Below are 123,718 nucleotides of genomic sequence, written 5' to 3' on the forward strand. Positions count from 1 at the left end.
TACGTCAGCCATAGGCATAGGCGTAGGAACGTCTCAATAAGTGGGGCTGGTAAGCTGAGGGCGTGCTTCAGGAACTTTTTCTGGACAGCAAGCCCGATGACCGGTGGAAGGGAGTGGGGGTAAAGATAGCGATTTTTATCGCCCTTCATTCAAATGTCATGATTCTTTTGCTAGATATGCACCTGGAGCTGTTTTTCGCTGGTGCGCAATTTTGCCTGTCCGACTCATCCATGTCATTCGGTAAATAAGGCTGTCTAGCTTCCCAGAATTACTGGTCCATTTCAACACTGTCTTTCTTGGGGAGGTGAAATTCCATGCACGGACAGGCATTTTGGGTCATTAAGGAGGCATCTGCCTCCACAGAGCAAATTCCAAAAGACGGCCTGAACGTAGGTTGGTGTGAATTTTGAAAGCAAATCGATGGCTCACAGTGCGATAAATTTGTTATGCGCCTTCATTTCGCTGGTTGACTTTTGAGAGATAAGACTTGCCGCAGCATTTTAGACGGAAAAAAATAGAATTGGACGGGAAGGGGAACGGGAACCTTAAAGCTGCCAAAAACCGTGCGACAAAAGCCCTGCAACTGGGAATTCCCCTTAAAAAACAAGCCACAGAATGAAGACTCTTTTGTCATATATTCCTTACATTAGCCCTGCTTCAGTCCGCTGTCGGCGGCCACTGCCCAGTCCCGGCTGACTGCGAACTGATCGCATGTATGTTTCGTGGCATATTTCCAGATCAGCATTACTTCTTATTGGTCTGTAAGACATATGTCAGACACTTGCAACAGTATATCTTTCCGAATTATCTTCCTTTACACCACACCACCGCAGAAAAAAAACTCCGAGAAGCTGCCTGCCTTAGGCATGAATTGGCTCAACGGACATGGCATTGCCCATCATTCAACTTAGATGACTTGGTCTGCTTTTGTGTGTATCCACTGGCATAGCTAGAGCCTTGCCAAGGAGGAACGCGGGGTTGAAAAAGACCCCCTTATGATGACCTCCCGCCCCCCTGAAAGAACCGGACAGAGCTTACTTGTTAACAAGGGGCACAGGCTTCTTCGTCTTATTGCTATTTTTACGTTACAGCCAGAACAGAAAACAAAAGCTACCGTGAGATCAAGTATCTTTGTATTTTGAAATCAATAAACTGCAAAAATCAGGCGCTTAACGACTGCATGAAATAAATCAACGGCGCCCTTAATTTACAATGGTTTAGTGAGCTTTTTCTAAAACGAAAGAATTTCGAAACTTTGTCAAAATGTTTTATGCTGGTTCTACAGACATTAAAGATATCGCAAAGGTAGATTGTAGTTCGTTTCGTTTGATGGAAATTTAAATGTGAAAATTTGGTTGTAGATCGAGTGGTCGACAACGTGTATTAACACGACCGGACTAAGTTTGGTTGGAAACATTCAACATTCAGTCAGAGCCGCTTCGTGATACAATTTATGCAATACAGTTTTTTTAGCATGCACGCTCGCAAATCTTAGCAACAAAAACCTCCACACCAGGCCTTGTAATTTCCATAGTCCACGGAGCGTTAGCCTAGCGACTAACTTTTAGAATTGTCCAACTGGCGGACGAAAATGACGACGCTTCTGAAATAACTGCCTTTAGACACTTAAATAGATTAGTAACACAAGTTATGTGACATAATTTTGAGCACACGCACTCGCAAATCTTAGCAACAAAAACCTCGACGCCAGGCGTTGCAGTCTCTCCAGGCCCCGGAGCGTCGACTCGCCGTCAATATCAAGCCGTGGCCAGTGAGTGTTCGAAAATGATAGCACTTCTAAAAGAAATGCCTTTGAATGCTTCATGACGTGAAATGTTGCATTCAGAAGAGAGTCTGGGCGCATATTCCACGTGCGCGATTTTTAGACTGATGATAAGAACAGATTGGCGCTCAAAGCACCACAAAACAATGCTGGAATCTGGTCATGGAATTGAAAAAGCAAGCGTAAAATCTCTTTTTTTCGTGTTTCTGTAACTATTGATCTGTCCAGAAGACAGATAAGCACGGCGCCCGCCGTCTGGTGGCCCTTCCAGTGGCCGACGCCGTTCGGTTTTGCGGGAGCTGCAATCCAGGCCATCGCTGCCCATGCACTCGAGGGTGCGTGCGGGCATGTTCAAACACTTCGATGTAATTCGTTTTCGTAATCCATTCTGAAAAAATGCCCTTTCTCAGGCAAACGTGGGATGACCTTGTTTGTTTTTTCAGCTCACTTTAACCCATTCCATTCAGCAATAATGAGGCTACTGCCCTACTCAACAATATTGGGACCCCTTAGTTTCTTCCAGGCGAGGGTCTCTTGAGTAGAACACCCGGGACACATTACGTTTCAGGTCAAGGGCTGAAGGACCATTCCGTCTCATCGCAAAGTGCCTTCTGGCTGTCATTCTGTCGACACGGAGCGGGATCTCCTGATCGGTCCGGAGGCTATTCAAAGGATTTATCATATCAAATTGTTCCCTTCCCTGACGCGTGAGGCCTTCTGACCTGCACAGTTGGCCCTGTATCAGCACAGAAAACCCCACTGACGCAACAGCATCCCTGATCGCCGCAAGAGGTCCAATAGTTGTCACGTAGGCTCCGGTTCCATGTTCTTTAGTGTTCTTCAGAGATATTGAGGGCCTCTGAACGTAGATTGTAAATGAAATGGGCTCCCAAATTTGTATTAGCATGGCTAATTCCTGTTCGTCTTAAAATGTGCAAGATTCAGTCATAATTGATTAATGATAAAAACTAGGTAACATGGTTTGAAAATGCGCGCTCGCAAGTCATAGAAACAATCGCCTCGATGCCCGGCGTTGAAGTCTCTGTAGGCTTCCTGGCGTCCACCCTGCGGCTCTGGTATTAACACGCGCTCGAGTGGGGGTCAAATTGACCCTCCAGGTTTTTCCAGAATGGTTTCCGAACAGCGCGGCTTAGCCGCGCCAAATTTTGCATGTCTGTAGAAAATTGAAGAGCGGATCGTTTGGTATCAATAATTTAGATGCACTTTGTAGGATCGCTGACCTATGGCATGTCAAAGTCAGACCACGGTTGCAGCGAAGACAATTTCTAGGGAATCCTTCAATCTAATCCAACAACGGAGTGCTAGACGAGGCGTACATCTCTGAGATGCTTTTTTAGGCAACACAGCAGTTGACCGAGCAAATAGAATTGACCTAAGGTCAGGTATGAAGGTCACACCAAGGTCAAAACCAATCTGTTTTGTTACTCTAGGGCTTGCTGTGTGGGATAGTTTCTGGTGCTCATTTCGAGTTAATTGATATCAGAAACCGCATTATACATCTTCCATGGACTTCTTACACGTCAGAATAGGTCATTGATCTAAAATGACCCAGGACAACATTTTGCTTTAGGAACATACTGCCTAGCATAATCTCTGTCGCCTAGAAAAATGCAAAACTCGAAGCAATCTTGTATGGTTTTGGTCACCTTGACCTTCAAAAGGTCAAACATGGTCACTGACCTTGAATGAGACAGTGACTTTTTGCTTAGAAACGGTTATCTAGGTTCTGGGGACACTTTGGAGACCAAGCTGGAACTTAATCTTGTTTGACCTTTTTTGACCCGAATGTGAAATAAAAAATGACCTAGGAATCTGAAACATTGACCTACGTGAGTTCACATATATGTCAACGTGCTCTGTAGCTTTGGTGTCTCTTGCTAAGTGGTGAGCAATGAGCAACCAAAAAAGGAAGGCATCTTGAGGAAGATGGCTGGTGGACCAGATAAATCGGTATATAAGTTTGATGTAGTGCAAAAGTGGGCCAAACACAGCCTTAATATAAAAAGTGGGAGGGGAATTAACATTGCCGCCCCCCACCTTGAAAAGTGGGGCCATGGCCTTCATGCCCCCCCCCCCTGTTCTTACACCCATGGTCATAGGACATATTTTCGTGCTTACAAATCACGTGACCTATCTCCAGATTTGCAGGTCACTGAAACACTGGTTAAATCTTACGCTGGATTATATCCACTGACCACCATAAGTGTTAAGGACTGCCCACCATGAGTTGTATAGTGGGCAGTCCTTTAGAAATAGATATGGAAGAAATTGGTTCGCTCGAGGATCATGCACTGCAATTTGCGCGAAGCCCATACTGGTCGGGTCTGCCCGTCGCGATCATATGCACGCAGCCTCCGCGTACGGACGATTCCGCCCTCCCTTCCCAACTGACCGACTGTGCGCGTCTCCGAACTATGACGTCATTGGTATTACAAACAAACAAGAATTCCCAATACGGCGCGCCGCGGTGATATGCCGTCACACGTATCTTTGAATTGAGTAGACTTGAGTCATAAACAGCTTTTGATCCATTTTTAAGGAATTTTGCATGCCAAGAAAGTACTTAATAAAAACCATGGCGTCGGATACTCGTAGGTCAGAATACCGGATTTCCGAATGATGTCATTGAGGTCATAAGTAGTTATCGTCACAAAAGTATTGTTTTGCTTGCAGCGCTCCAGGTCATGACGTCATGCCAGCAGCTGTCAAACGGTATGGATCACCCGACCATAGAGTACACGAAACTAAGCCACGACAGACTGGACGAAGCCCTTGATCTGATGGTCAGCTGTTTCTTTACGCGTGAACCCACGGTAAGAGTTGGGCACTCAGCGATTACAGACGTCACTGGAGTGTACATCAATGAGGTCGTGATGACCGCATCGAAATGATATCAGCGTGACAAATACACGGTCGTGTGATAATAGGCAGCTCGTTACGAGTGCATCGATCTTAGCGAGTTGATGCCAAAGGACCGTTCAGTTTATTATACGAATGATCCACTGACATAGTACAAACGTAAATGCGACTCCTCACAAGAAACTGAAAACGTTGCGCACTGGTGAGACTGCGCTTTTCACTCATTCAAAGATAGCCAATACCGCTCATTCGACAGCGTGAGACAGCGACTAAATAATGAGCAGCAAGAACAAGGGTCGCCTGCTGTATGAATGGAACCACTTTGGAGATTGGAGACATCAGGATTGGAGGCGGGGATGGCAAACTGAAGTCTGGGGAGCAGCAAGATCCGAAAATGACGTTTTGTGATGAAAGGTGAAAAATTATGGCACGGGGAACACTAGAAGGAACAAAATCACATGCTGCGAAAGTATGAGGGATATGCCCCCCTCAGTGGTTAAACCCAGGTCATGCGGTGGTCAGTTCTCAGTGCTCTCCGGCCTCGCGGGTGGCGCGCCCGAGGACCACCGGCTCTGGCTCAGTGCCTCGCTCCCCGAGTGGCACTGGGACGCCAGCTGGCTGGCGCTGGACGTCGGCACCGGCTGCGTCATCGGCGCCAGCATGTGCGGTGTTTACGGCGTCGACGAGCGCGACCCGTACTGGCGCCTGTACGAGACGGGCAGCGAGGCCGCCCGCGTCTACGGCAGCTTCATGGACGAGGTCGGTCACAGCTTCGACGCTTTCAAGAGCCTGAACGTGCCCACGGTGTCTGAGAATCTTCTCCTGGCTGTTGACCCCAGGTGAGGTGGTTTCCAATATAGTATCGTAAATAATGGGGCTATATCTCGATGTTGTTTTGTTTATTTGCAATGTACATACGGTCTATTGCCACAGAACATTTTTCACTACGACGCTACTCAGCTGCAAATATAATTCATGATGAAAGATCCTGATGTCCAGGCTGGCTATAAGCATGCTCTGACTACTGACCACTGCTCACCAAAAGGTGAAATCGGGTCGACCCTATGAAGCCATTCCCTGCGTTGTTCACATTCCCAGCGATGGCACCACCATCGCAGGGACCGTGCGTTGTTCACATTCCCAGCGGGGACGCCACCATCGCAGGGACCGTGCGTTGTTCACATTCCCAGAGGGTGGCGCCACCATCGCAGTGACCGTGCGTTGTTTATATCGCCGGTGGTGGCGTCACCATCGCAGGCACTCTGTAGTGTTAACATTCCCAGCGGTGGCGCCACCATCGCAGTGACCGTGCGTTGTTCACATTCCCAGAGGTGGCGCCACCATCGCAGTGACCGTGCGTTGTTTATATCGCCGGTGGCGGCGTCACCATCGCAGGCACTCTGTAGTGTTTACATTCCCAGCGGTGGCGCCACCATCGCAGGGATCCGTCAGATGCAAAGCTACGCTCCTGCCGGCAGGTACGGTGGCCTGGGCGTGGGATCGGAGCTGTGTCGCCGCACGTCGGTGGAGGGCGCCGTGCGCTCCGGCGCGCCCGTCTCGCTCTGCTTCTGCACGTCCAGCACCACGCAGCGCATCTACGAGCGCCTCGGCTTTGAGGTCGGCTGCGAGACCGACTACGCCGGCTCGGCGCTGGAGCGGGCCGTGGACGTGGCGTCGATCCTGCCGCATCGCGCCTGCCGCGTCATGTACAAGCGGTTGGGCAGGGCATCAACGTCGAGTTCTTGACGCGTGGACTACGGGGCTGGTGGGTGGTACGCGCGTGCCGTGCAGGTACAGACGCGTGCGTTGGGTGCCATGTAGTGAAACTGGTCGGGTCTGGTGCCGATGCAGCGCCAGTCGCTTAGGAAGTTGAAGCCTTCATTGACGAGATATCATACCTCGGGGACTATATTTTTAATCATGCAACGGGTTACGCAGTCTTCTTAAAATAGCAGATGGGAACAAACAGAACATAAGTACGCCACGCACGGGTTTAGCCTGTCCAACAAAATGGAGGAGCAATGCACTGTGTAAGCATTGTGTAGTGGGTGGAGCACGTACTTGTAACAAAGTGTTGCTGACTGCGGTTTGTAGATTTTACAAAATGTTTTTTGTCGCGTGCATATCATAGCGAAGATAGTTTAGTGACGCAAAGAATAGTACACGAGGTAGCAGAAAATGAGACCCAGGTAGACTCGTGAAATTGTAGCAAGGGATGGCGGTGCAGGCACACTTCTGAGACATGTAGCCATGTGGAGGCCCTGTTCTCCAACCCTGAAAGCTCTGCTCTCCTTTGGTACAAAAACGTCTTGGCGTAAAGACGTGGGACCAATATGGAACACTTGTCAGAGCATGGAGTTAGTGCGACTTCCTCTGTTGTTATTTTAGACCTGTTACACGGACGGTTCAGCATATTTTAAAGGGAAGTGCGCTCTACTCTCAAGCATGGGAGGCACATTTCATGTTCCTAATTCAGTGGCTCGAATACTCGCTCTCAATGACAAGCAAGGCGCAAACGTGGAAAACTGGTGTTCCCTCGACGCAGTTTAGCCCTATTTGAGCCATGCTGTGATGCTCCTGCGAAGTCGGCTGAGTAAAACTTTGTAAACGTCTCAATATGTTAACTGTCCTGCATGACTGTGTCTGCCATGTGGTGATACAAATGTATTTTTTGAAGGCCAAAATATTTCGTACCATTTCATGTTAAGTAAAGTGGGAAAACTTTCATGATGACGCAGTTTGTCCGTGCTGATTCACCGAACTTGCTTTCATCCGTGCCCTAGCACTGGCGAAACCATTTGAACTGTGCCATCCATGGGCGCCTCATGTCACTACCCTCGCAAGCAGGGTCATCATGGTGAGCAGCGTCGCGCAACGGCGCCCGCAAAAAAGAAACAAAGTTCCCGAATGTGTTGTCGGGCGCGCGATCCGGCGTGGCGGACGTGAGGGCCCCGACCAGCGGCTGCCTTCGTGACAACCTAGCGCCGTGCGACACAGCGTCATGCGGCGCAGCATCGTGCGACACAGTGCCATGCGGCGCAGCATCGTGCGACACAGCGTCACGCGACGCAGCGTCATGCGACGCAGTGCCATGCGACGCAGCATCGTGCGACACAGCGTCACGCGATGCAGCGTCATGCGACACAGTGCCATGCGGCGCAGCATCGTGCGACACAGCGTCACGTGACGCAGTGTCATGCGACGCAGCATCGTGCGACACAGCGTCACGCGATGCAGCGTCATGCGACGCAGCGTCATGCGACACAACGTCGTGCGACGCGGCGTCATGCGACACAACGTCGTGCGACGCAGCGCCATGCAGCTATCGGGGCGCCCAAGCGGCCGGCCGGATCCGTTCCTATAGCTGGTGTTCACTCCCTGGATCGGCACGCCGCGGAAGAACACGCCAACACCGCCGGCCAAGTGGACTCGCCCTGGCCATGACCTCACTGGTGTGGCTGCGGTGGGACGTCGCGCCCGACGTCTTGCCCGATGCACCGGCTGATCTGTCTCGCGTGCTAATGAGATTTCATTAGCGGTGCTGATTGCTTTCTGGAACTGTGCATGCGTTCACAGTTACCGCGAGCATGCTCCTTGTATATATATATATATATATATATATATATATATATATATATATATATCAGCGTCTCCACGCCTCTCATCATGTCCCACATTCATAGAAACTTGCACTAATGCATCCAAATGAGAGGCCTCCAAACTTCACTGAAGCCAACAGAGAGCAGCCCATTAACAACCTTACAACAACTTACACCCAACTTACTTAACATTCAAGACCATCGAATGTGTCGGGCGCGAGCCACGGTTTTGTGATCTTGTTACGCACCACCTACCCTGCTGCCCACTCGGCACAGCTGCAGGTGGTTTCAGCACGGTTTCGGTTGGTTTCCGCATGGTTTTCAGGACCGATATCGCGCTGACCATTGTGGACAACGACGGTTTTGCTACGTGTCCGGAAGTTGCAATGTGTTGCCCGCTGGCGTGCTTCTACGGTGAGCGCTGTCATGTTGTCATGCTGCTGTCATGCTGTCATGCTGCAGCTGCCATGCTGCTGTGTCGTATGTTCGAATGTACTCATGAAAAAACAAACGTGCTCTTAACTAAACACATTTTCTCTTGAATAACACTTTTTATGTTTCTACTATTCCCGTTTTATTAAACACCACATGATCGATATCCATACATCATTAGAATTGCCATGACCTGGCAAAACACAACGTTACAGCGTTTACGATGGGTGATCAGGCCGTCTCCCAGCAGCTGTGAAGCAGACGTTCTAGATGTGTGTCCCGGTACTGCTAAACAATCGGGACACTAGGAGGTCTTTGGGCCGGCGCAAGGACAAGCAAGGGCTTAGCCTGGCGGTAAGCGTAGATGCAAACTCCACACACATCTTGGCGTCCCATTTTTCGCGAAAACAGATCGCCAAATCAACGAGGAGGTCTGCATCTTGTATCGTACGCCTATATTGTAACGTTGAGCCATTTTCGCGCAGGAGTCGCAGAAATCAAACAACTCACGTGTTTCGGAACAGTCCGTTCAAAGTTAAGATGTGCAAACAGGTCGAAGCCGCCGTACTATCGAGTGGTTTATACGATCCTAGAGTAGTATGGGCTGGTTGTTCAGCTTTGAAGGTCCGTGTGAGTGAGATTAATGCGAGACTCCAGCGTGTTAAACTTAAATATAATCCATCAAACGTACGTGAATGGGCTGAAAGAAAAACACGTCCAGAGGAACGAAGAACATCAGATATTTTACATCATGTCTTTATATATTAGTTATCTACACACACACACACACACACACACACACACACGTATATATATATATATATATATATATATATATGTGTGTGTGTGTGTGTATATATATATATATATACATCTATATATATAAATATATATATATATATATATATATATATATATATATATATATATATATAGATGTGCGTATGTGTGTGTGTGTTTCTCTCTTTTAAAGAGGAAACAAAACGTATCGTAGGATGGTACAGTGCTTCTGCAATGTAAAGCGTAGTAAGTATTAGAAAGGAATCAAGATAAGATTACAGTAAAGGTATACGTGATGTTCGTTAAGCCATCTGCGTATTTGACGAATGTTTTGTCACGGACCATGCTCAGAGAATCAGAAATTTCTAATAACGCCGCATAGTTCATTATTTCGATTCTGTGAACAAGGTGTGTGACCGAAAGTCACCAAAAACGCAACTTAAGGTATATCAGTTATATATGGTCATTGCAAAGTCATCTTAACTTCCTTCTAAAGCATATGATTCCCTATGATTCAAAGCTGCCCACCTTGGAGACGCACGTTTACAGAGAGGATGGCCGTCAGCAAGGAAACACATGGTAGACATACACGTGACAACGAAACCAGTGCAAAGAACTTCAATTTATCAACTTAAGAGCAGAACTCTCGACAGCAATAAAATAACACGTTGGATGGTCCACACTGCGACATCGTGACGGACATTGAGTGAGCCGTGGGCAAAGTATAATGGGCAGCCATTGGGCAGACATCTCAGACACATTGATCATGATCAAATGGAGTCTTGCAACAGTCTAATTAATGAATGTGGGCCAATTCAGCAGCCCGAGGCTCTTGAGGCTGCAACAATGCACACCGGGACTAGCCTGGTTTAGGAATAAGATGTTGAAATATTCCAGACCCGACGCGAGCCAGGCCAGCCAGCACTCCAGACAGCCAAGACGCTCCAAAACATGCACTCCGGGTCCAGACACTCCTAAGTCAGCCACTTCCCGGCCCGACACTCCCAGGCGAGTCAGTAATCCAGACAAACACTCTATGACACTCTTAAACCAGACACTTCCAAATCAGGCACTTCCAGACCAAACTCTCCCAGACCAGTCAGCACTGCAGACAGACACTCCATGACACTCCCAAACCAGGCACTCCCGGGCCAGATGCTCCCAAGCCAGTCAGCACTCCAAACAGACAACCCCAAGCCAGGAACTCCTTGACCAGGCTCTTCCAGACCAGATACTCCCGGCCAGTCAACACCTCAGACAGACACACCCAAACACTCCCAGACCAGATACTCTCAGGCCGGTCAGCACCCCAGACCGACACTCCCAGACAAGGCCAGACCAGATACTCCCAGGTCGGTCAGCACTCCAGACAGACACTCCCAGACACTCCCAGCACAGTCAGCGCAGGACTCGCACCTTGTGGTTGACATGAAAAATTATCCGAGTCATGGGATTCGATCCGCCGACCGCGCCGTGATGAAAGACTGCATATGGACCCACTGCGGTCTTTCAGTGGTGGACATGCAGCGTCAATCAGCGTCGAGAGAAGACCAGCGCCCATCAGGAAAATTCACAGTGACTCCATCACGTGGTCAGTCCAGATGACGTTGATTTTCACCGAGCGGGAAAGATTGGCGACAAGCTTGGCAAGTTTGACGGCTTCGTCCCAGCGCAAAAGTCTGCTGTTCCAGCCGTGATTATGAACCATCGATTTTAGCAAGGGCGGAATAAGCCTCGTGGTAAAGATTGACGGCAGAGCAAACCACGCGCACCTGTAATTTTGCCTGAGCAACCAGCTGCCAGTCGCCCGAAGCGTGTAGTCTTCGCAGGATTCCAGCCTGCTGCCATCTCTTTTTTCCTTTAAATGAACTCGGCGCAAGTCGTCAGGCAGCCTTTTATTCTGCGCCAGCGACAATGCTGGCCATACTAGCGATCTGGGGCATTAGCGCAGCTGGGACTCCTCCCCCCCCCCCCCCCTTTACGTAGGAGACCAAGTCGCTAACAACACCTAGTCTTTATTGCCTGCATGGCCGCCCGTATGAAGACGCAAGACATGATGTTTTGAGCTGCTCCCTCCATGCATACGACGATTGGACGACCATAATTAAAACGCTGGTGAAACATAATGCCAATCCCAAACTTTTGCGAACTCAATCAGTACCAGCAACTCAGTACGCATGTCAAGGGTAGCGGTTGATGAAATTGTGCAAGTCAGCAGATAGCAAAAAATTGCCAGACATTTCTTCTTTGAACCAAACAACTCGCTTCACAAATTCCAGCGATAGCGGGCAGCTGAGGGGTGACTGAGTGGCGGTGCCGGGCAGGGAGTCCGTCGCCGGCCACAGGAGGCTGGAAGTGTGGTCCGGGGCGGCAGTGGACGCCTGGTCTGTAGCAGCTGGCAGATCGGACGACCTATCCGCCACTGCTCCTCCGCCGCATCCGCTGCCTCCGCTACGGGCGCGGGGAGCGGGCGCGCACCGCCCAAACCCGGCCCGCTGCGGCGAGGGTCACGCCGTCGCGGAGTGCAAGTCGGACTGTGTCCGATGCGCAGCCTGCCGCGGCGGGCACCCCTTCACCGACCCCCGGTGCCCAAGCTGGGCGCTCGAGCGGGAGGTGGCACGGGTTGACGCAGCCCAACATGCCCCTCCGCCGAAGCCCGTCTTCGGATGGCCAAATCCTGGCATTCCCTGTCCGACCCTCCCATCCCCGGCCTGGTGCACACACCCCTCCCCCCTCAATCAACGGGTTTTTCCGCCTCGGCCAGCTTCTCCGCCCGGCGGGGGCACCACCCATACCGGCCCTACCCGGTTCTTGCGGCCAATGCAACCGTCAGGGTCTTCTGTCTACTCTAAGCAGTGCAACCACGCATCTCGCCCTGACTTCCTCCTCACTTCACTCCTCACTCTACCCATGCTGCTCGGGGTCTGGCAGGGTCGTTCCCTGACTCTGCCTTCGCCCACGTCAGCTCACATACCAGCCTGGGACAGACCCTTCCGCCCCCCCTCCTCCTCCTACCACCCATCCATGGTCGACTTCCACCCTCTGCCCCGTCCTCAGCGCCGCTGACTCGCGCCTCCCAAAATCAGATCCTCCGCTTTCCGCCAAACCCAAACACTCGCTCCACCCAAACCCCTGGTCCGTCCCCCATCCTCATGTCAGCGTCAGTCCAGACTGACCTGGCCTCCCCTCCGATCCCACCATCCACATCCACGGCCCGCCAAAGCCAGCCAACTTCTGAAACATCCCGGCCCAAACCACATCCAGAACAGAGCCTACTCGTCGCCGCGCACCCTTGCTTTCTCCCTTCCCTTTCAAGTCGCCAGTACAAGCTCGCCCGATCCGAGCAAGAAAGACGGCTACGCTCACCAACTCCAGCGAGCCGCCACCCTCCATCCTCCACCCTCCCTCCAACTCCATCCAGGCGCCCGACCTTAAATGCGCGACCGTAAGTGGAGCATATTTTACAGACGAGCTTTGGCGGCCCGACCACCCCTTTAATGCATTCAAAGCATCTGTACACAACCGGTCGCCTTGCCTGCAGCCTTCAGGAAACACTTAGGTAGTCATCAAACACAGGAAACATGTAGGTAGTCATCAAACACCTACGTAGGTTTTTCTACGCACCGTCTAGAGTCTACAATGAGGTTTAAGCTCACTGCAGGCTCGCTATCAGGACACAACACATCCTAGCATAGCAGCACTTGCGGCGAACTTTGATCGCCTCACGCATCTAGCACAAATCTGGAAGGTGGAGGATGATGAAACTCTTTCAGCTCAAACGCACTTGCTCAGGACCGTTCCCACAGCTCGCCATTCGCAACCAGCACATCACACATCCATTAATGTAGCAGTGATCGTATTTGCCACACGATACGCAACTGAATCTGCCGACCGCACCTTTGTCCTAATCTTAAGTCCAGACTGGATGGCCTTGCACCCAGCTGTGACTTCAGCTCCACTAAGAAGAAAGTTTATAGCGTATCTTTCATAAAGAAATAGATAACACTTGCGTTAAGCAAGTGCGGAAACATCCGTAGGGCAGGGCGGCATTCATCATGATGTTCTCAAACACCTCAACGCCGCCTGCTTAACGTATCTGCTGTCAGCCATCAACGATCTTTTTACCAGCGATCCTTTCCCAGCCAGCAGGAAAGACAGCATGGCAATCGCTATACTAAAGGGTAGCAAAGACAAGTTGAACCGAAAAGCTACTGCCCTATTTTTCTCAATGATCGTCGAGCGCATGATCACCACACGACTGACGCACTTTCTTGAAAGCACTCACATGCTTGATGTCCACCGACGCAGATTCAGATGCAACGCATCCACAACAGACAGCCTCGTATGCATCGTCAACGACATCAAGCAAGGCATGTACAGAAAACACATCATAATCGCAGCATACCTGAGCATCATAGTAGCATTCGATCGCGTACAGAAACCAGCTATTCTCTTCAAAGTTCAGTAACTAGTGTTGGGCGGCCATCTGGTCTACTTCATCGCTAACTTCCTGGTAACTCGCACCTTTCACATCCGGTGCGGCACAACAGTCTCGCCACAAGTACAAGACCAGGGCCCGCCCTATGGGAGTGTACTCTTACCAACACTCTTCCTCTTCGTGATTGACGATATGTTCACGGACTGCACCATCAAACACCTCAATCATTCACTTTTTGCGGACGATGTGGCCATTTGGGCAACACATCACTGTTCTATCAGAGCTGACAAGATTGCACAGGAAGGCTGAGATCACCTTGAATCGTGGTGCCAACAGTGGGGCTTTATCCTTTCTGCATACAAATTAGCCACAGTCACTCACTGCACGTTGACCTCTCAGAACTCTCAACTTTAAATTAACGGCAGAGCTATGAAACAGGTTAAAAGCTCCAAATTCCTTGGCGCCCACTTGGACAAAATATTCATATGCAATACTCACGTCAGAGAAATCTCCGCCAGTCGTGCAAAGCGCACCAACATCCTCCGTGTACCAGCCGCACAGACTGGGGAGGCGACCGCAAAACCATGCTCCATCTCTCTATAGCAATCATCAGGTCTATCTTCGAATACAACGGATCTGTTTGCGGCTTCATTACACACGAGCTCAGCAATCGCATCGACCACACCCAATATCCATGCGTCAGGATCGCCACTGGTACGCTATGCAACATACCCACGTCGAGCCTTGAACCAGACACACTTGGCGCGCTGTCAATGGAGGCGGACGCAACAGGTCTGCCGCTGCTGCGTAAATACACACACTCTCTCTCTCTCTCAGTTAAAAATGAACTTTCCAAGACCTGCTTCAGACACGACATACTTCAAAACAGCCCAACAGCACACAAAAAGCCGCCCTTCACCTTGCAACATGAAACAGTTCTTATGAATTGAATCTGGCGCTGCCAAGCACAACTCCTGCTCCTGAAACTAAGCATGTCTGGCAGCATAATGCTCCAAAATTGAAGTACCTACTATCTGAAAAGAAAGTTTATGTAACGCCCAGACAAATCCATTTAATGTTGAGCGAGTACCATGCACATTACGCACACAGAACACTCATTTTTCACGGACTGATCAAAACGCAACCACACGGTAGACATGGCACTTCGCGGGGCAGGCCTTAAGCTTTACAATCGTCTCCAGACAAATCACCCATTTTCACGGGCGAAGTCGAAGTCAGTCTTGCCATTGATCAGTAACACAGCTGACCAAAATCACTACATCGTTGGCGACATTCAGAAGGCGATGTTCCCTGACGTACAACATATTGCGATCCTTTGGATGCCGGGGCAGTCCGACGTGGGCGGCAACGAAAGGCTAAAAAATTAGTTAGAAATACTCAGGAACTCGAGATTTTCCTCTGCATGAAACGGCTTCTGCACGATTGTAAAACTACTCCACACCGCCACCTGAAAGCCTGCCAAAAAACGCTCTGGACATGGCAAAACTAAAATCGCATGTACGCTATGAACCCAAGGCTCACCCAATGGTCTAGCCATCAGCATTGTCACCACAAGGCCTTGCCAACTAGACTCAAAACTGGTTTCACCAGGTTCAAGGCACCTGCTCTCCAAAGTAGTGCTTGGACACGGCCTAATGACGTCTCTTGCCACACCCCACGTACCGTAAAGCACGCTGTGTTAGAATGAAAAGAATTTGAAAGCCACCGGCGCCACCTTCAAGCTATTGCCGGCATGCAAACGCAGAGCTCACCCTGCCAACTCCCCTCGGTGACAAGCACCCAGAGCTGCTCGATCTACTCTTCAAGCACTTTATGATGCGCAACTATGCTCTGTTTAACGTAAGAAAGAACGGAATTAAAGTCCTGCCAACGATTTTGCACGTTTTTTTGCGCGTGGGCCATTATTCGAGTGTGCTGTAGTCCCAAAATTACCGGCATCATGACCGGCATCACTTTGGTGTTGCGGTAACATTTTACGCAGTGAAAAGTTTTTATATTGTTTCACTTGTATATTTCACTGCCTTTTTATATATTTTATATGTTTTAGTACCTACTTACCAATGAATGAAAAATCTCATCTAGCGTCTGGAAGGATTCTTGGGGCACAAAGTAGGGAACTTGTTTATAATGTGTATCAACATTTTGTCGAAGACCAGGATATGAAGTTGAAGGCGGGAGACGACGACGCCGTCCTGGGGAGTCCATTATTAAGAACAGCAGCCGCAACGGGCGTTGGGAAGACTACAGTCTACCGCATATAACGTGAAGCCCAGAATGGTGCCAGACTGAAGTCGCCAAGCCGATCCCGACCAGCTGCAGCAAGACCAAGGGGGATCTAGATCCGTTCGATGTTTGCGCGATGAGGAGAATGGTGCACCAAATGTACATCGACGGAAAAGATGTTACTATGGACACTTACTGGACACTGGACACTGGACACTGGGGGAACTTGACGGGGCGGATGGAGCAGGTGGAACGGCTGGTGGAGGCAGGTGTCGCAGCTGTCTCTCCAGAGGACTGGAGTAAGTGCTGTGAGCACGTTAAAAAGCTAGAGCAGCAGTACTGGACGAATGACGGGCTGCTAGAAGATCTCCCACCGGTTGTCGTAACAACCGATGAAAACAGCGACTCCGGCACCGACTCCGGCAGCGACAACGATGAATGAGAACAGTATGACACATCGATCATGAGAAGTGTTTCTGTTTCGTTCTTTTCAACGACTTCGTAGCGTTTACGTGGATGTGGCATGTAGTTACGTGTGGGGTGTTTGAGCTGGATGTATTGTACATGTATCTGTAGCTGAATGTTCGGCGTAGAACACCTTCAATAGAACTGAGCGAATTAATTTTCTGTGTTTGGGATTTTCCCATGTTATTCATGAAACAACACCAGTTTAGAGCAATTACCGAACTAAAGTATAGCATAACTTGCTTCAAAGTTAGGCAATTAATTTAGAACGCTAAAACAATTGCCAACGAAAATAACCTCAGTGCCAAATATATATATATATATATATATATATATATATATATATATATATATATATATATATATATATATCCACCAACCATATGAACATGAAGTTGCTGAAAGCAATGCAAACATCCAAAACTGCTATTGCTTTGAGAGATCCGCAGTGCTGTCCTACAGGCCTTCCGACCAATTTTGTTGAGTTTGAAAAAATTCAGCGTGATGCTCGTGACGAATTGATTGACCAGCTTTAATTCCGTTCTTTCTTACGATAAACAGAGCATAGCAGGGAAACTCTAGGTTAAACACACGCACACGCACACATGCACACACACACACACACACACACACACACACACACACACACACACACACACACACACACACACACACACACACACACACACACACACACACACACACACACACACACACACACACACACACACACACACACACACACACACACACACACACACACACACACACACACACACACACACACACACACACACACACACACACACACACACACACACACACACACACACACACACACACACACACGATTAGCGATTAGGGATCTTAACGATTGCTCCTAGGGTACACGTTAGGGAACCCACTAAGCCAGACCCAGTGTTCGCAAGGTGGCAAAATAGGCAACGTAACGCAACCCTACTGAATGCAATAGTTTTGCTGCTGTAGATGCAGAGAATTAAATAGCGCAAGCACAATCACCTTGTGAATTGAAAATGTTATGGGCTAAAACAGTCCTCTAGCCAATCACAGCCCACCCCGGAGACATTCCGGTGTACTCGGTGGGGGGGGGGGGGGGGGTGCGGGGTCAAAGCCACCGACCGAGGGTTAGAAACCAGAGCCCGGCTGCACTAGCGAAGCTAACGGACATGCTGTTCGGTTTATGCTGCGACACTATTGTTTTGCTGCTGGGCAACGGTCACCACCTTGCGGAGTTGCTGTTCGGTTTGTGCTGCGACACTATAGTTTTGCTGCTGCGCTGCAGTCACGGCCGTGTGGCCCACATACTCGTCTCGCGCGGACGCAAAAGGTCACAAAGACTTGATTTGGTTGCAATGTTCTACAATTAACATTGACACACATAAAATACCAACAGAACGCTGGTATAAACTTTACAGGCGGCTCAAATACCCGATGGTCTAGAACGCTTGGAACGGACGCATCCACAAAAAATTTGTAGCCGGTGCGGCAAAGGTAACGTAGGCTGCCCACAGTTTAAGGACATTGAATACTGAATATTTTGGTATAAAAATAAATGTACCTTGAAAGGTCACTAAGCGAATCCTTCAATCTGACGTGATAACAGAGATTTGGACGAAGCCATGCATCTCTGACGTAAATAATCCAGTTTTTACGACCGATTTTAATGACCTAGGGAAAGGTATAAAGGTCAGGCTGCGGTCAAAACCAAACTGTTTTTTACAGAACTGGCGTTTTGAGGCTAGCTGTGGATCTCTTGAAGGCCAGATGCCAGTGACACCAGATGGCCCTGATCAGCCTTTTGTTCTTAGGAATATACCGCACAACGTAATTATCCGTGCCTTTGGAAACTTGGTACCTGTATAACAGCAGGCAGCAGCAGATGAACAATAAAGCTATTGCTCGTGAAACTGTAAGCTATGAGCTAAGCTGTCGCTTTTACGAAACTCTCCGCTCTCCCTGTTCCTTCTTTCCACAGAATATTTTTGACTTGGCCATGTGTTATTTTCAGGTAAGAAGCTTTGTCCGTCACGATGGCTCAGTTGGTTAGACCGCCTGCATTCCGATCCACCCACCCGTGGCGGCGGGAGGGGAGGAAGGGGGGGGGGGGGGGGGGATCGCTTTAGGCGCTAGCTGTTTGTCCTAGACAGGTATGGCGTGCGGCAGGTGTCAGCGGCTATGCTAATGGACAGTTGACGTCAGAGGGCAGGACGGGTCGAGCCGAACATCACGGCAGGATAATTTTTCGCCACCCAATTCTGTCGTTGACATGGAATTATGCGATTGGATCATGAGTCGCTTTATATTATTTAGAGCCGCTTTAGACGCTAGCTGTTTGTCCTACACAGGTATGGCGTGCGGGAGGTGTCAGCGGCTGTGCTAATGGACAGTTGACGTCAGAGGGCAGGACGGACCGAGCCGAACATCACGGCAGGATAATTGTTCGCACCCAAATTCAGCCGTTGACCTGGAGTTATGCGATTGGATGGTGGGGGTCAGGACTCCCACAACAAGCATGGCTTAGCGTGTGCTCTGATTACCGAAATTCCTTCATTCAAAAGATTCGGATTAAATCTAAAACCTGGCCAATTGGCAATGGACAGATTTTTCATGTCATGCCGTACGGCAAAAATTCGCGCGTAGTTGTTACCTAATTTTCAACTACTTCCTACTTTACTTTCTTTCTTACTTTGTTTCTGGCTACTTTCTTACTTCATTTTTAATCTTATGTTTGCAACAAATTTTTGCGCGCACAAAAAAATGCACACATGCAACAATTATATTACGTCACGACTTTCCTGACTTGCATGCGTTTGTCTCCGGTCAGAGCACCATCCTTCTATGTATCACGGATGCGGAGCAGAAAGTCGGCCAAACGCGTTAGGTAGGCTCAGGTTGGGGGAGCGTGCGGCGATATGTTTACTCATTCCAACTCCGACTGGGATTGAGAAAACTGAGGAGAGGCACGTTGGTACATTAAATAAAACGCTATCGGGCCCACAAACACGATATAGAGGTGGTTAGAAGTTTTGCATTGGATCATCTAGCATCTCCGCTACTGACAACAAAGGTCTTTGACATTGGATGATCTCATATGATTTTGCATATCCTACTGTGACCTATTGTGGTGTTATTACGCATTATATGATATCATAACATGTTATAGGTCGACTATTTAAGTTCTGCTCCCAAGATTACCTATCAATCGGCTTATTTTCAGCAAGATCATGTACTCTGTGGTCATATGACGGGACACATGTGAGTTAGTAGTCTTTTCCTCATATACAAATACCAAAATTACGAAAAAAAACGGACAAAGTTCGTTTATTTACGGAATATAATAACTGAATTTATCTCAGCTCACTGAATCCGTCTGTTTCTCAAATTTGACAACTAACAACTATAGATACCATCATATTCCATGATTATAGCATGTTTAAACAAGATAATATAACGCTCCAAAAAGTTGTGCGCATTTTGATAGGAAGTTGATATCTTTGACGTTGCCTGGATCAGTGACTTTGGTTGGTCAAAACTTCTAATTTTGCACAAAGAAGGCTAAATTGATAGATGGACACGTGCCAAAAACATGGTGTTGTTGCAACTGTTCATTTTTGAGCTGTGCTAAAAAAATTGGGGGGGGGGTAACTTCCCCGGGGCGTGTTAAGGAGCAGACATTCGTAGCTCCAGGCGTTCGTATTGATTACGGACATCAAGTGAGGGCAGACTGAAGGTATTGTGGGGGTAGGTGCTGCTCGCAATTGAAATGCCTAAGCCTCATGCGATCATGAGACTCATCTCATTTGAAAATCACAGTCCAATGATCACGGCTCCTGGGGTACGACTGAACCGAAGCGAGGGGTTCATTATTGAGTCACGTGGAACGTGCTGAACTACAGCTTTGCAAACATCATGTTGCAAACTTAACAGTGAACTGTGAAATGCAGAGTACAGGGTTTTGACTTGCATAGGAAGGAGTTGTGACTTACAAAGCACGGAGCTGTAATATGCGCAGCATTGAGTTGTACGTGTGAACGGAAGTCATTGTTGATTTCTTTCATTCCTTTTGTTTGGATCAATGAACTCCAGTCAGACGGAACAGAATCGACCAGTTTTACCCCAACATTATTGGGGTAAGGTGACGGAAATATTTTGGATTTTTGGAGACGGTTGTTTGAGGCACATTTGAAAGGCAGATTTTTGATGAATAGTTTTACTGCCTGCTTTCAGGAATAGCGCACGGAGCTGTGGTATGCACAAAACAGAGTCGTTATATGCGCAGCACAGAGACGTATTTTAATCGAAGCTCAAATCGTGCAAACCTCCGAATTGTGGTAAGCACCCAAACAATACTTAATGCTATTTTGGATGTATTTCAGCACTTTTCGTTATTTTGCACGACTGTAGACACGGCTATGTCCCTTTCTGTCCCGCCACGCCTCTCATGCTCGATCTAATCACATCTGTGATCCAGACGGACAGATGCGCGGCACTGAGCGGCTTCCAAAGCAAAACAGCACGTCTCAAGCTTGATCTAGCACACAGCGAACTCCATGGCCTTTTTGGTGGGACTGTTAATTGAATGGAAGCTTCTTCTTCAGACCTAGAAATTGATGGGCCCCAGAGAAAGCAGTCTAGTCTGTTTTCAAACCAGGGAAGTAAGATAACCAGGTGTATGCCTCTTTTAAGGAAATCATGCTCACCGAAATCGACATCTACCTCGGAGCCGATTTCAAGTCGTTTCGGCTGTGTGAGCTGTGGCTCCAGCTTGCTGGGATCGCTGATGGTCTAGTTACGGCATTTTCCTGCCTCACTTCTCTTCAGAGCCGGTCATCTTCTTCTGAACGCCTGCATAAAACATTGGGCGGTAGCTGTTACAAGTGCCAGTTGCTACAACCTTGCGAAGTTTATCCTTGAACTGCAAAAGCCCGAATAACACCTGCCGCGCATGGCGCACCACACAGTGTATTTGGTCGTCTTTGTTTAGGTGTTTTTGACACACTCAGACGCACCATGCGGTATTAGCCTCTCATCTTATTAACAATAAAACCAAATAAAAATCTGACCATCGGCGGGCCATCAATACTCGCACTATTGTGTGTATTGTGCGCTCACACTACATATTTTCGCGTTTTTTCGGCAGTCAGCAGCGGAGGAATCTGCTGATTTCTTCATTCAGTCCAAAAACGAGTCGTAATGCCAACCGCCTGACGCACGTGGTCCATGAACGTACTGCCACACATGGCCTTATCCTACGACCAGTCAGGCACGAGTGCATTCTGTCTTCACCCAGCGGCGAAAGCATGGTGCGCTCGCGCCAAGACGCTCGCCACGATGAGTCCGTCTGCAGGTCGTCGAGCTGGACCGGGCGGCGACTGCCGGTCGCCGTGCCCGCGGCGCTCTGATCACGTCAGGCGGTGCTCCAATCACGTTTGGAAGCGCCCTGATCACATCAGGCAACAGTCTTGTTCGCATCGGCCGGCGCTCTGACCACGTCAGGCGGTGTTCTGATTATATCAGGCGGTGCTCTGCTCATGTCGGGCGGCGCCCTGATCACGTCATGCGGCGCTATGATCACGTCAGACGGTGCTCTAACCGGGTCAGGCGATGCTCTGATTATATCAGGCGGTGCCCTGATCATACCAGGCGGCGCTCTGATCACGTCAGGCGGCGCTCCGACCACGTCAGGCAGCGCTCTGCTCATGTCAGGCGGTGCTCTGACCACGTCAGGCGGTGCTCTGATTATATCAGGCGGCGCTCTGCTCATGTCAGGCGGTGCTCTGATCACATTATGCGGCGCTATGATTACGTCAGGCGGCGCTCTGATCACATTAGGCGGCGCTAGGATTACGTCAGGCAGCGCTCTGATCACATCAGGCGGCGCTATGATAACGTCAGGCGGCGCTCTGATCACATCAGGCGGCGCTGTGATCACATCAGGCCGCACCTCATCTGTCGGTGTGACACGAGACGGCCGGTGGCGCTGACATGAGCCACGTGCCCGGTGCAGTGTGTGCTCCCCCTGTGTGGGCTGGAGGGTGTGGTTGGCTATTAAGGCATTCGTCTTGCTGGAGCTGGCGATGTGCGTTAGGTCGAGTTTTCAGTCTATCGGGTCCAGGTCAAGTCGTCACTTGGTCACTTCGTCACTTGGTCACTTCGTCACTTCAGGTCGTCACTTTGATCCATCGGATCGAGGTCAGGTCGCGACTTTCAGATTCAGGTCAGGTCGGGATTTCGATCCTCCTAATCCAGGTCAGGCTGGGACTTTGGTCTTCTGGATCCAGGTCAGACCGGTGTGATCCATGCTATCCATGCTTTCCGGCATCCATGCCTCTGCTTCCGCGTGTTCGCCGCCAAAAACACACACGGAATCCCGCCATGGCCAGCGACTCCCCAGGCAGCAAATGGTATATACCAATACTATCGCAGATGGATGCTACGATGTGAGACGACTACATGTGCTCAAGTCTGAATATATACGCGACATGGACCTTACTATCAACAGGCAAGTCAATACGCCGGCGTCCCTAGCCCTCTACTAAGGGCCCTTCTTTGGGTATATGGATAAGACATACTATGCAAAGTTCGTGTACCTGAGAAAAAAGACTTAAGTGGGGGGCGATTTAGCTGTTTGAAATCAACTTCCATGATTTAAGGCCCGTCCTTGGTGATGCCAAACACGTGTCACGTGCTCCTAAAACATGGAAATTGAAAAGAATTAGGAAGGCATTCTGCAGTTGGTCTCAAAGCTTTAGTGTGTAGACTAGGCAATTCTGCAAGTTAATTTCTTTTTTTGTAAATTACGTGTCAATCACAAACCATGGTGGGTGCTGCAAGACATTATTATATGCGGTAAATGTGATGTAAGTTACATGTTTTGAAAATATCCGCCCTCCCCGATGGCTCCGTACATTACAGCCTGTCTTCAGATCCACCCATCCGTGGCGGGGTGCTTTCGAGCTGCGTTAGGCACTCGCTATTCGTCCTTGAAAGATATGGCCTGCGGCCGGTGGCAGCGACCGCGCGAAAGGCCAGGTGACGTCAGAGAGCAGGACATGCGGGCTGAGCATTACGGCGCGATAAACTTTCACCAACAATTTCTATCGTTGACCTGAAATTCTGCGATCGGATGGTAGAGATCAGGGTTCACACGCGCTCTGCTAAGCGTGAGCTCTGATCCCAGAAATTCATATTTTCAAAAGGATCGGATTAAATGTAAAACACTGCCGATCAGCAAAAGACGGATTTTTTTTTGTGCTGCGCTACAGGGTTGGTAAAACCTGCCGACTTGGTGGATTAGGTCGGCGGCAAAAATGTGCATATGCACGCGAAGCTCGGTGCCAAACATGTATCTGAAAGAAACTTTTGGTGACTGCCAAAGCGAAATAGCACAGCACACCATACAAAACATAGCATGAGGTCTCCATACCAAAATGTCATGCCTCCATAGTGACGCACTTCAACAAACAAATATATAATAACACCAGCAAACCTTTCCGTAAAGACTTTTCACCGTGTTCTACGGCACCATGGTATCTCTCCTAGGCCCCATTCCAATCGGGCGGCAAAAACATCCTATAATCTTTAGTTGGTCGCTCGACCCGGTGACAGATCAGCGGCAAATCCACGCATTTCCTATGGCCCAGCTGGTCGGCCGATTCCCTGTTTTTTGCCAGCCGACCTTCAGTGCCTAGAACTGGATAGCAAAAAAACACTGGAAAAGATCTAAATCTGGGGATTCATCTGGCCGCAATGGCATGTTTCAACCGTTGCGATGCGACTGATCCGAGATAGGCGGCGAATTTCAATGCACTGCAACTTTGCAAGTAGCATTTGCATTGCAGCTTCATGAACACCTGCCCAGAGTTTAAATTTTGACCTTGTTGACTTCGTTGCTGGCGCCACGGTCTATTATCCTGTCCTCAGCGATGAAAGGCATTGACAGTTCAGGGTAAGACGGTGGGATGATCCGATCAAAGTAGAAATTGGCCTGCGATTATCCAAACCGCCTTTTGGATACATCGGAAAAGCTGTTGACTCACTGAAGCCGTCACAAGCGACCAGCTTCTTCACTTTGAAAAGAATAACATGGGTTTGATGTCGAAGACCGGTGGCACTCTCCATGAACGGGAGTGACAGAAGGTGATGATGATTCTGAAGTGCCAATTTATGCCATTTCTGGCCTTGTCCTGACTGGGACTGTTTGTATAGATCTACAAATCAGGTGTGTTCCTAGTTTCCTATTCAGCTTGGGGCTCCAGTCTTCCCTCTGAGTTTGTGAACAAGTGTGCTTATCTGGGAGCCACCCATATTTTGGGGATACACTGCATAGTTTTTCGCTGCCCCCCCCCCCCAAACATGTCTTCAAAAATTTGCTCCCGCTTGAAATGCAATCATCTCATCAATGTGGCGATGGCATTTAACACCTCTCACAGTTCAGCAATTTACTAACATGACTCTCGGTTACTGGAAATGTATATGATAGCCGATGATGTAGGCCATGGGAAGGCAGTGAAAGTGAGGATTGCAGTGGTGTGGCAAGTGGAGGGACTCAGGAGGGGAAGGAGTGCAGGTTTCATTGCCAGCTCCCCTTTACCAAGAGTTTTACTTCAAACGGCAGGAGGTTTGATAACATTTTGGTGCAAATGACCGATGAGGTCAATGAAAGATTGGCGTGAGGTTGTCTCTGCGGTCAATATTGGTTATTTCCTGACGATATTACCTCTACTGTAAAAGGAAAGCTCTGGAAGTCGTTCATTCTGCAGTGGTCATTAACATGCATATTTTGCTTGCATCTGTGGGCATGGTGTTGCATATGTGCAAATGTGGTATATTTCATTTCTGTTGTTGCTAACAATTAATTATAAAATTGTCCTGATGAGGCCCTTAGCATAATCCCTGTATACATGAAGTGCAGGTTGTAAGGACAGACATTCTACTCTATATGCAACCTAAACTGATAGTATAATTTAATATAGTTTGTGTGGTGGTGACATAATGATAGGAATGTGAGTTTGTATGCATAGTTAGCTGAAGGTATCAGCCCTAGGTTCATGGTCAATAAATAAAGCCCCGATAAGATGGCTTGGTGTTTAAGTTAGCCTTTTCTAATATCTTTTAGCGACTTTCCAGCTAGACATGTTGATCGAGGGGGTGGGGCTCTAAATCAGCTTTGGGTCGGTTCAACCAACATGGAAATTGGGTAATGCCCCAGAAATTCGTTTGAACTGAAGCTCCTGCAATATTGAATTTCTATGAATGTTTGGGTGTTGGTAACGAAATGTGTCATTCTGCTGTAGCAGTTCATGTTTTCATGGTCCGAAATGCAGATTCTTACACCAGCTATGTAAAATAGATTAAAAAAGGATGGCAGCCAATCATTTTAACCCTTATCCTGATCCACTGGTTTTCAAAACGTGGACTGAGGGAAGGGCATCCCCTAACGTCTGCAAACCAAGAGAGGTAAAGCCTTGCAAGAAGCAAACAAATGATGAACTGTCTTTAACGAGATCTCGTGATTGGCAAGTAGTTTCCTGTTGTTAATTGACCCGACTAGATCAAGTCAAAGGTCAAATTGTCCTGAAAACCAAACATCAGCTTTGCATGTTCATTAATGCGAAACCATGCAGTGTAGTGATATTGAACATAAAGAGGCGCATCCCTTGTTTAATTTTGAGTGCAATGCGTATAGTTTTGTCTGTTTGGAGCCTATATTCGTAATGTAGGGTTTCGTTCATGTAACAGTGCCAACCCTCCGCGCGGTCCGCAGAATCGTCCCTTGCCTCCCGCCGCACCCGCCGGCCTTGGATCGTCTTCCAATGCTCGTAAAAAGCATTGCTTATCTGAAACCAGAAATGCTAGGGGCACTTTGGATACCTTTTCGCGTCAACACACGTGCAATGGATGTCCCAGAGACTACCAAAGATTTTAGCAGAACTGCACAGTATGCTGCATCGGCATCCTCGGGAAACCGCAAGGGAGGGGGGGGGGGGCGGGTCGCATCGCCCCGTGCCCCTCCTGTCAAGGCGAGTGCCTTGTTCAGATAGAATTAGCCACCGGATGTGAAACTATTCACCAATATCAATGCAGCTTACTTGTTGGTGGCACGGCGAGAGGCGCCCACCGGGCAAAACGTGTCGCGCCGGGCTTGGAACATGCCTAAGATGTGGTGAATAGTTTGATGACGGTTGAGATGGGGCTGGAAGCGGACATATGATTTTGATAAGGGGGCATGACCTCGAGGAGGCCGGCGTGTTGAACTTCATCCCCAGTGCTGCTTACCACTGGTTCAAAGTCTACTATGCATTCCGCTGCCCGGGGTATCACGGTCGTTCGCTGTTTTTACGGTCGAGAAAAGCAGAACCAGCCACACATCGAGTTTAAACGTGAGGACCGGGCAAGTCCCGGGAGAAGAAGAAAACTCCCGTTGTGATTGGGCTGTCTCATAGTCTAGGGCAGGTGCGTCTCTAACTCTAGCAGCAGCACTTATCCTGCCATTTGTTTAAGGACTGTGTATAACTGAGCGTTTTGGTTATGTGCATGATATTGAAAATTGCCGTGATGAAAGGTGCTTTTAGTGACAGGCTGATTCCTGATGACGCTACTACGCATCACTTCATTATCATCTTGTCATATGATATTGTATTACGCTGCTAGCGACGACGTGTCCTCCCGAAATTTGGTCGACGACAAAAAGTACACTTTTACTACCCACGCCATACTGTACCGCAAAAGATCGCGTCGACTTGGATGGTAATGAAAATAATGTTGTGACACCTTAAGTTTTCGCCTTTAAAGTCTGCCGTTGGCCTGGAATTGTGTGATCGGATGGCAGAGTTAAGGGATCACAAGAGCACTGCTCAGTGTGGGCTCTAATTCCAGAAACTCATCCATAAAAAAGGTTCGGAATTTTGTAATGTCAGAGGTTTGACGAAACATGCAGAAAACATAAGAGAGGGAACAGGAATGTGACACGCTTCGACAGTCCTTGTAGTGATTTTCTCATCTGTTCTTAAAAGTACAGCCCAGAAAGCAGGCGCTTGATCCACAAAATCCAAAATAAATCCCGGATGCTGGCAATATGCTGGCAAATGTCACCTATACAACCAAACAGCATGGCGATAGAAGCGAACAGATGCGAATGAAAAATGTGTTAAAGTATGAGAAGCGATCCTTTCAGTTCACATCAGCTGCGCTTTTTATACGGTGACAAATGGAATTGGGCTTAAGCACAAGGGAGTTTTTCAGGAACCGGGAGGCTAAAACACCGCATGATGCTATGATCACTGTAAACCCTCAACGTCATCTTTCAGTGGCTCAAATACAAGCTGAACATAAACAATTTCCTGTTGCTATGGTCACGAGTATGCGTGTAGGCCGATGTCGGACTTCATATTGATGTTGTGACCAGCGTACAGAACACCATTTTTTCAGATGTGCAGCACAGCATGCTATGAGCTTACGCTTCTCTGAACCTGTCTTTCATACAAAGTTGATAACATAGCCATAATCAATGCAATGGCCCAACGGAAATAGCGCAGGAAGCACAGTGCGCACTTTTTCATCAAACGGCGGAAGCAGGCAGTCATTTCGCTTTCGTCGCTTCCTGAATGGTCTCCCGATGTTGTCCATTAAGCAGAAAGGTTAACCATAAGATCATTGACCGAGCCGACAGAGCCTGCGAAGATTAGGGCCATCCAAACATTAGCATTGTAAACATAGACGGCTGCCGTTGACGCTAGACGCGATACCTTACGCCAGCGTTAGATTCTAGCCAAGCACAACGAAAACAGAGACACCGCTGCCATGTGGAAGCCCGCAGAGTGCTTTTCCTGTCAGTGTTTAGCGTTCATGTACGAAATTCACGATTCGCGGTAGCTTTACATCCAAATTTCTGGACAGATTTCACTGAAAAAACTAGAAACCGGCCTGTTTCGCCGATATATCCGATATATTTGTCATTTTCTCGGAAAAAAGATATTGTGTAAATTATCATCTCCTTCTTCTATTTGTAGTGAACAGAACTAAGGTATGACAGAGCAGAGCCACTCCAGCACGCCGGGTCTAATTTTGTTTGCAAGATACGCCACGAGTTTTTCGACCAAACGCTCAAGATCAAGCCGACCCGCATCTTTTCTAGCAAATCTTGCTGGATCAACGCCACATGCGTTTCTCTGGCAGCTTCAAGACAAAAAGAAAGATGAGACCCAGCGCCCATTTAAACTTGGCGCACATTGACCACGGGGCGTCTGTGCAATGCTGCCTCGAATGGCATGATAACATGTGACCTATGGCCATTAGGTCATGGACCACATGCTATGACATGACTTAGTGGCATATATGGTAGAAAAAACTACAATCCTAGAACACAACTGTGAATGAAGTTAGTTTATTGTATAAAAGTGAATTTACAGAGACACACTTGTTCTGCCTGCCTGCTTTTATTTTGTTGGTGCGATCCTGGAAAAAGGTTTTCAAATAAACTTACAAGCAGCCGACTAGACCCCGTCCTGCCACATACCGCCTACCATGTGCAGTTCGGCAAGAGTCCTGCCTGTCACATACCGTCCGCCATACGGAGGTCGCAGCCAGTGAACACGAGGGTAGGTGGGCGTTCAATTCGTCTCAAAGAAGCTGCTCCCATCTCTTTGTGATCAACGATGAGGGGTGTTTTCAACTGCATCAACGGACGTCATGAAAAAGTATTCACACAAGCGTTGCACACTCGGTGCACGGCAATCGTGTGAATTCAAGTGCACAGCAATCTTAGCACCACTACTGCTGTCCTGAATGGGAACCAATCGAAACAGCAAACTAAGCTCCGACGGGGGCATGAATTGGTCCTTGCAGGTGTCTGCGTGACGTCACACGTGCCCCGCTAACAAGTTTATTGGTCCGGTCATCCAGTCCTGTTAAACCCATATCATTGGTCCAACCTGAGGTGATTGCCGACTGACGTTACGCGCTGATTGGCTGCCGTGACTTGTGGCGACGGATTCTTATTCAGGTCAGAAATGTGAAGGCCGGCTTGGCCTGGTCTGGTAAACTTTTACGCAACTATCTTTGCAATTACTGATCATAACGTCATGATGGTGTCAATAACATGCATCGAACTTATGCAACACCTGTGCATTATTGCCTTTTTATGGGTATTCGGCATGTTTTGGTACTTGGTATTTGGTATTAGGATTTATTTGTATTCGCACGCAAACTGTTTGGTCAGGCAAGGTTTTCCTGGGACGTTTCATTATCACCGTAATTACATCTGACCATCAAATTAGCTCGAGGAACTTACACCCACTCGGGTGGCGTGTCAATCTGACCCACCACTCCCACCTCACCCCGAAGGTTTTCCAGAATGAACGAGGCGGTGCAGCCTCGCCAGATTCTGCATAGCTGTAGAGAATTATTTAGCGGATCGCTTGGTATCAATGATTGATAATTTCCCCTTTCAGGTCATTGAAATACGGCGTGTCAAAGCCGGGTCATGGGTCTAGCAAAGACGATTTCTGGGGAAACGTTAAATTTGTTGCAACAACGGAGTATCAGACGACACCATATATCCCTGAGATTGTTTCTTAGGCAACACAACAATGGAAGAAACAGGTTCCTTTTGTCTAGGGTCAGGTATGGAGATCAGACCTAGATCAAAACCGACCTTTTTACCATACTAGAGCTTGCTATGTGGGACAGTTTCTGGTACTCCTTTGAAATTTATTGATGACACGAACCGCGTTATAATCTTCCATAAAGTTCTTACAGGTCAGGACAGGTCACTATCCGAAAATGACCCAGACATTTTGTTTTTAGGAACATGCAGTCTACCGTCATCTTCGACGCTTGTTCCAACTCGAAGACTTGGAACAAACAAAAACAAAGACAAAGGCAACAAAGACCAACTCAGAAGCAGTTTTGCATTATTTTGGCCACTGTGACCTTCGAAAGGCTAAACAAGGTTCTTGGCCTTAAATAAAAACTAGTGATATTTTGCTTAGAACGGGTATCTTGGTATGGCGGACACTTTGAACACGCAGCTCGAGTTTAACCTGGTTTGACCTTCTTTGACCCGAATGCCATGACCTATGAACCCCAAATTTTGACACAGATGAGTTTACGAACAAGTCATTACATCCCATGAATGTGGTGTCTCTAGCTCTCTTAGTTTCTGAGGTCAAATTTACCCTCCCCCATCCGATCGAAGGGTATTCAACCCTGGTACAGGAGTCGTAAAAGTTATTGTTTGTCGTTAACCGAACTTCTGCGGACAAAGTTGTCGCCAGCAGCGTGACCTGATACCTCATGACAAGAAATGGCAATGACGTCCATGGCCGGCTGCGTAGTCGGCTGCATATCACCGAAAACCCCTTCATCGCCGTAACTTGCAATGTCATGTACGCAACCGATGCGCTCATTTATACATTGTCATCCAACTATTGCCAGGAAAACTTCCGCTGCGAAGAATGCGGGCACACCGGCCCTACTCAATGGGATAGTTCAATCATGAAGGCTGTCTTATTCAACTCGGGAATTGCCGTGGCTTCACGTTTAAGCTTGATCTACGGCTGGATTTGCAACCTTCGACCGCGAAAAAACGGTGGAAGACTTCGGCGATCAGCGCAGCTGAGTATATGACAAAATTCCAGCCGGTGGCAGTTAGCACTGGGGGATGACGTTAAACATGCGGGCCTCCTCGAGGCCATGTCCCCCTTACGTGTGCGCTCCGAGCCCCACCCCAACCATCATCATACTCTCTACCATACCTTAGCTACGCTCCAAGCCTGGAGCGATATGTGCTGCCTAGTGGGCACCTTTTGATGCGCCACAGTAGTTGGTGTATACAAGCTTAAACTGAGTTTTTAGGCTGTCTGGAAAGGAATGAACAACATATTAGGCTCCCAGTTGGGTTCAGATTGGGGCGACGGCGACAACGTAAATGCAAGGCAAAAGGTAGTCGGTGCGCGTTGGAAGAAGGATGCATCGGGGTCACGGAAAGATGGGATCACAAAACCGGTTGAGGAAAATAAATACCGGCTATTTCATATTCTTATGCTCAGCAAAACCAAAGGCAACAAAACAACAATCAATTATGGCTGAGCCCAACTTTTGAAGACTGTTACATGGATGTTGTCAAGTGCATTTGCGACGAACGTTATGAAAAAAATACATATATATATATATATATATATATATATATATATATATATATATATATATATAACAGCATAAATGTATAAGACAGTACAGATGCCCTCATTCCTCGTATAAAACCAGGAGAATTAAGTGACAAAAGCGTTGATATTTCGGCAACGTGCCTTTATCGAAATGAAAACTTCTGGTCTCGTCTACGCATGTTGCCTGTTTTTTTAAAGGCATTATCCTGTTTTTTCTACAAGGAGTAAGGCTATTACGAGAGATGAGCTTCTAATGACTTGATTTCTGTTACTACTGCTGCCTTATTTATAGAATGTTGACAAGTTCTGATGACGTGATGACATGTGCTGCCGCCAACACGACACAAACCAGTTATCGCCGATCCTAACCGTCTCTTCTACCCTTCGCATACAGAAGCTCAACAGTGCGTTTGTCAATTTATACGCACCGAAGGCACGATATTGTTAGTTTTTTTTCCAGCTCATGCGTCTGTCCCTATTTGAACCATAACTTGAAGATGCTTTTTTAAGTTCACGCAAATAAAGCCGCGCATAGTTTTGTAACTGAACATCGTCATGCCTGCCCCTTTTGAGCGGCACTTCAGAATGTTTTCTGCGTAGAATATTTTAAGGATTCGTTCATTCAGTGATTAACAGCGGCTCAGCTTTAGACAATAAAATCAAATCCCAGTCATTCAGATATTTTGATCGTCAATGTTAATCCTTAAGCTTTTTTAGCTGGACCATAGCAAGAGCTCTATATGACTGCACTCGGATTTTACTGGCCGATCCAAGACCCCAGCCTTTTGGCACACCTCAACGCAGGTGGGGACTCCTTAATAGGGTCACGTGTAAGACTGAACCGCTTTTGAAAACAAATCGGGTGCGCCTTGGTAAGTAGGGGCCTTTGAAAGGGAAAATTTGCCCTGTGCAGCTAAAAGGACCGCAAGTATACTGAGGGTTACGCAGATGTAAGGGGCTTTGAGCTCCTAATGAGGTTCTGAGCTGACCGTGGGCCCTGAGAACTCAGAGATCATCTCAGTAGTCAGAGGGATTTTGAGAGGCCCGAGGGCGACTCCTCAGTAGCCTGACAAGCCTCTACGCACTTTTCGCTCTCCCCCCCCCCCCCCCATTAAAATAGGTTCCGAAAATTTGTTTAATAATAGATATATGCTCTGGCGACCAAACACGTCGCTGAGCGGTCAGTGGGCCATCAGCAACCAAACGAACATGGCTTGAAGCGCCGTAAATGATGGTTTGAAGCGCCATAAGCGATCAAAAGTTCCCTTTCTTGACCGTAGACTGGTCTATGCAACCAGTTAAGTCCATAAGCTGTCAGAGAGGGATCCCACCACAAGAGGCCCGTAAGTAGCCAGAGGGGCCTCTCAGCGGCCAGAAGGGCACTGATACGCTAAAACGGCCCGTGAGCGACCAGAGAAGCTCTGAATACACAGAATGTCGAGAGGTCAGCAGGGCCCGTGAACGTATATTGCCATCGGGGCTTTACGTCGCACGGATCTTCTGAGACTTAATGTTAAATAGCGTCACCTTCCTCTCATGCTTGCAGAGAGGGTGGGCCCAGAGGAGAATCGAGCCCTGTACCTCTGGTTTCCTCGGTACGCGCCGTAACCACCACACTAAACCGGCCCAGGAGGGCCTGGGTAGTTCCGAGGTTACCTTGTATGCTAAAGGGACTTTAAATGGTAGGCGGGCCCTTCTTAGGTTCCAAGCCCTCAAGCGGCTCGAGTGCCCACGGTGGCCAGCTGCGGCCCGCATATCCGCAACATGGGCCTCCGGGTGGACAAATGGGCCCTTGTGAGTAGGCAGAGAATGGGCTCTACTCACTCAGCACGGACAATTTTCTTCGCGCTACACGCTGCAAATAGCTCTGCGTATACCCAAACAGAACCCCATGTCTTGCGTCTTACAGGGCCAGGAAAATGAACACTACTCTCGTCCTCACCCCCATACTCTACAGGATCTCTAGCTATGACCTCAGTCCTGGCAAGGTGGTTTTGACGGCTATTTCAGTGGGGACCCTGAGCAGCCAGACAGACATGCCAGTGACTGCAGGTCTGCTTAAGGAGCCAACATGGCCCCTGAATGGTTGGACAGGCTCCTTACGGGCAAGAGCCCTGGGTGGCAAAAGGGGTACTAAGCCAGCAGGCAGTCCTGGGCATTTGCTGAATTCCTGAGCGCCCAGAGCTCTTCTGACCGGTCAGGGAGTTCATCGAGCAGCCAGAAGGGCTCCTGGGTGATGAAAGGGGATTCGCGGTGGCCAAAACGGCCCTGAACAGTTCAAAAGACCCAAATTGTCCAGAGGGCTTTGAAGATGACTAAATTACTCCCGCCACGGAACCCTCGATAGTCAGAGGAGTGCATAGGTGGCCAAAACGGCCCAGCGCAATCAGCTCAGGTCAGGCCAGGTTACCCCATACTGCTTTCATTAAAACAGGTCTTTATGTTGGTTGTACAAAAGGTTGTCACGCAATAGCTGCCATACATAGAGAAATTGCATTGAAATTTGTTAATAGTTTCACATCAGCCTGTTATTTCTTTGTGAACAACATATTAATCCTCGGCCTCATATGGGAAGCCGATGAGACGCTCTCGACACACCCTTCCGCTTCCACCAATGGTTCCTGACCTACAAGTCCAGCATGTTGTGCAGTCCCACCATTTTTTCGGGCGGCCTCTGGGGTATTCATTATGCGTGCTTTGACAGCAAAAACGTTTCTGTGTTTTGTGTTTCTGGCATTGAAAAATTTAACAAGAAATACATCTATTTAAATTTCATGCTGCTACGCTGTGCGATTTTGTACATATAAACATACATATGCAACGCTGAAATAGTCCCGTTTTCAGGGACATTTCACAATTGAGTGTCTAGTGAGATTAAGTAATAGCACATTAATCATTACGCGAAATATCTTTCAGAACAGTCGACATTTTTGTTTTTCCCATGATGCTCGCCTTTCTTAGTTTGTTATTAACAGGGATATCATTCCCCCCCCCTCCCCTCTTGGTCCGCGTCATAAAAACAGCGAATCAGGGTAAGGCTAACACTTTTGGCTATGGTCCCCTTCATTTCTTTTAAACGTGCTGTTGTAAAAATCCGCATTTCAGATCATGAAAACAAATAAGCTGGTAAATCAGAATGGCACTTATCATTACCAGCAAGCATACATTGGTACTGACTGAATCATCAAGCAAACATAACCTTTGCACACTAGGGTAGCATACACATCTAAGCACACATGTAGCACTTGTCATGCATGATGCAGCAATGTTAGCTCAAATTATTTGGAGGGGGCCTGCCCCATCCCAATGTTGGTTTGAGCTCACTCAGTCTGGTCCCCCTCCGCAATACTTCTAGCTGAGAGGTTACAAAACATTAGGAAGAAACTAACTATAACGTCACTGGCCATTACCACAATGCTGCTCGAATGCAGGTTTGTTTAATGAAGGACAAAATACTTAAGAATGTTAAAGGCCTGTAATCAAAACAAACTAGACTAAATCTGTTGAGAAACAAATTTAGGGGAGGGAAGGTTGTGAGGCCAATGGTCTGCTGCCCTCCGCCTCCCTTGCATAGCGATTGTCACCGTTGGCATGATACCACAGCCAACCTTCATTGTTTTCTACTACCACTGAGAGTGCATTTAAGGCAGGCTGGCTTTTCTCACATCTTGCACTCAATGTAAATACCGATTATGTTCGGGGTGCTATCAGGAAAAAAATTTCACTTCAATGTTAGGAAAACCAATGATGGAATTTGTGGCATTTGTATCCACGCAAATGTCGCGATCGTAGGTGCAAATAATTTATGCCTATAAATGAGCATTGCAAAATGACTCAGTTCGAGCTTTTCCTTCTACAAAAGGGGTGCTATCATCAGCAAATAAGCAGATTGCTCTCAGAAAAAGCCAAACGTCATCTTTTTACTGGACTCCTACAACAAATGGACCAACATTCCACAAAAACCACCTCCCATTTGAAGTAAACCTCGTGGTTGAGTAGAGATGGTGATGGAACCGTTAACCCCTATCTTCCCTAATCACTGTGTACATTTTCTGGAATTCCTTAGTCCTCAACCGCTATTGTCTCTTTGTTGCCTACACAGGCTGTCATGTCAGTTTCCAGCATGCAAGATTAATATTGGAAAAAGGTTGGACTGGAAATGATTGTTATTTCGATGTTAACAAAGCATCAACGAAATGATTGCATTTCAGGTACAGGCATAGTTTTCAAAAATAAGTGGGAAGGCTGAGCAGTGATCAAATATGCAATCTTCCTCAAAAATATTCCTGTTTTCCCAGATGTGGTACACTTCGTCACAAACTGGGAGACGGGGCTGGAGGTCTGGACTGAACAGGAGCTTTGTACAGGCCCTGATTTGAATACCTATTTGGCTGTTGATCGTCCTTAATCAGGAGCAGAGTAACAGTGGCATAAATTGACACTTCGGGACCATTCTCACCCCCTGTTACTCCCTTCCCTGGGTGTCATCAGATCCCATCGCCGAACCTATAGTTCTCTTCAAAGGGAGGAAGGCTCGGTGTTTGATACTTCTACGGCGAGTCAACAGTCTTTCTGTTTCTTTCCGGTGTCTTGAAACGTCAGTCTGAATAACCACAGGTCTGTTTGTACCTTGATTGGATTATCGCGCCGACTTTCCTCGAACTGTCAATCAGTGAAGTCAACAATGCCCAGAAACCAAACCTTGATAGGTATTCATGAAATTGCAATGCGAATGCCGCTTGTAAAGCCCTAATGCATTGAAAGTCACCGCCAGCCTCACATTTCTCAGTTGCATCGCCACGATTGAGGCATTCCCTTGCGGCCAAATGAATCGCCATATCTATATTTTTTCTCAGTATTTTCTACTGTCTAGTCTGGAGCGCTGGGAGTCGGCTGGTAAAAACAGTGAATCGGCCAACCGGCCGGGCCATGGGATATATATCTATTTGTCGGCGTCCTGCCATCAAAGTGAGAAACCAACTAGAAATCATTGGGCCTTTTTTGTCGTCGCGTTGGGATGGAACCTAAGAAAGATACCATGGTGCCGTCGGGTACGATAAAAGGTAATTACGGAAAAGTTTGCTGGTATGGTGGAATGGAATGGTTGCCACTGAAGTCCATGTAAAGATGTGGAATGCGCCCTGTTATGTTTTGTCCCCGCCGTCCAAAGAACTGTCGGTCAAAAGTATTTTTGGCACCAAGCGTCGCGTGAAAATAGACATTTGTGTCGCCGGCACCCGCCAAGTCGGCAAGTTTCACCACCCCTGTCTAGGTGCGTGTTAACATTTTCTAAGTCATAAAAAGATGGCAATCATGGGTTAAGATCAGTACCAGATGTCACCGATCCAAAGCCACAGCGTCGCGCGACCAACCCACCTTAACATCGAAAAGAAATGAAACTTGCACTCGCGAAGGCGTGAGTTGATTATGTGTAGTCAGCCAAGCGCTCTCGACCTCTAACCATGGACCACCTCCTCTTGGGTGCTGGCAAGAATTTGTGTGAGATCCCGGCAACCAAACTAAGACAATTACTGATGGCGTTAGCGGATACGCCGTCACAAATCAGGACGCTAGCTCGAAGCCGTCATAGCCAAAGGTGCGCCAGCGCTCGGCCAAAAGGAGTCAACATCACTCTGTCTTAAGGCGTGCTCATCGTCATTGTTAGTCACCTCAAGGACGTCGGGCATTCGCATAGTTAAGCTTGTTGCAGCCAATAACAAAAGAGTTGCACTGTACGTGGAACCTTGGTCGCTGTCACCAATGCATAAATGTAGAATATATATATATATATATATATATATATATATATATATATAAGGTCATCATATAAGGTATTTGTGAGACAGGCATACACTTAAGTGTGGAGACTTACAGATAATTTAAGCAACCGTTGGCTGTACAAAATGCTTGGTCTGCTTGCAGATGCAGGAGATACAAGAAGCACTTGGGGCATGTCTCTATAGCTTACACCTGTACAATCATACAGTATTGTCTGTCATTCACGCTTATATGCGGCATTTTTCTTATTTCAGAATCATATGGAGATGTCAACCTTATCTCAGGACCGCGTAAGTGGCTAGGATGCAGATATAAAAGGCCCGATACACATTATGTACACGGTAATCGGTACATTTCCCAACGCAATTGGAAGCTCTTCGCATGGTGGTGTGGAAAGCTGCACACCACATTGAACGTTGGTTAGGTAAGTTCGCGTCAACTTATAGAAGCTATTCTATTCTAAATGGCATTCCCTGCAACGTTTCTGCTAGAAAATAGCTGCACATAAAAGTGTCATTTTTGCTTTTTTCTTTCGAAAGGTAAGTTCGAATGCACCCCGACGTGTTACTATGAATTTCCCGCCAGGTGCTGTCAGGTGCCATAAAGAGATCCCGGTTCACCAGATCCAGGTGCTTCCTGCACATCTGGCGACAGTTCCAAACTTTTACCGCCGCGGGTGATTCACCCGGTTTTTCGGGCCGGAAAAACTGGCGGAAACCAGCCTTAAGTTAATTTTGAGGAATATACCAGTGAATGAGCAGTCTGAACAGATGTAACACGAACAACTTCTTCCTGCTGCCTTGCCGCTTCAAACCCAAATAGAAGGCGCATTAGCTTTCGGCTAGAAGACGGCGTTATCCCTTGCAATTCATGCCGTAATGATTTGGTTGATCTACTCGAGATCGACGTTGTACAACAAATTTTTTGGGACATATCGCGCGGTGCAAATCACTGTTAGACTATTTCATTTGCCAGTTTCTTATAGATAAACGTAGCTTATTAAGCAATTATCCATTCATGAGTGTCAAAACACGTGACACCATGATACCTGAGACAGCTGTCTAGAAGCATTTACGATGCTATGGTTGGAATTTCACGTTCGAAATCACCAGTTCCAAATTTCATCAGTTCATTCAGTGTTTTGCGAGACATTTTGGTGGTCGGCGCTGGCGACATTGTTGCTACGTGAGAGTGACTTGTGTTGTGCCGACAATGTCAAGTGTATTATAAGATTTGGAATTTCAATTATTATTTGAATGATCTCTAAGGAGATACAATTTGTGTCCGTTATCATCTCATATAGGCCACTCTGCAACCGGCGTCTAACTGGCGTGACTCAACGAATGACAGATATTACTCAATACCCTGTGTCACCCAGAGGATGTGATCCAGTTCTGAGTTTTCAGGGATAGCGACGCACATACACACTGACCACAAGCGTGGTCAGTGTGGAGGTCATATTGGCGTGACCTGTTTTTAAACCCCTAGCTGAGGTGTACCGAATCCCCCGGGTCTAGCAAAGTTTTCATTTGAAGTGCAGCGTGCAAAGTTGCTATGTCGTGACGAAGTTTGCCTACGATGCATCTTCACTTACTGTGCTCAATCTTGGTTGTCAACAGGCTACAGCGACGGGAGAGCCGAACTTTCTCCCTTTCCCCGCTGCCAGAAAAAGTCGCAAATTGACCTTACGGGGACGGGTCGGACGTCGATGCGGCTACGCACGGGCTCACGCTGCTGACCGCCGGCCGCCGGGCCGACGCCGTCACAGGTGGCAGCACCGTCAACCTGGGCCGCTGCAGACCGCAGCCGGCAGTTGTGGCCGAGTTGTGGAGCTCGGAGGAGGGAGGACGGCCCGCGCCAGGTGAGTTAAGACTGGGGCGCTCGACACTCATGACACCGCACTTTCTCGGTTGTCAAACCAGGAGGAGTTTCAAGGGTTGAGGGGTGACCCACGCACCTCTTTGTGGTGGCAATTGACACAAAAGCAATAAAATATGCGTAACATGCATGCTTAGACATATCCACAATACAGATATAACACACACACGATTTGAAGTCACGACCCACATGCGCAATGCATATACGCAACGCATACACACAAATAAGCACACACACACACACATATATATATATATATATATATATATATATATATATATATATATATATTACAGCGACAAAACAAAACATGAACAGGCCTGATCGTAACCATGTAAAATAAGCCTTCATCAGCGTTTCATCTTCTGCCTTCCTGAGATGTCCCCGCGGACCCGGAACGTGTGAAGCATCCCAGCGGAGATGCAGAGCTGGACAGAAAGGTCAAAAGAGTCCATTAATTTGGACAAAGAATCTGGCGTACTGGATCGTCTTAACATCCATCCTATCACATGATTCGCCATCTTGCCTGGGTGATCTTGATGCTAACACCGTTCATTTACGGACTTCCGCGAATGCTCCTTCATTGGACCAAACATAGAAAAGCCCAAAAAGTACGTTTAGTTAATCTTGCAGGAGTAAGGTGGTCTGCTGCAGACTTACAGAAGTGAGGTATGATTCGATTAGGGTCCAAGTCTCTTTCGAGCCAAAATTTTTCGTTGCTCATTTAGTACGCATGACTTAGAGAAAACACACCTGTCGGTCAAAAAATATAATGAAGGAAATGAGTTTGACAGTCCATGCATTATTTCCTCGGCATATTCATGAATATTACTTGTGGCACCCCATCGCCATGCAATTGTTGGCGTTGGTGGGTCGTGAGCCAACGCTAGTCAAAAGTGAGCTCTCGTGTTAGGCCTGTCTTAGCATGCAACGACCGGAAATTGTGCCGTTATTGCGACTCGGCCTAGCCGGTCAAGCTGTTATTTGAGGTTTTGAGTGGGGCCGGACGGTCGCTCCCAGTGCGGAATTGCGGGCTTGAAGAACGAGGGTATAGTGTGGTGTAGTTTCCTATTTTTAGTTATGATTATTGATCCCCTATGTTTCATTGATCATACTTTTTGAGGGTTCGGCCCCCAAAAGACTAATTTTGAGAAACTATGCCCCTGCTCTCAATTCTGAAAAGAAAATGCGCCAAATCTGGGGAGAAAACTGCTTTAAGTGCATTTCGAAGGGAAGCGCAGCAACTTTTCCTCGCGCATCCCCCCTCTTCACCCCTACGCAGTTTGTACAGAGGTATCCCTGTTGCACTGCATTTACCGATAGTATGGTTCTACAAGCACCTGGAAATAATATCACTTTTGTTTGTGACGTCATCGTATAATCAGCTGGAAGCGTTGGATCTGCACTATCTTTGCATAATCAATACCGGTGCAGAACTCGCACTTTCTAACATGGTCCAAGTTGACTTGCGCAAAAACCATGCAATATTGGTGTCTGCAGATGCAAATTACATTTTTGCATACCTCTAGAATCTTCAATTAGCTCTCAAGGCAAAATGGCGATAATTAAAATCGTTTTATCTCACGCCTGTCCACTGATCTGTGCGCTAAGTCTGAGGTGCGACGGGCAGTGTATGAGGCCTACACCAGCGATGCTCAACCTCTTACCTCAAAGTCGCTGTTCCTCTCAACAGCAGAAAGCCCCGGATGAATTCTTGACATGCGTCGCTACAACGTCCTCCGTTTGCCACTGAAGCCACAGTTCAGGTATCACCAAGCAGCAAGTTTCCTTATTAGGCACGGCTTGTACGCTATTACTAAGGATACGCTCCAATATAAATCCTTAGAAAAGCCGCACAGTAACTATAAAAAACGGCGGTTAGCTACAGTCTTCAAGCCAGTTAACTTCTCACGACATGAAGATACCTATTGGCAGCCCACAGTCCTGCACTGAGCCGAATTCATTACCACGTGGTGAACACTCGAGCCCATCTGTCTCAAATAGCACGACGCTTTTAAACGCCGCCTGGAAGCCTGATCGCCCTCGGCGCAAGATGCTGCGGCCAGCCATGATTCTTACAAGAAACAAGTCTAGGATTTTGGCATTTTGTACTGTCTAGTATGTGAATATATCGTGGCCGAAAAATACGTGAAAAGCTCCTAACTGACTGGCATTGAAAAATAACTGAGGCCACTGCTGTGTGACGTCAGCACTGGTGTAGTATAGTTTGTGGTATATTTTTGCTACCTACAAAAAATATCCCGATTAAAGCAACTGTGCTAGGCAACAGTTTGTGGGTCAACTTGCTCATAGAGGGAGACGTCAATGTTTCGACATGTGCTCTACACATGCTCACGCTGCAAGCGTTAGCAAGTACAGGCCAACACTACGCTTTGAGTTTGGTGTAGGTGGGATGGTCTGCTGTAATATGGTCTGGTCTGTTGTGGCTTGCTTTCATTTTTGCAATTTGGTCACAAATTGGCACGCGAAAGGCTCATTTTTGACGCAAATCATATCCGGCAAATCAGAAGCTTTTTCACTCCTACAACTGGACTAATGATTTTCTACAACAACCTAAATGTATATGGCGTGATCATGACCAACAACTAAGCACAAGACACAGCCGCTGTCAAGACTACTAATATTGTGTGTGAGTTCCAAAAGCCTCTCCGCGACAGTGCAACAAACCATCCTGTTTTGGTCATACAACAGCGCCATTGTCTCGCCGCAACACCAGACACCTGCATCATGTTGCCCCAGAAAGACATGAAAACAATGCATGGCACACAGCTCACCCGGAACACCATGGTCGAATTACCACGATCATAGCCAAATGCACTGTCAAGAACAAGCTTGCGAGTGGAGAAGCCGTTTATAATGGAGACAGGGATTGCATTATTGGCCGGAAAATGGACATCAGAGGTGCCCTGTCCTTAAATGACGCGAGACCACTCACACCCGGGCAATAACAATGCGAATATGCAGTTCTGGAATTGAAACATCATAAAACATGAGGGTGGTATTGATTTCGATTTGGCACGCGCATCATTGTTTGTAAAAGGAGGTGCCCGTACACACTGTATGCCTTAACTGGCGTCATAGTTACACGGAATATATAAAATAATATTTGCTTGGTTGGGTTGGTTGGGTTGGTATTTATAGGACTTATCCTAATCCTACAAACATTTTGGGAATCTCAAAGGAACGTATTCGAGGTCCCTGAAAAATGAGCATGACTTTGCTTCCGATCCAAGGCGCTGTTAAATGTATTATATGGTGTTATTGTACCAGGTTTCCACGTTTGGTGCTATTGATGGATTGAATGAAGCGCTATGCGATGACAATATGGGCGCGATCTTAAGTTTGCGAATGATGGTAGAGCGATTTTAATGACATTCACGATGATCTATACCTATACCCACACGCACACACACACACACACACACCACACACACACCACACACACACACACACACACACACACACACACACACACACACACACACACACCACACACACACACACACACACACACACACACACACACACACACACACACACACACACACACACGCACTATATATATATATATATATATATATATATATATATATATATATATATATATATATATATATATATATATATGTATATATATATGTATATATGTATGTATATATATATATGTATATATATATATATATATATATATATATATATATATATATGTATATATATATATTTATATATGTGTGTGTGTGATCAAGCTATGACGCATTAATGAGCACGTTTACGTAACAGAGGATCGTTCTGTCTAGAGGAGTATTTTCCACTTAAAAGGACACGAATAATTGTAAGTGAGCCCGTTTCCTAACATCTGATGCTCGCTACAATATCTTCAAATGTAAAACAACATATTTAAGCATTGCAGCAGAGCTCGCATTAATGATCTATTTGAAAGTATATCATGCACGTATGTCTAGATAGATAGATAGATAGATAGATATAGATATATATATATATATATATATATATATATATATATATATATATATATATATAATGTGTATAAAATACCTTGAAGCATCACAGCGGAGCTTGCATCAGTGATCTGTTTGAAGGCATATTATGTCTGTATGTATATATGAGCGCATAGTGCATGAATATATACATATATATATATATATATATATATATATATATATATATATATATATATATATATATATATATATATATATACGGCATACATATATGTGTACATATATATATATATATATATATATATATATATATATAGATATAGATATAGATAGATATATATATATATATATATATATATATATATATATATATATATATGCCATCAATTCTACTTGACTTCGGCATTTACTGATTCATAGCGATGTCATTGCTCGATCGGGAGCAGTTAACCTCGCCTGTATGGCACCCAGTCCCCACTAAGACCTTAACCGGTATAGATTGCACAGAAAACGGAAGCCACACGGCGTGTGACCCACTTCTTGGTGATCGATACTCGCTCCGAGTTTTAAGTTTGCGTAGTTCCGCGGCCACGATCCTCCTAACCTTAAATACCTTCTCGCTCGTGACTTTCCCTGACTAGCATTGCTGCCCTAACCAGGCCCAAAAGAAACTAATTTTCGCGTGACTCCAGTTGCGAATTTGCGCAAACGTCATACCTGAGTGAATCTCTTTGCCTACCTACTCATGGGAGACGATTTCAATGCATTGAAAAGGTGCGTGGATTCCAATGGGCGAATTGCTTTATTCGTTGATGTTTCGCTACCACGTAAACGCGATGTAAACGCGCACAAAAACAAACGCGTCTCGTATCACGTTGTTCGTCGCGTGCTGCAACATGCGTCTTGCTGGTGAAATGAAAATGACTGTGCAAGCTGTATTACGGGCTTATGATTGCTTATATTTTACTTTGACAAACTACGGACGCTTGAGCAATAAGGGTGTCACATGTTTTTCAAGCGTGTCCAACGCTGTCGAGATTAGGCTCGTTCGTTTCTGATGTTTGGTACGGCAACGCAACATCAAGTCAGCCAACTCATTGCATCAGACAACTCATTCGTCATTTCTTCTGGTTTCAATCAATGTCATCGTAGATTTAGCATCTAGCTAATTAACAAACACCAAGCTAAACCAACGCTATAAATCAAGGTGACTATGACCACTGAAGTCAAATTGACACAACATCAGGGCGTTGAATGCACAGTGATTAGACTCATCTTCTGACACAACACCAGGGCGTTGAATGCACAGTGGTTACGCACATCTTCTGGCATCCTGCTCAGTGGTAACGATGGTCGTCAAAGTAGGGCAGATGCCGCAGCACTATCGTACTGAGGTGAAGTCTGAGGCAGGCTTTTTACTGTGCGGTAGCAGAAGTACTGGCAGCGGCTTTTTAAATGCACTGCCATCAATTAATGCCAACGAGTCTCACATTTTCATGTGCTGTAAAGGCCTTGGCATTTGCTAGAAATCGTCTCAAAATTAAACTAGTGCCGTCGGAAGTATAACTATGCTGCGTATAGTAAAGTAGGAAGCGACAAAGACACCGTCTTCAAGGTTGTTGAATGAACTTGTAGGAGATAGCTGTGGGCATGGCCTTGCCAGCGACTATATCATGTTATGTTTCTCTCTAACGCCATAAGTTTTCATGTTGTAGGGTTTTATGAATGCAGAATAAGTCCAAAATACTACCGCGGGAAGTGATATCAAAGCACCCCGTCGATATCATAGCACCGGACATTGGAATGCAAGTTATTGGGCCAATATACAGGGTCAAGAGCTACGTGGATAGCGATCCTCGAAATATGCAACGACAAGACAAGCCAAGAACAGCAGCCAAACACAACAACGGCCAAGAACAGCCAAGGACGGCAACAGAACATGCGATGACGATGTCACGGACGATGGCAGAGATGTCACGGCGATATCACGGACGATGGCAGAGATGTCACGGCGATATCACGGACGATGGCAGAGATGTCACGGCGATATCACGGACGATGGCAGAGATGTCACGGCGATATCACGGACGATGGCAGAGATGGTACGGCGATATTACGGACGATGGCAGAGATGTCACGGCGATATCACGGACGATGGCGGAGATGTCACGGCGATATCACGGACGATGACAGATATGTCACGGCGATATCACGGACGATGGCAGAGATGACACGGCGATATCACGGACGATGGCAGAGATGACACGGCGATATCACGGACGATGGCAGAGATGGTACGGCGATATTACGGACGATGGGGAGATGCCACGGCTATATCACGGACGATGGCAGAGATGTCACGGCGATATCACGGACGATGACAGATATGTCACGGCGATATCACGGACGATGGCAGAGATGACACGGCGAAATCACGGCTCCCATCACGTCTCGACGCCATCGGCACAACCGGGTACTTTGTGATGAGCTCACGCTGGCACAAGAGCGGTCCTCCGTCGCTGTATGGGGGAGGGGGTTGGGGGGGGGGGGGCAGGGGGGAGGCAGACGATGGTCGGCCGCTGGGGTTCGGAGCGCAGAGAACACGAGGGGATCGGTGCTGACACGAACCGGTCCCTGAACCATATCAGCAGGAGGACTAAGCACCGGTTGCCCATCACGGACGGCCGCAGAGGTGGCGACAGGAGGTCATAGGTCAGGCCCTGCCGCTGGGAGGAGAACAACTCTCACAGCGTACCCTTCGAGATGACGGGGAGCGAGGTGGGGGCAAAAGATGCTTTGCCTCAATGTTTTATATACAACACCGTTCTGTTTGTCGTTTTTTCTGAGAGCTGCAAAAGGGTTGATGTGGCTCCCCACTTTCGCCATCTCTGACTTTCGTTAGGAACGGACGAGAGCACAGAACACAGCGGGATCAATGTCAAGTCGCTGTACCAGCCACCTGTCGGCAGCATTATACAATAGCAGCATGGTGCCCCGTCGACAGGTGGGAAACCAAGCTTCTGACCTCCCAACAGGCGGCTCCCGCTGCTGAGCGAAGCTTACTCCGCTAGTGTTCACCCAACGCCCTGTGCTATGTCATCTCTCCGTTTGCTTCTTCTCGTTTCGTCTTCACGCAAAATCTTCACGCATAGCTTTGCCAGCTTTAAAATATAAAACTGGTTCAAACGAGATAAAACTGGTGCTTTCCAGTTGTCTAAGTCGAAGCTGGCTGTGCATCCGCAGCCCAAAAGTAAAACCGGATTGACATGCGGGAATTCGACCAGTGAGCAAATATATCACTTACGTCGCGCGGAACGTCGCGTGAAGCGAAGCTCCTTGGTTGTGCGCATGATAAGCGACTGTGCCCTGTGGACATTAACCAGCAGATTGCCGGTACGCGGCTAGCTGGCTACGGCTGGCTGCAAATCATACTCTGCGTTTAATCGTGATCGAAGCAATCATACAGAGTCATGAAATAAAATAAATCTGAGCGCACTTGGTGCAGTTGTTTCTGTCGCTACCAGTAACAGGTTCATGCGCTGGCACCGGTGCCGAACAGCTCTGTCATATGGATTCTGTGTTTGAAGGCTATTGCCTGGTCCTCTGCAGTGTTCAGACCCACTGTGTGTCTTACTCTCACCTTGATCTCCCACCCTCATCTTTGTCCCCTTCTCCCTCTCTCTCTCTCTCTCTCTCTCTCTCTCTCTCTCTCTCTCTCTCTCTCTCTCTCTCTCTCTCTCTCTCTCTCCTCTCCTCTCTCTCCTCCTCTCTCTCTCTCTCCTCTCTCGCGCGCGCGCGCACACACACACACACACCCACACACACACACACACAACACACACAAACACACACCCACAACACACACACACCACACACACACACACACACACACACACCACACACACACACACACACACCCACACACCCACACACACACACACACACACACACACCACACACACACACACACCACACACACCACACACCACACACACCACACCCACACACCACACACCACACACACACACACACACACACCACACACACACCCACACAACACACAAACACACACCAACACACCCCCCACACACAGACACACACCACACACACACACAACCCACACACAACACACACACACACACCCACACACACACACACCCCACACCACCACACACACACACACACAACACCACCACACACACACCACACACACACCACACACACACAAACACAACACACAACACACACACAACACACACACACACACACACACACACACACACACACACACACACACACACACACACACACACACACACACACACACACACACACACACACACACACACACACACACACACACACACACACACACACACACACACACACACAACACACACACACACACACACACCCACACCACACACACACACACACACACACACACACACACAACACACACACACACACACACACACACACATATATATATATATATATATATATATATATATATATATATATATATATATATATATGTATGTGTGGTGTGTGTGTGTGTTGTGTGTGTGTGTGTGTGTGTGTGTGTGTGTGTGTGTGTGTGTGTGTGTGTGTGTGTGGTGTGTGTGTGTGTGTGTGTGTGTGTGTGTGTGTGTGTGTGTGTGTGTGTGTGTATAAACACACACACTATCTTTTCGTTTGGGTCAACCTCCTAGTCATAAGTGACTTATTCCTTACTAGTAATAGACTGGAACAGCTGCTTCGGCGACATGTCATGTCATGTAGGTCCACATCGAGCAGCTGCTTCAGCGACATGGTATGACATGTAGGTCCACATAGAGCATCTGCTTCGGCGAGATATCATGAAATGTTGGTCCGCATAGAGCAGCTGCTTCGGTGAGATGCCATGCCATGACATGTAGGTCGTCATAGAGCATCTGCTTCGGCGACATGTCATGACACGTAGCTCCGCATAGAGCATCTGCTTCGGCGGCATGTCATCGCACACTAAGGCACTAAGAACTGAAAATAGCATGACTGCCAAGCACTGAAGCCCTCGGCATGGCTGGCAAACACCGAGTGCAGCAACAGCAGCGATGGCTGCCAAATAATGAGGGCAGCCATGGCTGCCAAGTTCTTAGGGCAGCCAGCAATACTGGGATAGAGCAACAGTATTAAGCATGGGTATGTGTAGACACGTGGCAAATCACAGACCCCCAAACGGTGGTGCATGAAATGCAATGTACGACGTGGTTATGCTGACGATGATGTTTTATAACATGAAGGGTTCAAACGATTTTATTAATAAAAAGCGGTTGCATTGCCAAAACTCCTCGGCTTGTTTGTTAACTCGGAATTGGCTGCTAGGTTTGGCTGGTTATTTTGACAAGATAGCCAGGGTGTGCTTGATGCCGTTCAACCAGTACCTCATGGTATGGGGAACATTGATAATTGTTACCATAAAGTGGCGAAATCCATCAAGGACACAAAAATTGTCTTGTGTTTGTGAAACAAAAATTGCCTGTCTTGCTTACATCAAGTGTACAGTACAGTGGCATTTTTCTCATTTTGAAAGATAATGTCAGTTCGTTCGCAAAAATTGCTACACGAAAGACCAAACAAGCACGCTCAGATAACCAGGATGCTTCTCAAGCTCCAGTTTCTTCGGCATTATGGTTTTTTCGTCAGATAATAACTGGTCGTCAACACACCAAATGGCATTGGTTAACAACATTGGTATATATACATATATATATATGTGTATATACGTGTGTGTGTGTGTGTGTATATACATGTGTGTATATGTGTATGTGTGTGTGTATATATGTACAGCCACCGAAGACCATTGGTATATATTTTCAACAACACTTAGCGGGTCCTTGAGACTTTCGGCTTGGTTATCCGTGTTCCGAGCCGCCCTAGCACAGTATCGTGCATCGATACGATCTGGAGTTACGATGAGTGGTTATTCTTGCTCTCTGTACTGGCGGAGTCTGCATAGATTCCGAACGAGTTCTGCCCATCGTGCGCCTTAGGTTTTGAAGAGTAATTTATTGCTGGCTTTTGTTATGCGTTACCAGAAACGGTGAAATAAACGTTGGATATTTTCGAAACATGAACCAATGCTTGCTTCTATTGCTCATCTAACCAAAATTTCCTGTATATTGCAGGTCGGTTGTGCTCAACATAAAACCCTTACTGCTGAAAATGATGATACGTTGATAAACTGATGCAATGTGAGGAAACGAAACAAAGGTGCTTGTACTTGAAACATCATTTCCTTCGTTCGCCAATGAAACATTTTGCCCCAGGCACCTCAGTCTAGCGTATGAGCTAGCATTGCAACGAACGTCGGAACAAACAGCGTTCAGCTCGCTCTATCAGTAGCTCGCATCAATAGAAAAAACTTGTGCTCCTTGCCTAGCATGACATCCGAGTCATACATGCCATGGCAAACGCATGGTTTATGTATGTTTCATATATGCATCATTGTATTTCAATGTCCAGATCAAATGTATAGGCATTTTATATCTCATTCACATGTACTGTAGATTGTGGGCTCGGATTTACTATGCTGAGTTAGCGACCTTTATTATGCCAGCAGATGCTGATGAAACGGACAAGAAACATTATAGCAAACAATGCCTTATAGAGCAGGCGCGGGTTATACTGACAGCACCTGATACTTGAAGCTGGGCTCATGATCACGAGTGATCATAAGTCCAGCTGAGGACATTGAGTGTTATCAAAATAGTCAACATGTGGTCCATAATATTGTGTGGTCAGTGCCTCCTGACATATTGAAGGTTGATAATTCAGCATAAAAACCCTGAACCAGTAAAGCCGAAAAACAAGGAGCTGAAGACCCTCCTGCTTTGTATTGTACCTCTCTAAATCCTGAATTGTTTACACCTTAGGGCTTCCCAAGCTTCTCGTTTTCATATCCTAACTTTGATCTTAATATTAGTTCGTAACTCTTGTTGAATCACGTCCCTTATACCGTGTAGATCTATATGTGACGTGCGTGTATTGTTTATCAATCAATTATACATCAAAGTTGAGGGTAGAAAACGACACTGAGCCATAAAAGCACAGACCCGTTGATCCTCGGAAAGGTGTAGGATGGCAGAACAGCATAAAAAACGAAAAAAAAATTGGGTGTGCATTAAGCGTTGCTATCAGCGGGAGGAATGGGTGATAAAAAGATATAGAGGAAAGAAGGGGTGATACGATTATCCCATACCTGCGACCACCGGCCCTGCAAACCATCAGTGACTTGCCTGCGCAGGGGAGGCGCGGGGATGGGATACAGACTGTCATCTTCTTTCATCTTTTTTCCCCTTTCCTCTCTAATTACCGGGTGATCGCAAATGCCGAAAATTGCTGCCGCCAACATTTTTTCTACCCGAACTAGAACGCGATGCCCTATATCGTGGTGGTGGTCCGAAAATTTGGTTAAATGTACCTTGAAACTTGCTACATTTGTCCAATATCATTGTAAAAGCTTGGTTGCCCTGCGCAAGCAGCTTGTGTACTTTTTACCCCAAGCCCATTATCCACCACAGCCCAAATCACCTGTGTAAGTTATCCCCAAGCCCATTATCCACCACAGCCCAAATCACCTGTGTAAAGTTATCCCCAAGCCCATTATCCACCACATCCCAAATCACCTGTGTAAAGTTATCAGTTTTAAAGCCCCAAGGGACACCAATTGCAGCTCGTTTGAAATGGGGTTGTGCCAGCTGGAATGATTCTGCTGTCTGCTGACCTTCTAACCGTATTTGGTCAGCTTGCTGACGCGCCAGGCGCTTCAAGTTTGGCTAATCATCGGTAACCAGAAGACACTACTGCCATGTTCTCGCCCGTCCTGTGCGTTAGCGTGGTCCTCACCGCTCGCACGCGGGTGAGAGACGTGACAAGTCTTAGTGGAGACTCCTTTGGTCGGAGCAGCAGCATCAGCATCAGCATCAGCATCAGTATCAGAACCGCCTCGTGCTCGGCGAAGGCCGAGCACGAGGCAGCCGGTTGGTGCAGTGAATGCTTATGTCCGGAGCTGCGAAAAGAATTGAGCAGATGACGGGGACAAAGCGTGCCAGAACGGAACGAAACGGATGAACAGCACGGATGAGGAGAAGTGGCTCGGTCATGTAGACTGCTCCACTCCCTGAGACTCGAAGACTCGGCACTGGAGGCTGGTCACCAGAGGTGTGTCAACGGATATGTCACCGGATATGTCACCGGATATGTCACCGGATATGTCACCGGATATGCCACCGGAGACGTGATCGGTGGTGAGTCATTGCAGATTTGTAACTGGACGTCATCCGCTGATGTCGCCGCTAAGTCTGGATCGCTGACGAATCGCGACGCTGAAATGGGATTAGCACAACGCAACGGAGGTATCATCGCAGCGAGTGTTCTCGAACAATGGCTCGGATAATCGACTTTAAAACACGTGTTAATATCTGAGAACAGATCTCCAATCTAGTTGTGATGGACGATCAATGCTGGAACCTGATCAATCTGGGAAGAACTCCAAATCGCTGAAAGACGCTTTGGGAATGTTCAGGTTTAGTGCATTTAGCCCACATGCTGCCCACAGATCACTTCTGTGCAGTTATTTTTATTGGAGGTAGTTTCTGATGGCTGGAAAATATACGGAGAAATCTCCGGTCATCAACGTTTTGCAGGAATAACAGCTTTAGAATTAAGACATCACACATTGTCTGTCTGTATAAAATGGGCTATATCAACCGTCGCCAAGAACATCATGACGCACTTAGCTGCAGAGGCTATAAAATATACTTTGAAGCATAGGGTCGGGAAGCTTTGCACTCACACCGATTGTCCGCATGTGAATTTCTCAGTCGAAAAACAGGCCATGAAATGCGGACGCTGAAGAACTTAACCAGCAAGCTCGCCTTTCATGGCGCAGATCTACCCAATTATAATTCGGAACTCCGTAATTTGACGGCCCTTTGGAACCCGGATTACAGTACATGTGAAGCCACCTGCTGCTTTGGTACGCTTGATTACATTACCCACTTGGCTGCACAGCATCGATGTTATAATCGCTGAACCACGGAAAAGGCATAACGTTGGACAAACTACAGTGCCAGCGTGGGTATGGCGCCCAACAAATCATCCCGGCTTTGATGATAAAGAGCCACCACTGGGGTCCCCAAAGAGCACTCCGTCGATCGGATCTAACTGGGGGCGACACCTAACAGGCGCCATCGGTACGAGGCTCTTCCATTCCAAATGTATCCGGCCATCCGGAAAGGTCTGTTCTCGGACGAGAATGGGCGCGCATTCTCTAGTGAGAACATCTTGGACAAGACGGCTTGACCTTTTCCTTTAAAATGGATTCCGACCGGGGTCACGTGGAGAGAGGGGGTAGGGTGGGGGTAGGCAATCTGCGCTGAGTTATGTTCACATTCGTCATCGTGGCTATCTGCCGACCAGCCTGTGCGTTTGACTGCCATCTGGCGGCGCCTCGGCGGAGGATCGACCACTTCCGGGGACGATTACCGGGATCCGGCACATCCGTGCTGCGAGCCGGCAGCGAACTGCGGTTCAGGGGAAGAATGATCTGGTCGCATCCATTCTCAGGGCACGTACTTCACCGAGTGTGACTCAGGATGTCTGTCTCTGCAGGAGGACGCATTAGAATATCTGACCACGGAGGGCATCAGGAAACTTCTTTAGAGAAAAGTTCTTCCCGGAGTCCTGCATATCTTTGCATGTGCCTGGATGAGGTGGGCGCGGGGGTAGGGGAGGGGAATGAGGAGCGTCCCGTTGATTTTGTCGACCGCGGTCGCAACACAAGGGAACTGGCATCATGTTTTGTTGTCTACTGTCTAGAAGTAGGACCCAAAGCTCTGCCGTCTAGCTAGAACTGGCTAGAGCAAGCTACTAGAACTGGCTAGACCTGGCTAGAACAAGCTAGAGCTCGCGCATAGTGCCCGTCCTTGGACCATGACGAATCTAAAACCCTGCGGCAATGCTTCTTCCGACGGCTCCGACACCACCCATGTTTCACTTATTGTGGCATGTTGTTAGCTGAGGGTAGGTCTGCATGTTCCAAAATCAGAAAGGGCGTCACAGAGCAAATTGCTGTCCGGTACACAGTTGGACAGAGGATCAGGTTCGTGCTGAGACTGTCCGAGACGTTCGCGCCGTCGCCTCTGTCCAGGCGACGGCGATTTCTAGCGATGGCGACGAAGTGCTGTGATGCCAGCCCATCAGCGTCAGCTCCACCACCGCTCCATTTGAAGCCAACGGGGCCGGCCAGCCGTTCAGATAACCTTTGGAAGGTTTGCGAGTCATGCATGGGTTATGGACGTGTCATGTACCGTTCCCAAAGACCGTGCATCACGCGGGCGATCAGCCAGTGCCGACCACGAGATGGATCGCTGCCCAACCGTATACGGAGGGCACCTAGCCAAAGCAGGTCTACCGAAGGTTGTCGTTTCCAGCTTGTACAGCACCTTGGTGACGGGCCCGTCAAAAGTGGTATGTGTGTTGCTGTTGTACGCCAACCTCAAGAGTCGCTACACCATTTGCTTCCATTGAGAAGAGAAGCACCGAAGTTTATAGCAACAAAATCCCCCCTCTAGATGCCGTCATAGCTTAGTGCATTAGCACGACCTGCTATGTGCTGCTGGTGGACATTGCATGCCGATTTGAAAAGTCACTTGACCATTAGCTTCTATTTAGGAGAGGCACACCGAAGGTTATCGCGCAAAAGCCACCTCTATGTGATGTCATAGCTCAGGGCATTAGCACAAGCCGGGATTGAGTTTTGCGCAAAACGTGCGATGAATGTGAAACAAGCTATGCTAGGCCTGAATAGCCATCAGCCGTTTCCCGTGTTTTATAATGCCGCTTGGGTGGGTGGTATTTATTACTCCCAGAGAGTAATATAGTACTAACCCGGTCGCCAATCACATGTCGTGCCAAACGCTTAGCCGCCTGTTTGGCAGAATGGCCCCGGAGTCCGTTCGGCCAGGAACAGTTTGTAGCGAATACGCTGAACGAACCGTTCCAGCAGAGCCGTTCCGATTCAATGGAAAAATTTGTATCTCGGCTTGTCAAACGTTTCATACCGGCCGCTCATCAATGTATCGACTGCGCACCAGTGCATCGATTGCACACCAGTGAATCGATTGCACACCAATGCATCAACTGTACACTAATGTTTCGACCCCGCACCAATACACAGTCAAATTAAATGCCGCCAGATCGCCTCCTGCCGCTCTTATGGTCAGGTGTTGAGTATCCTTCCAGCTGAGTCACATGATTGGCAGTGCTGCTCCAGCCCTCCCCGTCGGCTCTCATTTCGCAACAGCTGCTGGCCCCATACCCCGGCACGACTCTGGCCCACCCGCCCACTGTGCTCGATGGTCCCAGAAGGTTCGGCACAACTCTGGCCCACCCGCCGATTTTTCTCGATCGTCCGACAAGACCTTATCGACCTGTGCCATGCGACAGCGCCCCGTTATTGGCGTCTGGGATGCCACGCACTCACGCATGGCGTGATGATAAGGCCAGCGTAGATGGCGTGACTGTTCTAGCATGTCCGGGAGACAATGCATACGAGATGGCCCATGGGTGGTTATGTATGCCGCCGCTGTTGATCCGTGTGTTCACAGGCGGCTGCGTGTGTGATGGCATTAAGGGTACCTGGTGTCTGTGTTGTTTGTGTAATGTTCCACGCCTTCGTTCCTCGGTCCTAGGCCACGGCGCGGGCTATGCGGGCGACAGTGCGGTAGGTTAGTTGATGGCATGTCAATGCATGATGTAAACATGTCTGTGTTCGTTGCAAAATGGTTCAGAAAGGAATACGACGTGCACAAAGTCATTTCAGCACGCACTATGAACCGAATGCGCCAAGAGAAGTCCTCCTCACTCATGTTGACGTGAATGTCACTGGTGCTAGTTAAGAGCTTTAGGATCGCTTCGAAACAACCGATTTGTCATCCGAGTAAGCGTTTTACTTGACAAGATGGATGATTTATCACACAAAATCGCCTTCAGCTAAAGACGGTCGTAAGCGTAAATCAAACAAATAAAAGAACACAACCACAGCGAGGCAACACGCTCACCCATTAGCTACACACAACTGACCCACTTCGAGATTATCGCAGTCCGCTGGGACCGACTGGAATTGGAACCGGCTGCTCCATGCAGGTGCCGTAGTCAATCCCCAAGCAGCCAAACATAGAACAAAAAGGGTGCCGATTTCCAGGTCTTTACCGCACGGCGAGGATCTAACGTAACTGGCGGTGGCGACTGTCTTTCAGTCCATACAGCAGCCAGAGATAGGCTGCGTCTGCGGGCTTGCCGTGAATGCTGCACGGAGACGTGTCTGCAGCGTGTCAACCGTGGTAGTCAGGAATATATTTGCGGCGAGATTTTTTGATTATTTGCGACGAGACGTATTCGCTAGGATCCCTCACGGTCATTGATACTCTAAATCACTTCCTGCTCGAGCTATTGGAACGTTTTGACATGTTTTATCACAACTCACGAAATACATCTTCGGGGAGACGGCAAGCAGCTCCAAAATGCCGATTTATCTGGGCCTGTGGCTAATGCCTCTCGTTCCTCAAAGTGGTCGATCAAACTGGTGGATGCTTGAATGCCACAGACTGTTCCTGGGCGAACATTGCAGAACATCAACTGCTTGCATTAACTGCACACATCAACTATGTACATCAACTGCAGGGAGCATCACCTGCGCCTGCTAGGGAGCGTCCGCACCAAGCAGAACCAACGATTTCAGAATTTCATTCGTCAAATCTCTAAAATATTTACTGGTAACGCACATACACCAGTTTATATGCATGATGTATGCGCGGGACCGGTTGTGCACGGCGGCATAAGTACCGATCTCATTCCGATGGCACGGCATTGGTGCCGGCGGTTTCAGTGCACCACATAGAGGACAGCTCCCGGCACCAGCAAAGTACCAGGATACCGATATTAAAATTTGCCGATATCGATCTTTACCTATCATTAGTTACCGATACCGATAATTACCGATACGAAGACTTACCGATATCGATATTTGCCGATATTGACACTTACCAATACCGATACTTACCGATATGGATGCTTACCGATAGCGATAGCTTAACAATCTAGCCCATATGTTGCGGTTGGATTTCTTCACGGAAAGTGCCCACGCGGGCACCGACGAAAACATTCACCACCAACCCTCCCATAGAGCGACAGCTCGTGGTAGCCTCGGAGAACCACCCGACCGCCATGCCCCCTACTCAACTGGCACGGCGTTTACCGACATCGCGGCTTTCCAAAACCACAACGATGAAAGCTCAAGGCGCGTCCTAACGAGCTTGCACGGGGACAATGGGCCGCCCGGAGCCGCCGGTGTCATCGGTACTTCGCTAGGGTCCGGCCGGTTGGTCGTCGTCCGGTCCGCTGTCTGCAGCTTAATGGCGGCTGTGGTTACGATGGACAGACGTCAGAAGCATTGCCAGGGCCTGTACACGGGGGGGGGGGCAGGTTGCGATGGATCGGACGCGGTGTCGGGAGAGCGGGTCGGGCTAGCCGCCGTAAGGTCCATGAGGCCGCTGGTGGTGCACCTGGTGGCCACGAGGCGATGCGTGATGTCAGCATCCACCCTTGCATCGCATGATAGCTGCATGCCCATCTGAGGTGGAGCTTGTGAAGTTAAATCTATCACGTTCAGAAGGAAGTACACTTTTGTACGAGATTCGTGGCCGGGTTTCCCGGTAAGAACACGCCCCTCCTCGTCTGGCACCGTTACACTGCGGTAGCGTGGTCGACCTCATGACGAAAGGGAAAGTGTAAGCATAGCGGTGAGTCCGATGAGTCCGGCGGCTTCCTCGAGGGGACTGCTCACCACTGGTGCCAGAGTCCGCCGGCGAAACATCAGGATGTCGTCGTCAAGTACGAGGACTTTATTCACCACAATTCCGTCAGTACAAGCCCTCACGTGATTTCCAGCACCGTGCAGATATGGTTTGAGACTGAATGTCGCACCGATTACTGCTTTGACAAAAGAGGAGCGTACTATCCGTTAGCCCATTAGCTGCGCAAACTTGTTCATTCGCGCATCGCTCCACATGTGGCGATGTCAGATGCATGACTTGCGCTTGGTTTGCCTGGTTTAGGGGAGTCTGGGTTTAGTTAGATGGTTTTTAGTTTAGTTAGATGTCTGCGCTGTGCGCCATGCTGCTGTCATGACAACAGCAGAAATCCGGGACCCGGCGAGTTTTTTGTGGTTGAGGAAATGGCATGTTATTATAGCAAGATATAGCATGTTGAGGAAAGTTTAAGAAACAAGACGAAACCATCCTATTTGGATGATGAAATGTTGGAATAAAACTGATTTACCAAAAGCTGCTGCGACGACTGCCACATCTGTCACGCCGCATTCTTCGCCGGTGGCAGCCAGCACCACGAACGCACGACACGGACCAAACGAAATTACAGCCGCTTGCTTTGTCGAGTGGGGTGGGGCTCGTGCATCCTCCGCACGAGCTTTAAACTGACTGAGCCCGACTTCAGTCACGTCCGCAACTCGAGCCCTAGTCAGAGGCCGATGCGTGGTGCTTAAGTTCGGGTCCACGTCTCAGGAGAATGAGTCTGAGTCGGAATTTCAGCCGTCCCTGCGTCCTGGATTGTATCAAGTCCGACGGTCGCGTTCGTCAGTTCTCAGGAGATGGGATAAACAAAATTTCGTTTGGGATGCACGTGCTATTCAGCATAGTAATTGCAAAAGGGCTAGTCTCACGTAACCTGACCTGACATAGCCTTAACCTGACCTGACATAGCCTTAACCGAACCGACCCATCTGTGCAAACATTGGACATCTTGTCTGGTTATCACTGGATATGGTACGGCATTGTGGGAGTGGGATGAAGTTTTAGAAGAAGTTTCGGTAGCTCCATAAAGTTTTAGCGGCAGGTGTAACATCTTGGCGACATAGCCCAAGCTACACCAGCCAAACCAAACCCGACCGAACTCAACCGATACCAGCCGAAACGAATCCGATCCAGGCAACGAAGTGCGTCCCAGTTGGGCGCGGGGCGCAGGCAAGGGTAACACCTTTCAACATGTCCAGTACCTAACTATATTTCACATGCGTTGCTACTGGAACGCGCCCTCCAGCCATGAGTGAAGTGTGAATGAGAATGCAAGTCGGACTGAGTCACAGGCTGCTGAAAGCTCGCTGGGTGAGTCCGAGTCGGAGTCCGGTCATGCTTACGTCCGGACGCATTGCCGATACACAAAGCATGCCAGCAGGAAGGAAGGCCGGATGCCACTCTCTGCAGGAAGGAAGGCCGGATGCAACCCTCTACGCGAGCACCTCAGTATACATCGCCGACATTTTCATCCTCTGACGCGAAAAAAGACATCATTAGAAAGACCACGCAACGACCCCGCGACAAGGCGAAATCGAAACAAAACGACAAGAGTGAATCCTCCCCACCGCGCCGCGCTCTCACCGCCCCTGCGACCGCAGCGCGCGCCCAGACCATGCAACCGGTTGCTGATGGCACGGCCGGCCAGATGCGGTGGGGCCTGGGGATTTGTTCGACAGGCGGTCGGGGACGGTGCCGCCGGTAATTTGTCACGCCGCGCCGCCTGTCACGCCTGTCACGCCCGTCCGTATGGGGACGCTCACGCGTGTCACGCGGCCGTGTACTGGGGAGATCGCATCAGCGGGCGCGGCTGGTCCGCGGCTGGTCCGTGGCCGTGGCTGGTCTGGCAGCGCGGCTAGTCCGCGGCTGCCGGACCGGCGGCGCCGGCCGAGCGGCGCGCGCGGAGGTCGCGGAGGTGTTATCGCAACGGGTGTAAGGCGGGCGCGGTGATCGTGTCGGCGTTGTCCGTGGCGGGTGTAAGGCGGGCGCGGTGATCGTGTCGGCGTTGTCCGTGGCGGGTGTAAGGCGGGCGCGGTGATCGTGTCGGCGTTGTCCGCGGCGGGTGTGGGGCGGGCGCGATGGTCGCTTCGGTGTTGTCCGCGGCGGGTGTGAGGCGGGCACGGTGGTCGTTTCGGTGTTGTCCGCGGCGGGTGTGAGGCGGGCACGGTGGTTTCGTCGGTGTTGTCTGCGGCTGCCGCGGGCAACGTGACAGAGAGGGAATGTCGGGGGAGGCTGACTGCAGTATAGTTGGCAGACATTTGCTGCATGGCTGCGCCTGCACACCTCGATCTCTTGCTTCTTTTTTTGTGTGTTAATTTTGTTCACTATCGACGGCCGCGTCGCTTAAATGCTTTCCCTTAAGTCAGCCTTTTCAACGTACAGTTAAGCAGCGCAGTGGAAATCCATTGCTGCCAACTCTGCAGCACATAACTCCCGCGTGCTTGAAGTTAACAAGGCCATTTCCGCCAAATGGTCCCCAACTCGCATGGAATTGGATCCGAGCGCGGGGGAAGGGGGGAAATGTCACCAAATCGAGCTCCGCGATTGGTCGGTCGCGACCCGTTCCATTGGGAAAAGTTCAGATGTAAAGTGGATAATGAGATCGGTCCGCGTTAGTGCTACGTTATTGGCGTGCCCTACAATCCAAAAAATATTGCTCCCAAAATGTCGAGATGCTTCATGTGTCATGTTTTCATTGCTGAAACTCTTAGAATACAGCACAATGTTCGTTATAGTTGATTTGCGAGGATATTACGTCAGTAATGAGTATATTTTTCACCAAGAATTACCTGTTTTGTGCAAACATGAAGATGGTAGAGCTATATCGCATGCCCTGGTACAATATAATATTTCCCGTGTAAAACAATAAGATCTAGAACGAGCCGTGCATAAGCAGACAACAAGACAGAAGAGTAGACGAACATATAATCAAGCAGAAGCTTATGTTAGATTTGACCATTCTTCGCGTTAGGGGAGCTCAGGCCGATTCGTACCATTCAGTCTAATCGAGTGCCGGTTTTCCTTTCAGACCAGTGGGCCATACTGGACTAATATGTGATCGAGAAGTGCCACAAAAGGCTGCCAGTATCTAGATCTTGCAAGCTTCCTTAGACATTCAGTTGGCACCAAGGCCATGCCCAGGTTAAGAGAGCTCAACGAGCCTGCGAGCTCTCAGGCCCCGCCTCAGTGTCAAGGCCAAGATAACCGTCATAACTTATAACGCGACGTGAGATCATGATAATCATAATCATGATCATGTTAGAAGCTACGTCGGAGAGCATCCTATCTCGGTCATGAGCAAGGGCAGATATACGCATGTCACACAAAACTCATCGCACTGTGTCGCAAAACGGCCAAGCGGTAGGGGTTAAAAGACGCCGCGGCCTTTTAAACGGGCACCATCATAGGCGACCATCAAGGGATATACACTACCAACACATGTCAAACGGTTATTAGGAAACAAACATGGCTACGATGCGTCAGACAGCCATCATGAACAAGGAGTGTTGCCAAATGGTTCTCTCGCTGCTCTTTGACCATATTCTCGGACACTTCAGGGTATTAATACACATAAGAATGTTGGTGTGAGTTGGTGTGTCTCTGGTGTTGGTGTGGCTTTGGACTTCCTTTACAGAAGTCCAAAGCCGGAAGGATTACAAGACCGCCTGACTACCAGTTGCAGGCGTACAATTCTGAATGTGCAGCCTCTCTCTCTCTCTCTCTCTCTCTCTCTCTCTCCTCTCTCTCTCTCTCTCTCTCTTCTCTCTCTCTCTCTCTCTCTCTCTCTCTCTCTCTCTCTCTCCTCTCTCTTCTCTCTCTCTCTGTCTCTGTCTCTGTCTCTGTCTCTGTCTCTGTCTCTGTCTCTGTCTCTGTCTCTGTCTCTGTCTCTGTCTCTGTCTCTGTCTCTGTCTCTGTCTCTGTCTCTGTCTCTGTCTCTGTCTCTGTCTCTGTCTCTGTCTCTGTCTCTGTCTCTCTCTCTGTCTCTGTCTCTGTCTCTGTCTCTGTTTGTCTCTGTCTCTGTCTGTCTCTGTCTCTGTCTCTGTCTCTGTCTCTGTCTCTGTCTCTGTCTCTGTTCTCTGTCTCTGTCTCTGTCTCTGTCTCTGTCTCTGTCTCTGTCTCTGTCTCTGGTCTCTGTCTCTGTCTCTGTCTCTGTCTCTGTCTCTGTCTCTGTCTCTGTCTCTGTCTCTGTCTCTGTCTCTGTCTCGTCTCTGTCTCTGTCTCTGTCTCTGTCTCTGTCTCTGTCTCTGTCTCTGTCTCTGCTCTCTGTCTCTGTCTCTGTCTCTGTCTCTGTCTCTGTCTCTGTCTCTGTCTCTCTCTCTCTCTCTCTCTCTCTCTCTCTCTCTCTCTCTCTCTCTCTCTCTCTCTCTCTCTCTCTCTCTCTCTCTCTCTCTCTACTGGGGCGGCTACACCAACTGACATATCGATCAGGGCACCCCTCGCCTCGCCAGGCCACCAACAAAGCACCAGCAGCTGCTGCAGCGCTGCTGGCAAGTGACGCTCCCGCCGTCGGCCGCGCTAAGGTCGTCGCCGGCGCGCCCTTTCGGTGCTGTTTTAGCGTTCCCTATTCCCCCTGTAGACCGCGAGGCTGCCTTGGGACTCACCATTGATCAGATTACCCGGACGTTTTGTACCGGTCGGAGTTCATAATTTGGTTCGCAGAAAGCCTTTGCTGAATAACATGTCACTGGCTTAACAATGGAGTGCTGTTGTCTGGTGCCGACTTCCAAACACTGAATATCGCGTAGCTCATCCACATCTGTGAAGGCATCGTCGCTCGCTTTGCCTGGCCTCGCGTGCGTATGTGCAAGACGCCGTACATCTCCACCGGATATGACCTCCCCTGGCGTCTTCTCCCACGCGACGTCCGCCCCCGCTCCGCCACGGAGGGCCCCTTCCAGCGCAGTACGTTACGCGTCGCGCCACCCACGCTGTCCCGCAGTTGTTCGATCTCCCCAACCGACCACTTTGGTGAGCTCCCCTCACCGGCCGCAGGCAACATATTCTTTGGTGCGTCGGTGCACTTGATGGTGCGCTCTGGCACGTGCAGTGCTCATCAGAATGTTCCTGTTGGAAAGTACCCTTTCAACGGAAGAAAACATTAGCGGGATGCTGCATTTCGGCGCTGCGATGGTACCCGCTGGCAGCTCGGTCATTAGCGGGATGCTGCATTTGTGAAGGCGGTGGGGTTGTCGATGGCGTGACTGGTATTATCATCGTACTCCATCGCAACGGTATATCGTAAAAGTGTTGTGTCACAATAGTATTACCATACTGCAATACCGCAGCAGTGTGGTATCGCATTAGCATTGCATGACTTAACAGGGCAAAGCGAGAACGGTATCACATTTGCGGTGTCGTGCGTGACCACATTACCTCACATTGGCCACTTTTTCTTGCGTGTGATCACCGTATTTCGTGCTTACTGCTCTGTGTGCGCACCTTGCGCCACAAAGAACCTCTCATCGCATGCACACACGTGCAGTCGAGGGGGTCACGGGGCAGGAGTGCTTACCCCAGAAAATACTTTGTTACCCACGCATTTCCTTTGCTAAGTGCGATGTACGCAGGGTCCAACCTATGAAAAGCAAATCCCTCTTAACTTTTTCCCCTTTGCAATGCTAGATTTATGTAAACACCACATATGTCATGGCTGTTCTTAGCGTACGGTCTCTGGCCATGACTGTAGCTATTGCAATAAGAACAAACATGACCCACCGCACTGTGACATCCATTTTTAGACATGTGTAGCAAACCAACATGAACAAAGAACTTTTGACCCCAATCCATCTACGCATTATGATATCCCCCCCCCCATTTTGTCTAAGTACGTTTTCAAATACACGTAGGTTCACGCTTGCTTCAGAGTACAAGTCCCTGTCGCTCGGGAAATAACATATCTTGATCGAACATTTCTGGAGGATGCATCATAAGATCTATACGCTGGAGCCTACTCGGGTGATGAGAACAGCGTTCATCGGTTGTTCTCATTGCTTGGGTCGGTTGCAACGCACAGGACCTCATAAAATAAATTTTCGAAAATTGTTATGCTTGGATACATCATCTCCTGAACGACAGCGGCCAATAATTCCGAAGACATAAAGCCACACGGACATATGACAAACAAAGAGCCATTAGGACCCGTCAAGATTGGCCCATCTCAGGTTCCGCACATATCTTCGAAACTAATATTGCCACTTGGCCTGCTTGCATTTACGTGGGTACGTAGTTGCGTGCGTTTGAAAACATGTGTTGCGGAATGTGGAAAAAAGCTTACAACTCGTGGATGGGTTAAGACTGAAAGCTTAAGACGTTCGTTGTCCAGGTTGGCTTGTTTCACGCGTCTAAAATACAATTATTGGCATTCGGTTATCCTGCTTATTCTTATAACAATATCAAGGTTATTCAGTTGTTTCAATATCACTGAAGTGCCACCATGCTTCACGCTTTTCCAGAGCTGCGATACTAGCACCATGTCATAACGGACATTGTGCATTCACATCAACGGCATGTGTCCATGAGTTTCAGGTAGAAGCGCCCATGGACCCCGGCAAGAGTTTCGCTCCACACGGTATTTGCCTCCCTCTGTGCATTTCTATATCACTCCGCACTTTGTGGCCATTTCCACTTGGGCACGTACAGTAGCCTTCCCCAAGCGACGCTCTTCAAGGAAAATTCGTCTCCTCATTACTAAAAAACAGCACAGACTCGTCCCTGTCCCAGCGATTACGCTTCGTGTACAATTGACAGTCTAATCTGCAGACCTTGCGCCATCCTGTGATCAGGCAGCTGCTTGCGACGCATCCGCATGGCGGCTCGGCCTGAGTTGTCCGCACCGAAGGTGGCAGCAGTGACGTCAGCAGACATTGAGCTGCCTCTTGATTTTCGACTTGTTGAGTTCGCACGTCAAAAATAGTCATCCTTTTATGCACTAGAAGGGTCTGGTTGTGAGAAGGCTGCAGGCAGTCGTTGAAAGGTGGCATGAAAATTATTCATGCTCCCAGCATGACCATGGATATGTGCTGGAAACATGCTGATGGCGTGATAATGGTCGGCTAGTAGCCACAAGCCCTGCTGGAAACGCAAGTCATTTGCGTAACACATCAATGATGCTTAGTGTGTTCTTTTAACGATTCCCCGAGGCGTCTTAATGGTCGGTTATTTTTGGCAAAACGCCAAACACCGGCGGAAGCCAAAGATCAGGGACTTGAGAATTGCGGAGGGGTTGCCCCAACGCACGCGACCGTCACCGCGTGTCTTTTGACCCGCGGGCGAACGATCCTGCGTGGGCTCCGTCTCGGCTCCTGTGCGGTGCAGCGTGTACTCTCATGCTGGACTGGCTACGACGGTAATAGTCACCGTAACAAGTTCCGGGATTTTCTTGACCATCCGGGTCTGCGGTAAGCAAAGCACAGAGCTGCGATACAGTGCCGTTGGATGTGGCTCGTGCCACTGAATATGTTGGAGAAGTCATCACTGTCTGGCTTTTCCCGGGAAGTGTGACATGGGCAGAAGGCTCTGGGTGCGTCGCGTACTGCTGTTGAAGATCCAACTGAATGTGAGCCCTGCTGATTGGGACTTCCATGGCCGTTCAAGATCTTGCGCGCTTTTGCGGCATCGAGTACCGACGTGCTCGAGTGCTCACCCCAATGACATCCATGCGCCTACGTTTAACCGGTATCTCCTGGCATAGTGAAGGCCGTCTATTTTCAGGACAGGGACAGTTCGGACTGTTTCACTGTTCGCTGTCATGGCCGCAGACTCTTGGGATGTCAACATTGCCGTAGGAACGTTTGAGGAGCTCTTGACTGAAATCGTAAATCGCAACTAGTAAAACATCCACACAGAATCTGCAGCGCAGGCCATGGACAATGGCAAGGAATGCATGATAATAAATCCTGCAGAAGTCGAAGGGTCCAAATCAAATTGGTCTTATATCAGATCAGCATGCACAACTCCCCGCGGAAGTTTGAATGCCAGGTAATAATGCTGGCTGACCTTTGTAAAATATTGCGGATTATGTAATGACAGCACGGAATGGCATCGCAAACTTCTAGAAGGTAAGTATACCTCAGGCGTGATTAGCTATGAATACGCGTTCCTGACCATTCGGGCGTGACCTTTGTCTTATTCATGAACAAAGTCTAGAGGTCTACGCTGAAACCCCATGAAAAATAGATGTCCATTCTTGATTCCCCGAAACATTCCGTGATGTCTCCAAGCTTTTCGGCGATGGAAATCCACGAAAACGGAAATCTCCGCGGACTTCTCAGAGGCGGCAGGTTGACCTAACACGGTGCGTAGATAATGGCAACATCGGATGGCCCTTTGCCTTCGACGTCACTTGATGTAGAAGGCAAAGAGCAAGCCAATGTTACCATTATCGTGGCGTTGCGGTGAGTGATTTTGGCGCAGTGGATGAGAAAGTCACCAAAACCACAGTTTTTCATGATCTGACCAAGCTGCAGGTCATTTTCATGACCTGGGGGGCATCCATTAACCAAAAAGTATAAAGCAATTTGGTGACACCGGAAAGTTGACAGGACAGACAGCACAAGGGCCTTTACAGCATCGTTCCATCTTGCTTAATTGTTGAACGAACTAAAGGGGAATTTCAATCCTCACCCTGGTAGCTCGAAAACTAGAATGCAGGTTAAGCTCTTAGTAGTTCGAAATTTTAAATGCCAGTGACACAACAGACCCAGTGACGTTAAACAACCTTCAACATGCTGAAATAAACCACCAAACACGTACAAAATATCTGAAAAGATATTTTGATCCCGTGCATTTATCAAGTGTGAGCAAAATTCAAGTGCAAAATTGGAATTGCAAGCCGAGACAGGTGCCAGATGATGTTCCCCATCCTGCAGGCAATATGACTGTCGCCAGTGCAAAATGCGACCTGATCCCAACCGTCCAAGCAATTCACCCGCACTTGTATCATCCCTTGCTTCGGACGCCGGATAGCCAATGCCATCGAGGGGCTGCCCCAGGTCACAGAGGTCAGGTCAAAAGCTATCGATGACCAGGACCGAATCGAGTTGACCTGGCTGATTGAGTTGGACTTGGCAGAGCTGCATTCCGTCAGCATGACTAGCGTGGTGGACGTGTCTTGTTAGAAAGAGTGCCTGTTATGTCCTGTAACATCTGGCTGACACTGCAGCCGGCCCACCGGCATGCCCTTCGCAGCCAATGCGTCCTGCTGAGAGGAGTAATGCCCAAAACCACCCGTCCGTACCGCCGCCGCCGTTGCGCCCCGCCATGTTGGCTGTCTGTCTCTTCAGCTTGCTCGCGTCCAACAACGACCATGTCGCACGCAGAATTCCGTTCGGGAAAACGCAGCAAAAATGTAAACGCGTGTAGCGTAGCCAAATGTTGTTTCATAACTGCGTTTCACCGCTACTTCTTGATATCTAGAACGTCGATTGTTGTCAGGATAAAATTTCCAAATCAGTGCCCTCACCTTGTCACCTCGCGCGCGAGACGTAACCATTGCCGTGTTCCAGGGTGCTTGCCTGAAATACTGTTTTGTCGTCCGTGGCCTGCGCGCCACCGTGAAGGCCATTGTCGGCTGAATCCTTTGACAGCCCTTTCTGTTTGGTAATGGGCACATGCTTAGCCCGAAACCGCCACTAATAGCAGCGGATTGCCTATTCGCCGATCGCTTTCCGTGTATGGCATTTGGCGTCCCAATAGTGAGACGAATATCGGAGACCTTTCAGCTGGAACGCCAGCTATATCACCGATCTTGTGCATAATGCTGATCATTACGAGGCTGTCATTAGGCTGCTTTCACTCATTCCATGTAGTTTTCAGGTGGAAAAGTGAATAAACGATGTAATATGGATGAATTACATTGCCATAAGAGCATAGTCGCATTTTCCAAGCAGCAAATTGATAAAGATGTTGCCTGCGCCGAACCATTTTAGGAAATATCATGCACGTAAAAGACTTCAAGTTATTGTAATCATTCGTATCTCGTCAGCTCCGGCAAGCAAATTAGGATGAGTAAGAAGGAGCATTCACATTTGGTAACTAAAGACAAACCTTCACCAAATGAAACGTGCGTGCACAGATGTGCTATGTAACCTCTTTGCCTACTTTCCAGACCCGCCATTCGTTGATGAGGCAGGCTTTTGGACTGCATGGCGGCAGTCTGAGGCTGCAGTTTTGACGCCAGCACTAGTATATCGTTAACTGGGCAGCCAAGAGCACTGTCTGATTCAGGTAAGTGCTGACAGGAAACAAGTTTGGACAGTTTGGAGGGTTTTTGAATTTTTCATCTTATGGAGTATTTGGCATTTACATCTTACTTTTTTTACAAAATAAAGTACCAAGTGAACTGGCTATTTTCTAAAACAAAACAATATACATATATGTGTATATATATATATATATATATATATATTTACAATACAAAAGAAAGAATTTATATATTTATGTATATATATATGTATATATATATATGAATTCTTTCTTTTGATTTGTTCATTAACTTTTCGGAATTTATTTGTTACACTTAGTTTCCCCTTCTGTACACATTGGAGCACCCATGAGGGCTTTCCGTCAGGACTAAGAGGAACAAGGTGAGTAATCTGAGTACGCCATGAAGCAAAAATCCATCTGTATGAAGGAGACACACAGTATTTTGCATCAATAATGCAAATCACATCAAAAGGTTGCTGTCAAACAAACGGAAGAGTGTGCATTTTTGTCAAACAGACTGAAAAAATACGCAGCAGAACTTTTACCCATGGTTGTCTCTGCACTATGTACGGCTTAATGATCAATCCAGCGCTAAGCGTATATTATTTGACACGTTGTTGTAGGTCGAGTCCTGTATATTTAAGGAACAGGGCTGCATTGCACCCGCAATCAGATATTTATAACACAGCCAACACCATCTGATTGTATCCAAGGGCGATTTACAAATTTAGTTTTTTCTGTCGGATTCATAACAGGGTGGAATGAGATAAATTGTTCAACACAGATATCTTTCACCAAGCCCCGCAGCGATTTTTACCATGGAAAGTCAACACATCAGTGCCACAGGAAATCCATTATAGGCATGCATGTACTGGCCTCAGAATACGGATTTTTCGCTCGGCTCCACGTTTGTCGAACCGCCACGTCTCGACCGATTCCTTATAAAACCAGCGAATCCAGTGCTTCAAACTATTTGCCCCAAGCATGTCCCCGCTTCTTTTATAAGAAAACAAAAATTGTAGCTCAAATTCAATCGTACGCGTTTGCAAATCCGTAAAAACATAAGTGAGAAATGCATACGAGAAACAGGCCAAAGCACATACCAATCAGGATGCCTATTATACTAAAGACCTTATAAACGACGCGCTGGAATATTCCGCCTGGGCTTTGGACGATGCCGGACGGTCTCCTATCAAATTTTACGATGAAGTGTATCATCGCTGGTATTCTTCGGTGGACAACAGGAATGCTGGTAACAATCAGAAGCATGGCGCGAGAGTGCCGTGGATGTTTTTTTTTGCGTCCCTTCACACCTGAATTCTGCATTTTCCTCTTACAATGCACGCCAATTTCCATGAGGGTCCTTCGCCCGGTACGTACGTACGCGCGCGCGCGGCGCGTGCGTGCTCCCTTGACACGGACTCTGTCATGGATATATTATTATTTTACGTGATGTTTACCCCCAGCTCTCCATACAGCTTGCCGCCAGTGTTCCATTGACGCATTAGTTATGTCCACAACGCTAGCTACAAATGACCCCCCCCCCCCCCCCCCAATGGATTGTGAAAGTGAACAGCATTTGCACGGCCGCTGCTCAGCTTGTGCTATCATTGGGGTCAGGAGAGGGGGAAGGGGGACACCAGTGCCGATGCCAGATAGGGTCGATGAAGCGTCGTGCTCTGTCGTTACCGCAGCGATGCGATGTGTGGTGGTGGTCTGGAGTGGATCCAATAGCCGAGAGCTGAAGCGGACTACGCACACGGCCTTTGCCTGGTCAGGACATGTGTGATGAGATCATACCTTGAGGCAGCACGCGGTACCAGCTCTGCCAGCTGGCGGACAAGCATGGAGCCGAACAGAACAGTCTTCTGTGTAGCCAAGTCCGCAGAGTGGACTTGATGACCCGTGAACACTCAATGAGATCCGTGAACACGCATTGAAACCCGTGAATACGCATTGAGATCCGTGAACACGCATTGCGATCCGTAAATACGCATTGATATCCGTGAACACGCATTGTCATCAATAAATGTGCATTAAAATACGTGATTTTACATGAGATTCAAATTGTGGTACTATATCCAAGTGGTATTGTTTGCCGATATTCTTTGCACGCAATAAAAAAAACAATCAAGCGTTCCACCGTATTCGAATTGGGGCCTACCGAAGCGATTGCCATCGCTCTCCGTCGCGGTGCGAGACGCTGGTATCGTCTCTCAGATGAGCCGCATTCCCCTCTCGCATCCCGCTACAGCCACTGGCGCACCTTACGGGCTCCGAACAGGCGAAAGTGAGAAAATTGTCAGCCTTATTTCTGCGGCCATGGTCGTGACTCTTCCATCGGGTTCATGGGAGAGTCCGTCGTACCAGTGACTGTCAGCGTACCACAATGCCTACTCGTGGCTCGTCTTTACATCGCGAAACAAAGTTAATCAGTTGTTCCGATACCAATGGTGTGTGCGTTCGGCTTCGGAACAGCGACATTATTCGCTCAATAGGCTGCTTTATCAACGCATTCTGGTCACAGGTCGGATTACGCCATATCAGCGGTCGCTAATGTACGCTGTCACACGCCAGTTTCAGTCATGACGCAATACTACGTAAATGCAGCGTCATAAGCATGCGTCATAAGAAAAACCCCTGCTAAAGGTACATGGGTCATCCAAAGGACTTCGTAATCACGGGTTGTTCTAAATCATGCAAACGAGGGGCAGGCCGAGAAAAGATTCTTGATACGAAAGCTCTGGCCTGGATTAGACGTAAGCCGTTGTGATCACCGCCCTGTCCGTCCCCATCAACTCAGTGTGGAGATCAGGTTGTGGAGTCACAAGTGCATCACACATTACAGTGTCCCAAGCAAGCAACCCTAACATGAACATTAGACAAAGCTCAGAAAGTTATACTGTACACTCTTAAAGGCAGCCTCAATCCCGGATGAAAAAATTAATAAACCTCAAAAACTCGCCAGAAAGTTCGCGTCAAAAAATCGTCGGACATGCCCTCTTCAGTTGAGGTTTAAAAGTTATGGCTCGCTCAGTTGTTATAACTGTATTTGTTTGTTGTGCTTCATTCAAGTTTGAGACTGCAGTTAAAGGGAATGTTCCACATCTGAAGATATTGAGTTAGGCATCAAATATGATGGGAAATACTTCCTTGTAACTATTGGTAAGCTTTCAAGGTACACAAACGACGCAAGTGGCAAAATTTCAAGGTTGATAAAAATGGGCCCCATTACGTCATTGTTTGTTGGCGTCACGAAATGGGTTTGTGACGACAGCAAAACCTGGCAGCATCTGGCAGCCAGACCTAAAGAATACCTCGAAACACACGAAACCTGACGTCAACCGGCCATTCTCGTCGCGTCTTATTTTTTATAACTCCGGGAGAGTGCCCATTTTCTGGGTGCCGTATTTTTTTTTTTTTAGCAAACTGACGTTTTTTTCTATAACATTGACCCGTGGCCTAGAAATGAGGAAAAATTACCCGTTCACGACGGGTATCGCGCAGCCAATCATCTTCCACGGACAGCATCATCACATGTGCAGCATCATCGCCTTTGCGAATGCAGCAGTGACCATGCTGTTTTGAAAATAAACAAAAAAAAACGACCTGTTAACCACGGGGATCTAATGACGGTTCTATGGCGTCATTAATCAGAAGGCGATTTTAAAGTACGCTCTAAAGAAGACTTTTCGTACTTTGCGGACGTGCAACTCAGGAACCAGAGCGTTTGGGTCTTAAAAAGGCATATCCGTGAACTGCGTCAGGATGTCCTCGAGATGGCTTTTTCATTTCAAAACGCCATACATATGTGGAACTTTCCGTTTAAGAGTGTACAGTATAATGCTAATAAAGATGCGCAGTCCCAAAGAGGGTTTGCTATCGCTAAATAAAGGTTGCGCAGGTCCAGTGATAAGGCGCCATATTCTGGCGCTGCACCAATCGCAAAGCGCCTTGTGGTTAATAGATGCGACCCGCTCTAAGATACTAGACTGAACAGATTGTAGCCGAACTAGGTTAAACACTAACAAGCCGCGGACGGGCGCCCCTTGCAGAAATCCGAAAAGTCCACCAGCACGGGCAGTCGCTGACGACGCCACAGCAGTTCGTCTGCCGCCGGCGCACAACGCGATCTACCGCAGCCTGGCTGTCTTCCGTGCCGTTCCACTGTTCTTTCGTGCCTTCCGTGTGTTTCTTCCGTGTCGAGGGTCGGTTCCACCGTTCAGTCGAGAGACGGCTGCGGTGGAGGACCGGAGGTGGCCGGTCCGCTCGCCCCGCCGCTGGGCGCAGGTCTGCTGCCGTCGCCTACCCGAACCACCTGGACTGCCACCGGTTGTTCATCTCTATGATCAGAAGCATGCGTCAGACTGAACTCCACTTCATCTCCTACGGCAAGTTTCTGACCGTTCTGAACTTCCGAGAAGTGAAAGAGCGTGCCGCCCTCGTGCTCCAAGAAGCCGTACCTTTTGTTGGGAACGAGGTGTTTGACGGTGGAGCGAAGTCTCGCACGGTCCACGGTGATGTTAGCCGCGCGCTCTGTGTTCCCCTCCAGCTGGAATGTCACCTCTTCACCCACCCCCAACAATCCGCACGTGTTGCTGGCGGAATACACACCGAACTTGTATATGGCGCCCGTATCGCTGTCCTTCAGGCTACCGGAGATGTCAATGGTGTAACGGTCTCGGCTTACTGGATGGAGAACGACACCTCGGTGCATCCCGGGCAGCAGCGTCGGGCGTGCGATGGTACCCGCTGGCAGCTTGGTCACCCTTTCCACCACCCCGCGTTGGCTCTGCGTGTACTCCACCTCGTCACCACGCTGCGGTGGAATACCCTCTGTGCAGGCCAAATGGAAAGAGGTACTTCTGTGGTTCATGGTTTCAATGAAACCAAACTCGCCGGCGACAGAACACACATATCCACGCAATGTGGCACGCTCCAAGACAAACCGATTGCGCCGAACGTTGACCGGCAGAATTTGAACGGCTTCAGACCGGTTACCATTTTTGGTGGTAACTTCAACCAGACTACACTCCACTTCGTCGCCTTCAGCAAGCTGTTGGTCGTCCTTTACTTCGCTGAAGAAGAAGAGGGTGCCATTGCCGAGTTCGAGATAACCAAAGCCTTTACTGTAATTTATGCTGCTGACAGTGGAGCGGGATCTTGATCGCTCCACAGTGATGTTGGCTGCTCTCTCGTTGTTCTTCTCTAGCTTGTACATCACTTCTTCTCCCACTACCAACTTACCCCATGTGTTGCTGACAGCAGACACGCCGAACCGGTGCTCAGTGCGCTTGGCTTTGTCCTCAAGGCGACCGGAAATGTCGGCCACGTCGGTCGCTGAGAGTATTTGTTGAGTCACGACGCCTCGTCGAGGTTTTTCGCTCCGCAGCGCCGGGCGCGCGATGGTGCCTGCTGGCAGCTTGGTCACATGCGCCGCCCTGCCGGGCTTCTCCAGTGTGAACTCCACCTCGTCCCCACGGCACAATGGGACATTTTCTCCGCCTCCCGCGAGTTTGCTTCGATCGAAATCGACGCTCCGATAATCCCTGGTTTCAATGAAGCCATACGTAGATTTCATACCGATCACATAGCCTAGATAAACAGGAGGTGGCACCGAACTCATGTCTTCACTGGTCTGAGTTTCCCCTGTGGAGGAAAAATCAGTATTTTATTCTGTCATGAACGATTGAGGCAAAATTTCACAGCACATTACGCTTGGAAATGCGACATGAACCATCGATGTTATTTAAGAGCAATAGTTGTTACTTCTGTTCTCACGTCGCAAGAGGTGGCTATAGCGACAAACATCTTCGAAGGCAACGCTTTCTTGTCGTACATGAAGTTCTCATTAACAAATTCCAGGAGCAGAAGAAAGGTATCATACATTTTCCTTATTTGTATGTTAATATAACAATGCATTAAAATGTCACGCAACTAAATTTTCTCGAGATTTTTTTATAAATTTTCTATATATATAAATAATATAAATTAAATTAAAAAAGATAAATTTTCACAGCTAATTCAAGCCAACAAATGGTCACCGGTGCTCATATCAGATCAATGGCCTTACTTAATTCAGTTCAGAACGTCAAGATGAACAACAACTTTTGACGTTATTTTGATATTTGGAATTGCCATCAGTGATAAGAACGACGCTATGCAGTATGGTCCTAAATGCAAGCGGTGATTGGGATCATCTTAAGTCCATGACCTCCCCTGGCCGTCATGAAGCCAAAACATAGTGTTTGTTGACGTCCCACCAATCAATGATTTCGAAATGACCTTCAAATGCTACCTCATAAAACAGCCCGGGTGGCTAGTCGGATGCCCTTCGCTCGGGTGGGGGGTCAATTTGACGCCCTGAGATCTCAGGAACTAAGAGAGTTAGAGACACTAAATTCACAGGGTGTGTTGAGCTGTACGTGAACTCACTTAGGTCAAAGTTTTAGGTCTTAGACCACGACCTTCAGGTCAAAAAAGGTCAATCAAGGTCAAATTTTAGGTCTGTCTCCAAAGGGCGACTTAAACCTAGATAACTGTTCTAAGCAAGAAGCCTCATGCTCACTTAAGGTCAGTGACCTTGCTTGCCCTTTTGAGAGTCATGGTGACCGAGATCATGCAAGACTGCTTTGAGTTGTGTACTTGAATAAGCGACAAAGATTACGCTACTCAGAATGCTCGGAAACACAAAATGTTGACCTGGGTCATTTTAGGTCAATGACCTATTTTGGCCTTTAAAAATTCCATGGAAGGTGTATAATGCGATTCCTGTTATCAATAAACTCGAAATGAGCACCAGAAACTATCCAGTACAGTAAGCCCTGGAGCAATAAAACAGGTTGGTTTGACATTGGTCTTACCTTTATACCTGACCCTAGGTCAATTTAATTTGCTCAATCAATTGTTGTGCTGAGTAAGAAGATGGCTCAGAGATGTGTGGCTTCGTCTAACACTCCGTTGTTGGATCAGACTGAGCGATTCCCTAGAAATTGCCTTTGCTGAAACCATGGCCTGAATTTGATCTGCCATAGGACAGCAGCCTGACAAGTTACATCTACATTTGTTATGTCAGACAATCCGCTATTCAATTGTTTATAGCTATGCAAAATTTGGCGGCGCTACCCCGCACTGTTTGAAAACCATTCCGGAAAAACCTTCGAGGGGATCAAGTTGACCCCTCACTCGAGCGCTTGTTAATAAGCCGGCTTGGTTCTGCTCTCGGTCTGGTCATTACATCCAACATCAATGGAATTCATCCAGGCAAATAAAACAGTTGCCTTATTTTGGAATCCTATAGTTAAAATTGCTGAAACTATCAAATTTCTCCTTTTGCTCGTGCTGCAGAAAATAGTGAAGATCATTTATGTTTGCAACTGGGCATCGCACAGCTGCATCACGTCACATTTATGCAGTTGTTAAAATGAACAAATTTGCTGCTCATCTTTCAGTGCAACGCCATGATAGACATGCACCATTTCAAAATATACGGGGGACAGCTTGTCTGTGATCCCCTTTTTCCATTTTGAATACCCTAGGGGAATGAGCGCAGTATCTTACATTTTCCGGACCCCAGGTTATGTGGAACGTACCTACACATGGCACCCGACAGCATCAGCGGTTGCTGTTGTTTGCGGTTGCTTGTGTGACAGTGCGGGCATTGTGACGTCTATGACGTCAATGCTGATATATTCCTTAGAGGAAATGTTGGCTAAAAGTTAAAAAGGTGGCGTTCTACCGAATGTTTTAAAAAGAAGACGCCACGGCAACTCTTTTTTTCCTGCTGGCGTTTTTTTTCCTCTTCTAGTCACGTATTTCTTACAGACAGCTCGGTTGGCGCCGTGTGCACCGGAGCAAAACCTCTCACTGGTTTATGGGTTAGCTACGCATTATACAATTAGGGAAATATTACAAGAATTAGATTTGTTATTTGCAAAGAACTTAACACATATTGCATGACAAATTTAAGTATTGAACACAAAAATTGTGTCCATCAAGTACAACCTCTTGAGCTGCATTACCATAAACTCCCGTTTGAACTTTGTTTGGAAGGGAGCTCACCGTGAAATGCGGTGTTATGACCGGAAACCTGTGCGGAAATCGTGAAAACCTGCAATTTGGTAGTCCCGCAAGCTGTGCAAGCGTGGGATCGCACTTATTTTACAAAAGAGTGTGAATCAGGGGCTAGAAATGGATGTGATCACTGGTGGTGCGTGCCAGTGGCTTGTATTGAACTTGATGTGATGAGGAGTGTGCGTATGAGGTTTGTAGTTCTGAAAGAGAGCATTATTTTGGTTTTCTTTGAGTCTACTGACTCGCAATAAAATGTGACATATCGATACCTGCATCTATCTTTATGTTTGTGTTTGAACAGGCCAAGGTAGTGATGCTCGTAAACTGAAAGAAACGGTAGCATCTATGTTGTAGGGGTGTACAAGAGTAATTTGCCACTTCATTATGATCTTGCAAACATTTTGAACCAATGTCCTAGAGTTGCCGAATTTGGGTGTAAAGCAACACCCTATGAGGAGGAATTTTTCACTCCTTTTCCCCATATTTTATGTGAAATTTTCACTCCTGCCTGACATTGTCTAAAGGCACATGCCAAACCCCTATTTCCCTTTTTGAGGTTTTCAGATGTCATCCAAAGCCGAGCTCACTTGAAACCACCAAGCACAAACGAGGCTCCGCAGAACCTGGACACATATGGCTATTTTCTACCTCACCTACATCTAAATCATGTCTATGTATCCGCAGAGCAAGGGTGCCAGGTACCTCCAAGCCCAGGAACCCCAGCGACGCCAGCCGCTTGCACACATTCAGTTTGGTTTGTTTACAAAATGCATCACAATCTGCAGCTGTGCGCCAAATGCAAGGTTTTCATGCATCCCTTATTTTCTTGGTCTCACCACCACACTACGAAAGCAGAGCCTGGCGCAAACACCAGCAAGGCCTGGTAGAGAGTTTTACTCCACGTACTTCTTTTTTCCCGAGGAAACTTGACTACTAAATTGCATCGCTCACGAAACGCAGGAGAGAAAAGTTCAAGAAATGTCTTTTAATTTAAACTTACAAGATGAATATCACCATTGAAGCACTTCTATTAGCAGATTTTAGGTCAAATCAGCCGATTGCAAAATTTTGCGAGAAAAGTACCAGCCTCCATATTTATTTAGCTACTTTTGTTTTTCTTGTTATCATACCAGCGTCATACCACTTTATTCTTCATTCCTTTTCAGTTGCCTTTAGAGGTACCATCTACTGCTTAAAATGTTGAGAAATTTCTCTGCAAGAAGCTCCAACTGCAAGCTTGTACGTATTTCATACATAAATTGGATAAATTCGCCAGCCGCCCAAACATGTTTGATATGCACCCAAGCGTGAACAATTCACAGGGAATGAAGGAGACAATTTGAAGCACGGAACTTATTTTTACCGCCATTTTTGCCCTCTTAAACCTTCGGTTAACCGTTTTCTTGGTTCATGGCGGTGCTCAATAAGGATAAATCCAAGCTTTTCGAGTTTCCGATTTATCATGCTACCTGGCAAGGCTTAAAATAGCCTTGCATAATGTTCTCTCTGTATCGCAGCATTAGAATATGCTGCCACACTCAGCTCTGGGATAGACCTGACGCATCTAATACAGAAGTGTTTGATGGCGAAATTCTGCCCTGTGGAGATGTTTATCATGCGCACCTCCTACTTGTTTCGCATTCTAATTTCGAAGGTTGTTGGGCATGATTGATAGTCATATTTACGGGGTGAATTGGATGACTGTCTGCCAGCAAGCCATGCAAAAGGTACTGAATTTTTGTTTTGGGGGGAGCAGGAAGAAGCCGGTTAGTCTCCTGTGGACCAAGTAATTACTTACCTGCTTTCAATACATGACTGGTAACGAGAGTTAGCCATTTTCTGTCTTAATGCATCAAGTTTTGCCATAAGACAAATTATGATGCTGCAAGGCATGCAGTTGGCTTATTTTGTTACATATTCTTGGTTATTTGTCCCAAATTTCTTGCAGTGGCCCCTCATGGCTGCTTTAACCAGATGTTTTCTATAGTTGTCATGGTTTGCTGACCAGCAAATGACTGAACCGTATATATGCACTGTATTTTCAACACAGGGATACTCTAAGCTGCATATCACTTATAATATGAGCTAAATGCTGCTGTGTAACAAATAGACCAACCCATTTAAAATGTGAAGCCAACATCTCAGACATTGTCATGAAATACAAATAAACAAGCCCAAATGGATGCATTTGCTGCAGCTGAAAAGGTAAGCAGCAATACTGGCATGGTCATCTGAAAGTTACGTTATTTTTGGAGAGGAGAGATTGTTTTGTGGAGCATACCCATTATTGCCTGTGACACAGGCTAACCATGACAATCAAAATAAGTTGTTCAAAGTGATTTAAAGTGTTTTAACTTGCATGTTGTCAACTTTGTCTGATGTCAACAAGCAAGCAAAAATGAACTGAATAAAAATGCAAGCTGAAACCAGCCAACAACTAGCTTTAAATATCATGTTTTTATCACAAGTACTACTGTCAACAGATAGGTGAGTTGAGATGATGTTCATCATATGGGCTACTCTAAGTTAGGTTAAGTTGGTCAAGTGCATGGAAAGTGGCAAAGGAATTGTGCAAGAATCATTAACTCACACCTCCTGCTGTGATATATACAGGTTATACAGGATGAGATGATGTAAAGCCTCCTTAGGTTAGGCATAAGCTACTTTCATGGAAATAAACATAGGTATTTTGTAAGAAACAGTGACAAAATGTTTGTTTTCCCTGACCCCACCTTAGCAGAAGCCAGAAGTATGTCTATCGTGTTTGACTTGGTGCTGGGCTGATGTGTAGGAGTCCAATGTTATTTTGTTTGAGTGTTTTATGCTTGTTGAATTTTTTGTTGTTATATTGTTATTGAATTTGCTTTGCTTTGCTTTGTTTTATTTTAAAAGTGCTGTGGAAAGTAATTCAAAATTGCGGCATGAAATTATTGGTGTTAATAATTTGTTATACTCATAATGCTGTCATGAAATTACTATGCTTTAACACACGCCCGGCTGGCCGGCTAGACACCCTTCGCTCGGGTGTAGGCGGGGAGGGGGGGGGGGTAATTTGAACCCCCCTCCTCTGAGATCTCGGGAACTAAGAAAGCTAGAGACACCAAATTTACAGGGTGTATTGACCTATACGTAAACTCATTTAGGTTAGGGTTGCAGCTTCCCAGGTCATGACCTTCAGGTCGAATCAGGTCAAACAAGGTCAAATTCCAGGTTGGTCTCCAAAGCACCCCCAGAACCTAGGCAACTGTCTCTAAGGAAAAGGTCACAAACCCATTGGAGGTCATTGACCTTGTTTGACCCTTTGAAGGTCATAGTGACCACAATGATGCAAGACTGCTCTGCATTTTCATTTGAATAAGCGACAAAGATTACGCTAGGCACTGTTCCTAAAACAGAATGTTCGACCCGGGTCGTCTTAGGTCAATGGCCTGTTCTGACCTCTAAGAAGTAAACTGAAAATGTATAATGCGGTTCCTGCTGTCAATAAATTCGAAATGAGCACCAAAAACTATCTCATACAGCAACCCCTAGAGTAATAAATCATGTCGGTTTTGACCTTGGTCCGACCATCATACCTGACCTTAGGTCAGCGTAATTTGCTCATTCGATATTTTCGGTGCCTAAGAAAGCATCTCAGATGTTTATGTCTTCGTCAAACACCCCGTTGTTGCACCAGATTGAACGACTTCCTAGAAATTGCCTTGGCTGAAACTTCGGGCTGACTTTGACCTGTCATAGTTCAGCGACATTACAAGGTACATCTAAAATTGGTATGTCAAATGATCTGCTATGCAATTTTCTACAGCTATGCAAAATGTGGCGCGGCTACACTGCGCTGTTCAAAAACCATTCGGGAAAAGCCTTGGGGGTCAATTTGCCCCCCCCCCCCACACCTGAGCGCGTGTTATTGTATTCTGTTTCACTTTAATGCCCTAAGATGTTAAAAAACGAAATATTTTTTGTCAGGTTTCTGATAATACGTCCATGCCAACTTGAAATACATGTCTTTGTTTGCTGAAGCATCCGTCACGAGCTCGAAAGTTCCGTCTTTTGTGAATGAATTTGTTCACTCCCGCATGGTCTCTTTGCGATGGAATTTTTCACTCCCACCCTAGTTCAAAAGCGATTCTAGCTCCCTGCAGCAAACCATGCGAAAGGTACTGACTTTTTGTTTGCGGGGAGCGGGAAGAAGTGTGCTCTTAAAAAGCCAGCAAGTCTCCTGTGGAGCACGTAATTGCTTGCCTCACCTGCTTTCATCACATGATTTGTAGTCAGAGCTAGCCATTTCCGGTTTAAATCCATCAATTTTTGTCATAAGGCAAATTATGATCCCATATGACTTGTAATTGACTCATTTTGTTCCACATTCTTGATTATTTGCCTGAAATTGCTTGAAGTGGTCCCTCATGGCTGCTTTAACCACATGTTGTCCATAGCTATCATAGTTTGCTGACCAACAAATGGCTGTACTGTATATATATGTACTACATTTTTAACACAGGGATACTCCAAGCTACATAGCAATTATGAGGTAAATATCAGTATGTAGCAAATAGTCAGACTATCCCAATCAAAATGTGAAGCGAACACATCTCAAACTTTGTCATTAAAAATGAATACACAAACCTAAATAGATTCCTTTGCTGCAACTAAAAAGGCAAGCAGCAAAACTGGTAGGGTCATCTAGAAGTTATGTTCCTTTTGGAGAAGTGAGATTGTTTTGTGAAGCATACCCATCACTGCCCTTGACAAAGTTCAATCATGGCAATCCGAATGAGTTGTTCAAAGTAATTTGAAGTGTTTTGATTTGTGTGTTGTCAACTTCATCTGGTGTCAACAAGCTGACATAAATGAACTGAATAAAAATGCAGGTTGAAACCAGTTAGAAATGGGCTTTATCATGTTTTTATAACAAGTGCGGCTGTCAACTGTTAGGTGAGGTGAGTTGAGATAGTGTTCAACATATGGGTTACTCTAAATTAAGGTTAGGTTAAGTTGGTTAAGTGCAAGGCAAGTGGCAATGAGAATCGTGCAATAATCAGTGACTTAAAAATTATGGTATGTTGCTGTTGAATGTTAAATGTTATGCTGCTGTGATACAAACAGGTTAGACAGGATGAGATGAGGTAGAGCCTCTTTAGGTTAGGAATAGTTACGCTACTTTCATGGGAATAAGCGTTGGTATTTTGTAAGAAACATTGACATCATGTTTGTTTTCCCTGACACCATCTTAACAGGAGCGAGAGGTATGTCCATTGTGTTAGACTTAGCCATGGGCTGTTGTGTAGGAGTCCAAGGATTTTTTGTTGTTTGAGTGCTTTATGCTTGTTGAATTTCCTGTTGTTGTTTTGTTGTTGTTCTCTTTTGCTTTGTTTTAGGTTAAAAAATGCTGTGGAAGGTAAGTGCAAAGTGCAGCACAAAATTATTGGTGCTGCACAGTTTTTTATGCTCATTACACTGTTATGAAATTGCTGGCTTTAATAGATTCTGTTTCACTTAAATGGCCTAAGATGTCAAAAAAACAAAACAGTTTTGTCAGGTTTATGATATTACATCCATGACAATTTGAAATATATGTCTTTGTTTACTGAAGCATCTCTCACTAGTCCATAAGTTCCATGTTTTGTTAATTGAATTTTTCACTATCGCGCGGCCTTTGGCGATGGAATTGTTCACTCCGACCCTATTTCAAAAGCGATTCTAGCTCACTATGTTTAAGTGCCCTGAGTGACAGGTAGCCGGCCGGACGACAGTTCCTTCCGTTCTAACAACGGACATCCAGGCAAATTTGTTTTAGTTCGGGCGGTGTTGCACCTGACCTTCAAGGAGGTTCGTTGCTGGACTTATCATTACTGATTGACCGCTCGCTAGCGCCCTAGATCGCCCGTACAAGATGTCAGTGGCTGTCGCTCACACCGTTTTCAGCAGTGAAGGCTTAAACTGGGAGGCGATGCTGAGAGGGTCGCGGGTGTTGTTGCGAGGGCACTTACTGCGCTCTGACCCATCCAACTTTCACAACTTTTAACATTGCATCATAGTTTACCATGGTGGCGCGCACTTGCTGTACGCAGCGCTTCTTCATTGACGTTCCGCGCGTGTTCGGGTGCACCGTGCCGCCGCATCGCCGGACGGCGGCCGCCCGCCAGCCAGGCACGGGGGAAGTCCCCCAGCAGACCTTTGCTCATGGCAGGATCTGCTTCTTTGTCGCGTAGCATGCCGGCGGATGGGTGTGGCCGCTAGAGTTTCAAGTATCTCGCTAAAGCATTTCGCCCAGGATGAATCATATCGAAATAGGGCGAAGGTGTTATTTATCCTGAGTCATGACTTCCAGATCGTGCATAGCTGGTTCAATAGCCAAAATCATAGCTGATTAGACCAACAGATTTCAGCTGAAATGAATTGAATGTTTAGCGAGATGCTTGAAACTGGTGCGACCACACCCATTCTTGGCCTTGCAATGCGGCGGAAAAGCAGCTCCTGGCATATGCATGCAGGTACATTGCGGCTCTAGCGCTGCACAAAGCTGTATTCATGCCAACGATCGTCATGCATTATCGTGTCGGTTTCTGCAACAGTACATCAAACTTTAAACGCAGATAAATTACGGAGTCATTCCGCAGCCCGATAAACTCAGAACAATCAAGAGTCTCATGCATCATACACAAGTACGGCAAAAGCAAGCACAAATCAGAATAATATGCGTACCAAGTATTGTCGTCAGCGGACCGATGTAGTGCACCGCCACACCGTAGCGAAGCTCGCACGGAAGTGGTAAACACGGTGCGCCTGACGTGGCAGGGGACGATAACGGCGAGGCTGACGTGGCGGGAGTTCAAAACGGTGCGACAAAGACGAGCAGCGAAGGGTTTAGGCACTAAGCTGAAGCTGTGTGTCCGGAGCCGTCAGGCGCACCCCTTCGTCGCTATAGTTGTCGTGATTTTATATTTGGGGGGATCTGCATAGGCTAGGGATGTCATTCCGCTGCGCCGAAGATCTGTTTTAGAAGCCGTATGGGCCGTGTAATCTTATCAGAAAAGCACAAAGACGTTCGGCCTCAGGGGTGCCGTCAGTTCTAGAAGGAGGGAAGGCATGGTCCTTAAAGCCCCTGGCTACGCAAGGGGGCTTTACCCATATACACTTTGTTATTGTTATGTTACCAAACATCCCGGAAATGTTCTACTAATGTACATAAACTAGCGTGACCTACAATTTAAATGAAGTGAGGTGACGTATAAGTGAAGTGAAGTGACCCGCAAGTGAAGTAGCGCAGAAGTGAAAAACTAGGTCAGGTGGTAACCTTTCCATTCCTGTGTTGCGGCCGCCGCAGGTTCACTTAACATGTCATGAGACATAACTAAAGTTACAGTTGTCTCTCTTCCCATTGGTGCAGAGAGAGAGTTGCTCTTGCCATCTCGCGTGAGTAAGTACTGTTTGGTCTCGTAAACGCTCCTGTGGAAATTGCACTTGACGTCTCAGCAATTTTGGCGAGGCTACTCAGTGCCTCGGACGAGTGCTGGCCAAGGGCTCTGCTGAGCAGAATTGTTTTATAAATTAATGTTTTTGAGCCAGCTCGGAACCTGTTCACATATTTTGGGATATAATTCAACTCATGACTTAAAGTCGTTCCATTTTTTATCATTCAACTCAGCTCAGACCTATTCCTTGCGAAAAAAAAACACTTGGCTAATGTCTCGCGGAGATCCCAAAGTCAAAAATCCTTTCCAGATGTGGCGCATTACCTCATGAGTCTTGGGCAATTTGACTCATTCATGTATATATGTAACAGCTGTTGTAAATGGCAGCATATGTGTTGTGCAATACCGCCTTCTTCACATCCTCGATGTTACGAATATATTTTCTGTTATGTGGCGCAATGATATATATATATATATATATATATATATATATATATATATATATATATATACCGTGGCATGGAGAATGGATCCAAATAGCTTTTCGGCAAGTCTGTTTATTAACCTACCAAATGCAGTGCAGCAATCAGTACTCTTCCTGTAACCTGCCCCAAACAGTTCTCTCAAGTCTCAGCTTCAGACTAGCACATTCCTCTTGACACGTACGACCCACGCCCATCAGTTATATAGCCTATAAGTTATACTTCCTGTTTACTTCATATATATTATCACCAATAGCATCCTGAAAATTGTTCAAGAAGCAAATAGCGGTTAGGTATGGATTAGTTGATCGTTGTGACTATTGATAATGAGAAGTATAACTGGGCCTTGAATGATATAGGTACTAGAAACCATTCACTGATTTTGGCATAGAACATAGTAACGATGGATTGTTGTGCCATGCTATATGCTCTGGCTCCCGGCAGCCATTAGCAATATCTTAGATCAGAATAAAAACTGTAACTAGAATTAGTTCCTGTGTCGTTTTACTGTCCGATAAGCCCTCTCCCTGGTTCTACGCTCTGGCTGTTTCGATACCCAGCCCGTTTTCTTGCTAAAGCGTTGGTACACGACTAATTATGTGCTTGTATATCAACCATGCTGCTTGAGGTGTACTGACTTTTTAATAGGAAGTGTGCTGGGAGAAAACATATCCACCGCAAACGCACAAAGAAGACCAACGCCTAAGCTGTGCCACTCACGCAGGGGAACGAAAAGTCGCACCCTAACACTGTGTATCGGAAATGATATTTCATTTCGGCTTGTCCGGGATGACATGCGTAAGACCTTATATGCTTGTCAAAGTTCAGTTCCCGGGAGCACGGTCGTGTCCTGGGCAGTCTCGGCGAGAGAGTGAGAACCGTAACAAACAATAGACATTTAACAAACAATAGACACAACCAAACAAACACATAACAAACAATAGACACAACCAAACAATAGACATTTTAAAAGCTCTGCCGCGGCCGGAAAAGTGGTCGAGTACGTTACCTGGCCCGGTGCTGACCAGGGTTGTTACGCTGCCTGGCCCCTGTCTTTCCCGGAGAGTAGGTAGACGTGGTCTGTGTAAACCGATCGACAGGCGGCGGCGACGCGGTGGCTACGCCAAGCTGCCGAGTGTGCGGTGACGCACGGACCCTAGGCCAACGGTCGGGTGGCCTCAGACGCTGTTCCGTCCAGTGGCGGCGATACGGTGGCCTTGCCGAGCCGCTCCAACATTTCGGTAGCAGCAGTGGGATAGCCATTCCGGGCTGCCGGTCCGCGGCGACGCCCGGCTCTGCGCCGACGGTCGCGTAGCCTCGGACACTGTTCCGTCCAGTGACGTCGACACGGTGATCGTGCCGAGCTGCCGTTTGCGCGGTGGCGCCCGGTATCCACGCCCTCGATCGTGTGATCTCGCTGTCGTCCCGTCCCTACGGGCGGCTGGGCCGGTCGTTGACCCCAGCGTCGGCCCCCGGGACGGGCTAGTCTTGCTGCTAATTGTATGTGAGTCAGCTGGCGCCCGGGCGGATCAGCTGGTCCGGCGGCTCGGCGGAAGATGATCCGCTGAGCCGGGCCGCAGGTCGCAGAATTGCTGCGGTGCATCGACTCGTCTTTCAGCTCTTTTTTCGCATTGTGCTTGCTGCGTAGAAATTACAATGAAAAGTGAGCATTGTACTGATCTCGTAAACAGGTTATGGCCTGAGTTACATGCTGCTCATTTTAACACTTTAAAATGGTCCGTTAATTCGTCTGGGGCGTGCTGCATCTCCTCATGCTACAATTTTAATGGGCAATATTGCTTACTGGCAAGACATTGTCAGAGATGATCAGTTCAAGATTCAGGTAATGACGTGCAAGGAGAATGCCTTTTAGATCATGGGTTAAAGTGGCATTTTTTTCCGAACGAGCCGGTCCATGCCGCAGCTCACCCAAAGAGAATGGCTCATGTGTTCATTGATGACTCAGCTCGAGTGGAACGCATCTCTACTCCCCAGACAACCAGCCCAGCCTGGCTCGGGCCCAGGACAATGGATCCAGACCCGTTCACTCGCATGGCATGGGGCCCAGACTTGAGCCCACCCCTTAACCGGGAAACCTACGTTAATGTTAAGTTAAGTTAAGTTGAAATAGGGCCGCGTCTGTGCGTCAGCGGGAGCTGTGACTCACTCCCAGCAGTTCCCAACTCTCTCCCTTAGTTTCCACTCGATGTGTTTCATCCACGGCTGGGGAACTTGGTTTGAAAGAAGCATACACAATTGACATTGACAAATTGACACAGCCCAGCCTCAAGGGCTCCAACGACGCTGAAGGTCTGCGAATGCACAATTAATCGGATGAAATAGTTAGCACTCAATGCATCCGTATCTCTTAGGTCTCTTTGATTACCCATCAAGCTAATTGAGGCGGCAAATTGCACCTGACGCCAAAGTCATTGAGCTAGCACACCGTACTACACCAAGCGACAAAGGTGACACGATTTTCACACGGCCCCGCCATCAAAATACCGTGCTAAAAACGCTACACAGCCGTAAAAACTCAATACGCAGTAGAACCACGCGTAACCCATGGTTCACCCAGTCTAGCATGGACAAATCTATCTCAGCGTGCATCGGCGTCGCAGGCGTTCCACCACCTGCGACCTCGTGACCTTCACCTGTCCGCGGTCCACCGAATGCGCTGGCGGACCATTCTTCTGCGCTCAGCGGCTGGATGGACGAGTACTCTATGCCCAAGATACGCACCAACAACCGACAAAAACATGCGCCGACATCGAAAGAAAAGATTGCGAAAGAACGACCATCACAAAAAGCAAACGTTATTGAACGCGGCTGTGAGCATCTGCAAAGGTTCCCAAGAGAAGTCAACCAAGACATACTCAAGTTTTAGCACACCGTAACTTTCACGCAGTCACTAACAGCACCAACAGGGCCAAGATGGCCGGGACGTCTCGGCAAACACTGCGGGCCCAGCAGCCCGCAATGGCGTAGATATCAACAGAACCACCCCCTTGAGGCGAACATGGTGGTCAACGCGGAATCTTCAGAGGCCACCTGCGCTGCAGCCTTTAACGACATCCTATAAGGCTGCCGCAAGGTTGTTTATCGAATGAGAGACACGTTTCCTGTCTTGGCTTTTGCACGACTCCGCGTAAAAGTCGACGGCTTTCACGTTGTCTGTTGACCGGGCATGGATTTTAGCGCTGCGTTTGTCAGACATTTAGGACAAACCGGATTTGCGGGCCTTTTCGGACAGATACCAGACGGATACAAATTACATTGATTATTTGGCTGCCTTTCAGAGAGTTCACCATGGGCTCCTGAGCCACGAGCTAAAACTTCAGCGCTGCGATGGCTGCGTATTTTGCAAACATGTGATGGGTTGTAGAATATTTCAGCGTGGTCTGGACGGGAGCGGTCAATTCCTACACAGTGCGGGTCGATCCAGTGCAGCACAAGTTTCTTATTCGGTTACTCACCCATCAATTCTCACATCACTATTTCATACGGGCCGTTGCCAGTGTGCCGTTTTGTGATAGAATGTGACGGTGCTTCCCGCACTTCGAATCAAAATTTCATATCCATTATTTTCTTGGCGGGAAAATTGCAGTGCCGAAATCAGTTGGGGAGAAAGGTTGATGTATGTATGTTAGCTTCCGAGAGATCATCAGGAGGCTTACCGCTGTTACTGCGAGACACCATTTAGAGTTTCACGAAGTCGTCAGGCAGGAATCAACTTCTTTGACGACCAGTGTGCAAGCACTTACGCACCAAATCGGGCAAATCGTTTTCTTTCTTATGTCAGTCTTCTGCTTCATTTTTAAAATCCGTCAGCACGGAGAATGCAGCCCGATTCACTCTTTCTGAGAAACATCTTCCAAGGTAAACTGGACTCTCGAGTCTTGTTAAGCTGTTTCCTTTGCTTTTGCTGCCTCGCCCGACACGCTCTCGAACTCTGCCCGCTGTACTTCGCGATCGCATGCAGACATTATAGAGCAGTCTGCTTTACACACTGCCAAGCGCTGTGAACACTTTCTTAGCAAGCAACACTAGCGCGGATATCTTTCAGGACAGTTTTGGCATTTTTAGAGTTCAAGTAACCAAGTATGCTTCAATCCTCTAGCATCTTCACTTAGCTTCGAGATGATATGCTTTAGTTTTTCGTACTGCTGTGTGCTGCGTATTTGCTGTATTATATTTAGGTAAATCCGCCTGTAAGTGGAGTGTGCTGCTCCGTTAGCGATACAAGGCAATAAAAAAACAAACAAACGTCTAGGCGCAAAAATGTGGTGTGGATTTTGTCCTCACCCTCTTTCTCCACTCTTGGCGGCACTCACTCCCTTTCTCCTCTCCCTCGTCTCTCTCTCCTCTCTGCCCCTCCTCTCTCTCTCTCTGCATCTCTCTCTCTCTCTCTCTCTCCCTCTCTCTCCTTCTCTCTCTCTCCTCTATCTCTCTCTCTCTCTCTCTCTCTCTCTCTCTCTCTCTCTCTCTCTCGCTCTCTAGTCTCTCTCTCTCTCTCTCTTCTCTCTCTCTCTCTCTCTCCTTCTCTTCTCCTCTCTCTCTCTCTCTCTCTCCTCTCTTCTCTCTCTTCTCTCTTCTCTCTCTCTCTCTTCTCTCTCTCTCTCTTCTCTCTCTCTCTCTCTCTCTCTCTCTCTCTCTCTCTCTCTCTTCTCTCTCTCTCTTCTCTCTCTCTCTCTCTCTCTCCTCTCTCTCTCTCTCTCTCTCTCTATCTCTCTCTCTCCTCTCTCTCTCTCTCTCTCTCTTCTCTCTCTCTCTTCTCTCTCTCTCTCTCTCTCTCTCTCTCTCCTCTCTCTCTCTCTCTCTCTCTCTCTCTCTCTCTCCTCTCTCTCTCTCTCTCTCTCTCTCTCTCTCTCTCTTCTCTCTCTCTCTCTCTCTCTCTCTCTCTCTCTCTCTCTCTCTTCTCTCTATCTCTCTCTCTCTCTCTCTCTCTCTCTCTCTCTCTCTCTCTCTCTCTCTCTCTTTTCTCTCTCCTCTTTCTCCCCTTTCTCCCCCTTTCTCCACACGTCCACAAGCACTTCTGAACGGCGCCGAGACAGATTCTCGGAGACCGACAAGTTTGCGTCTTTCTTCGTAAAGCGTCGTTTTCAGTCTCGCGCATAGACCCCTTGCCTAAAGCGCAAACCTGCTTCTAGCAGCTTCTGGCCTGATAGTTTACCAATTGGCAGTTTAACAGTTTAACAGATGGAAGTTTAACAGTTAAACGAAGGAAGTTTAACGATTAAGTATATGGAAGTTTAACAGTTAAACAGATGAAAGTTTAACAGTTAAGTATATGGAAGTTTAACAGTTTAACAGTTGGCAGTAAAGGCTGGCAATTGGCCGGAGATGCTCACGAAGGGGTGTTAGACTATTTCAGGCTCCTCGGGAGTACAATGACCATCAGCGCCGCGGCATCCTTTCCCTGCGTCCGCGGCCCTCCAGAGGCCGGAGAGGTGACGTCGTCGGAAAGGACAGGCACTGGGGGAAGAAATGCGACTTCACTGCTCTCGCTGTTCTCCCAGAGTTCGGTCTCAAAGAGCTCGCAGCTCGGCCTCCTAGATTGATCGCAGCTCGGTCTCCTAGAGTGATCGCAGCTCGGTCTCCTAGAGTGATCGCAGCTCGGTCGCCTAGAGTGATCGCAGCTCGGCCTCCTAGAGTGATCGCAGCTCGGTATCCTAGACTGATCGTGGCTCGGCTGCTATCTTTTTGAAGACGTTTACTCTGGCCGGAGCTCGGTTGTCGCCTGCTTCTTAATGGTCGCTTGGTTCTTTAGTAGCTTCTTCATCTACGCGTTCAAGTCTTGGAGGCTGTCCCACATTGGGTCTCTAGGCAGTTAAATCAGTTGTACGCCTTATTTTCTAGGTCCAAGTTTGAATGCATCATTGTGCCTAATTCGACTCACTGGGAGTGGGCCGGGCCGGGTGGTACGGTGTTCATGGATGACTGGAGAGCCAGTTTTTGCATGGTGTCGCTTCTCTACGGCGTCTCCCTCTTCGAATCTTGCCACGTTCGATTTCGACGGCTCCCCGTAACCGAGTCCATTGCTGTTGTTCTGAGACCTCACAAGCCCCCAAGGCGTGGACAAGAACATTCTCTAGCTCTTCCACAACGAACAGCTCAGTCACTGAGCAAAAGCTTGGACTATTCTCTCCATTGTTCATCATGGTCGCAATTGTTGCATCAGCCTGCCTGCCACCCAAGTACTTTCCGTCGGTGACCTTGTGAGGTCAATAGGCAGCCATCACCGGCGGCCAGTGAGCAGGGGGTGAAAAAACGTAGCAGCACTCAAATCACGTCCGATGTTTTTCCTTTCTTGAACGCTTATTGTGTCTGCATGTGTATATTCTCGAGAATTGCTGGCTGGTGGACTTCAGAAGAAGTCATTAATTTAGCTAATCACCATGCAACGATGGCAACTGAAATCAGGCATTTAAAGCCGTATCAAAGGTCATTGTGACTTCAAAGGCTGAAGTGCCAGCTATTTGGAAAAACGAAAAAGACCTCCCATTATTGGTAATGTAGGTTCTCTGGGTTTGGGGGCAGCAACCTTGTCGATAAGGCTTGTTGAAACGGAATGCGTATTCAGCCTCTTGATTCTGAGGGTATAAAGCATAAGCTCCATTTCTCTAAGGCAGAATTGTTGTTAATTCCATACGGGCCGTTGCCAGTGTGCCGTTTTGTGGTAGTATGTGACGGTGCTTCCCGCACTTCGAATCAAAATTGCATATGCATTATTTTCTTGGCGGGAAAATTGCAGTGCCGAAATCAGTTGGGGAGAAAGGCTGATGTATGTATGTTAGCTTCCCAGAGATCATCAGGAGGCATACCGCTGTTACTGCGAGACACCACTTAGAGTTTCACGAAGTCGTCAGGCAGGAATCAACTTCTTTGACGACCAGTGTGCAAGCACTTACGCACCACTTCCTGCTCTTCCGTTGCGTCAGAGTTTGCCCTACTCCGCTGCGTCAGAGCTTGTCCTAGTGCGCTGCGTCAGAGCCTGTCCTACTCCGCTGCGTCAGAGCCTGCCCCACTCCGCTGCGTCAGAGCCTGCCCTACTCCGCTGCGTCAGAGTCTGCCCTACTCCGCTGCGTCAGAGCCTGCCCTACTCCGCTGCTTCAGAGCCCGCCCTACTCCGCTGCGTCAGAGCGTGCCCTACTCCGCTGCGTCAGAGCAGATCTGCGTGACTCTTTCGTCAGTGAATCTGCCTCCTTCCCCGAGGCCAGACAACGCTCAATACCTTTTCAGTATTCGTCCGGACCTGAAGCTTCCGTCCAATTCTTATAAATACAGATAATCTGTCTTTGGATCAATGCGACGGGGATGGGCTTCAGCCTGATCGCCTCCCAAAGAGGATAGCTTTCTCATATTTGGCAGCGACCCGGCTCGCCCCGCGTCAGCCGAGGCAGGATTTAGGGACGCCAGCTGACTGCACCCGATCCCGTCACTAAAGATACCAACGACGTCATGAATCAGCCTGATTTATGAGGCGTCCCGGTTGCCACACGTTTGGCCAGCAAAAAATCCATTTGTGTGTGCGTGTGGGTGGGTGTGGGTGTGGGTGTGTCTGTGTGTGTGTGGGTGTGTGGGAGAATAAGGGTCTACAATGCTTGTGTGTGTGTGTTTTGTTTGTTTGTTTGTTTGTTTGTTTGTTTGTTTATCGTTTACGTGCACAAGGGAGTGTATGGGCTTGACAGTATAGGGCTACCTTTGACTTGCTTGATTGCTGACTTGTCTGCTGATGTTAACGACCCTGTTACTGTTGAGGACCTTGCTTCTGTTGACGACCCTTGTTACTGTTGACGATCCTGCTACTGTTGGTCTGTGCCTGATGGTTGAGGTGTTTGTGCCGCTGATGTGTCTGCTCTGTTTGTCTGTTCGCGACCATTTTACTCCGCGCTGGCTCTGACCTGCATTTGAACGCTAACATATACGAGTCTGAAGACCTGTCCGTGACTTTTGACTTTTCTGTGCTTTTTGCCAGACCTCTCGTTGGTTATTTGTGTCACTGCTGATTTGTCCGTAGCTGTTGACCTGTTTGTGACTGCTGATGACCCGACTGTGACTACTGACTTGTCCGAAACCGCCAGCCTGTTTGTGAGCATTGATCTGGGTATGATTGCTGTCCGGTGACTGGCGTCTGGCAGGTTTGCGTGCTCATCGGTGAGCTGTCTCTGGTTGACTCATGTCGATGTTTGTTATGACTGGATCGTTTGCGCAGTACATGGAACACGCATGCATCGTGGCGGGTGCGACATGATGTGTCAAAAAACACAACAGTGCCCATCTTAAATACGAGCTTCAAATTATGGAGCTCGCGCGGTAACCAGAAACGCCGTGGTTGAAATCTAGAAATCCTCGTTTCTGATATTCCACGAAGGCTTTCAGCGCGTTGTGGTGGGGTGAATTCACTGGAGTGTACTCCAGTGAATGTCCTGCAAAATATCTCAGTCGCATTAAAATTAAGGTTGATACAAGCGCAAGGCTTAAACGAAGTCTCGACATGCCAATTTGTGACATGCCTTTCATGTGCCATAAATCGTCTATTGCCAGTTCTTGGCTATGACGTATGGAGACGCTTGCCAGTGCTATTTGCAGGGAATTAAAATGAGTTTTTTTTTGGCGTTGAGGAACTGTCAAATGTTTCATCGGGGCGTGGAAATCCTTTTTATCGCGACGCATTATTCAGGCACTCCGGCATCCCATGTTGCGAACGACGTAGTAGCTGAGTATCTGCAATTGTTTTACCATACCAATTTGATTTAACGTAGCAGTCCCATTGCTGCAGAAAAAGGGAGAACAATATGTAGATAAGCTATATGAATGACAACCCGCAGACTCACAGACCTAATTTCATTTCAAAACTCAAACTGGCCAGAAGTGACGACACATATTTGCACAGGTACTTCTAAGTGCCTCAAGGCCGCATCCTTGTCATGGCGTCCACGTAGCTCGCTAATAGACAAGTTTAGACAAGTTTGGAGGCCAGCAGTAAGCTTATAAGCATCCGGAATGTACTTCAGCTAACTTCTTTACCGTCCACCTTGATCTTCAGCTTCAGTGGGATTAAGGTTATCGGATTCCACATGCGAGTGTCGTACAACGATGGACGCACTTCTGCTCTTTAGGTACTTGCAAATCAGCTCCCAGTAAAACAGATTTCCCCCAACATATTCAAGAGGAAAACAGGCACGCGGCCTGTGAAAACAGCGCAGTTTGCTTGGTGAAACCAGTGTAACGCTGCTGGTTTTACAAGGCAGCTGCGGCTCCTTGATCCCGCCACGGTGGCTGGTTTGCTCCTGACCAGCATGTGAAGCGCCTGACCTCCCGAAAGGTCACATATGACACCGGGCACGGCTGTTCCGTCTCTGCAATGCTCGAAGCACTTCACCAGGAGCCAGGCTGGCCTGATTTGTAATAAGCGTCTTCTGGCCAGCTGTTCAAACTCTACGAGCCTCTCCGTTCCGCGTGTTCTTACCAGGCCCGCTCCTGTCCGTGGGTCCCTTCATTTTGCGTCGTGTGGAATGAGTTGGAGCTTCGCTGATGTCATTGTCAATGTTGTTTTCTTCATTCGCTGCTTTAATTTGTTATGCCAATTCACGTCATTGCTTTTTTAACGAATGTAGCCCTTATCAGTTTCTGAGGAAATGTAAAAGTAAACACGATTATCCCACAGCCGCTGCTCATCAATGAGCTGCAGGCATTAAATCGCTGAATCCCAGCAACCCTCCTCGTTTTATTCAGCTGGTCTAACCGAGCTGGTGGCGCATTAAAACGTCCCAGCTCACTAGACCCTTGCAACAGTGACAGACGCCAAGGTCGGCTGCCATGTTGAAACGGTGAGTCAAAGCTAATGACCTTCGCATGGAAAGGGGTACATTTTACGGGCCATTTCTGGCTCTCAGTTTGGAATGCTTTAGGTTGAACTAATCGTCTGATCAAATTAATATCTGATAGCGTATTACATTTTTCTTTACTTAACGTTGAACACGTAATTTCGGGCTCCCATTCAGGAACAGAATGCACTTTTCGTTCCATTTTCGTTTCCTTCGGGGATCTGGTGAAAACATTTCGCTTTTCATGACGCTTTTTCTGAGGCCGTCCATACAAACTGCGCTGAAACCTCATTCCGCCCCGCTCGGGGGTCGCCCACCAGATGTCTGGCCCGCATCTGGAGCGGCGGTTGCCACCACGGTGGTTCGCTGACCCCACCTCTTAGGCTCCCCACACTTCCCGTCGGGCCATTTTTCAGCGGGCTGGGCGGATACCACGGCTTCAATTTTCCATAAGCGCCTGCTACGCGGGGCGCCGTTTTGATGTGTTCCGGAAACGCCACGATGATGGGAACGTGAGGCTAATCTGGCATTGGCACGGACCTCTGCTAGTGCCCTGCTAGGTGGTAGATACCAAAAGTCGCAGACATTGACATGAGCAGGGGCGGTCCAGCTTACTACAGCAGAGGAGCGTGCGCGTGCAGTGGCATGCACTACACCTCGACTGAAGTCACCGAAAGAGCTGAGATCCAGCAGAACGTAACAGTGAGGCGCTTAACCCAGCGGCGGTCACCATTCGAGGGCTATGATTTTGCCAGTCGCGCGAGCAATTTGATTATGCATGGCGATACGCTCAGTAAAATGCAGCGGATGGGCGTAGTGTCAAATAACACCTCACGTACTTCATGTTATACGCATCACTTTCGTTCTGAAGCTACACCAAGTTAGGTACAATTTGTCGTATGCGCCTACTTGTTCGTAAGACATGTCTCAGGAGAAAAGGTCTTAGAAGAGAAATTGGCAGAAACGACTGCAGACAAGTTGTATTTGGGAACACTTCGAAATGTCTAAAGCGTTAAAGTTAGCTAACTCTTTGTGAAATGCATATGACCACCGGCAGGAAAGCAGCCGAAGATCAATTTGTGATTTCCGGCTACTCTTCAAGGATTAAAGTCTTTAAAAAGTTGATTTGACTTGGACTGGCATGGCCAATGTAACCAGGCTGGGCACGCCAGTATCAGGTGGTCGCTGGACGCTGCGGCGCATCAATCGGTTGGCTGAACGCCCTTTGGATTGTTGCTGGTTCTGTAACTCTGCATCTGGACAGTGTTTGCATCGTCCCAGGCTCATTTTTCCCTCATATCATCGCTTGCTTGGTTCCTTACGCGTGAATGGCGACCATTTATTTGCTGGCGACAAAAAAACGCTGCGTGGCGGCTCAAAAATGCAACAGCCATTTCCGAAAATAATAGCGAATCTTAGCAATTAAGGTTAGTTTGCGCATTTTTGTGCTAAAAAAAATGCCAAATTCCTCTCACGGATTTGTTTCAGCACGTAACTCTATAAAACCGTGGAATCTGAGTTCGTCATTTAATAAGTAAACAATAGTAGGAAGGTAGACGACATCTGTGTTGCAAATCACAAACCGATATCCATGACATGCATTTCCTATTGACATGTCGCCTTCATTCCGGACAGATCTAGTCACGTGACGTCCAGTCATGCATAAACTATTGGTGTTATAGGTAAGTCAAAGTAGGCAAATAAGTTATAAGAATGTCACGTAGAGGGAAGCATATAGAAGCTGCAACAAATAAGCTCAAGTATAAAGTGTAATTTGAAAAGTTGGTAGTGTAAGAAACTGACGACTTCGGCGTGCAAGGAACTGCTATTAAATCATCGCTGAGCTCCTGCCTTCGCCACTGCTTTTCAAAACAGGCGTGAGTTGTCTCATTTGTGCTAAAAGCATACGGGAATAAATTAGCTTTTTTGAAAAAGAGGAAGTTGCGTGACCGATCTAGCATTCAAAATGGCACGTCACGTTACGCGTAAGATCGCTAAGCCATAAAAATCGCAAAATGTTTCATGCGTTTTTGCCTGAGACAATTCTTGGTACGCACAGTAAGCGTACAAATCTTGCTGACAGGTTTGAAAACCTGTCATTGATATACTTGTTCATTTGAAAGATGAAAAAGCAGGGCGACTAATTCTAGGTGCCAAGAGATGTTGAATGCTGTGTCATACATACACATTCATCTTCATTAACTCTGCTGGGCATGAAGTTTGTGGGATGGGTTCTGTTACAAGCCGTTGTTTCGCGTATCGATACGAATATGTAGATATAAAACACAAGAGACAGTAACAAATACGCTGTGGAGGGGGTGTTTGGCCTTAGCAAAAATGGATTGCTGATGCTTGCCTTGTGGCCGATGCCTCAAATTTCTTTTTTTACCCGAGGTAAACATCATCCGTTACTGGACCTCATAGCGGTATCTAGTAAGGATGCTGATTTTTCTCGGCGCTCTGATCAGGCCACAACGCGAGGTGAAATTCTGGCAGCGCGGTACCAGCAATCTAACCGCTGATGCGGCGAGAAAGGTGCGCCTTAACGAGAGCGATAAATCACCCTAGTCACGAGTTGGGCATTGGGCAATTACCGTCTTCCCAGACTGATTTACGTGCGCATTCACGTCGCAAATGTGAATTGATCACCAGCCAATTGTTCAAAGTGAAAATGGTGATAAGGGCTGTAACACATTAACACCGGCCAAAGCTGACTGAACCAAATATCAACGTGAATTCATCGTATTTGAAGTGAGAAACACGCCTGGTTAACACATTAACACCAGATTAAACACTCATAAAAAGCCGCCGGCCGCGAATCCTCTACCAATAATATAGAAAATGCAACCAAAGATAAGTACTCGGGCAGAGGCCTTACCACGTTTTGAAGATGAACCCCTTCATGGAGGTTACCAGATATGGCAGTGCATGCACTGGGTCTGCGAACATCGTTCGGAGCTTACTGGAACGCCACCTTTGTTCAGCGGCGGGACACTGCCACCATTAGCGCACTGCTCACTAGCCCTGACCAATCAACACGCAGGATTCCATGCTGACCAATGACGTCCATCTGTGACGCGTCGTGACCTCCGTGACCGTCCGGGGCACGCTGACGTTCCGTGTGGAAGCAGGCAGACACGGCACTCAGAACTCGGACATTATTGGTCCGGGATGCTACCGGGCACGCCGGATGTCTCCGACGGCCAGCAATTGCTAATACTTCAGGAAAAATTGAAAACGGACAAAGAAGTACCCTCGCATGGAAAGAAAAGTGAGGGCATAACACAATGATGTGTGTTGAAGCTAGAGATGGAAACGACTGTAGGAGGAGAGAAGGAGACCCAGACCCCCCCCCCCCCCCCTTCACCGCGCTCTTGCCAACGTGGGAGGGATACACCATGGAGTTTCGGTCGCTCTTTTTGTCTAAGAACCCCAAAGGTGCACTTGAGGTACCATGAGTTGTTCAAACACAGTGGGAAAGTTAATTTGTTGACAGTGACAATAAAACGTGGATCTTACGCAGGTGTCTGCGGTAGTCAGTTGCAAAACTTATGATAAACTTCTGTAAATGCGTCTGAATACCCAGGGTCACCTGCACAGCCTGCACATCTCTATGCAATGGGTGGCAGCAAATAATTCAACCACTAATTGTCCATTTCTCTCCTTGAAATAAGCTCGTGTTGATGCATGTAAGTACGGGTAGGTTGAAAAACATGCACTGCAAATGTCTCTTAAAAATGAACACCTATGAACATTTTCGAATTTGCATTGTCTGTGCACGCCAGGGAAGACCGCAAGACATTCGTAACATCGAAAATGCTTGAGGCATCGGTGGGGCGTGAGCTTGGGACCCAGACGACCTTGAACAAGCTACGTAGGCACGTTTTCGGCGCAATGTGGCTACCACCGTTGGAATGGCGCCGGGCAGATCCGGGCCCGAGATCAATAAATCACACCGAGATTTACGCGACGCACGTGACCACCCGCCTCAACACACCTCGCGTCGTGCTTGGTTTTTACGTTTCAGACTTGTTCGCCAGTGTTTTTCCCAGATAGCACGTTTGTGCCTTTGCCGCTGTGTGACGCCGCGCCGCATAGGTGCATCGTTTTGTATTTACGACCGGTCGTGGAGAAGGGCTTCAAAGCCAAGTGCCCACCGCGTGCGGCTATCTGTCGATAGTGTCGCCGTTTATCGCTGCACATCAATCATCGGCTTTTCCGCCAGCCTTGTCGACCACGGCAGCATCCTGCTTTGGCGCTGACTGATAAGATTTCCATTTTAATGATCTTGCTTTCGGCGGAGATGGAGTTCGACGATTGGCATAGTACCTTATTATCTGCGCCTTTAATCTGTGTTAATTGGCTTGCCCTTTATGGTGGTGCTCTGCATAAATTAGCTTTGCAGGGTCCAGTCCTATCTGGTTTGCCATTTAAAGATGCAATCAGCAATGGGATCCGTATTTTTCTCCTAATACGTTGTACAGACGAATCTCTTGCAGCAAGAACATGTCCCTATAAAAAAACCGCATCAGTTAATCTCAGAGCTACTCGTCTTTATATAACATGACACGTAACCAATACATTGTCATACCTTGATGCTCGAAACATGCATTCTTTCACTCCCATCGCATCCTCTCCCGTATTCGGCCCCGACCTTGAACGGATTCTGGGCTCAAGCCTATTAAATCAAGATCTCTGTTCTTATGGGACCCAGGATCGATTTCACGATTCGGGAGTAATCGTCTGAGACCTTTGGTATCATTGCAAGCTTTGTTTTGTGATGTTATTGGATTTTGAGCCAATTCAACATGATCATATGAACTTTGTCAATGAACCGCCACCATGGGATGAACCATGGGATGAACCACCATGGTGAACCAACCAAATGAACCATGGGATTCAGGGATCTCTTTTCGTTTCGGATCCAGGACTTATTTTCCTTTTTTGAAGGGCCTCGTAGAACCCATGTATGTATTGCCACAACTTTCGCGTCACCTTGCATTCCTGCATCATCTACGATTGCATCAATTCCGTGTCAAGCAATCTCATTGCCGAATTGTAAGCTCCGAAATGATTATGCAATTATACAGTTGTATGTCACAGTTAAACTAACATCCGCTCCACACTGGTGGATTGAGAATTAACAAGACGAGGTGACTTGCAGCCCCTAGCACGAACCCTGCCCTGCACACATCGTTGTAACTTGGCACCATAGTATTGGTCTATATAACAAACCTACATAACTAAGGGTGTCCTAAAGAAGGCAGTGGGACCCCAGCTTTCGAAGAAGAAAAACTCACTGACGCGATAGCATCGCATGCAAATAAATGGCGTGAGAGCTGGCATGGGTGCCACGGCGCCGATTCAACTTTTGTAAGTTTGGGCGCAGCGGCGCAAACACGATGCAGCGCTGAAGCCTATCATATTGCAGTCTGGCCTTTCAGTGTGCAGAAGCTAGAAACGCAGCTTTCAAGAACTTAATGTGAAGACTCCTTTTAACATCGGTTTGTTGAATGACGCGGCAAATTTTTACGCAATATGGGCTGCTTATTGTCGTGTTTCTACTTAGCTGCTACCTGTGTCACTGTCCAAACACGTGCGATGTTAATGTCAACCAAGCTAGAGACAGCACAACAGCTTTGTACTGCCATCGTGCGGCTGGCACCACTGACCAGTTATGCCTTTCAATATGGCGAGCCGGCTCACTCAGGGTGGCGCAACATGCTGTGATGAGACTAAATGTTCCGCCATTCAAACTCTACGGTTGGAATGGCGAAGCATCTCTTGGATGCTGTTATTTCCACGCTAGATGAGCATCAGAACACTCGCCCGTGCAGACATCTTGATGCCCTCGTCAATGCATCGTGTAACTTTGTGATGGCGCGGTACGGCCCTGGTACAGACCTCGAACCATGACGTTTTCGAGCATGTTAACAGACGGGATCAAAACAGGCGTGTGCGAAGGGGCGTTATGGCCGTTATGGGGCGTTATGGCCGAGTGGTCGGCACATGTGATTCCCATGTGGATCGCGCGTTCTATTCCCGGTTGCGCTATGGCTTCCAAGCGCTAGTATGGCCAGTGCCATCGCTGGCGATCCATAAAAGGGGCGTCATGATGTGCGTTGCGTTCCCTTTATAAAACAGGCGTGTTTGTCCTGGCGAAATGGCACGATGAGAAGATCATGTTTGTACCTAGATAAGCATTGGCGGCCTTTATCATACATAGGTCAATTCTCAAATCCGGCCTCGCAAAAGTGATTTCTCACGCGCCGCTAAATGTTCTTAGACTGTGAGAGAATCCCACGTTTCCGAAGACCGTTCTAACTCAAGCAACTCAGCGCTTAAGTCCGCCCCACATTCACCAATCGCTCGGCGCGCCTCTGCCGGACTGTGACGCCCGTCGTGACATGGCGTGACGCGTCGCGACAGCAGCGCGCGTGCCTCGCGATTCGCCGACAGGGGTCGTCGCTGTATGGCACGGGACGTCGCCGCGGTGTCAGAGCGAGCTCTCGGCCCCAATCCGCGCGTGCCGATCGTGGTGGCGAGCCGAGCTTCTCCATTTGCGAGATTGAGTTAGCCGAGATTCACTGGCCGACTGGTGTCTGAGTGGCGGTGTTGCCAGATATGGCGGTGTTGCCAGATATGGCGGTGTTTCCAGAGTGGCGGTGCTGCCAATACGGCATTACGCCAGATACAGAGGCTGGGCCCAGACCTAATGTGTCAGTCAATCCCCACGATGCCAGCTGGACGGGGGGGGGGGGGGGGGAGCGTCGGTAGGAAGACCTCCGATGACTGTGTCCGCACTAGGGAGCTAGGGATACGCTTCGAAGCTGAGCGTGCGTGGATGCCGGCAAGAACGGAGTAGCTCGCAGCACTGGGAAAGACGCCATGCTCTCGCGTCGACTGGCACTGGACGTGACTTTGCACGTGTTCGTGCATCCCGGACCATCATCACACCATCCCATCACATCGTCACATCGCACCGCAGTGCACCGGGCGTTTATGCTGCGTGTTGTGGCAGAAACGTCGATGTCGACGATGGCGCTGCCGGCCTGTGACGCCGGCTCCGATCGCGCCCGACAGCTGCTCTCCCCTCCCACCGCCGCAAAACAACCACGCCCAGCATCGACAGGTGCTCTCTCCTCCCACCGCGGCCAAACCACCGCGCCCAGCAAATCAGGCGTTTTGTTGTGGCTGCCGTGGGTGGATGGCGCCACTTGTTTGATTAATGGTGACAGGTGCACGCTGGTTTTAGCATCTTGGGGCGGGAGGTCGAGCACAGTGGCCGACCGGCTCGGCTGTGGCGTGTGCCTGTAAACGGCAGCTGTAGGCACCTACGCGGGTGAAATAGGCAGAGGCACAGACAGAGGCACAGGTAGAGGCAGAGGCAGAGACAGGGGCAGAGACAGAGGCAGAGGCAGAGACAAGGAGTGGCAGAGGCAGGGGAAAGGGCGGAGGCGGAGGCAAAAGCACAGGTGTGTCATTTTATTTTGGTCTAGAAGAAAAGCATATTCTGCCGGATTAGTGAGAGCTACTTCCCCTTCCTCTCTCTCTCTCTCTCTCTCTCTCTCTCTCTCTCTCTCTCTCTCTCCTCTCTCTCTTCTCTCTTCTCTCTCTCTCTCTCTCTCTCTCTCTCTCTCTCTCTTCTCTCTCTCTCTCTCTCTCTCTTCTCTCTTCTCTCTCTCTCTCTCTCTCTCTCTCTCTCTCTCTCCTCTCTCCTTCTCTCTCTCTCTCCTCTCTATCCTCTCTCTCTCTTCTTTCTCTCTCTCTCTATCTCTCTCTCTCTCTCTCTCTCTCTCTCTCTCTCTCTCTCTCTCTCTCTCTCTCTCTCTCTCTCTCTCTCTCTCTCTCTCTCTCTCTCTCTCTCTCTCTCTCTCTCTCTCTCTCTCTCTCTCTCTCTCCTCTCTCTCTCTCTCCTCTCTCTCTCTCTCTCTCTCTCTCTCTCTCTCTCTCTCTCTCTCTCTCTCTCTCTCTCTCTCTCTCTCTCTCTCTCTCTCTCTCTCTCTCTCTCTCTCTCTCTCTCTCTCTCTCTCTCTCTCTCTCTCTCTCTCTCTCTCTCTCTCTCTCTCTCTCTCTCTCTCTCTCTCTCTCTCTCTCTCTCTCTCTCTCTCTCTCTCTCTCTCTCTCTCTCTCTCTCTCTCTCTCTCTCTCTCTCTCTCTCTCTCTCTCTCTCTCTCTCTCTCTCTCTCTCTCTCTCTCTCTCTCTCTCTCTCTCCTCTCTCTCTCTCCGAAATCAGCATCGCTCGCTCATTGGGCTCCATCTGCATCCCCCATCTCATGGCACGGGCAATGACAGCGTGACGTTATGGATTGAAATTGATGGTAATGCCAACCTGTTGAATAATGGACAAAATCTCATTTAATGTGAGTGGAATAAAATCACCTGCCAAGACGATTCATGACATATGCTAATGCACTCTCTTTCAGAACATGAACACGTCCTTAGAAGAAGCCGGGGTGTGTGCGAACTTCACCAGCGATATGTTTGGCAACTACAACTTCTCTAATGACGACATGCCACCGTTGCCAGAGCTTCAGGCTGAACATATCGTCAAGGTAAGGCAGTCAGGTTTGGAATAAGAATGGAGTTGAATAGAGCGGTTGACGTGGGACGCCAGCGTTTATTGGCCCGATCCAATGTGCTACCTTTGCCTAGATGTTGCTCGCGCCGGCGTTCCTAACATGTCGAATGTTCATGTTTCAGAAGTGTTTGCTTGTGAACATGTCTGTGCTACATTTGCGTGTTGGTGCGCCCTTATCACACCAGCCGGAGAGCACAGGCGTGTTACCTTGAACCTAAACAAGGTCGTAACCGGCACGTTCCGCTGTCGTATTTCAAGGAGGGGGCGTGATGGCCTGGTGGATCCCGTAATGACTCCCATGGGGGAAACCTGAGTTTCGATCTCGGTCGCGCCAATGTCACTGAGCGTAAATATGGCCAACAGGGCCGATGCGCCTCATAAGCATGTGCGACGACGTGCTTCGTGATTCCCTTTGAAAAAGCGGTGTTTCTAAATCACTCCATCCGAATTCAGTATGCCAGTTTGCAGAACAAGGTGACAAAGCTACACCCCAACGAACCCTCGATTGACTCAGGAAGCTTACGTTGCCGCTGTCGTTAGGCATCTCCATCTCGACCGAGCTGCTGGGCATCTGAGACGCTGATCAAGGCTCGCCATCCTGGAAAACAATGCCCTGTCCATCTATCTTGTGCTGGATGTCACCAAGTAGACAATGAGTCACTGTTCTGACAATGAGTCACTGGAGACGACTTAAAGCCGGTCAAAATGCTAGCCTTGCAGACGCTGGACCAGATATGCCTTCAGATTACTGCTCCTTTGATACTGACATCAGTTATTAGCTATCTATATTTACCAAGAATTAAGAAAAAATCTCAACATGCCGCCTGTCCTCGACACACAAACGGAGAGGGTCAAGACAGAGTCTTCAACATCGGAGCGCCGGAAGCCAACATCGACCAGCCGGTGCCTCCAGCTGAAATGCACCGCTCCGACCATGCCAAGAACGGCATCTGGGAGAGCCTGAAACGTCTCGCGCAGCTTATTGCCCCAGGGCACGCAGCCTGAAGACGGAGATGAGTCGCGTCACACATTTCAAGGGAACGGCTGGCCGAAGGCTCTATGAAGTGAAGGAGAAAGCGATCGATCAGTCGGAGACATGCTAAAAATAAGCCGTTTGTGACCAAAGCTGGCGCCTCGGGGGCAGCAGCTTGAATGGAGTGGTGGTCTGGACCCACGTTATCCTAAAAGTTGAGTAGCATCAGCGTCGTCTATAGGTCCAAAATATGGGATCTATTTTGCCAGCCGGTGACCCAAGCATCTCTGCGTTCCAGCAGCGGCATATTTTTTTGTTTTATAGTTGCCGTTGACAGCATGGCATCGTTCTGTAATTTGTGCTTACGAAACAAAATTACGTAAGTTCGTAAGTGCATTTTCGAGAAGCATTATGCATGAAGATAAGACCGTATTAATAGTCTTATTCATCGTAGAATAGCCAAGAGAATGGTAAGATGGACATGACATTTGGGCTACATGCCTTTATCGAAACGAATATCAGTCTAATATTCGTTTCAAGAAGTCATGTTGCCAAATGATCACATTTATCTCTCCACCATCCGGGTTATTCTACGAGGATTAAGGCTATCAATACAGACTTTTCCTATTAAACAAATACAAAACTCAGGACTTGTGTTTATGAATATACAGAGGTGCTCAGTGTTAGGTTTTATCTGCACGTAACATGCAAAATAACAAAGATGCCCTAGCAAGGCCAGACAGGCCTCACAATAATGGTCGTCAAACAGCAAAATAGGTGTGTGTAGTCTTGTGGCCACATACTTCACATATACTGAGAGCCCCATAGCTTTATTTGGGCCTGTAGACAGCAGACCTCAGACCCAGAAGCAGAGGCAGTCCCAGGTAGTGGCCTTGGGTCACGCTCCCCTGATCACATCATTAGATTTAATAATTGGTACGCAAACAAGGCGGACAAGTCCAAATTCGAGGTTGGGAATAAACTATACAGGTCGAGGACGTGCGATTCTGTTTCACGCATGCAAGAAATCTTCCTGACCTGCAGCGCGTTAAATTGTGCTCCCAGTGAAGCATTCTAGGCTCACCGGCTTCACCACCATCCCCGCCAGCTTAAATCCACGCCGGCGGGACCGGTGTCGACATCAGCTCCAGCGACTGACGGGAACTTCAGCTCTTGCGAATAGGATGAGCTCCAATTATGCAGACTGCGCTACACCGGCGGCCAAACACTGTGGCAGCGGTGCACCAGCAGCCCAAGATCTCAAACCCTTCTCAGCGCTGATATCCCCTACCGACGGCTGGAAAAGTTAGCTGTGTAAGCAAAGCGCTGAAGAAAAAGATATGTTCGGAACATTTTTCCACTTTTCTACACGTACGATCATTATGGTGATGTGAAAGACCACCAATGATGGGACATTTTCCTTGGATATAAAGTCGCGTCTTGTCATAGGTAACTAGCACAGAAACCTACAGTACGAGTCAGTGTCTAGAGACTATTTTCTTTCATGTATTTTTACGAAGCAATCTGTGATGATAATCTGGGTCAGACGTAAAAATGGCGAAGCCAGCCAAGGTATTCTGTTTTTAGAAATGACCCTGTGTTTTAAACGCACAGGACTTGTAGCGTTGCCGGCTTTCACACGGTGTTGCATAGGTGTGACCAGGAATACCAATAAATACATTTGTCCACTCGGCATTCATAAAGAATGTTTCGTTAGTGTTGCTGGACATAGCACCATTGGCTATGGGCATTGAACACTAAAACCATTGGATTTGGCAGAGCAGGCTTTGACTGGTTATCAAGCTCATATGGATAGCAACACTATCGATTGTGCCCACCCTGCCGTGCATTCACTGCCCTGTCATCTGGCTATTGTGGTTATATATCACCAAATGAGTATGGTAATTTTTGTCAAGCATCGTTCCTTGGCAACTCCACATATTGTCTAAATTCCTGAAGGAAATATCGTTCCGAAATTTGTACAGAGGGATGTTCAAAATGTAAACATTAATTCATGTTAGCAGAATCCTGGTTCTGCGGCAGCCTCCGCACGAAATTCGTTGGCGCTAATCCATTGCCCTTTGACCCCGAACCCAGACACCTGACCTGCCCGGCCCATTTGTCAAGCTTGAGCTGCCTAGATGCTGGGTCGACCACTGCCTGGTTCGATGCGATTTGGGCCGGTTTTGCGCAACGGGCGCTTGGGCCAAGTTGGTTGCGTGGCCGATTTTGATTAAGAGCAAGGTGCAGCAGTAGGCAGTGAACGATAAGCCGGGGTGTCAAAATATGATAAATATTGACATCCCTGGCACTCAAGTGGCTGAACATTGAAACACTGGCGGGGAAGGCGTGTCAGGTGAGGTGTGCCAGCTGGCGTGTCAGGCGTGTCAGGTGACGCGACATTTGCTGAAGGGTACTATCCTGATACCAATAATCTCACGCCAAGAGGCGTCAGCAATCTCTCAAGCTGCTCGGTATGTCTAATGGCAACATCGAGCACGAACAATACGGATGGAGCGTCTATGCACCGGTTGCCCTCGAGCCTCGGCAGCGGGCGTTTTCTAGTTCAAATAATGTCAGCAAACATCCCAGGGGAAGCCCGACAATGTTGCTGTCGAAACGTACGTCCCCGTCCCGCACTCAGCATGAAGTTTGCGCTGCCAGTTGGCACCCAGACACCACGTCGACCTGCCCACCGTGCGCGTAGTGCTTGCGGCAGGAAATCCCGGATGTCATAGAACTCTCTGGAAAAGTCTCTGGAATCTAACTATGCGGTGCCGAGATTTTTCTGCTGACTCGGCGGACCCCCATCACCATCAACTAGACCCTCCACGACAGCGGGGTAATTGCTCCGAGGTGGTTTTACTGTCACGCGACCTGAGTGGAATGCGACGAGCGTTGTTGCCTGCGTGAGAAGTCCTCATTCTTGCGCGTGCTGACTGCCGTCTTGTGGAGATCACGGGTCCGAGTGGTTTGGCGAGCTGAAACGGTTCCAGGCTGCTTGCTTGTTGTTGCTAGTGTGCTTTAAATGCCTGCAGGGTAGTTGCAGTTTTTCGCCAAACAGACAGCCTAGCTTATGAGTGCCTTCTGCAAAACTGAGCCACTCTATTCCCTGCACAGCATTGTTGTAAGTGCGTCAAGAGACAGGGGCGCAGGCAGCATGCTGACAGCACCGGCGCCCTCTTGTTTAATGCATTTGGTGTCGCTGTCCAGCGTCCAACAGACAGCCCCCAAATGTCAGCACGCGGTTCTTTATACAGCATGGACGGCCCAGAGTTGGTTCGAACTCTTGCTGCTGACATGTCCTGTGTTGCTGATGTGTTAATACAGAACTTTTGCTGGCGATGTTGTTTTTCACGCGTCTATCGCTGGGTCATTAAAGGGACTAAGACACCTTTTTGTACTTTTCGCATATTGTGCGATATGACGCTCACAATTTCATCGGTAATACCCGCTTTCTCGCAATCCTAAAAAGTTCAAAATTTTGATTTGGAGTAAGGTAGCCTTGAAGGAGAAATCTCATTTGACACCTTGTTCATTACTAGGAAAGTAATACAGTTTATCTGCCTTGCCCTTTTCAACGTATGTTCTATAATGTTTGCAACACGATAACGCGTCAAAATGTATATGTAATAAGAGCTGTGCAAGTTCGGAACACTGTTTAGACAAGAAAGAACATGAAGCTAATATCCCGCGATTTCAACGCGACCTTGTACGATGGCTTTGGTTTTTCCCCCTATGTCATTAACGATGACGCAGAGACTCTTTTCGGGGCGCACTTTGGCTTTGGGAATGGTAGTATCATTTGCCCCAAAGCGAGGCACTGGTTGAAACTTCGATCAATGCGCGTTTCTCGGTAACAGGCACGTGCCACCCGCCGGGCCAATCACAACTTTTTTATTCGTACCAGATGGAGTTCCACAGCGGTTATCATGATGGTGGTGGTCGCGACAACAACAGAGAAAAGGTGCAGTGATGTGTCAAGCGCTGGATAGGCGTAAGAACGTTTCAAAAAGTGGGGCCAAGCTCAGGGCGTGCTTCAGGATTTTGTCTGGAAAGCGAGCCCGATGACCGGGGGGGGGGGGGGGGGGCTAGAGATGGCGGTTGTTATCGCTCTTCATTCCGATGTGATGCTGCTATGCTAGACATGCATCCAGAGCTGTTTCTCACTGGTGCACAATCTTGCCTATTCGACCCATTTATGTCCTTCGTCAGATAAGGCTATCCAGATTCCCAGGTTTATTCGTTTATTTCAACATTGTCTTCCCTAGGGACGCGAAATTCCACAAGCGGTTAGGCATTTTAGGTCATTGAGGAGGCATCTGCCTTCACAAGGTAGATGCCAAAATACGGCCTGGACATAGGCTGGTGAGAATTTTGAACGTGAGTCAATGGCTCACAGTGCGACAGACTTTTCATACGTCTTCATTTCGCTGGCTGCTTTTCAAGAGATGAGGCTCGTCGCAGCATTTTAGGCGGAAACAAATTTGGAAGCTTGACACAGCCAAAACACTGTCACAAAAGCCACAAAACTGGAGATCCTCCTTTAACAACCGAGCCATAGAATGAAGGCTCTTCTGCCATATATTCCTTATGTTAGCCCAGCTCTCGTCCGCCGTCGGCGACCACTGCCCAGGCTCGGCTGTCTCCCACATGACTGATTGCGAACTGATCATATGGCTGTTTTGTTGCACATTTCTGAATCAGCATTGTTACTAATTGGTGTGTAAAACACGTTAGACACCTGCAACAGTATCTTTTTCCGAACTAGTTTCCTTATAAGAAATCTCTGGGCAGCTGCCTGCCTTAGGTATGCACTGGCCCAAGAGACATTTAATTGCCCATCCGTCAATGTAGAGGACTTGATCTGCTTCTGTGTGTAGGCAGGGGCGCAACCAAAGCCTTGCTAACGGGAGCACAAGACTTTTTTCGTTTCATTGTTATTTTTACCTTGCAACCAAAGCAGAAACGGGAGGCTGCCGTGAGATCAATTGTTTGTATCTTTAAGGTCAATAAACTGCAGAAATCAGGCGTTGAACGGCCACATGAAATAAATCACTGGTACCGTTAATTTACAATGGTTTAGTGGGCTCTTTATAAGCCGACAGACTTCAGAAGCTTTGTCAGAATGTTATATCTGGATTTTACAGACATTAAGGACACCGCAAAGGCTAATTATAGCTAGATATGTTTTATCAAAATTTGAGGATACAAATTTGGTTGTAGGTTGAGTGGTCAACGATGTGTTTTAACACGGCCAAGCAGTGTTTGTCTGGACGTGTTTGACATCCAGTCAGAATCGATTAGTGATGCAATTTATGTAACGTAATATTTAACATGCGCGCTCGCAAATCTTCGCACCAAAAACCTCGACACCAGGCGTTACAGTCTCCATAGTCCGCGGAGCGTTAGTCCAGCGGACGACTTTTCGCCGTGGCCTACCGGTGGACGAAAATGATGACGCCTCTGAAACGAAAACCTTTAAACACTTAAATCGATTAGTAGGACAAGTTGTGTGATGTAATTTTGAGCATGCGCACTCGCAAGTCTTGGTAACAAATGCCTCGATGCCAGGCGTTGCAGTCTCCGCAGGCCGCGCAGCGTCGGTCCAGCAGTTTATGTTGAGTCGTGGCCAGTGTGCAGATGAGTATGAAAGAAGCACGTTTGAACGCTTCAGAACATCAAATCCTACATTTACAGGCAGTCTGGGCGCATATTTCATGTGTGCGATTTTTAGACCGATGATAACAACGGATTGGCCCATAAAGCACCGCAGAGTGGTGCTGGAATCTGGTGGTGGAACTGGAAGAGTTAGGGCAAAATCTCTATTTTTCGTGTTTCTGCAACTATTAAGCTGTCCAAAAGACAGATTAACACGGCGCTGCCAGTCTGGTGGCACTCGCAGTGGCCCGACGCCGTTTGGTTTTGCGGAAGCTGCAGTTCAAGCCATCGCTGCCCTTGCTCTCGAGGCTGCGGGCGGGAATGTTTAAACCTTTTAATGTTATTTTTTCACCAATCCATTCTGAAGAATGAACATTCCCAAGCAAACATGTGATGACCTTGTTGGTTTTTTTTAAAAATTCATTTCGACCCACTCTTTTCAACAAAAATGAGAACTCTACTCACCAATAATGAGACCTCTTTGTCCTTCCGGCCAAGGGAACGCAAGGGGCTTTAAGTAAAACGCAATGGGCGGATTACCAGTTCCGGTCAAGGGCTGAAGGACCACTCCGTCCCATCGCGAACTGTCTTCTGGCTGTCATTCTAGCGACACGGGGTGGGATCTTCTGGTCGATGAGGAGGCCATGAGAAGGATATATCATATTTACTTTGTTGCCCTCCCTGACACGGGAGGCCTTCTGACCCGCACAGTTGGCCTCGCATCAGCACAGCAACCCTCATTGACGCAACAACATGCCTGATTGTCGCAGATGATCAAATAATTGTCGCATAGACTACCGTTTTATGTTTTTTTATGTGTTCTTCAGATATATTGAATCCTCTCTGAACGTAGATTGCAGATAGAATGGGGTCCCAAATTTGCATTAACATGCCTAATCCATGTTCGTCTTAAGATATTCAAGATTCAGTCAGAATTGATTACTGATAAAAAAAACATGTAATATGGTTTTGAGCATGCGCACTCGCGAGTCATAACAACAACGGCCTCGACGCCCGGCGTTGCAGTCTCCATGGGCCGCGCGACCTCGGCCTGTGACCGTGATATAAAGCGCTGGCCAATAAGCAAACGGAAAAGGTGACGCATGTTGAGGATGATGGCTGGTGAACTAAGCAAATCGGCATGTATGTTAAATGTAGTGCAAAAGAAAGCTAAACGCAATCTTAATCTGAAAATTGGGGAGGCAGTTAACACTGCTGCCCTCCTTGAAAAGTGGGGGGTCATGGCCCCCCCCCCCCCTCCCTGTTCCTACGCCCATGAAGCGCTAACAGCATTTCGTCTAAAAGATATATTCGTTATGTCTTGACGGTGCTATAGTGGCACTACCCAGTGCTATCATTGACGTAACTGGTACTGAGGTTTCACTGGATTTTTTTGAAATGTTCCCCAAAAGGCAGGAACACTCCCTTGAAAGACATTCGGGATGCTCTTCTGCTTAGAATTCCCGTTGCCAATAGCTTAGCGTAATGCATGCACCACTGTAATGATTGTGTCCGCCTTAGTCCAAAATGGATTTCCAAACACAAGAATAAAATTGTACGAATTGTTGCAAAATGCATGGCATGCATTGGCGCTTAATGTTTGACTGAAACGTGCAAAGGCATTTTTTGACCATTTGGAACTTAGGCGTCTTGCAAAATGAAATCAGTGGGATAAATTATGATGAACCGCAAAGGCAGTGACGAATACGTACACGTTGGTGGAAAACGAAATGTTTCCGTAGTAAAATCTCCCGGCTGTTTTATTAGAGATCTAATATTCTGTGGGCTTCGCTCCTATTTACTCCACTTTTCTGGCATGCCAGATTTAGCACCAGATTAGGATCCTGCATAACAATACGCGTTCGAGTGGGAATCGGAAATATGTCCTAAGTTTTTCCCGAATAGCCTCCATACTGTGCAGAGTCGGGGCGCCAATCTTTGTCTTCTTGTTGACGATTCAACAACTGCCCTTTTGGTATAAAAACAGGTATACCTTTCAAGATCATCGACCTGTAGCGGTAAAGTGTAGGCCATGGTTGTCATCAAAGGAGCGTCTTAGAGAAACTTTCAAGCTGATGCGACTACGAAGTGTTAGACGAGCTTATATAGTTCTGAAATGGTTTCTTGGACAAGAAGACATTTCAATCGTGACCACAACTAATTGGGTAATGTATAAAGGGCATATCAGAACAAGCATGAAGACAAGGACAAGTGTGATGGTGAAGTGAATATCAGGTCAACTCAAAACAAGCGGGATTTTCACACGAATCGCAAGATCGAAACCAACTATTTTCACTAACAAGCTTACCTGGTTGATGGCTTGTGACGCTCATGTCGAATTTCTTCATCACAAGGCGGAAATGTTGCTGCCCGGAGACCCAAGACTTGACGCTTAAGATTTCATATAGAGCCCTGCATACCCTGTGAATTTTGTCTGCCTCTCTTTGTTGTTGATGCGTAGGGGGAGCACATTGACTCTCCTCCCAACTAGGCGTGTCGTATTCAGCCGATCACCCAGGCGCGTTATAATGTCAGCATGAAAAGAGCTGATGTGGCTTGGCTGATGTACGCGGACAATTGGGAGTTCACCAGGGAGAAAAACAGGTATTCTGTGGTCGCTGAAGACGGCCTACCCCTCCCCATCTCCACCCACTCCTCTCCTTTTCCCTGAAGTCCATAGATCTTTGGAGCCGATTTTAACCAGTAATGTCTCGATTAAAACTTGATTGTCTGAAAGATTTCGTCTCTATTTGAACCCAAATTTTCACCCCACGTCAATGGCGTGCTCGGGATCGGAAATAGCGTGTCAGTTCTTATATTTTTTGTCATCCGGTGAAAAAACGCACCTCATCACTTTGTGCATCGTGTTACCTGATCAATTTGTGCTTCTATTTCGTAATAAAGACAAGCCCAAAGACCTAGTATGTATCTAAACACACATGCATCCTGCGCTCCATGCCATGTGCTCTATATCCGTAAACTCCCGTCCTGATTGGTGCTTTCTGCGCATGCGAGTTGCGTTCCACGGCACGCGTTTCGCTTTCACTGACTGTGTTCCTCGGCCGGTTCCCCGTCTGGGAGTATATTTTTCACGGTGTGCTCCGTGACCGCAGTTCGTGCTCTGCTCGGCGGATTCCGCCTCTACAAGTCGTGTTCCTCACGCCTCACTCCGCGCCCGCAGATCTTCTTCTACGCCGTCGTCTTCTTAGGCTCTCTCGTCGGCAACGTCGGCGTCATCGTCATCGTGGCCACCACACGACGCATGCGATCAGCGATCAACGCTTACCTGGTCAACCTCGCCGTGGCCGACATCAGCATCCTGGTGCTCTGCATGTGGGTGCACCTGGTGCAGGACATCTCCCGCAACCGCGACTACCCGCTCGGCAGCTTCTGGTGCAAGTTCAACGGCTTCGCGCAGAGTAAGTGGACGGGGAGGGCGCGGAGGACGCAGAGTAAGCGGACGGGGGGGGGGGGGGGGAGTGTCGGGGGACGCGGTGTGAAGCAGGGTCGATTAGGCGTGTCGCCGAGGCTGCTCTGCTGTTGCTGCTTGCAGATCGCGAAAATTGAAGGAAACGTTCTTCATGTGAAGATATTGAAGCAAGCATCAAACGTGATGAAGCAAGTTTACATATAGCTATTCGTATGCGTTTAAGTAGAAGACTGATACAGACAACACAATATCACTTTTTAACAAATAGGCTCCTCTATTCGGCATAGTTTGATTACCTTATCGAAGCTCGCACAACATCGACTGAAAGCCAATTGACGGCCGTTGCATCTGAAAATGGTGCTCACGAATGCCTGGCATGAACAATTCGGCAACTATATCTTTTGGCCTTGATTCGCCTCATGGCTAATGGAATGGCGGGACTTTGATAGCGTCATTATGGCGTTGCGGATGCCTGGATGACCTTAAAAAAAGTCCTTGTAGAAATAGTCTGCACATCTTCGCGGGCGTGCAGCTTAGAAGATAGATTATAGGTGGGTTATAGGCATTAGGTAGGTTGGTAGGAAGGTAGGTTATAGGTCTTGAAATGGGCCGGGCTGTGAACTGCACCGAACGATCTTCAAGATGGCTTTTTCAATTCAAAGCCCCATACAAATGTGGAACAATCCCTTTAAAGCGCGTGCAGCAGATGGAACACTGCGAACCCAGAGATTCTCGCACGAAGTTCCTGGTTGCGATCTTGGCCACATGCAGCCATGTGCCGGACTCGCCCGCGACGTTCGATTGGGATGCCTGCAATGCCCTAGGCTCCGCTCACCCTACCAGGTGGCGGGCTGGCTTAGTCATCTCAGTTTCAGCCACCTGAAACCGTGCCGCAAGCATGCGTTGTTTACGGGAGAAGAGCGGGCACGACCTAATTTCTCCACCGAACGTCCTACAGCGTAGCCAACGTGGACCTCCGGCATGTGACATGCATCCAATATGCGTCTGAATCCCAGGGGTGGATCCAAAGCCCCGTACGGCTCCATGTCAATGGGATCCTGAGATCGGATCCTGGCATTTTGTTTGGGGCTCCAGGCGCCTGTCTGGCATGCATGTATGCACGGGTTCCCGGCCGGCGGCGTGCGTCGCCCGTAACCCTCTGACACGCGCCGCCGCGTTCCTGTTTCCTGAGCTGCCTGGCCAGGTTATGAGAGTCGCGTCGCTCCAGGGCAGCGGTCCCAATGGCCCCGCCGGCTCATCTGGTCAGCACGAGTTATGGGGCGGCCTATTTTGGGGCGCAACAGCCCGTGGCGATATGAGCGTCTATTCAAATATCGAGCGGGCCTTTAGTGAGCAGCGTGTCTCTTTGAACGCGCGGTTGGGCTAGTGCGGGGAAGTGGGGCCAGCGTTTCGCTTGCCTTCTGAGAAAACCACCACGGGATGTGATTGCATGCCGTTGTGATTGCATGTGCTCTGCTCTGCCGTTTAGAAGAAACTTCTGAAGCATCTTGTTAGGCCTATCCAGTCCTTTATTTCGAATAATACGTAAGTGTTTAAGTACTCTCGTAAAAGCGTAAGTGATAGGACGCCCGTATGATTTGGAATTATGCGCAACACTTTTTATGCATATTTCAGCCACATTAAATACAGCCACGTGCCGCTGCACCTCCACTGAATCGCAGTGAACTGTTAACCTTGTCATTAGCGCTATTGTACGGGGACCTTTGAACGTTAGAAATGGACGCCGGCTCCAAAAGTTTCACCTGGTAACAGTGAAACTTTGAAGTCATAATGCATTCTATTGCACCCGCCCTCTGATGGATCACGGCTCATGACCTTCACTGAGCCCAGCGACTTTTACGGACTGCGCTCGTTTGCATGCTTAATGCAATACCTGGATCACGTGCCGAAGACGGACGGAAGAAGTGATGTCATTTGGCTGTCGACGCGCGGCCGCATGCACGGATCTGAACGATATTGAACGCAACGGCTTCTGCGTCCTTGTCAACATGCCAGAACACTGTCGGCTCTGATGCTTACACAGCTTGTGAGTTGTTGTTCTACGAGCCACATGTGCCAGGGAGTGATGCGCGTCAATATTTGCAAGAACATCCGTGGTGAGGTGCTGCCTCACCTGTCGTAACCGGCTCATACCAGCCTCGGCCTGCTCCCGGCAGTGGTAGCAGCAGAAGAGCAGAAGCGTGATTCTTCACATCTTTCTATTTGATGCCCGAGCTTCGGTCCGATTTCGTCTTCATTCGACTGAGCTGGGCATGGCCATGTTAAACTGTGGAGATGGTGAGGCTTGAAAGAGAAAGGAAGTCTGTGATGATGCACGACCAAGCTATCCCACTTCGTATATAAAATCACTGCCGCAGTGACGCCTAACGCTAATCTTTCCATCTTTCCAGATGCCTCGCTCACCAGCATACAGTCTTTCCGGTCCTGGTTGACGCACCTGTCGATGATGATGATGATGATGTAAATGATAATGTCGATGATAATGAGTATGTGGCAGGACATTCCCTGGAGGCCACCAAGACCGCTGACAATCATGTGTCATTAGCGACCATGCCAATTAGTGCGCATTGCGCCAGATATACACCGGTGCGTATCCGTGGTAGCCAGGGGAGGACGCAATCACACGCATTGTTTCACTTGCTCATCGGCTGCGCAGGCCGCTATAAATGTAGAATGATGCCATATTGCGGGTAGGCGGCTTGTGCCAGCCACAAAACCTCAGCTTCAATATCTCCTTTCTGCGCGCTTCCATATTTTCCTTAGTCATTCTGTCACACGGGACAGAATGAGTTTAAACAACGGCTTTGCTATTTGTGCATAACTTTGTCAAATAACCCATCAATAATATCTAAGGCGTCTCAGATACTTTCATTCGCGAAGAATTGCAGCCCCAACTTAAAGAAGCTGACCGTACTGATACTCCTGCCTGACCAGAGTTTGGTCACCGTTGGATTGCTAATGCATACTTCGATCCTTGCAGTCTGAAACAAATTATCCACTTCTTGAAGATTGAAAACTGCTCCAGCACCGGTTCACAAGTAACGCAATAGGATCTGTCTTTTTCAATGAGGTTGCCCGAGGTGTGCAAGAAGCTCTATAATCTTGCTAGCATGCATGCATGCATGTTAGCATGTTTGTATGTTAAAGGTTGGTTTTATAGCTAGAAAGGTGGATAATGTCGTGTGTTGCTTTCTGTTCCCACTCCATACGTGAAGGACCGCATTGTGCAGACACTTCGCAGGTTTTTGTAGTGCCACCAGCATCCCCTGCACATCAGTCGATCAGCGCGTGTCCGAGTTGGCCCGCCGCGTTGACTACCTCACTTCCCCCGGGAATGGCGCCAGACCGCCTATCCCCACGCCGGACCGGGCGAAAGCTGAACAAAACTCGACTCTTCCTGCCGGCCGCCCGCTGGACCGGGGCTGACCCCGTCGCCTCTACCCCTGCCGCCGGAGGTCACACCTGTCCCCGGGATGACATCACCGCCAAAAAGATCGGCAGCCAATTTTACGACACATGGCTAAAAAAGACGGTCCGCGAGGGTTTGGTGGCAAATTCCTGCTCCACCTCTCTCTCTTCTCTTCTCTCTCTCCCTCTCTCTTCTTCTCCTTTCTCTCTCTCTCTTTCTCTCTATCTCCTCTCTCTCCTCTCTCTCTCTCTCTCTCTCTCTCTCTCTCTCTCTCTCTCTCTCTCTCTCTCCTCTCTCTCTTCCTCTCTCTCTCTCTCTCTCTCTCTCTCTCTCCTCTCTCTCTCTCTCCTCTCTCTCTCTCTCTCTCTCTCTCTCTTCTCTCTCTCTCTCTCTCTCTCTCTCTCTCTCTCTCTCTCTCTCTCTCTCTCTCTCTCTCTCTCTCTCTCTCTCTCTCTCTCTCTCTCTCTCTCTCCTCTCTCTCTCTCTCTCTCTCTCTCTCTCTCTCTCTCTCTCTCTCTCTCTCTCTCTTCTCTCTCTCTCTCTCTCTCTCTCTCTCTCTCTCTCTCTCTTCTCTCTCTCTCTCTCTCTCTCTCTCTTCTTTCTCTCTCTCTCTCTCTCTCTCTCTCTCTCTCTCTCTCTCTCTCTCTCTCCTCTCTCTCTCTCTCTCTCTCTCTCTCTCTCTCTCTCTCTCTCTCTCTCTCTCTCTCTCTCTCTCTCTCTCTCTCTCTCTCTCTCTCTCTCTCTCTCTCTCTCTCTCTCTCTCTCTCTCTCTCTCTCTCTCTCTCTCTCTCTCTCTCTCTCTCTCTCTCTCTCTCTCTCTCTCCTCTCTCTCTCTCTCTCTCTCTCTCTCTCTCTCTCTCTCTCTCTCTCTCTCTCTCTCTCTCTCTCTCTCTCTCTCTCTCTCTCTCTCTCTCTCTCTCTCTCTCTCTCTCTCTCTCTCTCTCTCTCTCTCTCTCTCTCTCTCTCTCTCTCTCTCTCTCTCTCTCTCTCTCTCTCTCTCTCTCTCTCTCTCTCTCTCTCTCTCTCTCTCTCTCTCTCTCTCTCTCTCTCTCTCTCTCTCTCTCTCTCTCTCTCTCTCTCTCTCTCTCTCTCCGTCCTCTTCCAGTAAGCTAATCCCGAAACCCTTGTGTGTTCCAACCTTGGGTGTATTTTTTCGAATTCGAGGTGTGATGGTGAAGAATTTTTCGGTCTTCAATACTGAAAAATACTAAAAATACGAATACAGCATACAAACACAAATACATATGCAGTATAAACACAAATACATATGCAGTATAGAAATACAGATAGAGGCACAGCAGACAAATGTTGGTAAGGATACAGTGCATAAATAGAGATACGGATACAGATGCTACTACAACTGCAGATGCAGATACAGATACAGATGCAGATACAGTATTGGATCGGCGGTGATATCTGCAGTCGCACCTTAGCAGGGGGGGGGGGGGGACAGGGAGGACTGGCATGTCTGCTGCGATCGCGGACGCAGAGCATACCGATGCAGACTCACAGGGGTGAAAAGTGGCTTCCCTGTCACGGACGAAATTTGAAACCTTCTAAATTTTCGACTGGAGACATATCTATTACAAACCTTTGCAATGTAGCTCTATGTGCGATAAACCACGAAAGCAAAGACAAATGAATAAAACGCGGCATACCCACCAAACAATTTCATTTCGCTTTACTGTTTGCACTAAAGTATTAGTTGCTGGCTATCAAACACTTAGTGATGGTTAAGACTTGAGTTATAAGATCATCAGATAAATGCATACTTTAAACAACCGGTCTAGAGATGTGTAGTCTCCTGTTGAGATGGGGGGGGGGGGACTGCGCCTCCTAACCAATGACGAAGTTTCTTGTTGTTAGTGCTCATTTTATAATCATTTCTTTCAGTCGTCATCATTTTCATGGTTGGGCCCCTACCAAAATAATTAAGAGAAACTACGATCCTGCTCCCAATTCTGGAAAGAAAGCTCGTCAAATCGGGGAGAAGGCCGTTTTAGTGCATTTCGGGGCAGGCTCAGATTTTTTATTCTGCCCCCCCCCCCCCCCATCCCTCACCCCTACATATTTTGCAAACCCGCATTCCTGTAGCCATTCATTTATCGATAATATCGTTCTACTAGGACCTCAAAACCATACTTCTTTTGGTTTTCTGACTTCCTCGTGCACTCAGCTGATAGCCTTGGCGACATTTCCTATCGTCGTATTCACTGGTATTGCCGGCGCAGGCCCCGTACCTCCCAACATGTTGAAAGCATTTTATCTTACGCCTGTCAACCGGTCAGAATGCTAAGGCTTGACGGGCAGGGTATGAAGCCTACCACAGCAATGCTCGGCATCTTACCTCAAGAAGCCGCCGTCCTTCTCAGCAGCAGGAAGAACCGGACGAATCCTTGCGGGATATGTGCCGCTCCAATGTCCTCTGTTGATCTCTGAAGCTACAGTTCTGGTATCCACAACAAGCCTCCTAGATCGGCAGGTTTTTCAACGCTATTATCAGGGACGTCCCCCATGGTGGATCCATAGAAAAACCCCACAGTGCCTTAAAACTGAAGATTGGCTACGTTTTTCCAGCCAGTCAGCTTCTCATGGCATGATTACAACCAACGGCAGCCCACAGCCTTGCCCTGAGCCCGATTTAGAACCGCATAGCGAGCATTTGAGCTCATCTTTCCAAGATGGTAGGACGCTTTAAAACGCTGCGCAGCAAACTGACCACGTTCGTCGCAAAATGCTGTAGTCAGCCACGATTCTTCCGGCAAACAGTAAGCCTAGTCATTTGGTGTTTTATACTGTTAAGTATGTTATGTTAAGTGAATCTTGACCGAAAAAGGTGACAAGCACTGATCTAAGAGCCATTTGGAAAAGCACTGTCACCGTTGATCTGTGACGTCAGCGCTGATATAGGATAGTTTGTAGGACCTTTCTGTCGCCTGCTTAATGCTATCCAGATTAAAGCTACTATGTTTGACAGCATCCAGTGGCTCAACTTGCTCATACGGTGAACCGTCAACGTTTCGATATGTGCTCTACACAAGCTCACGCCGCAAGTGTTTGCGAGTACAGACCAATCCTGAGCTTTGAATTTCGTCTGACTGGGACGGTCTGCTGTAATATGGTCTGGTCCGTTATCATTTGTTTCCATATTCGCATTTTATTCCATAACTGGCTTGTAAGCGTTCGTTTTTGTCAGCGATCAATTCCGGTAAATCAGAGGCTTTTTCTCACCCCTGCATCTCCACACCACGTCTCCGGGGAACAAAGAGAAGGTAGTGCGCTGGTAAACAGGACACCCAGACTCAGAGCTGCATGAGCTTTATCGGGGGCAAGCGTACCTTGCTGTCCGCCCGCACGCTCAGCGGTGTACACTGAGTGACGGTACATTGTTTACTCGGTTTTGTTATGTTGCTGGTAGTGATGATTATTGCCCCGTAGGTCTGGTTGCATTGGAACATTGCCAGGGATGTGAAAGGCAGTGAATCACACCGCTGTGGCACGGACGGTGCCACGGCGATGATTTGGACCTGGTCCCAATGAACTGCGATCCATCAATAGACTTCACCGCTAGCCAGGGGTGCGGGATCTATGTCTCGTGAGGTAGGTGGGGGACTGCGACCGAAAGCTTTCGGAGAATCGACAATGCCATATGGGTGTTTACATGAAAAAATAACATAGTGGGTAAATCCCACCACCACTCACTTGTTCAGCGGTTTCAATTCGTTTAAGCTCAGGATGCTGATAGGAGACGTTTGTCATCGAAGCAACCGTCTTTCACGCCAACACCACAACAACAAAAGACCCCGCATGGTCCGCATGGAGGATTCCGTGGCCCATGGAATCCTCGCGAGCCCGCAGACCTTCGCGGCGCGCAACGCCGGGGGCCTCATGGCAGCGTTGCTGACGTACTGGATACCCCACGTCCGATCGGTGCGCCATCTACAAACATTATGCGCCGGAGTCTGAAGTAATGCGATACTCTTGCAAATTCCCGTCTGAGCGCGACACCTGATTGGTCGGCGGCTCCGAGCCGCATTGTCGTTAGCCTGATTCACGGCTCGCGAGGCGGGATAAATCAGCTGAATCGAGGGGAGGCGACGGATTATGCTAACAAAAGGCATTCGATGATTTTACGGCGCCTTGCAGGTCGTGATAGCTGTGGATGCAGTGCCAATTACTTTGGACGTGATGGTCATAGGATCATTTATGATGTGGGAATATCTTGGAACGGACTATGCCTCCTCCGCATTCCTGTTAAGTGATTTGGCCTTCACCGAATGAGTCGTAAAATAAAATATGTATTTAAGCAAACACGATGGCCGTCATTTTGCTGCATTCGTTTGTAACGAGGACGCACGGAATGAGCAAAGTTCTGTGCGTATTGACTGTGTTAACTGCGCAGGGATGGCTGACACCGGTAGCAGGACCAACGTTCTCACGACCACTCTGGTCTCTCTTTCTCTCTCTTTCTCTGCGCAAGGATGGCTGACACCGGTAGCAGGACCAACGTTCTCACGACCACTCTGGTCTCTCTCTTACCACCCACCAAGCGTTCCCATTCGGAGAAGAGCCGCCGTTTCTGGGGCTCTTTAGCTTGCACAGCATGACTCTCTGGAAGCGAGTGAGGAGCACAAGACGTAGGACATCTCATATTTCTACCAAAGTCTCGCCTTCAAGCACGCGCCAGTACGAGGCTGATTTGCTTCCAAGTGCAAAGGCGTCACCCCGACAAAGTTTGGCCGGTTCCTGAGTTCGACCGCCAGTGTCCGAGACGTTTGTCAGGGGTCTGAGCAAAACGAGTTGTGGGTATTGAACGGGCAGTACAAATGGCAGGAACGGCCAGCATGAGCGGCAGGAACGGGCAGTATGAGCGGCAGGAGCGGGCAGCATGAGCGGCAGGAGCGGGCAGTATGAGCGGCAGGAGCGGTCAGCATGGGCGGCAGGAATGGGCAGTATGCGTGTCAGGAACGGGCAGTATGAGCGGCAGGAGCGGGCAGTATGAGTGGCAAGAGCGAGTAGCATGAGTGGCAGGAGCGGTCGACTTGAACGGCAGGAACGCCACAGAGCAGCCGCTCATCAGCTGGTTGCCGCTGTTCACAGGCTGTGCAGAACTGTTACCAGCATAATGATTTGAAAATTGTTGTGTCGAGTTAACGAACTGCAATGCACCATCAACGACCTTCAGTGAAGGTTGACGACCTTGAAGGCACCAGGAGGTAATGGCCAAACAGCGATGTAATACTAAATCGCGATAGTATTGAGGGCATCACCAAGGCAACGCGGGTTTCAGGTCAGGGCAAACTTAACGTGGGTTTCAGGTCAGGCAAGTTTTACGTGGGTGTTAGGTCAGGTCAGGGCAGGTTTTGTGCGGGTGTCAGGTCGGGTTTGCCCACATGGTTCCCAATGGTCCGCGTCCAAATTCAGAAACGCTGGTAACAGAGTTTGTACGGGGTACATGTATGAAATAGTTGACGGGATAGGATGGGTGCAGCTTTCGGGGAAATGGCGAGTATGGGTACGGACATGAGTAAGATGTTAACTCAATGATGGGTCGATGGTTGAATAAAGGAGAATAATGTTGCTGCGTGTGGCTATTAACGATTCATGATCAGCAAATTCACGCTACATTGGCCGCTACCAACTCAAAGGAAAACAATGAGTCGCAAACTTGCCTGAAACCCTTCCATACCGTAACACCAAACTTGCTGGCAAAGATGATAACGGGTGGTCTCGGTTCAACCGATGAGGAACGAGCAGCGAATGGGTATGGGCACATTACAGCTAGATACCCCTCCCGTCTTTTTGCTGCATCGGTAGAGGGTGGATTTATAAAAAAAAACGTTCTCTCGAACACATCTTGTCGGCTGCCCGCCCTGCACATCAAAAACGCAATGGTAACCTCCTGAAACGCCACTTGATTTTGTGACGCGATTCGGTCGATCCTGGCCATCTCATCTCACATCAATGGACAGAAACGTGCACCATGGCGGCATTTCTCTGGAGCGCAGTGACGGTAAGGTGCTGACTCCGCTCCCAGCCCGCCCACGCGACCGTTCGCTTGGGCGGAGCCTTTCCAGCGCCTGAAGCCCCGGTACGAGCAGCACTGAGCTTCCTCTGACCTTCGCCCGGGGTCGTTGGCGGCCGCGCTCCGCCGTCGGCTGAAAACGAGCCGTCCTCACGTGTCGGCGGCCGGGCCATTACCGGTCGCCATCTGGTGAATAATTTCCGCTTCGTAAGTCGGGAAATGCCGCACCCGGCGTTTCCTTGGATCCGGTCAGGGCTGTTGTACGTAGACGTGACCGGAGCGCAAGGGGCGGGGCGGCGGCGGCGGCGGGGGGGGGGAAGGGGGGGAGGGGGGAGAGGGGGCGGCAGCCGGATGCGTGCTCATCGCGAGATGTGAAATACAGGTTTTGTTTGCGTGACGTCTGTGGGTCGCGTGACGGTGAGATCGTGGACCTGCTGGCCTGGAAGAGCCCTGACACTTTGGGTGTCTCATTCACGTGTCACTGACACTGCGGCGTGACACTGTGAGTGTCATCCAGCCCGCGCAGCCTCGATGTTCCCGCTATAGCTATGACACATGATATATGGCGCTACCCGCGTCGGTTTCTCTCAGCATGACACCGCAGCTTGAAAGCACTACGACCGAGGTGTGCGAAGCCTCGCGAGTAGCACGCAGCGTTCGCACCCCTCCCTCCCCCATCATGGAAGGGGGGAGGATTCCGGTGGTGGGATTCGAAGACTGCCCGTTACCGTTCGTCCAGGATGGGAGCTCGGAGATCAGCGCGGAGCTCGGCGGCGGGAGATCAGCCCGGAGTGGCGCTCCATGAGACGGCACTCTCCTGTCCCCACCCCAGCCCACCCCACCCAGCCACTCCTCTTCCCTCCCCGCCCTCCCGACGACCGAGAACTCCTCCCCGACGGCACCAACACAGCTCCCCGCCTTCTGCAGCGTCTATCCGGTATGGCTCCGCCCCTCCCCGCCCCCATGAACGAATCCCTCGTAACTAAGTCATCCTTCAACGAAATGCAAGATTACTTAATTTGGCTGACGTGAATACGTGGACGTCTGCAGGGAAGATGTGTGATTTTAGGAAGGCAGACCCTAGACTCCTCTTGGTTTTTATCTTTTTCTTTTTCTTTTTTGCACCGCACTTTTTCATGCTAAAAATAGTGGTCCTTTAACATGTTAGTGGGTAGTGACGACAAAAATTATGTCAAAACATCATTTGGGTGTGTTAAAAATGTGCTTGGCATTTGAACGGCGCTTACTGTCGCCAGTGGAAAACATGGAGTGGAAAAAGAAGATCAAAAGAAGAAGATTAACCGCGTACACAAACACCAAATGTCACCACAGCTCCACGAGCGCCGAGGCGTCGTCGCGTCCTCTGTCGTTGATCTAGCTATCTACGCGCCACGCGACACTCCCGCATCAGACACTGCATTGGTGGGATCCGCTCGTCACCAGCTGGTGCCGTGCCCAATTAACTGAAATGCCCCTTGGGAGGATGTGAATTTAACGTGCTCAGGTGGAACCCTAGCGACGTGAACCGGACATCTTCCAAAATTATGCAGATAAGGCTCATCCTAGACCCATCCTGGGCCCATCCTAATCTTAGCTGACCTCGGCCTAACTTCGCCTCTAATCTGATCGACTTTCGCAACAGTATTTTAGACCTGGCGCACCTGTCTGTCCGACGCTGGTCATTCAGGGCACGGACACGCGTGCTGGTGAACGATCGGGGTCAGCGTGCTGAGGCCGCGCGATATGACCAGGGTCAGCGTGCTGAGGCTGGGCGATACGATCGGGGTCAGCGTGCTGAGGCTGAGCGATACGACGGGGGTCAGCGTGCTGAGGCTGGGCGATGCGATCAGGGTTAGCGTGCTGAGGCTGGGCAATATTGGCGCTCGCGAGATTCGCAACGTTGTTGCTGGCTAGCTCGTGGGCGAGGTAAGGAGGGCTCAGGGTTCAGGTAAGTAGTGGTTGACCACACCAAAAGAAAGGGTCGGATCAATTTTGGAGCACATGTGATCGGTTCAACCTTTCCAAAAGGCTTGCTGCTAGCTCCGTGGCCCATCAGAACACACGACAAAGCATCGCATTTAAAAGTAATGAGCACTTCACGTTTTCGCTTGAGGTCACTTTGCAATTCGCAGCCCTCTGACCCCACCGTTTCATTGGTTGAGCAGTCCTCAAAACAACTCTGGAAGACAGCCGCTGCCGCTATCTTCGCACTTAACTAAATCTCAAACCACACGGAATGCTGGGCATGTC

General features: G+C 48.3%; 3 protein-coding genes across 4 annotated transcripts in view; 2 read left to right on the forward strand and 1 right to left on the reverse strand.

Moving 5' to 3' along the window:
* Positions 1-8,254, forward strand: part of LOC119104828 (uncharacterized) — a 14,774-nt gene extending 6,520 nt beyond the window's left edge. For both annotated transcript variants that reach the window (XM_037228551.1, XM_037228552.1), the window contains exons 2-4: positions 4,478-4,617; positions 5,186-5,502; positions 6,142-8,254. In XM_037228551.1, coding sequence (XP_037084446.1) covers positions 4,489-4,617; positions 5,186-5,502; positions 6,142-6,409 — 714 coding nt within the window. In that variant the 5' untranslated portion in view covers positions 4,478-4,488 and the 3' untranslated portion in view covers positions 6,410-8,254. The remainder of the gene's footprint in view (positions 1-4,477; positions 4,618-5,185; positions 5,503-6,141) is intronic.
* A 58,340-nt stretch (positions 8,255-66,594) lies between these two features.
* Positions 66,595-114,498, forward strand: LOC119104374 (C-X-C chemokine receptor type 2). Its single transcript, XM_037228069.1, has 4 exons — positions 66,595-67,588; positions 101,795-101,923; positions 111,765-112,002; positions 114,425-114,498. The coding sequence occupies exons 2-4, from the start codon at positions 101,798-101,800 to the stop codon at positions 114,496-114,498; spliced, it is 438 nt and encodes a 145-aa protein (XP_037083964.1). The 5' UTR covers positions 66,595-67,588; positions 101,795-101,797.
* LOC119104471 (cold shock domain-containing protein E1) lies at positions 67,854-82,586 on the reverse strand. The gene is made up of 2 exons (XM_037228186.1): positions 82,346-82,586; positions 67,854-73,216 (listed from the first exon to the last, which is right to left on the reverse strand). The coding sequence occupies exon 2, from the start codon at positions 73,191-73,193 to the stop codon at positions 71,790-71,792; it is 1,404 nt and encodes a 467-aa protein (XP_037084081.1). The 5' UTR covers positions 73,194-73,216; positions 82,346-82,586; the 3' UTR covers positions 67,854-71,789.
* Positions 114,499-123,718: the final 9,220 nt, after the last annotated feature.

The sequence above is a fragment of the Pollicipes pollicipes genome, unplaced genomic scaffold (assembly GCF_011947565.3).
Source record: "Pollicipes pollicipes isolate AB1234 unplaced genomic scaffold, Ppol_2.1 Scaffold_6052;HRSCAF=7182_pilon_pilon_pilon, whole genome shotgun sequence".
Taxonomy (NCBI): Eukaryota; Metazoa; Arthropoda; class Thecostraca; order Pollicipedomorpha; family Pollicipedidae; genus Pollicipes; species Pollicipes pollicipes.

Coding starts and splice junctions, on each gene's coding strand:
- LOC119104471 (XM_037228186.1), bottom strand. CDS start 73,193: ATGAGTTCGGTGCCACCTCCTGTTTATCTAGGCTATGTGATCGGTATG.
- LOC119104374 (XM_037228069.1), top strand. CDS start 101,798: ATGAACACGTCCTTAGAAGAAGCCGGGGTGTGTGCGAACTTCACCAGC. Junction 101,924..111,764: donor AGGCTGAACATATCGTCAAG/GTAAGGCAGTCA, acceptor CCGCGCCCGCAG/ATCTTCTTCTACGCCGTCGT. Junction 112,003..114,424: donor GTTCAACGGCTTCGCGCAGA/GTAAGTGGACGG, acceptor CCATCTTTCCAG/ATGCCTCGCTCACCAGCATA.